Source organism: Vipera ursinii (assembly GCF_947247035.1).
Source record: "Vipera ursinii genome assembly, chromosome: 9".
NCBI classification, from domain to species: Eukaryota; Metazoa; Chordata; class Lepidosauria; order Squamata; family Viperidae; genus Vipera; species Vipera ursinii.
In genome coordinates this window covers 8575749-8697644 of record NC_139523.1, presented here as the reverse complement: position 1 = coordinate 8697644, position 121896 = coordinate 8575749, and the positions used below count along the sequence as shown (strand labels likewise).

Sequence of the window (121896 nt, the reverse complement as noted above, 5' to 3'; positions counted from 1 at the left end):
CTTTTCATATCTGTTCCTGTATGTAAATTTAATAAAATAAATAAATAAATAATACTCTTTCTTCCCCCCCCCAATGCTTCCTTTATATTTTTAATTCTGTCTCCCTCCCCCCCCCCCCCAAAAAAAAAAAGAAAAAAAAAGTCTCAAGGGTTAGTTCGGGACTGAATCGAAGCCAGAGAGGCCAAAACGTTTTCCCCCGGAGCTCGCTGGATTCACTTTCGTTTCCCTCCGGTGGCGAAGCGGAAACCGAAACTGGTCCTTAAAAGGGAGAAGGGGGCGCGGCGGCTCCATTCGCGGCGCGGCTGCTCCGGCGTTTCGGTAAGAGCTGCGAGCGGCGCGAAGCCAGCCTTGGTTGCACGGGCGGGGAAGGGTCTCCCGGCGCTGGAGAAGCCCGAGGATTCTCGGCCGGTGGTGGTGGGGGGACGTGCAAGGCAGGGGGGGGGGTCGCGGGAGGTGGGGTGTGTGGAAAGCGGGGATGCTAACACGCCATCATCCCTTCCCTGGACCATTTTTTTTATAACCCCCCCCCCGCACTTGAGAAGATGAGAGGGGCCGGGGGGGGGCTATTGGATGCAGGCGTTTTGGCCGGAGAAACCGCTGGGTTTTGGGGGAGAACGCGGGAGGGGGAGTGGAGCAGCCGCCCCCCCCTCTGCTGAATAGCCTGCGAGGAGGAGGAGGATAAAATGCAACTGCGCATCTGGCTGCTTGGAACCCGACTCGGAAGGGAGGCTGCACTCGGGTGGGCTCTGGAAGAGGAGGGAAGCCTTGGTGGGGCGGTGGGCTAATGGCTCCTTAAGTAACACCAGCTGCCTGCAGTTAGTGCAGGTTCGAGTCCCACCAGGCTCAAGGTTGACTCAGCCTTCCATCCTTCCCAGGTAGGTAAAATGAGGACCCAGATTGTTGGGGGCAATAAGCTGACTTTGTAATAATGGCACTGGAGGGGGGGGGCAAAGCCCTAATAAGCAGGCAGTTTGGCGGGTCGAATCCTGAGTGCCGCGTAGCAGAGTGAGCGCCTGTTACTCGTCCCAGCTTCTGCCAACCTAGCAGTTCGAAAGCACGTAAAAATGCAAGTAGAAAAATAGGGACCACTCTGGTGGGAAGGGAACAGCGTTCCGTGCGCCTTTGGCGTCTAGTCATGCCGGCCACATGACCACGGAGACGTCCTCGGACAAGCGCTGGCTCTTCGGCTCTGAAACGGAGATGAGCACCGGCCCCTAGAGTCGGAAACGACTAGCACGCATGTGCGGGGGAACCTTTACCTTTATACATAGAATGAAGGCTATTGCTAAGCACATTGATTTGTGCTTAGATTGTAAGCCACCCTGAGTCTTCGGAGAAGGGCGGGATATAAATGGGATTTTTTAAAAAAGCCCACTTGGTGCTTTGAAGCGGGCTGCGGGTGCGTTTTGCGCTCCTTTGCAAGGGTGTGGCGGTGGGGGGGGATGGCAAGGAATGACTCTTTCAAAGATGCTCTTGGAACTCCTCCAAGCGCAGGCCAGAAGAGTCTGTCCTTTTTGCTCAACTACACAAGCCAGCATCCTGTTCCTGCTGGCTGGCTGGGGGGGGGGGGGGTTGGAACTGCAGAAGGAGCCTTTGTGTTAGGATTGGCTCACCTGTTTCCAGCAAGATGCACAGAAAAAGGTTGGCTCTCCCTCTCCCAAGGTCAGGGTGAGAAAATTCCTGCACACATTTCTTTTTTCTTTTTGGCTGGCTGAGCTGCGTTTGTCTTTTGTGCAGGGCGCTCTGCATCGGCTGGAAAGGAAAGCCAATAGTTAAGTTACCAATGGGTGAGTTTGCTCTTTGAATATCTCCTGCTTGCTAGCAAGGCAGTTTCCTTCCACACTTCAGGTAACGGATGCTTTCCCCTCGGGCCTGCCCTTCCCTTCCCCCCTGCTCCCTCTCCCCTCTTTCTTCCCTTTCTGCCCCCCCCCTTCCCTTAATTTTCCCTTTTCCCAATTGGTTTTGTTTGGAAATATTTCTCATTGTTTTTATTACCCTGAAATGAATGAAGCAATCTAGGTGGTCAATCTACTACAGCCACAATATTATAACTAAGCAAGTTAGATTTAAACCTGATTTTTTTCTCCCTGCTTTGTTCACTTGCAAGTCTTGTTTCCTTGGGATGGTTAAATTATATTAAGGAACCAGGAGAGGCCCGTTATGGGAGTGCAGCCATAAAGGGGGTTCCTAGATCTAGTCTCTTTTTTTGTGTGCAATCAACTACAGCTAGTTGGAATACAAATATTTTCTGCTCTTGGTACTTGGGCCTGCCCATCATGCTTTGTCAGAGGGTCCCAAACTTTGTCAGATGGTGTCCTTTGCCATTTGAATTTCTATGATCCCTCCCCCAATAATAAAATGGTTTCCTTAGGGTTTGTGTCAAGCAAAAAATAAATGTCAGGCCCCAGGAACTATGAATGACACCTGCAGTTATTTTAGTTTCTCTTATTATTCTTTACCTTTTTTGTGTCCCACCTTCGTTTTTGACAAATAAGGTGGCAAACATCCATCTTCCTCCTCCTACTTTCCCCACAACAGCCTGGTGGGGTGGGCTGAGAGTTGAGTGACTGGCTTTCATGGCTAAGGCGGGAGTTGAACTCACAGGCTCCCGTTTTCTAGTCTGGTGCTTTAACCACTAGACCAGGGTTCCCCAACCCCCAGTCTGTACCGGGCTGCAGCATGCCAGCAACCAGTCCGCACAAACAAAGCCTCATCCGTGGGATGCAGGCAGCACACAAAACGCAAAACCCACACACACACACACACACACACACACACACACACACACTCCAGTCCGTTAAAACCTCACCGGTCCCTGGTGCCCAAAAGGTTGGGGACCTCTGCACTAGACCAAACTGGCTCTAATTTGCCTTGGCTGATGAGGATATACAGGAAAGGCGGCAGTGGTGGTTCTTCCCTTGTGAATTTTATTCTTTGGAAGATACAGTATTGTTCACTGTTTCATGTGTCTCTAAGAGAAGAATCTTGCCAGACTGAGGCAACTGTTTTGCGTAATTGCAGATATACTCTGGGAATAATTAGAGAGGAGACGTTTTTTAACCCCTTCCCTGCCAGCCAAACTCTCCAAGCTCTGTTGCCTCTTTGCTGTCTGGAAAGCAGCTCTTCCCTCCTAGGAATCCAGACTACATTCCCACCACACTATGCTGTCTAAAATGGCTGCTGCTGCTGCTTCCTCCACTCTGAAGAATGTTGGGCTTTCCCACTTGAAAGTACTATCCTCTTCGGGAATTGTGACGAGAAAGCAGAGTCATATTTCCAAACTGTTACACGACCGTAGGTCTACATTGGATTTGGAGACTTTAAGCAAGAGAGGAACTATTGATAAAGCTGTTCGGGGTGAGTCTCTTGTTGCGTCGGTTGAAGGTGTCAGCAGCAACAGTGTGTGTCGATGGGTTGCGGGCGGAGGGCGTGAGATGGGCTGCAAGGCATTTTGGGTGGCACAGGCAGCAGGGAAGTCTCCCTCCGTTGCCAAGTGTCTTCTGAGGTGGAAGGGTTTATAAGTACTGTGGTTACTGAAACTGGTAACAGCTGATTTGCAGCTGGAAGCAGCCTGCAGCAGCCGGCAAGAAGTCTCTCATTTCAGGCAGCCATCAGAGGAAATAGTAAATCAAATCTTTGTTCATTTAATGAACCATTCGATTCAATTAATGAGTTTGATTTTAAAATGCAATACTGAGTCTTATTCATTTGATGGGCAAGCTCTGTTGGGCTCCTACTTCGGGGTCTTACCTGTATTTTCTGAGAGCGGGCATCAGAATTTGATTTTTTAATGGATGCCAGTGTGTTGACAGGAAAAAAATAATGACAAAGGTTATCTTTGTCACATTTTATTCCATAGGTCACATAAAGCAGGCTGGCTGGGGAATTCTGGGAGTTGAAGTCCACACATCTTAAAAGGGGCTGAGGATGAGAAACGCTGATACGAAGTAACAATATGATGTTAAAAGAAAGCAATATCAATGGAAAGAAGAGCAATAATTTTGGTTTTCATATAGGCCTTTGTGTTGTTTTTGTAGGAGGAGAGGCAGAGCCTGGGGGCAGAGTTAACAGAGGATCCCCCACAAGGGATCCAAGCCCAGCCCCTCTTGAATTCCGTTAACTCTCACCTAGTGCCAATTTAATGCTGATCTTTAGTTGATCAGATTCTTGTGTATAGGCCTGAGCAACGAATTGGCTTACCTAGAACTTAACTTTGATTCTTTGTGCCTGACAGCTTTTCATCTAGCTTTTAACACTTTTGTGTACCAGATTTGACGAGTGTGCTCCGAACACCCTCCATTTGTGGTCTGGTGATCTCTCTAAGGATCGTGACATGCTTTGGGAAAAATGAGTTAGTAGCTCCCCTGCAGCCTCTTAAAGGTCACAGGATGGTGCTATCACCCAAGTATACCTGACAGTGTTTGGGGTTCATTTATGGTGGAGATTGGAAAATGTGGCATGAACCTAGTCAAGAAGCTAGAGTTCAGTTAAACTGGTTGTCCAAGTTTGTCTGGATTGCTCCCACACTACTTTTGTTTGGTTTTTCAATTCTTGTGTACTAAAATCTTGTCTATTTCATTAACATAAATCTCTTTCTTCCCCCCCCCCCCCCCAGATTCTATACTTGGTGGTGCAATTGGGCTGGGTAAGTTGCTGGTTCTTCATCAGTATGTAAATGTGGGTCCTTGTGGGAACTGGAAGGTTTGAAGATTACTCTGTTCTGTACCAGCCTGCTACCGGCCCTGCAGAAAAGGCAGGGACGACCCCTTTTACAAGAAGGCAAGAGGCTGGAATTACGCCTGCGAAATTTATTGCTACAAAAACAAATAGAACAAGACACGAACCAAGAAACAGGAGCTTTTCAAGCGGTTGCCTTCAGCAAACCAGCCCTCCCACGCATTCCCCCTTAAATACAGTTCAGGGTGTGGCTTCTCTCTGCCTGCTTCCGAGGAGCCCCATTGCCTTCCTCTGTTTACTCCTGATTGACTGCCTCCTGCGTCGGGCGTCCTTGAACAGGGCCAGCTGTCAGGCTCACACAGCTGGGTCTGCGTCGTGACCAGATGAGAGGGGCCTGGCTGAGGGCTCTCATCAGCAAGATCTTCAACCCCCTCAGCAAGCTCTTCAACACCCCCCTCCTCCTCCTCTGAGTCGTCCGACCCAACTGCCGAACCCACAGGCTGACCCTGAATCACAACATACTCTCTTGGTCTTTGACTTTTAGTGTCTTCCATGTAAGAGGTGGGGGCTGAAGAGTGGAAGAGAAAAATAGACAAGCTGATGATGTCCAGTCGTTTGGATTCTATCGCTCAAAGTCCTTGAACATTGGGTGGGGATTCTGAGCTTTCTGTTCAAAAATCACCAGAACAGGAAAAGAATTAACCTTGCTGCTCGTGAATCCTGGGATTATAGTCTTTGTATACAGTTAGTCCTCGACTTATGACTGCTTGAAGTTACAACCTTGGAATGGATGTTTTACAGCCCATAAAGCATTTCCAGTGGTGGGAAAATGTTGCTTCTGCTCCCCCCAGCATGGTCACATGACCACATTTTGGGCGTTTGGCAATAGGCTCGCCTTTCTAACCCATTGCTGTGTCCTGCGGTCACACGACTGTTTTTTTTTGTCAGTTTCAGATTTGTTGGCCACCCCATTTGCTTAACAACCATATCTACTGCTAAGCTTGTAAGCCGCCCTGAGTCTTCGGAGAAGGGCGGGATATAAATGGAATTAAAATAAATAAATAACTAAAAATTTGCTTAACAGCTATAAAAAATGTAAACTTCCCTTGGGGTCTGATCACATGGATGTCTTATGTCTGGATTTCTGGTTCAGTTGTGGTTGTAAGTCAAGGACTACAACTAAACTACTCCCATTGCCAAGCTTCATGTTCAAGTTCTCCAAAACCTTAGTCAGAAACTGCCGCTGGAATTAAATCGTTCTGCAGCCAGTGGTGGGAACCAGCAAACTGCACATGGATCATCTTGACTGCGCATCACGTAACCATCCACTGCAAACTTGTGGAACAGAGCATGTGCATAACTGATCCTTCTGGGACTGACATGCTCCAGAAGCCTTCAGGCCACGCACTCTTTCTTCCCCATTGCTGACTGAGGAACTCTGGGAATTGAAGTCCACAAGTCTTAAAGTTACCAAGTTTGGAGACCCTTGGCTCAGTGGGTTAAGACGCTGAGCTTGTCGATCAGAAGGTCGGCAGTTTGGCGGGTCGAATCCCGAGTGCCGTGTAGCAGAGTGAGCACCTGTTACTCGTCCCAGCTTCTGCCAACCTAGCAGTTCGAAAGCATGTAAAAATGCAAGTAGAAAAATAGGGACCACTGCGGTGGGAAGGTAACAGCGTTCCGTGCGCCTTTGGTGTCTAGTCATGCCAGCCACATGACCACGGAGACGTCCTCGGACAAGCGCTGGTTCTTCGGCTTTGAAACGGAGATGAGCACCGGCCCCTAGAGTCGGAAACGACTAGCACGCATGTGCGGGGGAACCTTTACCTTTACCTTTTTAGGCAACCTTGGCTCTTTTATGACTCGTGGACTTCAACTCCCAGAATTCCTGGGAGCATGGCTGGCTCAGGAATTCTGGGAGTTGAAGTCCATGAGTCATAAAAAAGCCAAGGTTGCCTACCCCTGGTTTAGGGTGTTGTCTTTCAGAAGACAGCCAGGTATCCGGCTCTGGAAGAGAACAGGCAGGTCTCCAAAGGGCCATTTCCAGAATAGGTTTGTCTGAGATCAAGGGCCTGCAACCGTGACAACTTGAAGATTTGTGGGCTTCAGCTCCCAGAATTCTGGGAACTGAAGTCCACAAGTTGTCACGGTTGCCAGACCCCTGTCCTAGATCATTATGGAGTTTCTCTTGACCTCTAAAAGTTGGGAACTCTTCCTGGGACACAAGGACCACAGTCAGCTCCATGTTTTCTTTCTCTACAGGAGTGGCTGTGGTAGGCATCCCAGTCGCAGTTGGCTTTCTGGGCTTCAGTGCTGCAGGAATTACGGCTGGTTCAATTGGGGCCAAAATGATGTCTGCCGCTGCCATCGCGAATGGAGGCGGAGTGGCCAGTGGGGGTGTGGTTGCCACCCTGCAGTCCATTGGTACGTTTCCTGCCCTGGCCCTGATGCGAGGATAGGTCTGATCAATGGGGACTGGCATCTTATATCTTGCCTTATACCTCTCTCTGTCTAGGGGCTGCAGGGGTGCCGGGCGCTGTGTCGGCAGCAACCACAGCCACAGGAGCAGTGCTGGGAGCCTTAAAGAACATTTACAGTTGAGAGGCCCGAGGAAAAACCCCCACCCGTGCTTTCCATGAAATTAATTGACTGTCAAAAGGCCTCTAAAGAGAAACCTGCTTGCAGGGGTTAACGGCTGTTTCTTCCTAGACTCCCTCAATTGCTTGAATTATTGGTTTAGCCTACCTTCTCGTAGATTTGTTCGGCTGCTTTTCTCGTAATAAAAATTCCTTTCATCTTTTTTGTCCCCTGTGCTTCAGTTCGTATGAAATGTAAGGGGATGTCTAACTTGATGGGTTTCCATTGACCAAATTTGCAGTTGCCTCCTTTTTTCCCCCCCCCCAGCCCTGAAGAGGCAAACCCCAAGCCTCTTTTCTGAACTTCAAAGCGGTACAGATGTGCAAGGCAAAAAAAATAAACCTTTTTCAATCTCGTTGGGATCTTTTAGTGGTGAGGTTCTCCCTTCTGTTGCAGCCGGACACAAGCAAAACACACAAAGAACGACTGTGGGACTTGGGTCTGGCTAGTCCAGGGGTCGGCAACCTCGGCTCTTTTATGACTCGTGGACTTCAACTCCCAGAATTCCTGAGCCAGCATAGCTGGCTCAGGAATTCTGGGAGTTGAAGTCCACGAGTCATAAAAGAGCCGAGGTTGCCGACCCCTGGGCTAGTCCTTTCAGCCGTCTCCTGCAGCTCCCGGTCCTCTGCCATGTGCAGTCCCCCCCAAAAAAAGTGGGACTAAAAAAGTTCAACCAATCAATTCAAATATGCAGGGTAGGTGCATATCTCGCCTTGGCTCCACTCTTCAGTCAAACCCTGTTGTGCGCATGTGCGTGCATGTGCACATATTTTTTGCGGCTCCCAGGTTTTCCTTTTGTGAGGGAACCGGTTCCGAGTGGCTCTTTCACTGTTTTAGGTTGCTGACCCCTGGGCTAGTCTAAAGAAAAGGAATAAGGGGAGACATGATAGCAGTGTTCCAATATCTGAGGGGCTGCCACAAAGAAGAGGGGGCAAGGTTGCTCACCAGAGGGAAGGACGAGAAACAATGGTTAGAAACTAATCAAAGAGAGAAGCAACCTGGAATTAAGGAGAAACTTCCTGACAGTGAGGACAATTAACCAGTGGAATGGCTTGCCTTCAGAAATCTTGGGTGCTCCATCACCCTTAAAGAAGAGACTAGACAATCACCTGTCTGAGATGGCATAGGTTCTCCTGCTTGAGCAGAGGGCTGGACTAGAAGACCTCCGAGGACCCTTCCAGTCTATTCTATTCTATTCTAAAAATAAAACTCTGTTTTCTAAGCGGTCCTAGTCCATTTGGGTGGCTCACCAATGGTATAAATCAGATGCACTTTGTTATTCCTTAGAAAGAGATGGTATGTTCAGTTAGTCATCAACTGCTACAATTTTTTTTTAGAGTTAAGCTATGAACCTGGATTGGAAATAGCTAACAAAAAAGAGTTGTCATTCCACAGAAGGATGCAATCATGTGACTGGGGATATTACAAAGCCAGAAGCACAAGGACTGGTGGCAAGTATTTTTATTCAGTGTTAACTTCAACCAGTCACTAAACCAGGGGTAGGCAACCTCGGCTCTTTTATGACTAATGGACTTCAACTCCCAGAATTCCTGAGAATTCTGGGAGTTGGAAGTCCATGAGTCATAAAAGAGCCGAGGTTGCCTACCCCTGCACTAAACCAGTGTTTCCCAACCTTAGGAACTTGAAGATGCGTGGACTTCAACTCCCAGAATTCCCCAGCCAGCATAGCTGGCTGGGGAATTCTGGGAGTTGAAGTCCACGCATCTTCAAGTTCCTAAGGTTGGGAAACGCTGCACTAAACGAATGGTTATGAAGTTGATCACCTGTGCTTCCAATAATTCAGTTCCCTTTACTGCTCTATTGAACAGTTGTTCCAAGTTTACATAAAGGGGTGGGTGGGTTTCAACGAAAACCAAATCCCATTTTACTGTTTCACTAATGGGGGCTAATCCAGCATCTGCTCCTGCTTAACTGGGGCATCGTTTTGCTCCCCAAGAGCTGTGGGGTTCATTTCCCAAACCTCAAAAGAGTCTGTGCTCTGCAGAGCCGCCCTGCTTTTCTTCGCACAAGGCTCTCGGGAAAGACCGATCTTTTTCCCCACTCCAAACAAGAATTCTTCTGGAAGGGTGGAACACCATCCTGTGGGAGGTGGCCAAGGCAATTCCTTTCCTGTCGCTCCATTTTACCACCTTTCCTGCCACAGTTGTAAGCAAGTCACTGCCGTTGTTAAAGTTAGTATTGAGCGAGCCTGGCTTCCCCATTGGTTTTGCTTGTCAGGTCACACACAAATGGCGGTCACATGAACCCAGGAAACTGCATCCGTCATAAATACGAACCAATTGCCAAATCACTGTGACCATGGGGATGCTGCAGCGGTCGTTAAGTGTAAAAAGTCGTCACTTTTTTCAGGGCCGTTGTAACTTCGGTCATTAACAAATAGTTGCAAGTCAGGAACTACTAGTAGACTGATGGACAGAGCACCCCACTTCTGACGGCTTCCCCTGATGCGTGCTTAGGAGACCTCTGGGCACGTTCCTGTGCAATTATGACACGTTTTAAGTGTTTGCTTTTTACAGAAGCCACACACTACACAGCATGAAACAAATATGTCCCCGTCTCAACTTTTCATATATATACAATTTTTTTTCAACGTTGGGGACTTTTAAGTGCAGGAAAGCCACGTTTGCCAAGGAAACCAATATGCATCATTCAACTGCAAATTCATACAACTACATCAGGGGTTCCCTGGGGGGTGCAAGACAATATTCCAGGGGGTGCAAAAACTTGGGTTTTCAAAACTAACAGTGTTATACGCATAATTTGTTTCCGTTATTTCCAACTTTTGGAGGAATACATCAGAAGCGTTCTAGGGGTGTGGGGTATAGGAAAGGTTGGGAGCTGCTGAACTACATAGTAAAGGGGAAAGCTACCTGTGTGGGCATATCGGAAGGATTCATGTATTTTATATTTAGGTATACATGTTTTATTAGATTGTAAGCCACCCAGAGTCGCCTCGAAATGCAAGCGGGCGGCATATAAATTTAATAAATAAAACACACACACGTATTTTAAAAACACCTAAAAAAAAAATCCATGCAACTCAAATTGAGAAATTTATTGGAAAAGTCACAGCTCTGCCTCATCTCTTCCTCCATTTCAGCTTGTAATGATTTGCCTTAATATATATAAAAGGTGGGGTATCTGTTTAAAAATGATGGGATGCAGGGAAGCGGGGAGTGAGGGGAAGATTACAGAAACGATGTGAGGGGATGTACTTAGAAAAGGCTGGGGACCTGCTGTACACCGTTTTCCGCATTGTCCAAAATACACCAGTGGTTTTCATTACAGGCAGGAGACGATCAAGTACACAACAGCAAGAGAGAAGACTACTTTCTGATTTTATTGTTAACCTTTGTTACTGTTAAAAAGAATACCCCAAACACACACACGCACACACGCACACACACATACACAAAAGGCTTTGTTCAATGCTGGAGAGACCAACAGGGTGTTTGTTTTTTCTTTTGCTTTTTTTTTTTTAAAGAACTCTTAAGAAATTTGGTGAATGGACAAAAACCGCTAATAAAAACATACAATTTTCCCCCCGTTTTTTTTTTCTTTTAAAAAATAGTTTCAATTTTCAAAGCGATCTTTTGAGACGGAAAAAAAAAAAGTCTTCGGCTTGAGGAAGGTGGTGAAATGGACTTGGCTAAGCCTTGCACCCTGCGTTTTGATAAAGGGGATTTTTTTTTTTTTACCCAGAGGAAGGAGGGAGGGGGGGTTAGGGCAAAGCCAAGCCACCCAAATTCTCTTTCAAATTTGGAATCTGATTTCTATGCCTTTTTTTTTTTAAATGAAAAGCGACGCTACACAAATCATGCTGAGGATTACAATGCCTTGTTTAAATCAACCAGTGGGATAATGCGAACAACAAAACATCTGCAAGCCCTCCGACGTTCAAACTCTCCTGGATTTGTAGAAGTAATTTATAAAATGAGCAATGGAGGAATAGTCGGACGGGGTACAATTTCTCGGGAACCGCTTTTGAATATCTTGCTCTTAAGAAAGGGATGGGTGGAGGACCAAACCCTATTTGTCTGCATGGGGCAGCTAAGTATGTGTGCGTGAGCTCACTCAGAAATGAGTTGTTTCCGCGTGTGAAAGCATGGTTGAGGTGGCCTGGCTAAAACTTGATTTGCTCCTGCTGCCTGGGTTTTCAAAAGCCAGGAAACGTGATGGCAGCCCACCAAGCTCCCCCCTCTTCGCTTCAGCTTCTGGCCAAGTTAGCCTTTTTGAACAACCCAAAATTTTTCCCTAAAAAAAGATACACCCCACCCCCCCCCCAGAAAATTATAAAAGGGGAGAGAGGGCAAGGACCGGTTCTGGCGTGTATGTTACAGATGGCATTCCCATGGGCTTCCGTCTCACTACGTTCTGCTCGGCGTCCTATAGCAAGTATTAGGCGACCTCCATGGACGAGTGGGTAGCAGCTACACTGCAAAATCACCCGGACGGGGGTCTTAAATCTAGCTTCCTTTGCTTCCATGGTTAGGAGGGAAGGATGTACACCACTGCTTTCCTTCTTCTTTCTTTTTTTTTTTTTAAGAAAACACATCCATAATTGTTTTTTTTATTCCACTACAAGCACCACTTGGAGGCAGGGAGAAGGGAAGAGACAGGTCTCCAGTTCAACTTTTGTCAAATGTTTTCGCAAGCGTTTGCGGCCACTGAAAGCTCTCCAGTGTTCCGGCGTCTTCTGCCACTTTCCATCCTTCCGAGTCTCGTTTTGCAACCTGTTTGCAGCTTCCGCTGTGCCTTTGGAGGTCTGGGGGCCCCCCTTTTTGTGTGTGTGTGACATGAGTGATTTTTCTGAAGGCCGGGTGCAATTCGGTTTGGTGCTTTTTTTTTTTTGCAAGATACCATGGAAAGGGAAGGAAACAAAACCCAAACAAACAAACAAAAACAAAAGAGAGGACCTCCCCTTCGCCCAAGTTTAGTCCGAAAGCTCCGGATCCGAGTCCTCCGGTTTAACTTTGGCAAGTTCTTCGTGCACTTCCCTTACCATGAGGATGCGCGTTAACATGATGTCCAAAGTCCCAGGATCTATTGGCATAGTGGAATACCACATGGGGCTATTGGGGACGCACGAACGTTCCGGCTGGAGGTAAAAGACGTCGCTCCTCTGCTTCACGCTTTCAGAACTGTGCGGGGAGAGAAAAGGGGCAGGGTTTGGAGAGGGGGTCTGGACCTCTTCTTTGAGAAGAAACTAGCCCGAAGATGTAGCATCACTCACCACTTTGACAAGTAGAATTCATAGAGCCGAACTGGGCACCTCAAGGGATTGTCAGTGTTCTCAATCATCTCTACTGCTTCTTCACCCTCATGACGTTTCCTTTTGCCCACTACTTTATCTGGAGGGGGAGAAGAAAGATCGGGGATGGGAAACAGGGCACAAAGACCAAATAGACACCCCCTCCCAACCCAACAGCAGCAGGACAACCAGTGTAAAGTCTCACTTTCTTGCCCGGCGTTCCTTGTGAAATGCTACGCAATAGCTGCAGATGAAATGGCAACATTGGGCCTGGCCTGCAGACAGTGTGGAGTTACGTGATTGTTTCTATTCTGTAATCCAGACCTAGCCGTTTTATAGCCCTGAGCCACCCCTGGCTCTTTGGCTGCCCCTGTCCGTGTGAGGTCAATCGGAAATTAAATATAAATAAGCATGCCACAGGGCGAGAGAGAGAGAGAGAGAAAAAAATGAGTTTGAGTTCAGCTCTGCCCAGTTGCTGTGCGCTCCTTCGGTCAGCTGGTGGCTGTGGGAGGGTGAGGAGAGAAAACACTTTTCTGTGCCTTGCAGGTTAAGAAATCCCTTCCCTGGAGCAACCTGAGGCAGTGGTGGCAGTGTCATTGCATGAAGGGAACCTGTGTTTGGCCACCCACGGCCACTTCGGTCAAAGAGCTGCCTTGTAGGCAAGTGGATGGAAGGCAGCTGGGAGCTATTGGTTCAGCCCTCCACAACAGTCCCAGTTCCTCATGTGGCTCCATGGGGGGGGGGGGAAACTGCCCACCCCTGCTGTAACCCAAAAAAGTCCTGCCCAAAGCAAGTTAGCTGCTCAGGGAGATGCCCGGAGGTTTCACCTTGCCTGGGAATTTGTTTTATTCAGAAGCAATCATGAAGGCCTTTCATTGAACACCACCCACCGTCTGGATTACTATCCCAGTGAATTAAAATGGCCATTTCCTACCATTCCTCTATTGGAAACACAATAAAATATGAGCCTTGGTGGCGCAGTGGGCTAATGCCTCCTTAAGTAACACCAGCTGCCTGCAATTAGTGCAGGTTCGAGTCCCACCAGGCTCAAGGTTGACTCAGCCTTCCATCCTTCCGAGGTAGGTAAGATGAGGACCCAGATTGTTGGGGGCAATAAGCTGACTTTGTAATAATGCCGCTTGGGTGTGTGTGTGAAAGCCCTAACAAGCAGGCATATACATAGAATGAAGGCTACTGCTAAGCTTGTAAGCCGCCCTGAGTCTTCGGAGAAGGGCGGGATATAAATGGAATTAAAAATAAAAAATAAAATAATAAGCAGGCATATACATAGAATGAAGGCTACTGCTAAGCTTGTAAGCCGCCCTGAGTCTTCGGAGAAGGACGGGATATAAATTGAATTAAAATAAAATAAATAAATAAATAAATAAATAAAAACCAAAGGAAACTACTGAAATAAATCACCCAGCTGGAAAAACGAAAAGATAACCAGACTCCAGCCTTGCCCACTCTCCACTGAAAACATGTTGATCTGCATTCTAAGGCAGAAGAAGGCAGCTCTAGCTAAGCAGAGATTCATTCAGTTGTTGTTGTTTTTTTAAAAAAAATGGGAAGAAAACTGAATAAAGGCTACGATGTTACCTAATTGGCAAGAAAGCCACCAACCTTGGAGAGTACCAAGGATTCCCCCATCTATTCTTGATTAGCGCTCTCGGTACATTCCTGGGACATAACGCGGTGCTGGAGGAACCGAGATGATCTCTCGTCTTGCGAGAAAGGGGGAGCAAATGTCCCGATATTTTCTATAAATATTTTGAAAAAGGGAGAGACTGCCTGATAAAGTGTTGCCCTTCATCCTAGGGCCTGAATGCTTAATCCAAAAGATGGGCTGGGAAAAAAAAAAGTAAGGAAAGTGGGGGGTGGGGGGAATGAAAGTAATGTTTGTATCACTGTCCTGGTCAATGAACTTTTGGGCTTCCCAGTAAATGGCAGCAGGCTGATGGTGTTGGCCTCAGAAGTTAAGCAGGTCCCAATCTGCTTGGTGCTCGAACGGGTGACTGGGAAGGATTGCAGGTTAGGCAACAAGAGAAAAAGGCAAGGACAGGCTTACCCACCTGGTTCTACGTCCTGTTTTTGGAAAGGTGGGAAGAAGCGTAAGTAAGTCAGCTTTGTGTTGTATTTCAGAGTCCGGGTACGTCGCATGACGTGGGCAAAGGACAGCTTCATGTGCTCGGTGACATTCTTGAGCTGGAAGTATTTGGTGTTAAAAAAAAGCAGCGTATTCAAGAGCACGATGGGGGAGTAGGCGCCCAGCTGCTTACACTCCCATAAGTGCTCCTCTTCGATTCTTGAAAACATGTAACCTGCAGATTGAGAGCAAGAGAGGAACACAACAAAACAAAAAAGTCACTTCGGCCAGATCAAACCAAAAGGCGCACGTCTGAAATTGAGCCCCATCCTCTATCGAAGATATCTGCTCCTTTTTCGAAAGGCGCCACCAACAGCCTTACGAGCCGAACAAATTGCCAAGCTTACCGTTTGGAAGGATTGTAGGCTCCCAGATTTTCAACAGTTTTGTAAGTTCAATCATAAACCTGGAGTAGGGTTCAGTAAAAATGTTATCTATTCTGCCGTTCTCAAATAAGTACTGCAAAGGAGAAAAAAAGAAGAAATTTTTTTTAGGGAAAATGTCGATGTTTCTATAGAAATCCAGAGGCAGAGCCATCGGCCTAGCAACAGATTCAGTTCTGTCATCCCATCTTAATACAACCACTTTCGGAGGTGGTGACCCTTTGAGAGCTGTATGCAATGAAATTTCATTTTGATGTATGCCGATTGGTGTACATTCAAAGTGACAATAAAGTTATCATCATCACTGAAGGGTTTGGAAAGTGGCCAGAAAATACAGGTCTTCTTAAGACTGAGATGCTTCCACTAGCCGTATTTTCAAGCATGACTTTGAAGTGTTCTTCCACGGATTATGTACCATTGATAAGCCAGGTCCATATGAATAGAGATAGGGGGTGTCTTTGTGGAGTCCTTGGCGCTCCCTCAACTGGTAATCAAGGCTCCAACTGATCATGAAGGAACTACCAAAGACAAAACTCTATCCTCACTAACGTGACAGGACATGCTACTCTATGTAAACAGGGAGCAAACCCCACACTTAACTCACACTGCTGATGTTACAAAGTCGGGTCGCGAAAACCTCTGAAGAAAAAAACCAAGCTCAGAGAACACCAAGGACTCCACAGCAAAACCCTGAGCAACAAATATTCTTTTCTATATTCAGAATTACAGGCCAGCAATACAGAGGGGAGAGATGTTTTTGCATGTAAAAGCCGGAACCTGGTAACAAATGAGGCTCATAAAAAAAGCCCAGCCTAATTAATAGCCCATCTGCCATTTCGATAATAGTTCTTCCTGCTACTCCTCCGAGGTCAAATAAAAATGTGCAATTCCAGAAAATGGATGTAAAGAAGAAAAATAACCTGCTGAATTCCAAGGCACAGGTATAAGATGCTGTCGGGGTCGTACTTTTCGCCGTTTGGTCGCCGCACCTCCTGGATGAACTGGCACAAGCCGAAACTCAGCTCCGAAAAGGAACACAAGAGGAGGTCCTCTTTCAGCTTCACAGACCGAACTGTAGGGAGGAGAAGCACCTACAGCAGATCAGCTTCTGGACCATCAGAAGGAGATGGTTCTCAGCTCAGCCCTTGGCATCAACTGGGGGGGGGATTTCCAGAGTTAATCAGCAATGGCGGCAGAAGAGTCCGCAGAAATGGGGCCAAACGGTCAAAGGAATCAGCAGGGAAGCCGCAATCACACAATCAAAGCCACCCCTAAAAAAGGGCGGGGAGGCAGGGCTTGGATCAGATGACTGTGGCTGCCATCTTGACTTTTTTCAACCCCATCCCTGAATAGAGGTAAGCCAAGGAATTCATTTGTATATAGCAGGGGTGTCAAACTCAATTTCACTGAGGGCCGCATCAGCATTGCGGTTGCCCTCGGGGGTGGGGTGGGTGTGGCCTACTGGGTGGGCGTGGCCAGAGTGCGTATGGCCTACTGGGTGGGCGTGCCCAGCTCTACATCGTTGGCATCAAGGGTGCCTATGGGGGCCTGGGCAGGAGTGGGACAGATCTGAGGGTCTCTGGCAGAAGGAGGGTCTCTGGGCCAGGGCCAAGGCAGTGGGGGCCGTTCCCTCGCTGTTTCCAGGATGGCTTCGGGGGCCACATGAAACCACTTCGTGGGCCAGATCCGGCCCCCGGGCCTTGTGTTTGACATGTCTGGTATATAGGAACCCAAATGGCAGCAAGTAGAACAATGGACCTAAGCCAAAACCGGCCTTAGATGGGCCTTCCTACTGCGAAATTTAGAATCAGCTAGAACAGTGGTGGTGAACCTAAGGCCCCCTCCTCAACAGCAGACCCCCCCCCCGGAGGAGAGTTGCCCCCCCCGGGTGCAGCCTACGCGGAGCAGCACAGCCAAGGACATGGCAGCCGGGAGAAGAGTCCGCCCTCGCGCCTAGTCACGTGCAGATGATGCTACAGGGCGCGGGTGAGGGGCGTGGCCACCATGGCACTGCAGGGCCGCCTGTGGCAGGCCGTGGAAGCAGTGGGTGGCCCTGCGGGTGGGCAGGGCAGGGGTGGAGCGGGGCGGTTTTGGGGCACTCGGTCTCTAAAAGGTTCCCCATCACTGAGCTAGAATCAGCCCGCTTCTAGCATTCCTAAATGATACATTTCCAAGTCTTACAATCCAATTTTCATCCAGATGCTACCCATTTTATTTTATTTTTTAACATTATTCTGTCCAAAGGCCAAGCCGAGCTTTTTTTATCTCCACCACTGAACCCAAACTGAAAACAAAGATAACAAAACAAAAGTGCGTTACCTCCAAATTTCAGGTCTCCTTGATCTTCCTGCGTGTTTTTCCACTGGACCCAGTTTTTCCAGGCATTCACCCCATACATGTATTTGAGACTCATCCCGGAAACTGAACAGCCTGGATAGGAGCTCTGAACCAGGATTCGGGGCTCCACAGAAACGATGGACTTCTTTCTGCCCTGAAGGAAGGAAAGTAAAAAAATAAATAAATATGGTTTGCACATTGTAAAAGTTTGACTTAAAAGAGTTAGTCCTCAACTTACAAACACAGTAGGGATTGGAACATTTCTCATTAAGGCAGGGGTCCTCAAACTTGGTCACTTTAAGACTTGTGGACTTCAACTCCCAGAATTCCCCAGCTAGCATGGCTGGCTGAGTCGAAAAAGGGGCCAAGTTTGAGGACCCGTGCATTAAGGGGTGCAGTTGTTAAGCAAATAGGTTGTTAAGCAAGATATCACATGACTGCTGGCTTCCCCATTGATTTCACTCATTGGCAGCTGACTGGGAAGGTCGCAAATGGTGATCACATGACCCTGGGATGCTGCAACCATTATACATCACAACCAAGTGACTGAAGGAGGCTGCAACAATAGCGTGAGGACCAATCGCAAGTCACTTTTTTCAGCGCTGTTGTAACTTTGAACAGTCACTAAATGAGTGGTCATATAACACACTAAGCTAAAACTAAATACAGATAGTGCTCGACTTAAAACAGATCATTTAGTGACTGTTCAAAGTTATGGTGGCATTGTAAAAAGTGACTTATGACCATTTTTCACACTTACAACCTGAGTAGCGTTCTCCTGGTCACATGAACAAAATTTGGGTGCTTGGCTACTGACTCGTATTTATGATGGTTGCAGTATCTCAGGATCCCCTTTTGCGATCTTCCGACAAGCAAAGTCGACGGGGAAGCCAGATTCGCTTAACAACCGGGTGACTAACTTAATAACTGCAGTGTTTCACTTAGCAACCGTGGCCAGGAAACACGTAAAATGGGGCAAAGCTTGCTTAACCAATGTCTCGCTTAGCAACAGAAATTTGGGGTTGTTAAGTCGAGGAATACCTGTAAAGCACATTACTTCTTAGCATGAAGTACGTATCTAGTCACAAAGTATGCAAAGAGCCCAGCAAAACTGCCCCTCGAGGCAAGGCAAGCCGGCATTTTGCTCCCCAACAAGGATTAACTTCTGATAACAGATTAAGTACAGAGAACGCCATGGCTCGAACAAGGTCATTCAGTAACTTTTAAGGACTAGGTGATGGCGAACCTTTTGGAGACCGAGTGCCCAAACTGCAATCCAAAACCCACTTATGTATCGTCGGGTGCCGGGTGGGCGTGGCCCAGTGGGTGGGCGTGGCTGCGGCGGTAATGGCAGACTGTTTGGGACTAAAAAGTTCAATCAATCAATTCCAACTTTGTGAGATCTTTTTTTTTTTCCTGCGAGAAGTTGAAATTGAACTTTTTTTTTTTTGCACACAGCGGCACAGGCCTAAAGCGAAAATTTTTTATAAAACCCAGCTGAAGGCCTAGGACTGGGGCGACGGCACGTGTGCCCAAAAGAGAGGGCTCTGCGTGCCACCTGTGGCACCCGTGCCATAGGTTTGCCACCACAGGTAGGCATTCTAAGCCTGCCACTCTCCTTTCTTTCTTCAAAAGCAACCTAGAACTAAGGAGAAACTTCCTGACAGTGAGAACAATTAACCAGTGGAACAACCTGCCTCCAGAAGTGGTGAATTCTCCAACACTGTAAGTTTTTAAGAAGAGACTGGCCAGTCACTTGTCTGATATGGTATAGGGTTTCCTGCCTGAGCAGGGGGTTGGACTAGATGACCTCCAAGGTCCCTTCCAACTTCTTCTTCTTCTTCTTCTTCTTCTTCTTCTTCTTCTTCTTCTTCTTCTTATTATTATTATTATTATTATTATTATTATTATTATTATTATTATTATTATTATATTATAAAATGGCTAAGAAACAACAGCTCACTGGCATAAATCTCAGCCTTGAGGAGTGTCAAGGGGATCAGAGACTCAACAGGTGATTCATTTAGGGCAGGGGTCTTCAAACTTGGCCCTTTTATGACTTGTGGAATTCAACTCCCAGCAAGCTGGCTGAAGAATTCTGGGAGTTGAAGTCCACAAGTCATAAAGGGGCCAAGTTTGAAGACCCCTGATCTAGGGAGATGAGAGAACTGATGGGCTCCAGCCTGTTTACCGTGTGCCATGAAGAGAGGAATTCAAACCCCTGTCCACAGAGCCTCCTTGCCCCAGCAGGAAGATGTTCCTTTTACTCAGGATGTTTCTCCTTCCAATGGAATATCTTTTAGCCCAGAGTTCCCCAGCTTTTCTGGCTCCATAGACCACCGGTGGCAGTGGCAGCAGGGGGAATGTCTTCCCATGCGCAACTCAAGATTCCACATATAGCAAATGAAGCTTTGTCTGCTTTCCTGCCACTTGTGTGGACCAGTTCCCAACAGGCCACCGATTGATACCGGTCAGTGGCCCGGGGCCCTGTCTTAGCCTGTTGATGACATGGGCTGAAATCAGTCTAAAGACAGGCCAGCCTGACTGCAGCGTGTTCTCAGGGGAGATGGAAGAAAATCTCCCCTGTGGATATTCTATGTCACTGGAGACTGCTGAGGTTTGAAGACAGGAGAACTTCAATTCCCAGAATTCTGAATTCACGAATGAGCCCAGAATTCCTGGCAGCTGAAGTCCACACATCTTCAAATTACCACCATTGAGAAACGTTGGCTTAGGCTGCTGGAAAAAGTAGAACTTCATTCAGCGCCCTGACCTGCCAGCGTCGACCCATTTGCAAATCATCTCTGATCTTCTGGTTTTAGTAATAAGCAAAGAAATCCAACCGGGTTTCTTACCCGTCTTTTTGGTTGCGGAAAACCGTCTCTATGTCTCCGCCTCGCTCGTGCCCGTGAATGAAGACCTAGCCCTTTGCTGATGGGATCAAAGGAATCTAATTTGGAAACAAAGGCACAGATTTAGCAGCAAAACCGGAGCACTTCGGCTGATCTTCAATAATGGGGCAAGTCACAAATGACTCTGCGAGTGATGTAGGGAATCAAAGGCTGCGGCCTGGGAGTTGATGCCACACCTTCACGAGCATTTTCTCCCAAAGCTGACCAACCTGATGGGAAGTCAGCCTCCAGGTCCTGCTCCAGTTCGCCTTTGGAGAACTGTTTTGGTTCAGGCTCGGGCTCAGGCACCGTGCTGGAGCGTAACGCATAGTGATTCAGCTCATCCTCCCAGCTGTGGGGAGTTGACACTGCTTCCGATTCCAGGTCCCCGCTGTACGTGCTGCCCTGGTCTGAAATTGCAAAGGAAGGAAGCTGAACACAGAAGGGATTGGGGAAGGCTAAGAAGCGGATGGAACGAAAGCCCATTAGAAAACTGGCCCTTAAGGAAACCATGTTTGCTGTGGACCAGGAGCGTCCAAGCGTGGCAACTTGGAAGACTTGCGGACTCCCAGAATCCCCCAGGCACCATGGCTGTCTGGGAAATTCTGTGAGTTGACGTCCACAGGTCTTAAAAGTCGCCAAGGCTAGAAATCCATGCTGTAATCCAAGGTTATTACTTTGCACAACCTTCAAAATGTGTATGTGAGTGTTTGTATGCATGTGTGTGTTCTAAATAACTATTTCGGTAAGAGAACGTTTCTTCTCATGTTCAGTTGAAATTTGCCTTTCGGTTGAACTGACTCATGGGCTTACCTTTTTCAAATATTTTGGGGTCCAGAAACAGTTCGTGCTCAGATGTTTGAGAGCCTGAAACAAGATAGAAAGACCAAGATAAACCAATGCATCTAGAACAAATTAACACTCAGCAAAATTCCAAAATTTAATTAATGCTACATGAAACAGATTTATGCTAAAGGGACCCACAACGTGTCTAAGTCACTACGCACAGAACAGCCCAAAGCACACGTTCCAGTTGAGAGAAGTTCCCCAAGGATGGGCTCCAACACGAGTCCAAAAGCTCAGAAGACTAAACCTCGGATCACTGACCCAGATTGGATCCTGCAACATTATCCTCGGACACGCATATTTGCCTTCATTCATCCTCTAAGACAAAATCCACCTACCACCTTGAGAGTGTTCCTTGTCTTTATCTTCGGCAACCATTTCTGCCATCTGGAGGAGATCAGCCTCAAAAGGACTAGCCGAGTTCTTTTTGACGTCTGGAATGGCTTCTCTGGGTTTGTCAGGGCTCTCTGGGGCAGGGGGCACAAACATAGGAACCGGGACCTGGAGAGAAACGGCAGCAACTTCCCTTATTTCTCAGAAGCTGTGAAGTCTCATTTGCAATGAAGAGCCAGCTTCCCTTCTTAAACGTCACCACTGATGTCTCAAGAGAGTCCATCCCTTAAGAAAGGCCAAGCGTTCTCCATAATAGTTGAGGCTATAATTTAAGTGCAACCTGTCCAGTGATACCTTGACAGTAGCCTTACTAAGCATCTTAGGCTTCTCAAGATAAGGACAAAAGGGGAGGGGAGGAGCACAATTAGCTAGAAGATCAACTGCAAATTCCCAGAAGACCACGTAGTGCAGGCTCAAACCCAGAGATAAGACAGTGAGATTCAATCGAGTCCATTCCGTTATGTGCTTAACACCTTGCCAAACTAAAGCTGTAACTTTTAACGTTACTAGATAGCTCCCGAGAGGTTCTAGGGGAGGGGTCCCCAACCCCTGGTCCGGGGACTGGCACCGGGCTGCGGCATGCCTGAAACCGGACCACGCAAACAAGCAAAGTCCCATCTGCAGGATGCAGGCAGTACATGAAACCACGCCCCCTCCAGTCCATGGAAAAACCTCTCTCCACGGAACCAGTCCCTGGTGCCCAAAAGATTGGGGGACCCTGTTCTAGGGTATGTTTACGCTGAACCTCACCCCGCCTCCCTAATTAGACTCGGGACTGTGCAATCTCTTGATCCAGGTCTTTTCTGGGAAAGTTCTAAGTTGGTCAAATCTCTTTCCCCCCCTCCTTCCCCCCCCCCCCCCAGGCTACAGATGCACATGTGAGGGATAAGGACCACAAACTTCCAGTCACAGAAATCATGTGACATCAACTGAAGGGATGGGGCTGTTTCAGTCTACAGGGCTGGGGGTGGGAAGGTGAGTCACTTGACTGCAGGACATTGCAAACGACCATAAATGCAGCCGTGTTGCCAAGTGTCCGGAGTTTGATCAGGTGACGTCAGAAAGAGAGATTCAGCCAAGTCGATTCCTTCAAAGTTGGGTTGAAACTTTGAATGCAGGTGGTTTGTAATTCTGAAGCTACTTAGCTAAGTGTCTGGTCATAAGTCAAGGGCCACCTGTAAAATCACAAGCGGTCATGTCAAGGCACCGCACCTTGGCCAGGTAGAAGGCCACCCATGCCATCTTCTACTAGCACATCTTGAAGCCTGGCTGGAAGAAAGGGGCACCCCCGCACATCACTCACCGGGACTGGCATTCCCAGAGGGACTGGTGTATATTGGGTGAAGAGATGAAGTGGGATTGGCACAAACACTGGCACAGGAACAGGCACCATAATGATTTTGGGTGGAACGTCTTCTTCTTCTTCTTTCCATTGCCGTGTTAAAAAGAAAAGGTGTGATTCTTGGGGGAAAACAGCTGCCCATTCATCTCTCTTAACATGTTACAGTATTGTTTTCTGTTAACTGTTATGGCTGTACCCAGCTCACCATCTTGTCTGGCACACCCATTTGTTCACTGGCCGTTTTCCCCCTACATTGCCGTTCTTTCAAGGTAAATGAGCCTTGGTAGAGCAGTGGGCTAATGCCTCCTTAAGTAACACCAGCTGCCTGCAATTAGTGCAGGTTCGAGTCCCACCAGGCTCAAGGTTGACTCAGCCTTCCATCCTTCCGAGGTAGGTAAAATGAGGACCCAGATTGTTGGGGGTAATTAAGCTGACTTTGTAAAAATGCCGCTTGGGGGTGTGTGTGAAAGCCCTAATAAGCAGGCATATACATAGAATGAAGGCTACTGCTAAGCTTGTAAGCCGCCCTGAGTCTTCAGAGAAGGGCGGGATATAAATGGAATTAAAATAAAAAATATATAAATAAATAAATCCCTGGCCGGCAAATACATCAGATGACTCACTCTTAGGCCAATGGAGGCTTATTGTCTTTATCTATGGCAACAGGACTCTTGTCACTGCTGGATTTCCTTTCTCAGTATCAGAACAACTTTAGGATTCTTAGCGATATTGCATAATATGACTGTATTTCCTTCCCAGGAATTTTAAAAAGTTATTACAATGGAGTTTTTGCATAGCAGCCTCCTGTTGGCTTCTCCCTCTTCCCTCCTCCCTGCTGAACCTAAACAAGAATTGTACCCAATTATATAGTCTGCCGATATATTTTAGGACAGTGTTTTGCAACCTCAGCAAGGTTAAAATGTGCAGACTTCAACTCCCAGAATTCCCCCTGCCAGCAGGCTTTAAATTGTCCCAAAGCATTGAAAGGTGATGTGCGCTGCTGCTGAGCCTTTCTTTCTCTTTCTTCCTTGCAAACCTCAGCAGCAATCAATTCTTGTTTGTTACTTACCGGTTTGGCATTCCTTATGCTGCGTGTGAGGCTTGCAAGAAGTGGCCTTGGTCTGGGTTATGGGCTTGCACAGCAAGGCTTTGTTCTTGAGGAGCCGGGGCGGCTGTGAGGGTGGAAGCTTCAAAGCATCTGTCTGGGTACTTGCCTAGTTTCAAGTCAGAAAACAAGGGTCTGTTTGTTACACATCCTTCAGACGGGGATAACAAGACAAGAGGCAGTAGGGCCAGTAAGCCTCAGTTACTTTTCCCTTCTATTCTGGGTCATGTCCGTTGTAAGGATGCCTCCTGGTAGAATTATGCCAGGGGTCTTCAAGCTTGGCCCTTTTATGACTTGTGGACTTCAACTCCCAGAATTCCTCAGCCAGTCGGAGTTGAAGTCCACAAGTCATAAAAGGGCCAGGTTTGAAGACCCCTGACTTATGCCTATGAGTTTGTGTCTTACTTTGCTTTTGGGTAAAACATTTAGCATTTAAGATTGCATATTCCCCTGGGTATGAAGGCCAGGAAGTGGAGTTTGACTATTAATGGGGTTCTGTGTTTATATGGTGTAAGCAAGACTGTCCTTGGGTGCCATTAAGTCCTTATTATGTTATGAAGTGATTGTGATTTTGTGCTCTCCCTTCTGTTGTTTAGTTCTATGTTCGCTGCCTAGACTGAGAGATGGACAGCTATATAAATTGAAATTTTAAACAAACATACAAAGTCACTTCCCAGGGAAGCTTGAGGATCAAAGCTAGCAAAGGAGTTTTTCCTTCCAGGTTATGACAAGTATCCGTAAGTTAGCTTAATTTTGTGAATGCAAAAATCACTAGTCAGTGTAACATCAGTATGTACAAAACGCAACTAGAGGCAATCACATGCCCAACATTTTTTTTCCTATTAGTAATATTGGTCAAGGATGAGTTGGAATCTAAGACATTTGAGGGACATTCATCCCATGAATTAAATTATGTTGAAGTTGAAGGAAGGATGGATTTTAAAAATATTTATCAAAAATTAAAAGCAAATGAAGAAAAAAAATAATGCATGAGATAGTGATGAAGACAGAACATAAGTAGAAATTTTAATTCATCGGGAGATATTATTTTCAGGAAAACTTACGTCGCCAATTATTTTTGCTGTTACAGTAGGAACTGCACCTGTTAGGAGGAAACAAAAACAGAAAAAGTGTCTTCCTTCCTTTTTGACACTGAAAGCAGTCCTGCGATTCAGATTACAAAAGCACGCTTATAGGCTTGCTTGCTCATTCAGACATTCTCATTCCATATCGGCATTTCTCAAACCGTGGCAATTTTAACCTGGATTGACTTCAAGTCCCAGAATTCTGGGAACTGAAGCCGAGACAGCTTAAAAGTTACTATGGTTTAGAGCAGGGGTGTCAAACTCAATTTCATTGAGGGCCGCATCAGCATTGCGGTTGCCCTCAGGGGGCCGGGTGGGTATGGCCAGGGTGGGCGTGGCCTATTGGGTGGGCATGGCTAAAGTGCATATGGCCTAGTGGGTGGGCGTGGCCAGCTCTACATCGTTCGCATCAAGGGTGTCTATGGGGGCCTGGGCAGGAGTGGGACAGATCTGAGGGTCTCTGGCAGGAGGAGGGTCTCTGGGCCAGGGCCAAGGCAATGGGGGCCGTTCCCTCACTGTTTCCAGGATGGCTTCGTGGGCCGCATGAAACCACTTTGCGGGCCGGATCTGGCCCCCGGGGCCTTGCGTTTGACATGTCTGGTTTAGAGACACAGTTCCATACCATAGCAATAACATGCCAATGTGCATCCAGGGAAGCAGCATAACAGAAGGGGTGGGTTGAACAGGTAGAGGAGAAAAGACCCATCTACTGCCCACCTTGCAAAACATTATTGGAGTTGGCTGTAGGCTGAGCAGCAGGTGCGCTGGCAAGAGACACCACATTGGCAATCACTGGAGTGGAGTCCTTCCTGAGAGATAAAGGGGGCCCTGCTGAAGACGTTGGTGTCACAGAAACGTTTGCTGGGTGGAAAAGGAAAGTTGGAACACAGTTAATGACAGCAAGAGTCTAGTGCTTATACACACACATTTAAAAAAGTCTTTCTACATCCAACATACAGATGTGTTTAAGGCATCCTATCCAGCTGTGTGCAAAGGCATGGAGGACCTCTATCCCTAAGACAGATCTGTGGTGTTCTTTCAAATTACTGATGTCTATCTTTGTGTATATTGCACCCGAGATACAATCCGCTGTGCACACAGCTGAGAGATGGGGTGCTACTGCAACGGGCAGATGTGGCTACATCTTCTCAGCTGAATCTCAGCTCAGCTTGAGCACCACCCATCATCAAGGTCCATCTTAATTTTACTGTTTTATTAACATTTTGGAGTCAACACCATACCTAGAGTACACGGTAACAGCAAAGAGGTTTGTTGGTCAGTGTATCAAAGTCAAATGCAAAATGTGACACGGTATAAGGGCAACGGATGCTATAGGAAATATGCTGTCTATTCTGTACAGCAGTGTTTCTCAATCACGACAATTTTAAGACATGTGGACTTCCACAATTCCCCTGAGCACGGCCTAGAGCAGGGCTTTTCAACCTTTTCACCCATTGTACCACTTTTAGGATATGGCAACATCCGAGTACCACCAGTCACCTAGCAAGGTGTCAAAAACCTGATGACGGAAAAAAAAGGAAAAAAGTGATGAAGTACAAGTAGTCCTTGACCTACAAGAGTTTGCTTAGTGACTGTTCGAAGTTACAATGGCACTGAAAAAAGTGCCCCACAAGCCACAGTCAAGCAAGACACCTGCCTTCTGGGCTAAGAAGCGCCAGGATCAGTGCCAAGCTCCAGCTGGAGCCTGGCACTGATCCTGGTGCTTCCGCTGAGCCCTGACAGCCCTGCAGCTCCAGCCATCTCTCGCTCAGGCTTGTGCGGTGCTGCCATTCCCCTCCCCTGCTACTACTTTTCTAGGATGGTCACATACCACCTGCCAGGTGCCAATGTACCACAGGTGGTACCCGTACCAGTGGTTGAAAAGCCCTGGCTTAGAGTATGATTGAGTAGGAGGAACAGACAAAGAACTTTCTCCCCCCCACCCATTCCAATAGAATAGAATAGAATAGAATAGAATAGAATAGAATAGAATAGAATAGAATAGAATAGAATAGAATAGAATAGAATAGAATAGAATAGAATGGGACTTTGGAGGTCTTCTAGTCCAGCCCCTTGCTCAAGTAGAACCTATACCATCTCAGACAAGTGACTGTCTAGTCTCTTCTTAAAAACCTCCAGTGATGGAACACCCATGATTTCTGGTGGCAAGTTGTTCCACTGGTTGTCCTCACTGTTAGGAAGTTTCTACTTAATTCGATTGCTTCTCTCTTTGGTCAGTTTCCAACCATTGTTTCTTGTCCTGCCCTCTGGTGCTTTGGAGAAAAACGTGACCCCCTCTTCTTTGTGGCAGCCCCTCAAATAGTGGAACACTGCTATCATGTCACCCGTTTCTTCTTCTTTAACTAGCCAAACCCAAATCCTGCAGCCATTCTTCATATGTTTTAGTCTCCAGGCCTTTGATCATTTTAGTTGCTCTTCTCTGAACTTTTTCCATCTTTTTTGCGGTATGGTGACCAAAACTGGTTACAGTATTCCAGGCGTGTGCTTACTAGGGTTTTATAAAGCGGTACTAATACTTCATGTGATCTTGATTCTATGCCTGTTTATACAACCCAGGATTGTATTAGCTTTTTTGCTGCTGCTGCACACTGCTGGCTCATAGTCAAGTGATCATCCACTAGGACTCTAAGGTCCCTCTCACAGTAACTGTTTTTGGGTCAGGTCTCGCCTAATCTTTACTTAAACCTTTGATTTTTCCTTCCTAAATGTAAAACTTTGCTTTTCATTTCATTTCATTTTCATTTTCTCCACATTAAAATTCATTTTGTTGGATAGGGGACATTGTTCAAGTTTGTCACGATCTTTTTGGATCCTGAGCTTGTCTACTTGGGTGTTGGCTATTCCTGCCAGTTTAGTGTCATCTGCAAATCTGATGAGTTCCCCATCTATCCCCTTATCTAAGTAATTTATAAAGATATTGCAAAGTACTGGGCCTAAGACGGAGCCTTGTGCTACCCCACTGCTTACTTCCCCTCCTTGTGGATGTAGTACCATTGAGCACTACTTGCTGAGTATGGTTTGTCAGCCAGCTACAGATCCATCTCGTGTGATGTTGTCTATGCCACCTTTTTCTAGCTTACTAAACAGCAGGTTGTGGTCTACTTTGTCAAATGCCTTACTGAAATCTAAGTATATTATGTCCACAGCGTTTCACTGGTCTACCAATTTGGTCACTTTATCAAAGAATGAAGTAAGTTTGGTTTGGCAGGATCTGTTTTTAAAAACCCGTCTTGGCTGCTAGTTATAACTTTGTTTGCTTCTAGTTGTTCACAGATCTGCTTTTTTTAATCTTTCCCAAGATCTTCCCAGGTATTGATGTTAGACTGATTGGTCTGTAGTTTCCTGGGTCTGTTTTTTTTTTCTTTTCCTTTTCTTGAAGATGGGAACCACATCAACCCTTTTCCAATCTTCAGGTACTTCACCAGTGCTCCAGGATTTTTGAAAGATATGGTGCAATGGTTCTGAGATAACATCTGCCAGCTTCTTCAGAACTCTGGGATGTTCGGAACTCTTTGAAGCATACTATCAAACCTTATTTTCTTTGGAGCATCTGTACCTCATTATGGCTACTATCAAGAAAACATACCAAATCTGCTCCATTTTCCAATGATGTACTTCACTGGAAGCTTCAGTAATCACAGGGTAGGCTCACAGGTACCTAACACCCTACCTCCAGGTGGATCAGATTCACTATAACAGAATAACAGAGTTGGAAGGGACCTTGGAGGTCTTCTAGTCCAACCCCTGCTCAAGCAGGAAACCCTATACTGGGGGTCGGCAACCTTAAACACTCAGAAGAGCCACTTGGACCTGTTTCCCAGAGAAAAGAAAACACTGGGAGCCACAAAACTCTTGCGCGCGCGAGGGGGAAGCTTGATTGAAGAGTTTAATTAAAAAGAAATAGAGGTTGCTGTGCATGAGTGTTTTCTCTCTCTCCATCTCCCCTCTCTCTGATCTTCTGCTCACCTGGCAAGCTGGCTTCACGCTGTTCTCTGACAAGCTGACACACGTTCTTATTGGGCTGGCTGTCTCCTGCCCTTGGTTTGCCAGTTCTCTCTCTTCCCCCAGAGAGTGTGTGTGTGTGTGTGGAGAGAGAGAGAGAGAGAGAGAGAGAGAGAGAGAGAAGCGCAAGTGCCTCTCTCTCTGCAAATGGCGGAGGACACCTGGGAGCCGTAGAAGGCTGAAACAGCCACATGTAGCTCCAGAGCCGTGGGTTGCCAACCTGCACCCTATACCCTTTCAGACGAACGGCTGTCCAGTCTCTGTTCTCATGCCAGCCCACACCTCTCTTTACCTGCATTATTTGGAGGCGGTGGTGGAGGTGGAGGCGGCGGAGGGGGCGGAGGCGGAGGGGGCGGGGGTGGATCTGATGCACACTGCTGGTTGCAAAACATCAAAATGCAAAGCAAGTTGCAAAAATGTTTGATTTCACCCCTCCACTTTAGGGTCTCGCTGAGTTTACCCTGCCTTTTGCACCCATCACATTTGGACATCTGCAGAGAAAGAAGGGAGAGGTACAAGGCAGCTTTTAAAAACTTGATCCTATTGCATGGTTTTCGGTTTTAAACAATTATGTTCATGCAAATTATCTGCAGTGACCCAGTCAAAAAACAGACAAAAATGAATATATGGATAAACACACACACCTATATATATGAAGGTACATAGGTATGTATGTATATTTACGTGTTTCCCTGAAAGTAAGGCCTACCCCAAAAATAAGCCTAGCCTGATTTTTTGGGGGGGTGGGTCTAATATAAGCCCTACTCCCCCAAATAAGCCCTAGTTTTGGAGAGGCACACACCTAAAAATCAAGTTAGCACAGGGGTTGGGGATGGATCTGCCCCACACACCCGCTTACTTTGTAGCCAGGCCTCTCCTCGCTGGCCCACTACTTCTGCGGAGGTCTTCTGCAGCCAGGCCTGCATTTCTCAGTCACAGGCCTTTCTGGAAAGCCTCTGCAGCCAACAAGACCTCTGCAGCTGAGGACCGAACTTTGGATTGAATCCATAGCTCAGTACTTGGCTGCAGAGGCCTTCCGGAAAGGCCTGACTGCAAAATGCGGGTGGAGCTCCATTCCCAGCTGCAGAATGAAGCTGCTCCTGAATGAAGCTGTATATATTCATTCATTCAAAATCAGATCTCTCTCCCTCTCTCACATTTGGAAAATAAGAAACTCGAGAATCCTAAATTGAGGGGACAATGAAGGTACCACTAGGCCTAATTACATGTAACTGAATCATCTTTTCCCCATTTCATCTGATGACCCACTGGGAAGCACAGATCTCTCCATCACCTGCTGCTAGTAAGCTGCTATCAGGCCTCTGATGTGACTGAGGCATGGCTAAATTAATCAAGACCCTGTGTGTTGTATATGTGAAAGTAGAAGGACCTCTTGAGTTGAATAACTCCTGGCAACAAGGATCTGCCCATATAACCTCAGTCACAATCTTGTTTATTGCTCACTTCTTCCTGGGTTTGTTTGCTTGCTAATTCCCTGTCCCTATTCTGGACAGTCTCCTATTCAAGTACTAAACAGGCAAACCCTTCCTTAGCTTCCCAGCGCAAATAAGATCAGACAGCTGCTAGCTACTGAAATGGTATACAATGGTATACTTCCCTATTACGCTTTGCAATCTTTTACTTTGTGTTTGATATAGAGCTATCTAATTGGAACAGTACACAATTTAATGTATTAAATTAGTTAAACGTAAAATTAAATTGTTATGTCTATATATATGCTGGTGATGACCTATAAAGCCCTAAATTGCTTGGGTCCGGGATATCTGAGGGAACACCTGCTGCCAGCATCAAGCTCGCTTCGTCCTGTGCGCTCCCACAGGGTCTTCTCAGGGTACTGCCGGCAAAAGATTGCCGGCGGATAACACCCAGGGGGAGGGCCTTCTCTGTGGGTGCGCCTGCCCTTTGGAACCAGCTGCCTGTAGAGCTTAGGACTGCCCCTGACCTTCGCTCATTCCGCCGGGACCTGAAGACTTGGCTCTTTGAGCTTTCTGGCCTGGACTGAGAGTATTAATTGGGGTTTTAAATTGGATTTTAATTGGGGTTTTATATTTATTCAAGGTCTAAATGTAATTATTTTAACTGTTCTTAATTTTTGTAATTGTTGTATTGTTATTTTAAAAAACCTTGTGAACCGCCCTGAGTCCTACGGGAGAAGGGCGGTATATAAGTCTAATAAAGATAAAGATATCGTTACATACAAGTAGTCCTTGCTTACTGAATGCCCTGTTTAGCAACCAAAGTTATGACCGCAATAAATAGTAACTTTACAACTGGTCCTCCCAGTTAGAACCATTGCGGCACCCCATGGTCATGTGATCACCATGTGTGTTTCAAAACCAGATTCTGACATACATAATCAATTGAAAAGCCGGGGGTAAAATCACAAGTTGTGATCATGTGATGTCTTGCTTAATGTCTATGGGCAAATTGCTTAAAGACCATAGTGGAAATGAGCTTATAAGTCTGTCATGGTCATAGGATGTTTTGCTTAATGGCCAGAACACTTAGCAACAGAGTTGCAAATCCCAACGGTAGTTGTTAAACAAGGACTATCTGTATATCATAAGAGATAATTAAGTAATGCTTATATAATTATAGATTGAATATACAGAGGTACGGCTGACCTCAAAAAGATATATTCTAAGGCTCACTGACAACGCTTGAGTATCTTTGAAGTCAGATTTGGCACTTTCTAACCCAAATAATTCACTGTTGATAAGATACCCTGCTGTGCTGAAGTATTGTTTTTCCAAGAAGAATCATCGATAGAGGACAGATTTGAAGAGTGCCAGGATAACTTACTTGATAAAATAAAACCGTGAACTTTGACATGCAATCTTCTGAACAGAATTCCTCCACTTTGCCTCCAAAGTGATTCTGCACCAGTTTTGGAGAGGTTTGCAAACAGTAGCTGCACATTTTACAGTGATTCCCCCAACGTTTGGCTAAGTCATGCTTGTAAAGCAACTTGCAGCCTAAAAAAAGAACAGAAAACAACAAATGACAATGACTTAGAATTCTCCAACCATCCCCCCAATGTATAACTCTCCAACCATAACAATTTCAGATGCAAATTCTTCTGCAATTCAAAGATAAAGCTTTTTATTTTACACAGGATATACGGGGAAACAATGATGATTAAAATTACCATTTCCACCACTGCATATCTTGGGACTGAATGTCAGTTCAGCCTATGCTTTCTTACCTTCACTACAGAATGATTTATCAATGCCTGAAAATCGCACTGTTTCTTTAACGATCTTGTCAATTTTGCAGTATTCACACATTGACATGACACAGTTTATCTTTTTGTATTCATCACAACAGGTCTTTCCGCAGAACTGGAACATTTTGCCCTGCAATCAATCAAGCAAAAAAAAGAGTCCAATTCAGAAAAGAACATGCCACTGTGTACTTATCTAAAAGAAATGCAAGTTCACCAATTTCTAATAAAAAGACAAAAAACAACAACAACAACAACCCCACACGGAGAACCTGCCAAGAGGTGCTGGTTTGTAATCTGCTGAGAAATGAAAATCCACAGCTATCATTAAAAATCCATGGCCTAGGTCTTAAAGCTGTATGGGATTAGTTCAAAAACATGCGAGCAATGCCTGCTGAATCTCAGAAGACAGAATGGAGGTAAAAAGAAGATTCCCAGCAGCTGGAAAAAGTGTGTGCATCCTTGCCAATTTTATAAGCTGCAAAAAATAAAATAAAAAAAAAATCCCAGGAAATGGAATGGGACAGCTCGCCACAGCCATCTCACTGCGAGACAACTCCACACAGGATAACTCAATGCGATGTTGTCCCCCACTGTTTCTTCGACATTATTTCCACTGACAAAAATGGAAGTAATGTTGAAGAAACGGTGGAGGGTAACGTTTATTGCATTAGGGTAATTCCATGTGGAATTGTCCCGTGATGAATTGGTTGTGCCAGGATGGCCACAATGAGATGGTGACGGCGAATTGTCCTATACTCCCCCCTCCCCAGGAATTACCTTACAGGTGAGAGGTTTGCAGAATAATGTTTTCATGTAGTTATTTAGCATACATGGCCTTAGCAAAAGAAGACATTATGCAAATAGGAACAATCTGCGTTATTCACACAGGTCTCAAGTGTCACTTTCTGCTGGCGCAAGCAATGCCACAGTTTAAAGAGGGGGGGGGAACTAAGCATGGAATACACACGACCTTGCCTGTCACTAGGCCTCTTGTCCACAATTACAGCCCTCATGTGTCCGACGTCAAGGCATCTGTGAACAACAACAATGGCAGGTGCCAATTACCCTGTAGTCGAGCACTTCGGGCTTCGTTGCAAAGAGACGATTACAGTGTTGACACCTGAGCTTGGCGACGGTGCGGGAGACTTGCTGGGACTGGGCAGCCAGCCTCTGGAGTCCAGCTGCGGCTGAGCTGCTGACCGAGCTGGGAGAGACCGTTGAGGTAGTATTGCCCGCTGCAGAGACCGTCGCTCCTGAGGGAATGCTGACAATCACTTGGCCCTGTGACAGGGGCACCACGGAGGAGTTCATTCCCGTGGGCTTGTTGAACAAATTCTGGAAGGGACAGATTTGCACAATGAAGCCCTCTCCCTGCCCAATTCACCTCCAGTATTATCCAGTTGAGACTTAAACAATCTAACCACAAAAGCCATCAAAACTGGGGTTACTGTATCTAGCTGCAAACATCTACAGGGCCACTAGATGGCAGTGAAGAATTTCAGAAAATTCTACCTCTTTGCTGCCTGCCATCTAGTGGCTGTTTTGCAACCCCCATAAGGTAACCTTCTGAAAGACCTCTAATCATCTAATGGAGCAATCTTCCATATTATATGGCATTTTTACTGCTGGTTTACAAAGAGATGGCTGGATTTGGTATCTTGCAGAAAGGCCCAATTCAAGCCCACCTGTTTGTGGCATGGAAGGGACAGAAATTCTATGCCACAACAGCTTAAAGAGAGATTACTACATTTTGCCAGTCTTCTGTTTACCTGGACAACTTGGCCTCTTCCAAACATCCCAAAGGCTGTCAAGCACTCTAACGGAAAGGCTTCTGATACACAGATTTAATTTAACAAAACTGTCTAGAAATTTTAACAGGGGCAGCTCTAGCAGCTTCCTTGAGAATTAAAAGCCACATGTGCTTTCTTCACCTCAAAGGGAATATACTGTATATAGAATATGTGGCTTGGTTCTGTCTGGACAAATCCCCACATTCCACCTGCCCTGACTCCTATGTATTCAGAATGGTACAATCAAAGTAAGGAGACAGACTTGAGATTTAAGATGTACCTGAAAAGCCACCACACAGCTATAGCTGCAAAAATTACGTATGCTTCCATCTGACATTGCAAGATGATACTGAGGGATGGCTGAGGTTTTACAGCTATTACACTGGACCTGGACACCTGACAGAAAAAATAAATTAAGCAACACATGCAAAGAAAAGAGAGTGAATACATGCTTCTCCTGTTGCTTTCTGAACATGTATGAAATTAAGGAGAAAGTATGTGAATACCTGACGATGTGACCACTTTGACTCTGTGTGCCGACAAGCAATTCACGGAACAAAAGAGCTCCGTTTTCCCCACATTATTTGTGTTTTCAATCATCTCAGCTGAAGATCTCAGAGATTTACACATGGCACAGGGGGTAATTTTTGCAGATTTCTGGGGGAGGGGGGAGGAAAAAAAGGAACATACATAAAGCAGCAATACTAGGAGAAAAGTTTTGTTTAACCTGAAACATGCGCTCTCTCAATTTGGCAGACCACAGAAAGTTACCCCAGTTGTCACACGAAAGGCAGGGATTGTGTATCTTGATAGAGAGCTCAGTCATAATTGAAAAATGATAGACAGAGGGAAAGTATAGGAAGTCCTCGACTCACAACCATTCATTTTTGAAATTATGATACTGAAAAAGTGACTTATGACCATTTTTCATATTTACGACAGTTGCAGCATCCCTGTGGTCACATGATAAAAATTCAGATGCTTGGCAACTGGCATGTATTTATGCGGGTTGCAGTGTCCTGGGGTCATGTGATCCCCCTTTGACAAGCAAAGTTAATGGGAAAGCCAAATTCATTTAACAGTTGTGTTACTAACCTAACAACTACAGCGATTCCCTTAACAATTCTGGCAAGAAAGAGTGTAAAATGGGGCAAAACTGACTTAATAACCATCTTGTTTAACAACAGAAATTTTGGGCTCAATTGTGGTTGCCAGTTGAGGACTATCTGTACACAATTTCCTCGTGACTCAATACTTTCTCCATAAGTATGTTTTCCCCCCTGTAAATTATAAAGTGGGCAACTGCCTGGAGCAGAGCTTTCGTGTGTGTGTGTGTGTGCACGCACACACACACACACACACACACGCATCTCTATACCAATGAGGGTCCTGGAAAATTTGGGCACTTAGCAACCGACAGGTATTTACAATGGTGGCAGGCATGTGACCATGTGAGTCATGTGATCTCCATTTGTAACCTTCCCATAAACCAAGTCAATGGGGGAAGCCAGATTTGTTTTAACGACTGCACGATTCCTTTAACAACTGCAGTGATTTGCTTAACAACCATGGCAAAAAAAAACTGTCATAAAATCAGGCATGGCTCACTTAACAACTGCCTTGCTTAGCAACAGAAATTCTGGCCCTGACTGCGGTAGTAAGTCAAGGACCATCTGCAATATACAACCCTTACGGACAGTGTCTCCTCCCACATGCTGCCCAGGGGGAAGAGATGGCCTTGAAGCTGCCTTCTCCAATCCTTAGGAAATCTGATGCGTAAAGTCCTATCGCAAAGAAACGTGTTCTTCAGAAACCAGAAAGCTGGAGAAAACACAGACCTGCTTGTAGGCAGTGACGCATGTTGAGCTGCAGAACTTTTTCGACTGCCCCTCAACCTGAAGCATGTGACACTGTCCCGAAGCACTGTAGCAGTAGCCCCCACAGTTTTCACAGCAGTTCATGGTCAGGTTGTTTGCGGAACGAAACTTGGAGAAGCAGGCATCGCTGCAGAGCTTGTGTACAACGTTCTGGTAATTCACTTCATGGCGAATCTGCAGGTAGGAAAAGCAGTTACCGCCAAAAGAACTCTCTCTCTCTCTCTCTCTCTCTCTCTCTCTCTCTCTCTTTCTCTCAAGGTGGTTTGCATATTGATGAGTACAAACTTCAAAAAGATAGCACTTAAATTTATACACTGCTCCATAATGCTTTACAGCACTCCAACAAACTGGGTGGGTCCTCATTTTAAAAACTGGAAGGCTGAGTCAACCTCAAGCCCTGTCAGGATCAAACTCCAGGCTATGGGCAGAATAAGTTTGCAATACAGCATTCTAACCACTGAGCCACCAGGCTCTTAAAAGGTCCAAAAACAAAAGATATGGTATGATGGATGGATGGAAGGAAGGAAAGAAGGAAGGAAGGAAGGAAGGAAGGAAGGAAGGAAGGAAGGAAATCTCTCTTAGACTTGACTCAGAAAAGCAACATCTATATTTATATGTAAGATTCTGTCCAGCGCAAGAAACCAGGAGCAGGGTTAGAGTTCAAAAATATTGAGAATTTATTTCATGCTAACTATACACAAGAATCTGATCTAATAACGGCACTAGATAAAAGTCAACAGAATTCAAGGGAAGGGGGCTGAAACTTGGATCTCTTGTGGGAGCATAACAATTCCAAACTGACCCTTGGGCTCAGCCTGGTCAATCTCCTACAGATTCAGTTGCAAGAAATATCTTACAGAAATCGATACAGCTGCCAGTTTCTTCTGCAGAGCTGCAGATTATTCCTTGTTATGATTTCTTTAGTTCAGGTGCACATACAATATGCTTTTACCAATTGTACCTCAAAAGTTCACTCAATAAAGTTCAACAGATTTAATGGTTTAATCAAAGCAACCTGAGGAGATTTGTAGCTGAATGCACGCGGAACACGATGGCTCTATCCTCCAAAGGTAGCCAACTCAGAACAACAACCCCAAACGTTCAGAACAAGGAAAGATTAGCAAAGATGGTTACCACTGCGTTCTTCTGGCACATGCTGCATTTGGTGGAGATGCTATTTGTATGGATGGTGACAACAGGCTTCCTTTTCAACTCGTACACAGAAAGACAGGACTGGCTACAGAAATCCTTGCTGGAATTTGTATTGTCAAACTGAGCTGTAATCACATCTTTTGGATTCAGGATGTCCCTACACAGTTAAGAGAAAGAAGAGTTAACTTTTTCAGGCTCAAAAATAATGAACCACACAGAACAAAAGCAGTGGTAGTATCTGTAATGTCTCTGGCGCTCCCCCCACTCCCAATTAACTGGATCTGCAACTTGCAGGTTTCTCAAACAGCACGGAGGTTGTAAATCCTAACGTGACAGGCAGTGGAATCACTGGTGTGGGAATTCCGGGAACGAATTCCCATCGCCCAGTGCGCTCACACAGAGAAGGCCTCCTCAGGGTACCGTCGGCTAGACAATGTCAGCTGGCGAACCCCAGGGGAAGGGCCTTCTCTGTGGGAGCACCAGTCCTATGGAATCAGCTCCCCCCTGAGCTTAGGATGGCCCAAGGTCTCCGGTCCTTTCGCCGCGGCCTCAAAACACTCCTGTTCCACCAGGCTGACCTGGATTGACAGGCATTTTAATTATGTTTACAATTTTTAATTTATTTTTAATTCTTAATTTTACCGTATATACTTGAGTATAAGCCGAATTTTTCAGCCCACTTTTTGGGCTGAAAAATTCCACTTCGGCTTATACTCCAGTCAACAAAAAAAACTTACCGAGGACTTGTGCGCGGCCGAGGCTTTGGTGCTTCCGGGATCGCCCGCACCTCTCCCAAGCCACCGCCGTCCGAGACCTGCCGAAGTTTGGGGAGGTTTGGGGAGGTGCGCGCGCACCTCCCCAAACTCCGCGCCTTGCCTGCCTGCTTCTTTCCGCAGCGGAAAGAAGCAGGCAGGCAGGGCGCGGAGGAACGGAGACTTGCCGACGTTTGGGGAGGTTTGGGCGTCTCCCCAAACCTCGGCAGGTCTCCGTTCCTCCGCGCAGACCTGCCGACGTTTGGGGAGGTTTGGGCGCCTCCCCAAACCTCGGCAGGTCTCCGTTCCTCCTGCCGACCTTTGGGGAGGTTTGGGCGCCTCCCCAAACCTCCCCAAACCTCGGCAGGTCTCCGTTCCTCCTGCCGACCTTTGGGGAGGTTTGGGCGCCTCCCCAAACCTCGGCAGGTCTCCGTTCCTCCGCGCAGACCTGCCGACGTTTGGGAAGGTTTGGGCGCCTCCCCAAACCTCCCCAGGTCTCCGTTCCTGTTTGGGGAGGTTTGGGCGCCTCCCCAAACCTCCCCAAACCTCGGCAGGTCTCCGTTCCTGTTTGGGGAGGTTTGGGTGCCTCCCCAAACCTCCCCAAACCTCGGCAGGTCTCCGTTCCTGTTTGGGGAGGTTTGGGCGCCTCCCCAAACCTCCCCAAACCTCGGCAGGTCTCCGTTCCTCCGCGCAGACCTGCCGACCTTTGGGGAGGTTTGGGCGCCTCCCCAAACGTCCCCAAACCTCGGCAGGTCTCCGTTCCTGTTTGGGGAGGTTTGGGCGCCTCCCCAAACGTCCCCAAACCTCGGCAGGTCTCCGTTCCTCCGCGCAGACCTGCCGACCTTTGGGGAGGTTTGGGCGCCTCCCCAAACGTCCTCAAACCTCGGCAGGTCTCCGTTCCTGTTTGGGGAGGTTTGGGCGCCTCCCCAAACGTCCCCAAACCTCGGCAGGTCTCCGTTCCTCCGCGCAGACCTGCCGACCTTTGGGGAGGTTTGGGCGCCTCCCCAAACGTCCCCAAACCTCGGCAGGTCTCCGTTCCTGTTTGGGGAGGTTTGGGCGCCTCCCCAAACGTCCCCAAACCTCGGCAGGTCTCCGTTCCTGTTTGGGGAGGTTTGGGCGCCTCCCCAAACCTCCCCAAACCTCGGCAGGTCTCCGTTCCTCCGCGCAGACCTGCCGAGGTTTGGGGAGGTTTGGGGAGGCGCCCAAACCTCCCCAAAGGTCGGCAGGAAGAACGGAGACCTGCCGAGGTTTGGGGACGTTTGGGGAGGCGCCCAAACCTCCCCAAAGGTCGGCAGGTCTGCGCGGAGGAACGGAGATCTGCCGAGGTTTGGGGACGTTTGGGGAGGCGCCCAAACCTCCCCAAACAGGAACGGAGACCTGCCGAGGTTTGGGGACGTTTGGGGAGGCGCCCAAACCTCCCCAAAGGTCGGCAGGTCTGCGCGGAGGAACGGAGACCTGCCGAGGTTTGGGGACGTTTGGGGAGGCGCCCAAACCTCCCCAAACAGGAACGGAGACCTGCCGAGGTTTGGGGAGGCGCCCAAACCTCCCCAAACAGGAACGGAGACCTGCCGAGGTTTGGGGACGTTTGGGGAGGCGCCCAAACCTCCCCAAAGGTCGGCAGGTCTGCGCGGAGGAACGGAGACCTGCCGAGGTTTGGGGACGTTTGGGGAGGCGCCCAAACCTCCCCAAACAGGAACGGAGACCTGCCGAGGTTTGGGGACGTTTGGGGAGGCGCCCAAACCTCCCCAAAGGTCGGCAGGTCTGCGCGGAGGAACGGAGACCTGCCGAGGTTTGGGGACGTTTGGGGAGGCGCCCAAACCTCCCCAAACAGGAACGGAGACCTGCCGAGGTTTGGGGACGTTTGGGGAGGCGCCCAAACCTCCCCAAACAGGAACGGAGACCTGCCGAGGTTTGGGGACGTTTGGGGAGGCGCCCAAACCTCCCCAAAGGTCAGCAGGTCTGCGCGGAGGAACGGAGACCTGCCGAGGTTTGGGGAGGTTTGGGGAGGCGCCCAAACCTCCCCAAACAGGAACGGAGACCTGCCGAGGTTTGGGGACGTTTGGGGTGGCGCCCAAACCTCCCCAAAGGTCGGCAGGTCTGCGCGGAGGAACGGAGACCTGCCGAGGTTTGGGGACGTTTGGGGAGGCGCCCAAACCTCCCCAAACAGGAACGGAGACCTGCCGAGGTTTGGGGACGTTTGGGGAGGCGCCCAAACCTCCCCAAAGGTCGGCAGGTCTGCGCGGAGGAACGGAGACCTGCCGAGGTTTGGGGAGGTTTGGGGAGGCGCCCAAACCTCCCCAAACAGGAACGGAGACCTGCCGAGGTTTGGGGACGTTTGGGGAGGCGCCCAAACCTCCCCAAAGGTCGGCAGGTCTGCGCGGAGGAACGGAGACCTGCCGAGGTTTGGGGACGTTTGGGGAGGCGCCCAAACCTCCCCAAACAGGAACGGAGACCTGCCGAGGTTTGGGGACGTTTGGGGAGGCGCCCAAACCTCCCCAAAGGTCGGCAGGTCTGCGCGGAGGAACGGAGACCTGCCGAGGTTTGGGGAGGCGCCCAAACCTCCCCAAACAGGAACGGAGACCTGCCGAGGTTTGGGGAGGTTTGGGGAGGCGCCCAAACCTCCCCAAACAGGAACGGAGACCTGCCGAGGTTTGGGGACGTTTGGGGAGGCGCCCAAACCTCCCCAAAGGTCGGCAGGTCTGCGCGGAGGAACGGAGACCTGCCGAGTTTTGGGGACGTTTGGGGAGGCGCCCAAACCTCCCCAAACAGGAACGGAGACCTGCCGAGGTTTGGGGACGTTTGGGGAGGCGCCCAAACCTCCCCAAACAGGAACGGAGACCTGCCGAGGTTTGGGGATGTTTGGGGAGGCGCCCAAACCTCCCCAAAGGTCGGCAGGTCTGCGCGGAGGAACGGAGACCTGCCGAGGTTTGGGGAGGTTTGGGGAGGCGCCCAAACCTCCCCAAACAGGAACGGAGACCTGCCGAGGTTTGGGGACGTTTGGGGTGGCGCCCAAACCTCCCCAAAGGTCGGCAGGTCTGCGCGGAGGAACGGAGACCTGCCGAGGTTTGGGGACGTTTGGGGAGGCGCCCAAACCTCCCCAAACAGGAACGGAGACCTGCCGAGGTTTGGGGACGTTTGGGGAGGCGCCCAAACCTCCCCAAAGGTCGGCAGGTCTGCGCGGAGGAACGGAGACCTGCCGAGGTTTGGGGAGGTTTGGGGAGGCGCCCAAACCTCCCCAAACAGGAACGGAGACCTGCCGAGGTTTGGGGACGTTTGGGGAGGCGCCCAAACCTCCCCAAAGGTCGGCAGGTCTGCGCGGAGGAACGGAGACCTGCCGAGGTTTGGGGAGGTTTGGGGAGGCGCCCAAACCTCCCCAAACAGGAACGGAGACCTGCCGAGGTTTGGGGACGTTTGGGGAGGCGCCCAAACCTCCCCAAACAGGAACGGAGACCTGCAGAGGTTTGGGGACGTTTGGGGAGGCGCCCAAACCTCCCCAAAGGTCGGCAGGTCTGCGCGGAGGAACGGAGACCTGCCGAGGTTTGGGGAGGTTTGGGGAGGCGCCCAAACCTCCCCAAACAGGAACGGAGACCTGCCGAGGTTTGGGGAGGTTTGGGGAGGCGCCCAAACCTCCCCAAACAGGAACGGAGACTTGGGGAGGCGCCCAAACCTTCCCAAACGTCGGCAGGTCTGCGCGGAGGAACGGAGACCTGCCGAGGTTTGGGGAGGTTTGGGGAGGCGCCCAAACCTCCCCAAACAGGAACGGGGACCTGGGGAGGTTTGGGGAGGCGCCCAAACCTTCCCAAACGTCGGCAGGTCTGCGCGGAGGAACGGAGACCTGCCGAGGTTCGGGGAGGCGCCCAAACCTCCCCAAAGGTCGGCAGGAGGAACGGAGACCTGCCGAGGTTTGGGGAGGTTTGGGGAGGCGCCCAAACCTCCCCAAAGGTCGGCAGGAGGAACGGAGACCTGCCGACGAGCCGCGGCTACACAGGGTATTCCTGTGTATTCAGGCTTGCAAAATGGCGGATCGAGCCTCTGCTGGCGGCAGAGGCTTGCAGAACGGCGGATCGGCTTATACTCGAGTCAATAACTTTTTCCAGTTTTTGGGGGTGAAATTGGGGGTCTCGGCTTATACTCGAGTCGGCTTATACTCAAGTATATACGGTAATTTATTGCACAGATGACTTTAATTTTAATTTTATCTTAATTTCTGTTATATGTTATTGTTGTTAGCCGCCCTGAGTCCTTCGGGAGATAGGGCGGGATATAAGTCCCATTAATAAATAAATAAAATAAATAATTCATTTTAATTTATCAAATATGGTATCAGTGGTGCCAAGAATGTCATTTGCTCAATACCACCCACCAGCTGAATTGGAATCCTGCTGAGACCCCAATTCCCTGGAGCAAAATGACGAGAGCAAACAGTGAAGTTTGAGATACAGTGAGTGTATTTCCAATACTTTTGCAGAGATGCACCCTTAATTAATTTTTAACCAAGACGATATGGGGAGAGTACCAAAAGCAAATGGCACCAATACTATTATATGAAGTTTAAAAACCTCACCCACCAATCAAAAGAGATTGGGATGGGAGTGGGATACAACAAATGAAGAACAAAAGTATGCAAAGTTAAATGGTATCATAAAACAGAAAGCAGTAAATACCACAGCTTTCAGTAAAACTAAAGAAACTAAACCAAGGGTCAAATGCATCCTGGAGTAAAACTGCTTTGATATGCTTATGAAATACAAGGGAAGGGCATGCCATAAAGCAAGATCCACCAGTAAGAAGACCTATAGGATGGTCTCCATCCTATGAACCACGGAAGGGGTTGCTGCAACAGACACTCAGGGAGACTGGATCAGACTGGTGGAATTAATCCTGGCAAAGCACTGCCTCATATATCCAGCATTGTCTTATATATCCCAGAGGTACATTGCAAAAGATTTTAACAGGCTCTGCTTTCCTATAAGAAAAATCAAAGCATCACAAAAGGAAACTGCCACAGCCTTTGGGTTAAAGCCCTGTGGAAGGCTGGCCACGATGCTTTAACCCCGACTATGCTGCAAGTCCAGAGGCAGAGAGTAAAACTTGTAAGGAATCCAAAGTTTGGATTCCAGATGGTCTCTGGATGGGGATTAACTGAGATTGGTTCCATTTATCTGCACTTACTTTGAGCAGCTGGAACAGGTCTTCTTGGTGAAAGGTTGTGGTCGAGCAGCTGGTACAGTGTATCCCGTGAGGCACAGTGTGGAACAGAAGAGCTGAGTAGAGCCCTTTCTCTGATAGGCCGTCTGCCCCTTCTGCAGAATCTTCTTGCATCCCGAACAGGAAACCCGAACGGCTGTACTTGGGACCGAAGGAAGTAGCTTGTTCATGCCAGAGGATGGCGTGTTAGGTGGGAAACCTGAGGTCAGCTGTGGAGCTTATCAAAAACAAAACACACACACACACAATGCTACTGAGGTTGTTTTCTCGCCTGTGGAATCCCACATTCAACTTACTTTACCCCATCTGCGAATGCATTTTTCCCTCCGTTCCTGACAGATGAAAATGGGGGGAAAATCCAACCACCCCTATTTAGCACTTCTTACATAATTTCTCCAGGCCAGGTTTCCCTGATTAAAACAGCTAAGTTGGCTGGGAATTCTGGAAGGACGATGGAGTGGTGGTGTTGGCTTAGGGACCAGGGAAACCCAGATTTAATTCAACACTTAGGCGTGGAAACTCTTTGGGCCGGCCACTTTTTCTCAGCTCAACCTATTTCACAAAGCTGTGGGGATAAGATAAAGGGGGGCATCCACATATGCAACCTTGAACTCCTGCAGGTCAGGCAGGATATAAACCAAGTGAGTAAGCAACGCCCCCTTACACCTTTAGAAGATGCCATGTTGGGGAGGGCTAGTCTTGTCTATATGTACAACATGTGAAATTATGTCTCCAAGCCACCAATAGACAGAAAATGCCTGTTAATTCCCATCCAGCCCAAATCTTGACCCTTACCAAGAGGGCTGCCACTGACAGAAAACACAGCACTGATTTTCAGTTCCCCTTCCTGAGTTTTTGGCTGCTGGCCATAATCCTGAAACAAAATGGTCACAGATGAAATTCCAGCTGATGTAACCAGAAGCATCCAAGCCCATATCTAGAAAACACACCACTTAACCCCCATCAGCGACATATGAGTCCTGCTGTAAATATCCCAATCTACGGAAATGCCTTTTCCTGCATTTAATTTATTTAAAATACTATGTTGCATAGGAGTGGCTGATTTGTTTTTGGGCTCCTCTACGCACCATTTAACAAGTGCCTATAGTTTTTGACCATAACATTTGAATGAATCTCAAAACTTATCAAAGCACCCTCAAAACGACATGTGCCCGAAAACAGAGACGGATTCTTACCTCAGTACTGTCTGGTTCATCCTTAATTTTATTCAGCAGCCCCGGCTGAGGTGCCATAGCTTTATCGTAGTCATTATCCAAAGGCTCTTCTTTGATTCTAATATTGGATGCATAGGAATTCCCAAGCTCTTGGCCAACTGAGTCTTTATTAGCAAACAGGTAGCTAGATTCCTAGAACGCAGAGGTGGGAAACTTGCTTTAGTGCATCGGGGCTATGCAGTGCTTCAGGCTTTATTCTAGAAAAGTGCTTTGGCATTCATTTACAGTGTACATGAAGGCAGGCCATATGTGCAGCATCATGCAGCTGTTCTCTGGAACGACCAACGGAAGCCATGAAAAGACGCAGCATCCTTAAAAGTATTGCAGGCAAGGCTACTGTGTTTGTGGCCTTGGTTCTGTTTTCTAGCCGAACAATTTATTCACTTTTTCCCTGGCCTTTCAGTTGCACCCTTTTCTTTTCTAAGTTCCAAGACAAATACCCCATGGTTACCCTTTAATTACCCCAGGTACAACAGCACCACAAAATTCTTACAGTAATCCTAGCCCCCAGAAGGTGTTTTATGGCACATAATTTTATTTTATTATTTTATTTTAATTCCATTTATATCCCACCCTTCTCCGAAGACTCAGGGCAGCTTACAAGCTTAGCAGTAGCCTTCATTCTATGTATATGCCTGCTTATTAGGGCTTTCACACACACACACCAAGCGGCATTATTACAAAGTCAGCTTAATTGCCCTCAACAATCTGGGTCCTCATTTTACCTACCTCGGAAGGCTGAGTCAACCTTGAGCCTGGTGGGACTCGAACCTGCACTAATTGCAGGCAGCTGGTGTTACTTAAGGAGGCATTAGCCCACTGCTCCACCAAGGCTCATTTACTTTTTAAATGTTACCTGCCACCCATCTTAGTCTGCAAAGCAACTCTTAATAAAAGGAAAAACTTCACAAGAGCTGCTACTTACCCTAAAGTTAGTTTCTGGTGTTTGCGGTGTTAAATGTGTCCGTAACGTTTCATCTACTTGATTCGCAACTGGGAAACACAAAAAGTGCAATTAGAAACATTTTAAAGGGAAAAAAAAATCCTTGGAAGCTTGTGGAAACTCAAATCATTTATACCAATATCTTCCAAATAATTATTTAGGGTTCAGCACAAGTAACTAAAGTGAGCACGTGTTACGTACTTCAATGTATTTTCTTCAGATGCTTTTGGAAACAAAGATAACTTATTCAGCAATGCTTGTTTCCTAAACTGGTGGAACTAAGAAGCTTCAAATTTTTAAAATCAAATTAAAGCATGTGGGTCAAGAAGAGGCATGCCAACCTTGAAAACAGCAAGGAAACAACAGAAGTCCAAACAGCAGACCACAAGTTGGAAATATGGGTTAGACTTTGGCTGCACAATCTGGCAGCCCTGGAAAATTAGTATTGCAGCCCCACAATAACAACGTAAGAAATAAAAAAAGTTTGTTACATACATTAACACTATTATATATTTTATATGCGGCCCCAGACCATTCCTCTTCACTCAATGTGGCCCAAGCAAGCCAAAACATTGGACAACCATGATTTAGAGGGAAGATCCCTGTAGATGTCTCATTGGTCTGGTTCTCGAAATCTGATAGGCAATAATTAACTAGGATTTGTTGAAAACAAAACCACATAATGGCTGAAGTCTCATGCTAGCTGAAAAAGAACAATTCATATTATCCTGAGCGTGAAGTATGAACCAGTTCCTGAGCTCTCCTAGTAAAACTGAGTGAAAATAATATTACCTGATTTATCAAGCAAACTGCTTTTCAATCTGGAATCTAGCTCTTTCGGCATTTTTTCCAAGCGTTTGTCACGTTCTTGGAAAGATCCTTCTCTGGTTTTCTCCTTTGCCAAAAAAGTGTCTTTACTATCATCTCTTGCGATGCTAAAGTCTTTCCGCAGGGACTTAAACACAGAGGATCCCTTGTCAAAAGGGGGAGAGAGATCCTTCTGGATCATGTTTTGGATCTGTGTGTCTTTTTCATTGTCCCCCACATGATCCCGGACCCTCCTCCCATCTCCCCGGCTATCTTCAGAGCGAAGGGCAGAAGAGAGACCATCCTTTGGAGCAAAAGTCTGCTCTTCTTCATTGTCACTCCCAACCACAGGAATTCCTGCAAGGTCTCCTGAGTTCAGGAAATAATCACTGTCATCCAGCAAAGAGTTCGTGGATCCTGTCCGGTTCTGCATTCTGTAGGGGATGCTGTCAAAAGCAGGACTGAGGTTGTGGACTGTCTTCTCAGACATCTCAGAACTTATAATGTTTGCACCTAAACAGGGGGAGACAACGGGATGTCTTTAAAAAAAAACCAGCAGCTCATTTAGAATCAGGGGCTAACATATATACCCGAACGCATTCATAGCTTTTTTTAAAATGTGATTTGTCTAACCTAAACATATTTCCAATTGAGTTCTCTGAAAGACTATGTTATTTTTGCGAGGAAGTTATTCATAACGTGCACTTTTTAAATTATGTGTACAACCTTTATTAAATTCTTTCCAATCATCAGACCTCCATTTTCAATTAGACTTTTCTCACACTCTGTGAAAAGTAACTACAGTAGTAGTGAAACCTTTTTATGTTTCTGACAGTTAGAATCAGTGGAACAACCTGCCTCCAGAAGTTGTGAATGCTCCAACACTGGAAGTTTTTAAGAAGAGATTTGACAACCATTTGTCTGAAATGGTATAGGGTTTCCTGCCTGAGCAGGAGGTTGGACTAGAAGACCTCCAAGGTCCCTTTAGACTCTGCTATTCTATTCTATTCTGTTCTGCTCTACTCTCTATTCTATTCCAAATTTGCAACATTCCTTTTGAGTCAGCATGACACAAAATGAAAATACCATATAAAAAAGTAGCTGTACTACAAATTTCAAGGATGTCAGAAGTAAATCAGTCATTCTCACTATTAATTCCTGTGGGCTATATTCAAACAGAGATGGGAAACGTGCCCATTGGCCTAATCCAGCTAATCAAACAGTAGAGGTTTTGAGCACGATTTGTTCCCATCTTTACCAGCTTACGCAGCATTTACAAGTGCCTGGATTTTGGATTATCTTAACATAAACATTTGTAACTCCTACATACAAAACACACACAAACAAAATGGGTAAGGAAATATTTCATGAGCAAATGATTGCATACTCACGTTCTTCTGTGTTATCAAACACTGTATCCGTTTTGTCTTCAAACTGCAGAGGTGGAAAAAAAATTGCACTGTGATTCTGGTTCATTTATTTAAGAACAGAACATTTCCTTCTTCTCTATTATCCAATTCCCAGTACAAATGCTAGAGTTTGGGGTTATCTGGTGAATAATCCTGCTATACAAATAAAAGAAACAAGATATATTTTCTGAACTTTTGCATATAAAAGATGTAATCACCTGCTACATTAAGTTTAACACTAAAGCTACTTCAAGCTCCAAAGTCTGCTAAGGCTGGTGCTTTAACAGATGTGTCTTGAGATGCTAAGCAATGTCAATTACTCTTGTTTGTAACTTACCGTCTAGGCATGCAATTTTCTTTGTTTTTTTCCAGCCTAAAGCAAATGGTATATAATGAAATGTAGTCGGTCTTGTGCTGAACTTATATTGCCTTAAGAAACATCCCAATGAAGAATTCCTCACCCTATGTGTCTGTGGTTTTTGAAAAACCATTTATCACAGTAGGCAAGCCACTCCTTGGATTTCAGTCACACTTGAACATTGCAAATTAAATAATGTTTTGTGGTGAAATAGCCCAGCGTGAGCAAGAGTGAAACTGAGCAACGTTCAAATTTATCTTTCTAGTACAATTCAAAACAATAGATAGTGAAGTGAAGAAATCTACAGAAGGTTTACTGAAAGGGGTATATACTAAGCGCAGAAAGCAACAGGGCTCAAGCCAACCTCGTCTCGAACCTATGCTGTTGTGGAAAAGACAAAATTAGAAATCAAGCATTCATCGAATGCATCTAAGACCCACAAGCCCTGTTATTTGCAAACCAAGGGCTCAATTAATGTAAGAGTCCCTACCTGAATCATCCACTTTTTACTCTTTTAATTGTGTGACATTCAAAGTAGCCAAGTTGAATTAAAAAAAAAAACTGGATTCAAAACAGTTTGGTGAGGGGTCCTTGGTGCTCTCTGAGCTTGGATGTTTTCTGCAGATGTTTCATTACCCAAACTTGGTAACATCATCAGTGCAAGCTCAGAGAGTACCAAGGACCCCTCATTTCAACCCTGAGCTACAAATATTCTCCTTTATTGGCAAATCAGAGAGTTTGGCATTTTGTGAATGTGAATTTGACTTAATGAAGTCAAATTATTACATTCTGCTTCTGATTTTCTAATTGTTTTTAAATTCTGTATTTTCCCCTCCAAAATAGTGCATTCCGTTCAACTGCCCTTAAGGAAACCTGTTGTAAAGTCTCTACATTCCTGAGGCAGCACCTGTTTTTATTCGTTGACCTAATTTTCAGAGTCATGACCCACAGTGATATTTGTTATCTTCCCTGAGGATGCAAGGAAAGAAATGATATTGTTATCTACATAGACATGGTGCATGATACTTTTTCCCCAGAAAAAGCAGTATCAATCCTATTCTCCCTTCTGGAATAATTTTCTCTATCCTCATATTAGTTTACAGTTTATCATATTTTATCTTCAACCCATGAGATTTGTAGTTAATTTTTCATACCTGAAGACATTCCACACATGAAGCACCCTATGCTGCCACTTGGACTAGGCCTTGCTTCTCCACCTGTTTATGTTTTAAAAAAAAAAGATTGTCTTTTTAGAAAGATGTTTGAGGCCTGTCTCTGAAAACAAAACATTTTTGTTCAAACAGATCATAAACCCTGTTTACCGTTTCTTGTAACTATAAATGGCTACCATACTAATATGGAACCATACTAATCTCCTGTAAGATAAGCAGAAGTAAAAGTTTGATCAGCTTGCTTGTAAGTGCAATAGCCACATCATTCAGCTTTGGATATTCCATTTTCTTCATACATTCTATAAGTAGAAGCAATTAAAAACCAGACATGCCATCAGCACTGTCTGTTGTCAACCCAGTAAGAGTAGCAAGTGACACAAGTCGGTACAACCTGTCTGATCTAACATAAAAGCCATAATGCTATTAATCAAATATGTTTTGTCAGGTCTGGCAAATTCACTAAGAAATATATACAGCCATTCAAAGTATCACGTGGGAAGGCTAGCAGTCAATGTTAATCAGGATAATATCAATCTTTTGGGGTACACTGCCTTCTATAAGAATTGACTTAAGGAAAAGTATTGATATGCCTTTGTTCAAATTTAACTTGTGAACAGTTGAAGAATTGTCAACATTCATTTGCAATCAACAAGGCCAGAATGTAAAAAGTGTTTTGATTTGTTCCCTCACTATGGTAAAAATTATGAGCAATTTCATTTCCAATGTAATGAGAGCTAATTCCTTGTCCCCATTGTCCTTGTATTTTCCCAAAAGCAAAAAAAAAAGTTTCTTTGTAATTTTCTTAAAATTCATGACTTTCTAATTGTTCTGATCTATCCATGCTCTTAATTGGGATGTATAGAATAGTGTATTCCCTTTCCCAAAAGTTCTGTTTTTCCCAAGTGTTCTGCAAAATGGGTTGCTCTGAAAAAGTCAGGGATACTTCTATTTAAAGAAATGGCCTGTATTTTCCAGAACAGGAAGTAATTTGCAGTATTCCTAATGCTACATTTGAGAAAGAGAGAGAGAGAGAGAGAGAGAGAGAGGCCTTCATCCTGCAGTGGATAGACAATATGATGATTTCTAGTCTAAATAGAACGAGCGAAAGAAAAAAAAAGTTCTTTAAAGATGAATATATTAACTAAAAGCTTTAAGTCTTATTGATTTATTCTGTAAGTTTCGTGTATCAACCATACTAAGCCACTGTTAATTTAATCAAAGTTAACTGAATGCCCCTTAATGTTTGGGTTGATGTATTCTAAGTCAAAGACAAGTTTAGCACAATGTGTGAATCCAGCTTCTGTGCTTTTCTGCTGATCTGAAGATAGGCCACCATTCTACAAAGCAATTTCATACTGGCAGAAATTCATCAAAGGAAGGAAATGCCTGTATACATCAGTATGGATGGATGTGAGGGTCATTGGGCGCCTGTCATCTCGCTGATTTCCAGGGCTGCTTCATTTACCAATTCATAAATCCCTCGCGTTTGGTTCAATAGTCAGTACCTATTTCTATTCATCCTTTTTCCTTTTTAATTTTTGTGTGGCGTTCAGATTCTTTCTTACTTTACTGAAAGATGTAATGTATCACATTCTTCAGACTTTTCTTATAAGTTGTGTTATGGGGCCTTGGAGATGGGCCTTCTCTCTAGCCCCCCCCCTGCCCTCAGGAACAACATTCCTCATGGAAATCCATGTGGTCATGTCCCTGCTGGCTTTTAGGAAACCTCTGAAGATCTGGCCCTTTCAGCTGGTCCCAGGGGAGCATAATTTGGGATCTTGTTTCTGAGTTTCATTGATGCTTATATTAGTATTTGTGGTTTCCCCAATGTGAGTTGTTAAAAGTTGCTATTATTGCTATCTTTTGTTTTGGTTTTAAAATGAATTTATTACATGATTATATATTGTCTAGAACTGCCACAGAAATTGAGGTGGCTGATCAACCAATAAAATAAATACATCATAATTTGACATACTTTGCAAGGTCTCTATTTTTTTTAAAATTCCAAGATGCATAGATACTTTATTACCAACGTCCTTCCATCATATCAGTGATTGCATGACCTTCGTAGATGCCATATGCTAAACGAACATATTGCTAAATAAATGTCCTTCCACGTCCAGGACTTTCCATAAAGATTTTTCCTATAATGGACAAGAGATTATTTTTCCCAAGATTTAATCTCCCATGCTTCTGGCAAGCAAGATCCAAGTCCACAGATGGCAGTAGAGAGCAGTACATTAAGAGACAAGCGGTATAAATAAGAAGTTTGAAGCATCGGAGAGAAAAGCAGAGGTATAAAGAACTGGCTATATTCAATGAAAAAACTCGTCTGCGTTAAGGAGAAATCCAGAGATCTCCATCTGTAAAGAAAAAAAAGGGAATCCTCAGCTCTGCTTTCAAAAGATCTTTGGCAACTAAAGCCTCTTCTAACAACAACTTCCCCGTTTTCCTGATACATTTTGTTAAGAGCATGAGGGTACAGAAAACCAACCCAAAGAAAGGTATCTTTTGATCCATTGTGTTCTGCACAACTGAAAGTGAGACATTTTTATCAGGACCCACAAGGTGAACTGGACAGCTTGAATGCGGCTGGTACTGCAAGAAGATCTACTGAAAGATTCCTCATCAGACATCCAGTAATATCAAGAAAGGCTTTTAGACCTAACTGTCTCATGACTATACTGAACCTGCAAAGTGAATCTACTTTTCAGGTGTAAGAACATTAAATAATCTTGGTTGAAAGCGACAGAGACAGAGATAGCTCATGCAGCATTTCTGAAGCCATTCCCATGATTAAAAAAACTACAACCCTCAATTCTGGCTTAGCATATATATTGCTGTGCTCGACCCATTATTTTGTCAGGAATAGCATGTGATGATGACACAGTAGCAGCCTGAATTTGTAAACTGCTAATATGATCACCTTGACTTCCGTGCTTAAAACATATTGTGTTTTAAGTCCCAGGGAGTTTAATAACTTGGAATCTAGAGTTCTTAAAACCAGCTCCCCTGTCCCAAAAGCTTAAGTCACTGATAATTAGGATAAGGATATTATATAAATCAATTGCTCTTCCAGAATGGCTCTCAAAGGCTCATTTCTACAACCACAATGAAGAAAATGGAGTAGAAACCTAAGACCGTTTTTCCCCCAATGATGCACATTCTGCACTCGAATGCCTTCAGATGAATGAAAGCTTGAAAAGCCTACTGCGGTGCTTCTTCTGTTACATCCTATGAAAATAAATGTACTGATTGTTAAGGTCTGTTTTGGAATTCTATGGCTTGGCATGGTAAAATGTGTTAAAACACCCAGGCAACTATGGTACTGATGAGCTATTGCTAGGCAAGTAGGGAGCACCTGTTTCTTGCTGGCAGATAGTCACTGTTGCTTGCGGTCCTTTGTATATGTAGGGAAGGGGTAACACTCGGGTTACTGCTGCATCTTCCTTTGCCTCAATTCAGTTCCCTTCCAAGAGACTCAGGATTCTCCTCTACCTTTGATTCTAGATTGGGGACGAAAGGAATTAAGTTTAATTAATTAAAGGGCTTCTTTCTCATCCTTTGAAACAGGGTCCTTTTAAGGACTTCCCAAAACGTCCGCTACTCTCAAAGGTTGAATGCTTCATCTAGCATCTGCACACTAAGTTTTGGGACACAGATATCACTGCAGCCATGGCTCAGAGCTTCAGATCAGTTTGTTTATAGATTTTTAATGGAAAATCATTCCAATTGGCTATAACCCTGGTGGCAAACCTATGGCACATGTGCCACAGGTGGCACACAGAGCCCTCTCTGTGGGCATGCGCGCCATCGCCCCAGTCCTAGGCCTTCAGCTGGGTTTTATAAAACCTTTTCACTTTAGGCCTCCGCCACCGTGTGCCCAAAAAAAAAAGGTTCAATCAATTTCAACTTCTCGCGGGGAAAAAAAAGATCTCACAAAGTTGGAATTGATTGATTGTAGTCTCACCCAGTCTGCCGTTACCACCGCAGCCATGCCCACCCAATGTATCATGCCCACCCAATGGGCCACGCCTACCAAACACCTGACGATAAATAAATCGGCTTTGGATTGCAGTTTGGGCACTTGGTCTCTAAAAGGTTCGCCATCACTGGGCTATAACCTTATCCAGAAATCTGCTCTCATTAATTTTTAGAGATGTGATTGCATTTATTAAACAAAAATATATGGGCTGCCAACTCACACATGCGGACTCAGTGCTGGGTGGCTTACAGCATTAAAAAATCTACAACATAAAACCCATAACATCCCCTGTCCTCCTGAGCAGCAGCAAATGCACTCCCACCAGCTACAACTTCCTCATACTATGTACATATCAGCCTAACTTTTATGTCCTGCAGATATGTAGGATTACAACTCACTCAATCAAGGCAGCTATGGCTCCTAAGAAACAATCATCCAACACAACTGAAAGGCACAAATTAGGAAAGACTGACCAACAGAAACACTTTTTGAATGAAACAATTTTTGGGGGCTGGTAAGCTGGAAGACCTATTATTTTCCCTGAGCTGTCCTTTTCGGTATTCTATAAAAGTATATTTTTAGCCCATAATTAATTGTGTCCTTTCAGAACAGGTTTTATCCACTTAGACCAGGGGTAGGCAACCTCGGCTCTTTTATGGCTCATGGACTTTAACTCCCAGAATTCCTGAGCCAGCCATGCTGAGGAGAAAAAGAGAGGCTTCCATGCTGAGCCATGCTGGCTCAGGAATTCTGGGAGTTGAAGTCCATGAGTCATAAAAGAGCCGAGGTTGCCTACCCCTGACTTAGACTGTTTTGTTTTCATGTTTACTTTCATGGCATATTTTAGATGTGAGAATCTTTTCCGTTTTTGAGGGCATTTTCTCCTTTTTGCTTCAATAGCATTTTTTTCTTATACAACTTTGATTTCAGAATGTTAAAAAACAAAACTGAAGTCTAGCTAAAAATTTAGATCTGATACTAAGGAGAGTTAAGAATTAAATACAAATTTACAAATTGCAGCACAATATGTTTGTAACAATGCACTTGAAACAAAGTGTACAGAAAGTTAAAAGTAAAAATGCAAACATTTTGCTTCTAAAATAATTACATTTGTTATTGTTTGGGCACATAGTTTACATGAGAAATGATATTATAAAATCTCAACAACCTGGTCCTGAAAATACTAAGTTCACAGTATCTTAGCTGAACTCAAACTGCTCTAGTCACATGTGAAATACACAGATGTCATTTCTACTGGTATGTAAAAAAGAGCAACACTAATGAGTAGATTAACAATATAAAGACAAATTATTAATACGTTCATGACCTCAGTTTACATGTTTGTTTTACATGGCAAATGACAAAAACAATGACCCGAGCAACATTTGAAAGAAATAAAACTTTTCAGATTACGCAAATTTGGATAATTAATGATTTTAAGATCTTTTGAACATGAAATCAGTTATTTCTAAACACTTTTTAATAAATTGATTACTGTTACAGTAAAAAAACCAACAACCCAGCATTCTGATTGTCTACAGATGCAACTGGTTAAAAAAAAAAGTTTGGTTTAGATTGTAATAATCAGATTAGCTTAGTAGATTGCATGGAGCATTTCATTTCTCAAAATAAAAATGCAAAAATAAAGCTGGCTTTAAAATTCTATGTTGTGTGGAGGAGCAGACAAACCTGGACCAAAGTATTTATTTATTTATTTATTTTATTACATTTATATACCGCCCTTTCCCAAAGGACTCAGGGCGGTTTACAGGGTGATTAAAAACAAAAATACAAAAGTTAAAAACAATAAAAAAATTATATCCGTCCCTGAACAAATAAAACCCCAGTTAAAATTAAAATTAAAATTCTCAGCCTGGGCCAAGGAGCCCAGAGGTAGGAGACAATTCCAAAACTCAAGAGACCAGGATTGTCACCAACTCATAGTACCAGCTGCAAAAGCAAAATCAACTCACCATTGAGGCGATTCCAAAATCTTGTCCAACTTAACTTCAATAAGGCTTACTTCTGAGTTCCCTGAATAACAGTTATAGCAAGTCAATTCTAACTTCTCAAACTTTTCCATCCCCCTCTTTCAAGTGATAAGATTATGTATCTGACTAAAATGTAATGAAAAACTTTTGAGCCTTTCTTTTTCTCTTCATCCACCCTTCTGGTGGTCAACAGGAGTCCTTTTTTCCTTTTTTTCAACATTAATCCAAGTTTTATAGCACTGCTTTTTTGTGTCGCGTGAAAGGAAAATTAAATTCCCGTGCTGTATTTATGACTTCCGGTTGACAAACCTTCTCAAGTCCAGACATCCTTCAACTAATGAAGCCTAGTCTTCATTAAGAATTTAAGAAGTTCAAGTTTACATATTAGGAATTGTTATGCCAGACCAAATTTGCTTCTCATTATTTTAAAATCTTTCCTCCCACCTTTGGTTGCCCATTATCATGTGTTTTTTTTTTTTGGTTAAGAAGGGCATTTGGGCCCCAAATTGTGCAAAACACATATGTTGTACAATTATTTATATAAACGTTGTCACATTATATGAAACTTTATAGCTCCATGAACAAAATAAAAATTTCTTTAAAAATGAGCACTGCCCCAGTGTTTATACCATAAAGCCAACACCAAAATCATTTAAATCTGAGATGCTGGCTGAGGAATTCTGGGAGTTGAAGTCTACAAGTCATAAAAGGGTCAGGTTTGAAGACCCCTGTCCTGGATCATATCTCTCCACTTATTTGCAGCCATGGGGTTGGGTGTAGTTAAAAGCAGAACTAATCCTTTCCTTCTGTACAAGAAACTAATTGCATGATCAATAGTTTGATAACTTTACAAATAACACTTTGAAAGGCACGATACAATTGTTAATTATTTTGCCCTTTTTCCAAAGCAGAGCCTAAACTACTCTATTTAATTATCATACTTCTTTTAAACAAACTGTCCTAGTGGTACCAGGAAGAACATACAGTAGGATAAAGGTGTCCTGTGGTTTAAGTATATAATATTAGTTTGCTGCAAGGAAAACCCCCTTTGTAAGTTAATCAGAATAGAGCCAAAAGGGACCTTTGAGGTCTTCTAGAAGTTATATTAGAGGAGAAGATTATATTTTCTAGTTAGATTAGCAACGATCCGGACCTTCTTTTACATCGTACAAATGCATAGTGCAAGGTCCATAGAAGAATTGCATCAGATCTACAATAACTAATGTACCGTAGCACTAAACATTATTTCAAAATACCCCAGAAAAGACATGTCAGAACAAATAATATAAGTGAACAATTACCCTAATATTGGTATTACTGATATTAGAAGTGCTGCAAAATGTAAAGGATTGCTGAAGTAAAGATGGATGACCATGTAAATTGTTTAAATAAATAATAAACATGCAACTATGTACATTCAAAAATGCACTCCTCCATCTGCAATATGGAATTAAAAATACTGGCCTACTCTGCAGGTTCTGAAGAATTACCAAGTCATTCTATTTCAGAACAGCAACATAAAAATAGACACACTGCAAGCATCCTTGTACTGAGTGGATCTACTGATGCACCTAGCGATGTACTCTTAATATTAAACAGCAGTTTTTAGAGAAGATATATTTTCTACTAATCTTTGAAATGCTAGTGACTGAGCCACAAATGTTCTCCTTGCAACTGTGTGCTCTATCATTGAAGTATGCTTCTTTCTATTAAAAGTAATCCCTTTATCAGACAGCAATTACATTTAATCAACTTCTTCCAATATTGTAACTTTTTATTACCCAAATTCCAGCAGGAAATAACCAAAACCTTGACCCCCCCATTACGATAGGACAACACTGAAATGTAAAACAAATATTCCAACCGCTTTCAGACCACACGTTTAATTCAAATCTCTTGATTTTTGTAACACAAAAGATAGAAGTTGTGTATCTGAGCAAATTGAGACTGACAAGACTGACTCAGAGCAACAATTTGGGGGGGGGGGGGGAAATGTCGATGACCCAGTAATGTTTTACTCCCATCATAAAAAGTTCTCGGAACTTCAGTATTTCTGCTGAAATTGAAGAACCGTAACAATACATTTTTCAACTTGTATACACAATGCTTTTAAGGCAAACTGCTTCTTTAAAAAAAATAAAAAGGTGCAGAATAGGCAAATCATTTATGCAACAGCATCAAAATTTCAGATATTCCTAAGCCCTGACAAAATAATGTCTAGGCGGTAGCTCCCAGCCCTGGGACACACTGATGAGGGGGAGGGGGGATGTGTTAATCACTTTAGCCAATATCACAGTCCCCTCCCCCTCCCCTAGGCTTGAGGAACTCCCTTTATCATTCAGAGAAACCCTAGCCATTCCACAGGCAAGTGCCTTTCCCGGATCCTTTGCAGAATATCAATTCCTACCTTCATAGCATCTAAAGAGAGAGGAGAAAGAAGTGCAGTGGGTAACAAAGAGCCAGCCTGCTGCATATACCTGCTGCAGGAAAAGCAGCATTTCCAACAGGAAGTGAACCTCTAGAGGTCAGGACAGCCATAGAGTGCAACTAAGGAGGGAGCCTGCTTGAGCTGTGAACTCAGGAAGGTTCGGCTGGAAGTGTAGAGCCCCCTAGCCTTAGCAGCTGTTGCAGCTGCCCGTGTCTAGCGCCAGCCACCAGAACTGCAAGGAGAGGGTCATTGCATGCTCATTCTCTTTGGTCTCAATACAACTGGGTGCTCACCTGCCCTCTTCATGCAAGGACATTCCCAGCAGGGCCAGCTCAGCTAAGAATTAGTGGGTTATATACAGTGCTTTTTTTGTAAAAGAAAAAGGTGCCGGAACTCACACGTCACACAACCCGCCTTGCCTACCCTACAAGGTTCCATCCAAAAAAGGTACCGGAACTCCGTTCTGAGCGTTCTATGAGAAAAAAAGCCCTGGTTATATAGTTCCCCACTTGAAAGAGCTGTGTTCAAGGCAAGTGAAAATACATGCTTGTTTCATGTTTTCTCAAGCAAGGCAAAGTTAGATGGAAATGTTGAGTTGTTCGAATTGCTCCAAGAATAGGATGAGCAAAGTGTTCAGGGTAAGGGTGGCTCAGTGGGTTAGGACACTGAGCTTGTCGATCAGAAGGTTGGCAGTTTGGCGGGTCGAATCCTGAGTGCCGCATACCAGAGTGAGCGCCTGTTACGCGTCCCAGCTTCTGCCAACCTAGCAGTTCGAAAGCACGTAAAAATGCAAGTAGAAAAATAGGGACCGCTACGGTGGGAAGGTAACAGCGTTCTGTGCGCCTTTGGCGTCTAGTCATGCTGGCCACATGACCACGGAGACGTCCTTGGACAAGCGCTGGCTCTTCGGCTTTGAAATGGAGATGAGCACTGGCCCCTAGAGTCGGAAACGACTAGCACGCACGTGCGGGGGAACCTTTACCTTTACCTATAGTTCCCCACTTGAAAGAGCTGTTCAAGGCAAGTGAAAATTCATGCCTGTTTCATGGTTTCTCAAGCAAGGCAAAGTTAGATGGAAATGTTGAGTTGTTTGAATTGCTCAAGAACAGGATGAGCAAAGTGTTCAGGGTAAGGGTGTTAGGGGAAAACTATGTATGATGTAGGTAATAATAACAATATCAGTATCTAGGATCAACAGTAGTTTGTTTTTTTTAACTACCGTAGTTCTACTTTTTGTTTCCTTAACAGCAGCTCAACAATCAGTAGTTAAGGTTTGTCAAGAAAAATGTCACACATTCAGCAGCTGTTAAAAAAAATTAATATGGGGAAAATTAAACCCACCTCAGAATTCCTCTAGGGCATGCGTGATTCTGCTATTTACACTGTAATATATGGAACACACACACACACGATTCGTGACAAATTCACACAAACACACACAGGTAATGTTTGAAGCTGCTTTTCAAAAGCGACAAATCTGAGCTAGTGCAAATAAGTCAGCAAAATATTCCGGCAAAATTGCATCGCAAAAAATAAAGTTGAACAGCAGAAACTATGGTTTGGACCAATGTCGTCTAAAGATGTTTTGGTTCAGCTTTATATAGAAATGGATTTCTTTTTTTAAGAGTCCCACTTAATTTATTTTTACATTTGAAAAAAATGTAATTATTTTATATTTGCATTCTTCCTGAAGGAGGAGGATTACTTTAATCTTGGCACCCTCCAGATGTTGGAAGTTCAGTATTAGCCATATGCGATCATTATACCTAAGTTTTCTCTTCTATTTCAGCAATAACTTGTTTTCCTCAAACACGATCAGCAGTTTTGCTCAAGAGAGTCAATGTCTGGGATTTGCAGTGACTCCTTGTAGTAGGAACACTGCTTTGCTGTTGATTTATCACTTTGCTCCACTTCCTTCAACTATGCTCATGGAAGCTCTAAAATACTTAGGTCATAGGAAACTGGTTTTTCTAGATAAAACTACGGGTTCATCTGTAAGTCTAAAGGTACCGATAACTGCGCTATTCATGGAATTGGGCAGCATTATTGCTACCTTCTGGGAGGAGGCTTTGTGGTATCCGAAGCAGAACATCCAGTTTCAGCCATAGTTTCATTCCATACAGCAATAAATGTGTGAAGTCCCAAGCTTCCTCTTTCCGTTATATATTCAAGATGGACAGTATTTAACATTATTTGTTATATATATATATATATATATATATATATATATATATATATATATATATATATATATATATATATATATATATATATATATGGGTGTGGGTCTATACTTATATTGTATATCGGATGTCTAGGTGTGTCTCATGTATGTGTTCACTTTGAAAGCAGGCAACTAAATGTAATTTTTGATGTGTGCCGTTGTGCCCACGGTAAAAAAAATGTCAGTAAAGGTTATCTTATCATTATTTCTCAGCCATACCTGGAGAACCCAAGATTTAATCTGGGACATTTATTTGATTTTTATCCTCCCCTTATTAGTATATAAGTAACTCAGGGTGGCAACATACCTACCTAATATTCCTTCCTCCTCCTATTTTTCCTCACAACAATCCTATGAGGTGGATTGGGCTGAGAAAGACTGGCATTTATGCCTAAGGCAGGACTCGCACTCACAGTCTCCTGGTTTCTAGGCCAGCACCTTAACCACTACTCCAAATCAGCTCTCTACATGCAAAAGTACCTATACAGCCAAAGATCCACACCGGGCAAGACTAGGAACACATAAATGTCTCAGTGTAAATTCTTGTTTTGAAAAGAAATAACTCCTTTCATAACGATATAGAACAGTATAGATGCCTGGGTCATATTACAAATGGGTTTGGAAATCCCCTCAATCAAAGATAACCAAGGAACAGGAGACAAAAAACAGAGATTGAAAATGCATTGGAAGTTGATCCAGTTTTTAAAACTTGGACATAAGATTTCGGCAGCATTTTCACTTATTCATTATTCCCAGTCTTTTTTAAAAAGAAAATTCCACAGAAAAAAAACTTCCAAGAAAAGCATCCAATTAGGTTTGGGGTGTTTGTATGTGAGGGGTGTCTTTCTCTGTCACATACACAGCCACAGTCCCTAATTTTTGTCTAGTCCACTTGCCAACAACATTGTCAAAGTTACTAGAATGGAGTTGAAGTTGAAGCAATGTCAGATTGTCAAGTTTATGAACAGTTCTATGGTGTTGACGCAGGTGATTTTTGTGGATGACTCCAAAGTTTAAATGAGCTAAAAACAGAAGGGAGGGAAAGAAAAAGAAAACAGGGCTTTGTTATATGGATCTAGGCTGGGGATGGGGATGAATTCACTCTTGCTATAAAAACTCTTTCTCTCTTGAAACTACCATTTGACTCATGGAATATCTGTGTGTTTTCCCGATACAGGAAAAGATCATGCCAGAAAGAGGAAAATCTCATCAGGAAAACATCCAGAACCATCAAGAATGAACTGCTTTCCTTTAAAAAAACAAATCCAATTCTCTCTTTCTTTCTCTCACACACACTCAAATCTGTTACTCGTTGATCATACTTTTCCTTGATAACTATGGCAATTCCACGGGTTGCCACAATCATTAAAAATGTAAAAGCCTCATTAATCAAAGAACATTAAAAAAATCAACAAAACCTACATAAACAGAGTCACTGATAGTCAGGAATGTCAAATGAATTATGGTTGGTCACACAGCCAGCCAGATTATTAGTATTGTTAGCAATAACGTATGTAATGCAGCACATACTTCAGATCCCAACAGTCCCAGATCTCAGATGAAATTCCTGTCATTGATCTCCTGTATCACATTCTGGATGTTTAGAATAAATAGCCTGCAACAATTAAGAGGCCTTTGTGGATGACCACATTGCATATGCTTACTATGTTCCCAAATCCAGCTCTCCTGCTAGACAGATCACAGAACCTGTAGTGTATTCTATGTTTGGGTCACAACAAGCATTGTGATTTTTCAGTCTGTAATATATGGAACAGTCTGTTTAGCAACCTCTTGGCACTGGAAGATCAAGTAACATATTTGCCTAGGCAAACTAGGCCTATGCTGCTCAAAAAAAGAGGTAACTAACCTGTGCCCTCTCGAGAGATTTTTAAGATATAATTATCAGAAGCCTGGGTGATAAAACTGTCCAGTGTAGGCAAAGGGGCACTTTGGAGAATTGATTGTATTCTGTGATGTTCATTTAAATTATTTTATCTTTGATTATCTAGATTCAACAGGTAAGCGTGCAAGATAATCCTTTGAGCCAAGCTCAAATCCTGATGAATACATGGGTGATCTATGCTGTTGTATTATTGGCATAACATAGAAATGGTTTCTTATGGGATATTTTTTTAATTTTCCAGTCTACAGCGCAGGGATTTCCAAATGGTTCCTCATTCAAGTACTATCTGCCCAGATCATAAAGAGGCTGCCATTTGCTATGAATTAAAGAAATAAAAACATAACAATTATGCAATGAATCAAAGTATATTTGGTGGGCCTTGGAATATAATCCATTCACCTCATGATTCGGCACATCTGCTGAGTGAATTTGGTAAATGGCCATATGAAAGGCGTGCTATTATGTTTTTATAGATAAAACTTTGGGAAATACTGGGATACACCTAAACGTGTGATATACAGAATTAAAACATCATGTTTTAAATAAAATCACACAAGCATTTGCTGATGAAAATATTAACAGTGGTTTTGGGTAAACAATAACTAAAAAGAATTCTTTTTCTTTTTCAAATATGAATACACTTTATGCGTTCATCTTTCTTCCTTCTCCCTTCTGCATTATGCTTATAAATTTAAAGGTGTGAATTACCTTCAGCCTACTACCTGAAAAGTAGAATACAAATACTGATACAAAAATAAGGAAACTTATTTTAAGCCACCAAAGGAATGCAAACTGATTATATCCAAACTTTTCTTTGGATAAGCTGCACATATTGTCATACATTTCCAATGAAATTGAAAAGGTGTATTTTTCAAAAATGGAAAATATCTCTAATCAATTAGTTTAACATTATCAAACTGGGAAGTGTAATGACTATATTGCTAGTCAAATTTGAAATTAAAACTTATAAATATACAATCACATGTAAATGGGTACAGACCTTTAGGAACACTAATGTTTCCAATATCCTAATTTTCCCTTAAGCTATCTCAGTAAGATACCTGTAAATGTGCTGTATTTACTTAGTTATTCCTTTTTTAAAATATATAAATATCCCTCAAATATCTCTTGGGCTATGCTTTAAATGTTTTTCAATATAAAGTTTAAGATATGCTAATAAAATATCCTTGGTAGTTGAATAATGTAATCCTTGGGCTGTAATCCTATTGAGGCATTATGTAAATAAACCCAAATGAAATAACTAGAACTAAATTCAAAATAGAATGGTATAGAACACCTTCATTCTCTAGTTCAATTCCTTTTCACTATTAGCAAATTGTATCATGTAATGATACAATATAAAAAATAACATCATTTATATTATTTTAGCTTGGTTTTACTAAATAAACACAAAACAATACTGCTTTAATTTGAAATTATTTTACAGATTTACAGACAATTATACACCATACATTAAAGTTAAGATTTCTGGAATAAAAGCAGAAAACTAATGTTATAATGTGTACAGTTATGAAAATAACAGGTAACTCTTCATATACGGCAAAAATGCAATTGTACAGCCTTTAAGGGTTAGGCATAACTTATTTTGTTTTCAGGGCATGGGCAGCAACCAAGGACTATTTTGCTCTAAATGTAATACTAGTAGTAAAACATTCTTCCCAACTGGCACCTTCCAGATATGTTGAGACTGAAAATTAGTCAACATGAAGATCCTAATAACTACAGTGCAAAATACATCTGGGAAGCAACAAGCTGCGGAAAACTGCATTGCATTTGACTAGCAGAAGAGTAGAATATTTTACAGCATTATGCTTTCATATTTTGTATTAGTTTGAGTTCAGTCCTAATCTAGATTTGTAATAGTTGAAGTTGTTCTGAACATATGGCATACTCTCTCTCTTGGCCGACCAAGTTGGTGCAAATAATCAATTCCAAATAATTTGCTATGAACAAGCCTTCTTGGCATCGCAATATTAGTACAAATTATATGGCTCAATCTCTTAATAACTGATGTTTCTCAGTTTTAGCCAGGGAACCACAATTAATTAGAAACCCCTGATCTGATTTTTGATATTCAATAAAAGTTGCCTGCTTTTTCCAAAGGCAAGATAGTATAAAAAATTAAATTAAGAAACAAAGCCTCGTATGAATTCAGGAGTTTGGAAAATTTAATTTCAACATTACTGTGCACTGACTGACAAGCACAAAACTTACCAGCACAGTCAATTTATGCAATTCTCATTCATTTCCCCAGCAACTCCTTTATGATAAATAATTAACATGATGTTTTATAACCAAGGAGCAACACAAAGCAAGCATGGAAAAGTTATTCAAACTGAATCGCTATAAATATCCAATTTAAGAAGTTGAAATTTGATTTATTAGCAAAGCTGAGGGTAGTAATGGAAAATTTAAATAACATAACACTGCCTTTGGCAAAATAATATTCTGAATAACTAGGAAGGTAAGATTTTTACAGTTCTGATCCATCAAATTTGCTATTCTTCTTTTTGCATAGAGATTTCTTTCTAATTTTTACTGCGTTTTTCAGTCTTAATTTACAAAGAAACTATCATTTTTAAATATTATAGTTCATGTACCTCAGAGACAAAGTGAAAATGAGAAGGGGAAAAATGTGAAAACAAAGGGGAAAAGCAAATGTTATCTAAATTAATCCAGATGTGTCAGTCTACCTGCCCGATATCAGTTGCTGAATTTGACATTAAAATCTTGGCTCTTTAGATATTTTCTCCAAAGATTTTCTCCAGACTTCCTCACTATGTTAAGTGAAACATATTACTGTACTGGGTTCTGATCAATATACAATACTGAGGGCCATTAGAGCATGGCTCTTTTTCTGGCAACCCCTGATCCTCAGGTCATCAGGTGTCTGTTTTCACTGAGTACTGGTTTTGATTCTTTTAAAGCTGATTTATAGATTAAAATAAATATCCATCTAAAGAATTCTATTTCTTTGGCAATTAGTGGTGCTAATAATAGATTTCATGTCCAAAAAATACATCTAAACAAATAGTGTTACAAGATTAAGTTTTGTACTCTGACAAGACTAGTTTGTCTATTTTATAGCTTAGACTATGATTTGTCCAAACAAGCTCATGTAAACTGTTTTTATGTTGGCTTGCTTAGTGTTATTCTAGGAAAAGCTGTTATCACTAAAATAATGGGCACTTTATTAAACCACTGCCTCCATTCACCAATACCGAATATGTTGCTTACTAAATAGTTATTTAACATTACATTATTATTTTTCTTCCTAATGTTTTTCCTGCAAGTGCAGAACTTTTTTTATTTCTGGAACGGCCAAATAATGATCCACTGATCACGACAGGAATTGATGGACTGCCTTATCGTCCAAGTCAGACATTATGGATTGAGAGAAAGGGGCTTTCATGCCTAAGGCCGGACTAGAACTCACAATCTCCTGGTTTCTAGCGGGTGCCCTCATCACTAGGCCAAACTGGCTCTCATATTTTTTTAAAAAAATGCTATAATAGATTTTCATCCATTTAGAGAAACTAAACTTTCCAGAAATCACATTTCATTGGTAAAAAGAGTTTGATGGGTATTGTCTATATTATTATAGTGGAATAACAATTCTCAACACTTTAAAATTCTATTTTTCAATGAAGAATGTTTCCTTATTTCTCTAGAAAGGCTACTGCAAGGAATTAAATATGTAGAATTAAATTCCATTCATAGTAGAAAAATTGAAATGAACAATTAAATTGATCTGACACTAGTGTAAAAGTCCTAAGTATATATCATTTTAACATAATTTAGAACCACAATGAGACAATTAGTATTATTCGCTCAGCTACTCAAATCTAAGTCTGACTGCATTACTCAGGGCTAAAATAAAATGTGTAATAAGTACAAGAAATTTTATCTTTATTAGCTACTTCAATTAAACTGCAGTTACATTATTATTCTGACAGCTAATTAAATGAGATATATTTTTTCCTTGACAAGAATAAACTATTATATGCATGTGGTAGCTGGCATCTCATAAGTCTATTTATACAAGTTCTGCATTAATTATAAGAGATGCCATCCAATATGTTCGTGACACAAAATATTGGCACAGATTTCAAATTGTCTTTCCATTCATATAAAAGAGACAATTGTCTTCATCTATTTGCAGCCTCTTCACATATTCCACTAATCCCCCAATTCTCAGGAGTTAATTTTTAGGGAGAAAAACCAAAGCCCTTTCCATGAACTTGAAATTATTATATTTTTAGAAGATCCAAGCCAAAGCAAATGTTATTGATAGGAAATATAATTTAAAACTTGTACTATTTGTAAGCAGCTCACACACATAGCCCGAATCTTCACCTTCATCCCAAACACAAGCATATTAGCAGACATACCTTCTATTTGATACAGCAAACTCCATCTCTTCCATGCTATGACATCACAAAACATAGGTGGGACTGCAGCAAAATTCTAGTGGAAAAGGCATGTAGTTTGACCAGCAGGAAAGTTTAAAATAGATTGCTCAGTTACATACTAGTTCTCTGTGACTGAAGTCCTTCATTTGCCAAGAAAATCAAAAGGTCACTGCCAATAGGAGGATATTGATAATTCATTGTGCTTTTATCCATTTTTTTAAAAAAAGGTAAGATTTGTGGTTTAATGTTTTATTCTAACTAAGAACTGTAATCTGAGCACACTGAAGTTAAGACTGGTGATGCCCAACCTTTTTCCATACCGGTAGTTTCCCTTGCATGTTAAGTCTTAGACATATTAAAAAATGATATCATGATGAAGTGCAAGTGCACATATGTGTGACAATATTTCAACCATTTAAAAAGGAAATGGTCATACAGCTTAGACTACAAATAGGAAACAACTCATTATTAAATGCCAGTAATATGAAACAAAACCAACACCAAGGCTGCATGAGACTCCCATATAAATACATCCCATTAATGTCAAGCTTACCGAGTTGAATCCACCTGTCCATCTAGCCCCCCCAAAAAACCAAAACCCTGATGTTACCCAGTATTTAACAAGTCACAAATCCAAATCGGTTTACCAGGCTATATATCACAAAGGCCTCCTTTAACGGCTCCAGTCATTTATGGGCCAAAAAGGAGAGAGATAATGAAAATCAATACCATCATCACTTTACTCTTTTAAGAAATACTGTAATCTAGGAGTATCCTCCCAAGAGGAAGGTTGCAGAGGTACATACCCAAGGCTTTAGTATATATATATATATATATATGTCTTTTCTTTAACTGTAAACCTACCAATGCCCTTTGGCTCCACCGTTATCAGGATGTTAACTCACAAGGATAAACCCTAAGGCAAATAGCTCTTTGCCCCCATTCTCCAGGTACCCAAGCACTCTTTTGCCCACATACCCTCTAATCAGTCCACCTTTTTTACCCATGCTTTCCCCCCTCCCCCGTTATCCAACTTTTCCACTCTCCCCCTTCTGTTATCTTTCATCTGCTCAACTCTTAAGGATAATAATACTAATAATACTAATACTAATAATAATATAAAGTTGGAAGGGACCTTGGAGGTCATCTAGTCCAACCCCCTGCTCAGGCAGGAAACCCTGTACCATTTCAGGCAAATGGCTGTCCAGTCTCTTCTTAAAAACCTCCAGTGTTGGAGCATTCACCACCTCTGGAGGCAGGTTGTTCCACTGGTTAATTGATGTTCTCCCTGGGACAGGTGCTGCATCTCCCTTCACCCCTATGTCCTTTCCAACATCTTCAAGCCTTCTCCCAACCTGCTAGATCTGCTGCCCCACAGGAAAACTAGTCCACGACACTCCTTTCTGGCTTTGCTTTGAGATTCTCCAGGTCCAGCGTAGCTTTCCCCAGTTATCTCGGATCTCCCTTCACTCCCTCCATGCCACCAAAGGGGATAGACCCCCACCCCCAAAAGCAACAAGGCCACCCTCCATGATCCTTTGGAAATGACCCTTTCCATCATTCCTCTCTCAGCTCTGCAGACTCTCGTTGCCTGGGTCAACCCTGCTGGACCTCAGCCCTCCCCACCCACCCCCCACCCCCAAGTCTCAAGGCATCCTCTCCTGCCTCGTCCATCTCCCACAGGGACCCTCCCCACACTTCTGAGCCCCCACAACCTCCCTTTGCTCAACTGGACCCTCCAGCCGAACCTCAACCAGGCACCCACCTCCCTCCCAGCTCACCTCCTGGCCCCGCCCCCGGCCCCGCCCACTCACTCTGGCGCGCGGTCCTGGGCCCTCCTCCTTGGCCGCCGCCATTTTGGGGGGCCCGCCGCCACTGGGGAGGGGGAGGGGGAGGCGGTCCTCTTCCTCGCTCCCGGGGCCGAGGGAAAAGGGGCGCGGGCGCTGCCGCCTCAGAGGGCGCCCCGGGAAGGTCCCTAGCCGCCTTCGGGAGGCGGGCGAGGCGGCGGGTGGGCTAGGGCACAGCGCCTCCTTCAGGAGCTCGAGGGCTCCGAGCCCTCCACGGAGAAAGAAAAAAAAAAGAAGGAGAAAAGAAACAGAAGCGAGACAACCAAGGCCAAAGTAAGGCGACGGTCGGAGGGACCCTCCAGGCCGCACGACCCTCTTAAAGCTGCAGAGACCTGCCCAAGCCGAGAGGGGCGGGGAGAAGGCTAGTGCGCACGCGCTCGGCGCAGGCGCACGCCCCCTCAGCCTATCGCCCTGCCCTTTTTTTCCGGGCCCGCCTGGTCTCCTCCCCTTCGCGCCGGCGCAGTCGAGGCTCATCCTGTGGAGGTTGGAGCACGTTAGGACTGGTCTTAGAATGGCGCCCTCTTAAAGGGCCATATGCGCCCCTTTCTGGAGGAAGAGCCGAGCCAGAAATTGGGTCGTGACGAGCCAATGGGAAGTTAAAATTAAAAAGCTCGAGGGGGGATTTAGAATAAGAGATGGATTTGGCTTTAGTAGCCATTGGAAAGGGCAAGGCTACCCCACCACTCTAGAACACCCTGGTGCTGGATGGTCCTTTGCACAGGTGCTCCTGCCATAGCATCTTTGGCCATAACTTTTTTATTTTATTTTATTTATTTTAATCCCATCCTTCTCCGAAGACTCAGGGCGGCTTACAATTTAAGCACAAATCAATGTGCTTAGCAATAGCCTTCATTCTATGTATATGCCTGCTTATTGGGGCTTATTAGGGCTCCCCCAAGGGGCATTATTACAAAGTCAGCTTATTGCCCCCAACAATCTGGGTCCTCCAAGGTTGGAAGGCTGAGTCAACCTTGAGCCTGGTGGGATGCGAACCTGCACTAATTGCAGGCAGCTGGTGTTACTTAAGGAGGCATTAGCCCACTGCTCCACCAAGGCTCCACCACCATCCTTTTCTTTGGGTTGGCCAAGTCTTCCTAAGCCACTTTTTCCCCATGTGCAGAAGAATGCCACTTCCAGCACAAATGACCTTGCTCATTGGTGAAGGATCTAGGTTCCAGTTAAGTCCCTTAAAGCAAATAAATAGATATCACTGCTGGATGCATTAATAGAAAGGTCTCGTTGCTAAATAATGCAACAAGGTCTCATGGCTAAATGATGCAGAACCTACGAGAGGTTAAACTGCTGCTAGCTGCTTTTGGAAGGGGTCCAAGTGTGAAGCCCCATTTAAATTTTTAGTAAGGTTTAGTCATAGTGAGCTTCCCTCTTTTGGGTGAGCGAATATCCAGTTCTTTTAAAAAGTAGGTGCTCCCAGGGCCCAAAAAGGATCCAGCATCAGCAAAAAGCTACCCATAGTTAACCATCTCCATATCTGCACACTTCCTGTGTCATCTGATATCTGTCATCTGACTGTTTATTTTAGTGCCCACATCAAACTACATGTTTGGGGGCTCTGATCCTCACCACTGATATGTATAAATATGTATCTCCCTCTCTCTCTCTCTCTCTCTCTCTCTCTCTCTCTCTCTCTCTCTCTCTCTCTCTGTATATGCATGTATGTATGTAAGGTAAAGGTAAAGGTTCCCCCGCACATGCGTGCTAGTCGTTTCCGACTCTAGGGGCCGGTGCTCATCTCCGTTTCAAAGCCGAAGAGCCAGCTCTTGTCCGAGGACGTCTCCATGGTCATGTGGCCGGCATGACTAGACGCCAAAGGCGCACGGAACGTTGTTACCTTCCCACCGTAGTGGTCCCTATTTTTCTACTTGCATTTTTATGTGCTTTCGAACTGCTAGGTGGGCAGAAGCTGGGACGAGTAACAGGCGCTCACTCTGTTACGCGGCACTCGGGATTCGACCCGCCAAACTGCCGACCTTCTGATCGACAAGCTCAGCGTCCTAACCCACTGAGTCACCGCGTCCCTTATGTATGTATGTATGTATATGTATATACATGCATACATACATACCAGATTTAGAGACAGCTTTAGAGACAGCTCATTTCAGAGTGACTCTAGGCAACCTCTGTTTCATAAAACTCAACTCAGATCTCACCAAATGAAAACTTCCATGGAGGTTGCTTTGTGAGTTTGTTACAGTTAAATCGTGAATGAAGATTGTGGCTCCTTATGATCTTAAAATATTAATTATGGTTAAAACGAGGCAACATTCCACTTACAATTGCTAAATCTTAGTTTCTGATCTGATCTGATCTGAGTCTTCCTAAACACTTACTTTATGACAAGAAAATTAGTTTTTCATTATTATTTTTTATAAAAAATTAGGTTGATTTTTAAGTCAAATTCTTCAGTAAGTATAACATAATTCTATAGTATAATTATATCTAAATTTATCAGATCAGTGGCAAAATGAAATGAAGTGGAATTAATCACATTTACTTTAAGGTTTCAAATCAAAACATTCCAAACATTGGAATGTTTTTCATAAGAATAAATTTGAACCTAACATATTGGAGAAAAATATTCTTTGAAAGTTTCTATTGTAATAACTGTTTCTAATTACTAAAATCTGGCTCCAGCCACTTCACTGATATTGAAGGTTTCATAAATAGTAATTCTTTCTGCTATTTTCTCCTTCCCTTTTCTTCATGTTAACATAATTTTTATTTTATTGGCTGAGTTCACACATTGCATTAAGCCATAATAATATCGATTGATTTGTCTTACTTAGCACAATGTATCAAGTCATCCAATATGATCTGTAAGCTTTGGTTTATGCCATAAACTTTATGGGCAAGTTAGGTTCACATACGATAATAAATCATAAAGTGATTTGTTCAGCTTAGCAGAGTGAATAATCTCTGACAGCGCTTTGAAAATTATAGTTACAGTATAATCTGTGTAATTTTAGGGAAATGATTTATTCAACAAATCATAGCTATCCCATTTATGGCTTAATGTGTGACTCTAGCCATAGTATATTCAAAAGACAGTGTGTCTCTATAATTTTATTTTTTTAACATATTATAAATTAAAACAATGTTGATTCAAAATCTGCACAAGATATAATTTATATCCAAATATTCGAAGCTAAGATGATAGTCTACTTAATCACCCTAGTATCCCCTAAATAATATTGGTGTAAACTATTTCATGCATTTGTTTTAAGAAAAAAATTCATTCATTTTAATTTTAATTCATTTTAATGAATTAATTTAAAAATTCATTCATTCTTAACAATGTTCTTTTAAAAAAGTGGACAGATTAACAGATTATTAACTCTAGTAGCTAACCGGAATATGTATGTTCAGAGGCACTCAATGTTTTTGAATGCTATTTGATACAAACTCTTCTCTTGATAGTTTCACTGATGGTGTGGGGGTGAAAGCTGGGTAATTAAAAGGAAAAGGTTGCCCTATTTGGACTTTTGAGAAGAACTCTTTCTTCTTGTGAATTTATAGCCCACATCAGCTTTTCCAAATGTAATACCTCTTGAAATTTGAAAATAACACTTCCAGAATTTCCTACCAACAAATCCAGTGTCTTGGAAATCTGGGAAATGTAGAAATAGTTAATCAGAAATCTTAGCATAAATGCAGAGTGCAAATAATGACAATTCTAGTTATTACGCATATATCTGTTCATCTGTCTACATCAGTATTTCTCAACATTGGGAACTTTACAATGCGTGGACTTCAGTGGCCAGCTGGGGAATTCTTGGAGTTCTCCACATATTTTAAAGTTTCCAAGGTTGAGAAAGACTAGTCTACATTACATTTATATACCAGTATCTCTGCATTAAGCTCCTTACTGACAGCCAGCATTAAATAATCTTTAGACTGAAGCCGCAATTCTCACACCTGATCTGTGGCTGGCTTAGTTGATGATGCATCATGCTGAACTATAATGGGATTTATCTGGTTTCAACTTTGCATGATGTAAAAACCCAGTAATTCTAACTTAACCAAAAAATAAGCCATGGTTAAACTGGCTCATAAATTGATGTGAGAATTTGGTTCATGGCTAATTGGGATCACTCATAGGCTAATGATAAACTAAATAAAGCAGATGAATGATAGTATAACGGATAATTCCATCTCTTAGCTTGACTTAAAAAAACTGACAAGATTTTTGTAATTATGAAGATAAGCACTGTATGTACCGTATATACTTGAGTATAAGCCGACTCGAGTATAAGCCGAGACCCCCAATTTCACCCCCAAAAACTGGAAAAAGTTATTGACTCGAGTATAAGCCGATCCGCCGTTCTGCAAGCCTCTGCCGCCAGCAGAGGCTCGATCCGCCATTTTGCAAGCCTGAATACACAGGAATACCCTGTGTGGCCGCGGCTCGTCGGCAGGTCTCCGTTCCTCCTGCCGACCTTTGGGGAGGTTTGGGCGCCTCCCCAAACCTCCCCAAACCTCGGCAGGTCTCCGTTCCTCCTGCCGACCTTTGGGGAGGTTTGGGCGCCTCCCCAAACCTCCCCAAACCTCGGCAGGTCTCCGTTCCTCCGCGCAGACCTGCCGACCTTTGGGGAGGTTTGGGCGCCTCCCCAAACCTCGGCAGGTCTCCGTTCCTCCTGCCGACCTTTGGGGAGGTTTGGGCGCCTCCCCAAACCTCCCCAAACCTCGGCAGGTCTCCGTTCCTCCTGCCGACCTTTGGGGAGGTTTGGGCGCCTCCCCAAACCTCTGCAGGTCTCCGTTCCTCCGCGCAGACCTGCAGACCTTTGGGGAGGTTTGGGCGCCTCCCCAAACCTCCCCAAACCTCGGCAGGTCTCCGTTCCTCCTGCCGACCTTTGGGGAGGTTTGGGCGCCTCCCCAAACCTTCCCAAACCTCGGCAGGTCTCCGTTCCTCCTGCCGACCTTTGGGGAGGTTTGGGCGCCTCCCCAAACCTCGGCAGGTCTCCGTTCCTCCTGCCGACCTTTGGGGAGGTTTGGGCGCCTCCCCAAACCTCGGCAGGTCTCCGTTCCTCCGCGCAGACCTGCCGACCTTTGGGGAGGTTTGGGCGTCTCCCCAAACCTCCCCAAACCTCGGCAGGTCTCCGTTCCTCCTGCCGACCTTTGGGGAGGTTTGGGCGCCTCCCCAAACCTCCCCAAACCTCGGCAGGTCTCCGTTCCTCCTGCCGACCGTTGGGGAGGTTTGGGCGCCTCCCCAAACCTCGGCAGGTCTCCGTTCCTCCTGCCGACCTTTGGGGAGGTTTGGGCGCCTCCCCAAACCTCCCCAAACAGGAACGGAGACCTGCCGAGGTTTGGGGACGTTTGGGGAGGCGCCCAAACCTCCCCAAAGGTCGGCAGGTCTGCACGGAGGAACGGAGACCTGCCGAGGTTTGGGGAGGTTTGGGGAGGCGCCCAAACCTCCCCAAACAGGAACGGAGACCTGCCGAGGTTTGGGGACGTTTGGGGAGGCGCCCAAACCTCCCCAAAGGTCGGCAGGTCTGCGCGGAGGAACGGAGACCTGCCGAGGTTTGGGGACGTTTGGGGAGGCGCCCAAACCTCCCCAAAGGTCGGCAGGTCTGCGTGGAGGAACGGAGACCTGCCGAGGTTTGGGGACGTTTGGGGAGGCGCCCAAACCTCCCCAAACAGGAACGGAGACCTGCCGAGGTTTGGGGACGTTTGGGGAGGCGCCCAAACCTCCCCAAAGGTCGGCAGGTCTGCGCGGAGGAACGGAGACCTGCCGAGGTTTGGGGACGTTTGGGGAGGCGCCCAAACCTCCCCAAACGTCGGCAGGTCTGCGCGGAGGAACGGAGACCTGCCGAGGTTTGGGGAGGTTTGGGGAGGCGCCCAAACCTCCCCAAACAGGAACGGAGACCTGCCGAGGTTTGGGGAGGCGCCCAAACCTCCCCAAACAGGAACGGAGACCTGGGGAGGTTTGGGGAGGCGCCCAAACCTTCCCAAACGTCGGCAGGTCTGCGCGGAGGAACGGAGACCTGCCGAGGTTTGGGGAGGCGCCCAAACCTCCCCAAAGGTTGGCAGGAGGAACGGAGACCTGCCGAGGTTTGGGGAGGTTTGGGGAGGCGCCCAAACCTCCCCAAAGGTCGGCAGGAGGAACGGAGACCTGCCGAGGTTTGGGGAGGTTTGGGGAGGCGCCCAAACCTCCCCAAAGGTCGGCAGGTCTGCGCGGAGGAACGGAGACCTGCCGAGGTTTGGGGAGGCGCCCAAACCTCCCCAAACGTCGGCAAGTCTCCGTTCCTCCGCGCCCTGCCTGCCTGCTTCTTTCCGCTGCGGAAAGAAGCAGGCAGGCAAGGCGCGGAGTTTGGGGAGGTGCGCGCGCACCTCCCCAAACCTCCCCAAACTTCGGCAGGTCTCGGACGGCGGTGGCTTGGGAGAGGTGCGGGCGATCCCGGAAGCACCAAAGCCTCGGCCGCGCACAAGTCCTCGGTAAGTTTTTTTTGTTGACTGGAGTATAAGCCGAAGTGGAATTTTTCAGCCCAAAAAGTGGGCTGAAAAATTCGGCTTATACTCAAGTATATACGGTAAATATTGTACTCAGCTAGGAAGACCCAAAACCTAAAAGACATTGGTTGATATTGGAAAGCTAAGAGGGTTTAGACCTCATTGGTATTTAGATTTAATTTAATTAATTTAATAATTTAATTTGTATACCGCCCTTCTCCCGAAGGACTCAGGGCGGTGAACAGGGCAATACATAATAAAAAATCGTATACAAAAATTAAAAAGTAATTAAACAACAATGCCCGTAATAAATTAATACACATTAAAGTTAAGACCGATTATAAAACCCAACCCCAACCCATCAGACCAGGCCAGCTTGTTCAAAAAGAAAGGTTTTGAGATGACAGATTAAATACTAGAAGAATTTAATCAAAATTTATTGGATCATCTCACACCTCCTTAAGCCATGCACTATTACTTTTTAACCCACATACAGTAATTGCTGTTAATAATTGAAAAACACAATGTCTAGGAGCAACCCAGGAAAAAAAACAGCCACATTATGTCTTAGCATAAAACCATTCAGTTGTTTCAGTTATGAAGAATTGTGATTTCTTATCTGAATTTATAAAATGGAAATTAAAAATGACCTGCTTGGGGAACAAAAACAAACTATTTGAAATGAACATTACTTTAGGTTCTATTCCCTTATGCCAGTAAGTGATCACCCCCAATTTGTCTTTAATTGACTTCTGTAACCTAGAATAAGTAATCAAATTTAAATCCAGCTTTATAAAACTTTTACATTAATGGGTGCAATGATTTCTTGCCTCTTTTTCACTGTCCAAGGGATCTGTATGTCTTAACTGCATGAAATGAGTTTAAGAAAAAAACTGATAAATCCCTTTAGACCAGAGATGAGCAACTATGACAACTTTATGATCTGTGGCATTCAACTCTCAGAATTCCTGAGCTAGTCATTGCCATAGTTGCCCATCCCTGCTTTAGACAAAGCACAATCTACATTTTAAGGAAGATATTTTGAGCCCCAATGCGATCTTAAGCCATGTCGCTGCTGAAACCAAAACTGTATTGGAACATGTAACTTCTCTTATTGGTTAAAGTTATTTAACCAACACAACATTGACTTAACACCTCTGATATTCAATGATGACTTAATTTCATCTTGAGCTAGGCTAGGGGATTGCATGAGAAACTGAAGTGCTGGTGACTTCTGGTTTTGTGTCGCAGCGAGACGGGATGCAGGAAGGCAGAACTCTACCTTCCGTGGCCAATTTCGCCCTGCTGGGGGCCCTGAAAAGGGCCTAAAGTTGTCCTGAAGAGGTGATGAAGAAGGAGGGGTGCCTTTTTGATCATGGAGAAATGGCAGTCTCTCCATTCGATCCAAGGAAAATCCTCAAGACCAGCCAAACCACTGCAGCTGGCCATTAGCTGCTGACAATCAAAGAACAAAAACTTTAATTAGCACACTGCAAACAGCATGTTTGAACTGGGTGAGAATATTTTTTTTAATTCCATTTATATCCTGCCCTTCTCCGAAGACTCAAGGCGGCATTTCTATTTTACAACTGAATTTCCTGGGAAAGGCTCCAAAGAAGCTTAAAACCTCCGGATGTGAACGGAAGTGGCACTTTAAATTTTTTATGGGGGACAGAAATACACAATACTGAAGTGAAAGTAATACAAAGCTATAGTTTTGATAAATCTGAGAACTGAGATAAATTGTTAAGATTTTCTCTTTGGAAAAAAAAATATTGAGTGAAATATAAGAAATCAACCCTTTGTTGTAATAGTGGAAAATGGACTTTGAATGACATCTAGTGGCGGATTTGAGTACAGCACTATAACTAGCTCCTTGGCTGCATGGTGAATTTCAGTTTAAGGCAGAACAGCTGGCAATAAAGAAAAATATTTTAGCATATTTATCATCCTGACCTTCTTGGACTATAAATATCTACTGAGCGTGGACTCTTAATCTCAAGAGCTAGTGGGAGAGAAAGAAAATTTTGACTTTTGAATGTGTCTGGCTGCAGGGAAGTTAAACATTTTGAATACTTGGAACATTGTGGATTATAACCTTGCCTGACTGATAATTTTCAGGATACTTGAGACAAAGGATAAATATAAAATATTTAAAGGCTATATATAAAGACCAGAAAACTAGAGGAAATTCTGTTCCACTCTTACTGAGACTGGTGATACTAGAGCAAGGGTCCCCAACCCTTGGTCCGTGGACCAGTAATGGACCCTGGCATGCTAGCAACCAGTCCACACAAACAAGCAAAACCCCATCCATGGGATGTAGGCAGCATACAACCACGCCCCTCCAGTCCACAGAAAAACTTCTATCCACAGAATCGGTCCCTGGTGCCCAAAAGGTTGGGAACCTCTGTACTAGAGGATTTCTAGGAATGATGCCTCAAGAAAAAACAAATATCTTTCAGAAGGAAATACTTTCTGTGCTACAGCAAATTCATCAAACAATTCTTGCACACAAAGAGGACATAAAAAGAAACCATAATGAGACTAAAAATAATCTAGATGACATAAAGGACCAAATCTCCAAAATGAATCTACAACTGGAAAGCTCCCAGACAACAACTACAAAGTATGAACAAATAAACCAGAAATCAGAGGGTGAAGCAGAAGAAATGGACCTAGAGATGGAAGAGATAGAAGGGAAATATGGACTGCCACATTCAGTACTATTCAGTACTGCACAATCCAGTACTGAATAGATTTATATTGAAGAAGTTAATGTTAAATGTGTGAACCCAGACAAATGTTGTTTACTAAGCTTCAAAGATTGTAATTTTTTTAAAAAAATAATAAAACCTATAAAAAAGAGAAACTAAAGTGTTATGGTTTCTCACTTAATGCTATCCTGATGATGGGTTATGAATCTGCACAAGCCACCCTTAAATAGCACACCAAAGATTTGGGGGCCCAGTCAGACCTGGCTGTGATACCCACGTATTCATCCTTTACTAAGCTGGCTAGTTATCTAAGTCAAATAAGGGCTTCTAAATGCAGAAGAGCCCAAATCCTGGACAGATTTAATGCCCTTCCAGCAGCTGTTCTGTCAGGAAAATGATGGGTATCCATTTTGAACAAAAACTTTGCACCTGTGGTAAAGGAATTCCTGAAACACAGGAAAAAAATACCCCATCTATTAAAATTTCCAGTCACCTGAATTAACTTTATTTACAGTGCCAGGATCCCACCAATGTGATCTTTTTTTTTTTAATGTGGCTAAGTTTTGCTCCAATTGTAAAATACTTCACACCTTTCTCCTCCTAGTTTTACAATTGCACTATTGGTTTTACTGTGTTTTTAACTTCCTGTCCCAGTTGGTTTCCTTTTGTTTTTGAGTTGTTCTATAGCACTAATAAAGCATCTTGTCTTGTCCCTTGAAAATACAGTAGATGGAGTTATTTCACAAAATGTAAAAACGTTTGGCCGTTTCCTCTTCCCTGCAAAATTCTGAAAGGTCTCCCCCAGTTAACCCTCCTGCCTACTTAATAAGACCCCCCATCCAAAAACTTGTCGTAATTTTGTACAAAATTCAGTTGCCCCAATACAGATGTTACCTGCAAGGAATCCCCCCCCTTAATAATGGCAAATGGAGCTACCATTGCTGTGTATAAAATGAACGCAATGGAAGGATGAGCGATTGGGAGAAAGAAATCGTCCATTCTAGCAAGATGAAAATAAACTAAAAAATTTAAAAAGCAAGGAAGGTTGCATTCTTTCGAGAGGGAACCCGGGTTGAGTCTCTTCATTGGTTCAATATGGCAGATTTGAGTAGAAGGATTGTAATCACCTGCAGGGGAGTCTGGCTGGAAAAGGGGATCTCTGGGGAGGGGGCGTTAATGAGGAAAACAGCAGGATACAGACCCTTCAGTTGCAGAGGGGAGAGTTGCTTTCCCTCAATCCTCCAATGTCATGGGAATAGATCCTGCCAAGAAGTCACATCAGTTCTAAAGACAAGGCTCACAGGCAGCTGGAATCAGAACTGGCCTTTGCATGGATCCTTCCCATCTCTGAGACCTAGATTATAAATAGATGGGCGCATGTGTATCCTTTCTTTCTTTCTTTCTTTCTTTCTTTCTTTCTTTCTTTCTTTCTTTCTTTCTTTCTTCTTTCTCTTTCTTTCTTTCTTTCTTTCTTTCTTTCTTTTCCTTTTCTCTCAAACACAGGCGCTTCATCGTTCAACCGAGTCATGTCCTTGTGCTGCCTCCTGGCCATGCATTCAATAGCCTGAGCGGCGCTCTTCCGGGCAAGTTCCCAGCAGGGCAACGTGGTGCAGTCCAGGATAAGCCATCTTAAGCTACAGAAAAAGATAATGTAAAATCCTTCATGGGGTGGGGGTGGGGGTGGGCAATGCTTTTATGAGACCAGCTGAAGGTTCCTCAAAGAGTTGCAAGGTGGTTAAATATTCGAAGCAAGAGAGTGACAAGATAAAGAAGGTGGCTGGGATTTTAACCATCTCTTTAGCCCGTTGCTTTTTCAGAGGGAGGAAAGGAAAGGAAGGGATCCATGCATTGAAACGGGATCTCATCAGGTGTAAAAGTGGTTTTGGGTGGCACTAGAATTCCTCTAAAACAGGGGTCTTCAAACTTGGCTCTTTTTTAAAAAACAAGTTTTATTAGTTTTTCAAATTACAACCTATATATTTAGAAAGCATCATGATACCTGGGTAGTCATCAATTGAGTAACAGAGTTTTCAATACATAGTTCGGATTACATTATCATAGTATCCTTCTCTATTTCCCTCAGCATTCAATACAACGTATTTAAACTAACAAATTTCTAGGAATAGCATGGTCAATTAAAGATTTTGTCAATCCAGTTTCGATAAGGTATATCTGTACCCTGTTATTAAATTTTATCTAGTTTTGATGTTAATTATAGTATCCATGTTTAACCTTTAACAAATAGTATTCACAACCCCAAGTTCCCTTAACTTATTACACCAAAAGTTGTATAATCTAACATACACCCAATATTTAAATAGCTAGCTTCTACCTAATAAACATTGTTTATTTCATATCTTAATGGTAGAGGACAGGAAGGCCTGGAGGAACGTTGTCCATAGGGTTGCGATGGGTCGGACACGACTTCGCAGCTAACAACAACAACAACAATACATCACAAGTTACCAATCGGAAAGTCTATAGTTAAAAATCTACTTCTACTTCTACATAACCAAAATTTTAACATCAAACATAGGATCCATAAGCAAAATTTCCATTAAATCAATATATAAATTTATAATATTTGAAATAAGCTTAGTAAATAGTTAAACACATTTTAATTCTATCTCATGAATATTTTCTATCTCACATCCTAATAAGTCACTAATTACTAACAAAATGACCTACGATAATTCTCTAGGAATTTCATATTTTAAATCTAACTCTAGGTTTCTTTTTTGCCAGTCAGCTTTCCAGACCCAGGGCTTTAAATTGCCAAGTAGGTCTTCATCTGCTCGCATGTATATTATTTGCACCAGAGGAGGCCATCCAACCATCAGCAATATACAAAGGTTGAACCATTTGTAGATTATATTGTTGACATGTTAATTCCACTCTCTTTATTTGTTCTGACATCTATCTCTGTCTGTGGTTCAGTCTGGATTCTTCTTCCATCTGGGTTGACCTGTTTTGAGTAGAAAATCTTATCCAGTTTATATTTAGTAATTGACTGTCCAAGCTTTCCACAGGTTGTCTTTGTTGGTCTTCAGCTTCCTCTATATTGGCATCACTATCTTGCATGTAGTGCACTGAAATTGTAGGCTCCTTAGAGAGGGTCAGAAGTTAGGTATTAAGTTTTTTCCCTAGTTTGTGGTTGTTGGTCTTTAAGATTGTCTTTCATAGCAGTGGTTCCCTGTACTTTAAAAATTGTAGGTTCTTTTGAGTAAAGCCAGGTTTTGGATATTAGTTTTTTCAGTACTTTGTTGTTGAAAGTTGGCCTTTTTATGACTTGTGGACTTCAACTCCCAGAATTCCTCAGCCAGCAAGCCAGTATGTCTGTAATTACAGTGTCTCCATCTTTACAACCAACCTCTCACTTTCCTCAAGCTTCTGTTTTTATGGTCCTTTTCTCAGCATCAAGATTGCTTCAGTTTCTGTGTGTATCTGACCAACAGATTAGTGACTGTTCTTTGGTGTCAAAACTAATGTGATCTTTGTTGTTGTTAGCTGCGAAGTTGTGTCCGACCCATCGCGACCCTATGGACAACGTTCCTCCAGGCCTTCCTGTCCTCTACCATCTTCTGGAGTCCATTTAAGCTCACGCCTACTGCTTCAGTGACTCCATCCAGCCACCTCATTCTCTCTCGTCCCCTTCTTCTCTTGCCCTCAATCTTTCCCAGCATTAGGCTCTTCTCCAGTGAGTCCTTCCTTCTCATTAGGTGGCCAAAGTATTTGAGTTTTAGCTTCAGGATCTGGCCTTCTAAAGGGCAGTCAGGATTGATCTCCTCTAGGACTGACCGGTTTGATCGCCTTGCAGTCCAAGGGACTTGCAGGAGTCTTCTCCAGCACCAGAGTTCAAAGTCCTCAATTCTTTGGCACTCAGCCTTTCTTACGGTCCAACTTTCACTGCCATACATTGCAACTGGGAAGACCATAGCCTTGACTATACGCACTTTTGTTGACAGGGTGATGATGTCTCTGCTTTTTAGTGTGCTGTCTAGATTTGCCATGGCTTTCCTTCCCAGGAGCAAGCGTCTTTTAATTTCCTGGCTACAGTCCCCATCTGCAGTGATCTTGGAGCCCAGGAAAATAAAATCTGTCACTACCTCCATTTCTTCCCCATCTATTTGCCAGGAATTGAGAGGGCCGGATGCCATGATCTTGGTTTTCTTAATGTTAAGTTTCAACCGAAGTTTTGCACTCTCCTTCTTCACCCGCAACAAGAGGCTCTTTAGTTCTTCACTTTCTGCCATTAGAGTGGTATCATCTGCGTATCCTAGGTTGTTGATATTTCTTTGGAAGGCATGCAAATTGGTCAATGCCCATGGGGCAACTTCCTGGCTGGTTCTACAAACCCTGGGAGCCAACCAAGGAGGAGGAGGAGGAGAATGACATAATACAAAGCCCAAATGTTGAACTAACATTATGTTCACTTCCTTCTTTGTGAAATCAGCACATCTTTTTTCCATCTCCATCATTGTTTCCAAATGGACATTGGGAAGGGTCTACCAATGAATGGGACAAAGAAGGATGGAACTTTTAAAAGCAAGAAATTCCTTTCCCTCTCAGATCAGCCTTATGCATTCTAGAAACAGGAAGCTCAGCAGCTGCATAATTATCCCTATGCAAATGAAGCCAGATCTTAATGCAGAAAGGGAGTGCATAGCTGCCATTCACTCTGCATCTTCTAATCTAAGTAGAAAATTTTATTCAAGCACAGAACCTCTTCAAACAATTCCAGGAGTTAATTCTGGAGTAAATGGTGATCTCTGTCGTTCTCTTACTTTTGACATTAAATCAGGTCCCAACTTTTGGTTCTGATGCAAAAGTCTGTAGCAGCCAGAACTAAACACATGTAAATTTTTGCAGTCTCTTTTGTTGCTAAATCAGCCAGCTGACTGTTCAGCAGTAAATTGACAGAGGGGGCCAGGAACAAAATGAGCATCTGTTGTTCCTGTTCTTAAATGGTAAATGAAAGGAAATCTTCATTTTAAAAAGAAACATGCATTTATTTCACTTTGAACTTCCAAAACTTTTTAACGTTTTCCTCATTTTTTCCTCTTGAAAACAGGAATGCATGTATGAGACTGATGCGCTGCAGTTTCAGAAAGAAGTGTGTTTGTGTGTGTGTGTGTGTGTGTGTGTGTGTGTATGTGTGTGTGTATTGCTGAAAATGGGCATTGGCTTTTGAGGCAGAAACCCCATAAAAACAGGATGATGGATGGATGATGTAAAATCTTCTGCAATCAAGCTCTGCTCCTCATGGCTTCATAAACACATCCCTGTTCACTTGGCAACGGCATGGACGTGATTTGCCTTTGCCTCTTTCTGAGATGTTTTTTTTTGCAACTTCATGATCTATTCTAGTCTACAGCCCCGGGATTCTCTAGTAATCTCCTGAACAGTGAGCTAATTGGATCTGACCCCATACAAATGTTTATGCTTAGCCAAGGTTGAAAAATATGAGTACTGGATAGAACAGGACTACTGCAATTAAAATACAAAGAAACACCATTTATTCCACCTATAACTATGTCTTAAAACCCTGGAGAAAAATAGAAAATGCCACCCATGTCCCATCTGGACAAAATCCTGTTTAGAAAAATCCCCAAATATAACATCTGATGGGGCGAGAGACTGGGACATGTATACTTTTGTCCTTTTGGGTCTACATGCACCCCGGAGTTAAGAGTGCCTGTGTCACTCACCTTCCTGAAGTGGAAGAACTTGAACCTGAGACATGGGGAGGCAGAAGAGTGAGGTGACTGGTGTACAGTCTGTACTTGACCATCACGTCTTCCACAGGAAGGGAGCAGAGATCCCAATGAATATGAGTATTCATGACTGTTTTTCCCTTACTAGTTGCCATGGACACTTGGTTCATATTTATTGTGAGAGTTGCTTCTCAGACTGGTGGAAATGACAGTTATCAAGACAGTGAGCAGACTTTTTTCCTTTTTTTTCCCTAGAGAGGCAAGCTTCCAGCCCTCTGCAAAAGGAGGTAATGGACAACAATTTGCCACCCTAAAATTGCCTATCCTATTTGAAATCAGGCTACTTTTTTAGAATGCTTGCCCAATAAATATTATTAATCAGCATCCTGACAGTCTTCTTCCTGGGATTAACTGCTTCCAGTCCAGGCTGCAAGGAAGGAGGTCTTCTGGCATGGATGAGAGTAAATGCCAATATGATTGGCTTCCATTGATTTGTTTGTGTCTCAATATATTGGTGGAGCGAAACTGCTGTGGATTACAAACCATTTTTTTTGAAGACAAGTTTTATGTTTATCTGGAGGGGGGAAAAAGGCATATACAAAGAACTCAGACATGGAGAGGGGAAATAAGCATCGGTTCAACACTAAGGAGTCTACAAGAATTAGAATCTGGGCAGATCTGAGAAGTTATTAAGCCAGGGTGTATTTTGGGAAGATCCCAATGACCACTGGAGTTAAGAGATCCCCACCCATCAGGAGACCAAGGATGGGGCCTGGTTTGATCACAGCTTCTGCCAGCCTTCACCATAATATTGCTGATGGCAAGAAGCCTCTGCTTACCAAGAGAAGGGATGGAGGAGGGACAAACCCCAGAGCTTTAAACAAAGAAGGTAAGCACCACCAATGAGAAAGTCCATGCAACAGGGATTGTAAAATTAGTCCTGGGGTTGTAGTTGATTTAGCAGGAGATAATATGCTCGTATTTAGTCATCCCACTCATGAGCTTAGCTGCTTCATGCTGCACCATCTGTTTTCTTCCAAGTCAAGGACAATTGTAGGTGGGTTGCCATGTCTAGAGAATATCACTGATGCACCAACTGAAGCTAGTAAAAGGTGCTCAGACTCTAGTGACAGAGATGACTCCAGTGGCATCACCAAACAGCTCCATAGGCTGTGTTCTCATGACGCCCTGTACACCCCTCAGCTATCCGCATTTTAGTTTAGCGTATGAACCCAGACAGCATAGATATTGGGTAGGAGCCGGATGATATGCCACGCATTGTGACCTAATTATGCTCATGACATGAGTATTGTCATGATGTGTCTGATGTCACCTTCCCCTTTGCTTTCTTCCTGGTTTCATGTGCTATCCAAGTGTAGGTATTTGGATTAATTCCATCAGATTAAGCATGGGTAAGACTGTGGTACAAACACAAACAGTATCTAAAATAACCCTTCCATATCATTTGCCTTTGTTGGTTGGGAGCTTTCCAAAATTTGACTCCTAATTATATTTTGGCTCAGACATTTGCTTAATTCTCTGGCTGAGTTGCCTGAAGAGACAGCAAGAAATCCTTCCCCTCCCTGCTCCTCTTCCATTAGTCACCTCCAGTCCATCTTTCATGCTTCCCTTGTCAAGGGCTTGGTTGCCTTCTCAACACCCATAGAGGCACTTGACTGTGGAAAGCTGCCTAGGACACTTTCAGTGCATGACGGCAGCTAGGTGAGGGAAACGGCCGGGGGTAGGCAACCTTGGCTCTTTTATGACTCGTGGACTTCAACTCCCAGAATTCCTGAGCCAGCATGGCTCGGCTTGGAAACCTCTCCCTTTCCCCTCAGCATGGCTGGCTCAGGAATTCTGGGAGTTGAAGTCCACGAGTCATAACAAAGCCGAGTTTGCCTACCCTTGGACTAGGCAGACCTAGACCGCAGAACTGATCCCATCTGCAATACGATGATAGACATAATGCAAAACAATGGGCCCATTTTCAAGGCAAACAAATAAAAGGAGCATCTCACTCAGAGAGCCAATATATCTCTATTTTTTCCTTTCCTTCTAGAAGATCGCTGATTTCTGTTTGTCCAGACAAAGGCTAAAAAAAGTCCTACTTATGACTTTTGCAGGGCAGTGGGACCTGTGGGAGCCAGCTGATGGGTAAAAGGATGCTTGATGCAGATACAAGAAACTGCTCCAAATTGGTGCCCCCATAAAGCCCACAACAGCGTTTCATCATTACTTCCTGCGGTTGTACTTTGAGACACCTAGTGGTTGAAAAGCTTATGGCTCTTGGAAAACACAAGTTCTCCTTTGAAAGGGCCGTCCATTTTGTGGAAGCAGAGCCTTCAGGCTTATCTGAGGGCACTTAGCGCTCTCACAAGAAATTAGTTCTGCAAAGACTAGACAGGCATTTCTTTCCAGTTTAGCCAGGCCAAAGACCCACAGAGGTTTATGATCATCTATCTTTCGGTGGTCCTCCTTCTTCAGCCCGGAGTTCTCTTGAAAATCACGAGCTGGCATGGTCCCACAGTAGAAGTTATTTTAGGTTTTTTTTCCTTATAGCTTTCCAGTTTTACCAAATTGTGAAAATTAAGTTTCTCCATGTGAAATAACTGGATAAATAAACCAGACTCCTTTCAGCATTATTTCAGTCCTGGGACCTATGAATTGTTTTAATTCATTTGCTGTTACACCTTCCCCCAGGAAACTTCCGAAACAATCAATTTTTATTTCATGTCTTCCTTCCTTCTTCTTAAGTTCATTGGGTTGACCACCTTGGATGGCCTTGGAAAGTATACCATCTCTTACGAAAAAAATACAAATAACTACAGAACTGCTTCTAGAGGTTCCTTGTTTATCATCATGATATCACCATAATTAACTAATTGTAGTGTAAACACAATTTAAGTTTATCAGATCTGTGATGCAAAAATCTGGATAAACACTAGAAGGCAGCAAAGAATTGCACACTCTTTGCTTCCATCTAATGCAATCTGGAGTTTTGCAGCACGAGTATCATATCTGTAGGTAACTGGCATGGAGGCTATTGGACTTAGAATGTGTGCTATTAGACTTACATCTCTGTGCTAAGATTTGTTTCAATCAAACATCCCACAAAAGCTAAGAAAAATAAACCCCAAAGAAATAAACTGCCTTCCAAGTGTGACCTAGCCATGCCTTCCTTCTCACTGTAGATCTTGACCGTCACATGTTAGCTGTTTGGAATATTGGTTGGGAGTTTGGGCAAATACTGTCCAATTCAAAAGATTGGATTGGACTTTGGTGCATAGATAATGCTGGACTTATTTTGAATGGGTTTATTTATTTTTATTGCTTAGTTCTTCCTATTGCTCACGGATGGGCATTTAATTAATCAAGAATGCTTTGATTTTTATAACGATTGAGTATAGAATCTTCTGTTGTACTGCAAGAATCATTGCTGTGTGTACCTCTGCATTATCAGCATAGTCTGGCAGTGGCTTTACTGCATTGCAGACCAGACTTCATTCATGAGGTGGGGGTGGGTATCAATCTAAGGTCTTTTGTGTACAAAGGTTCTGTTCTACCACAGTTCTCCAGTCCAGATTTTGATGGAATAGTTGCTCTGAAGCTAAGAAGTACTTTTTGGAATCATAAGATTCTTCCTCACATCTGTGCCAGTGTACATTCCTCCTGACCTTGAAATGTCAGAAAAGTAGGTCAACAGACATTACACAGGAATAAGCTTGTGAATGATGCTGACATTACAGTTTGAATGCAGGACAATTTAAGGGCAGGGTTTTTGTAGATTCTTCTGGCTGTGTTTCCTCTTTCAACCAGCTTCATGGGCCATAAGGAAAAGCAACCACCAATACTTCCTTAGTGTGAGGTTAGGTGGACTTGGGTACCTGGGAGGGTACCATTCAAACTGTTTGAGCGACTGGCATTATACTTTTCTTTAGTAGTGATGTACCCCTTGAGCTATTTCTGGATGTTGGCACGGTGTCTTCCAAAAGAGGGCTAGAGCCACACTTAGATTATCTAAGTGTTGAGTTATAGCACAATGGATTGTTTGCAAAGAGAATCGGGCAATGTCCTTCCTGATTTTCTTTACACCCTTCTACATGCCTTAACTCTGGAAAAAAGAGGCAGAACTTGAGTCAGTTTTGCCCCAGTTCCCATATGATTAAATAAGGGAAGGACAGCATTGGTAGTAAGTGGCATGGCCGACAGCTCCTAGGAGGGGGTGATGGAGTAAGTACACAATACTAAATAGTATTGAGATATACAACCTTTTCCTCTTGTTGACAGAAACCATGGAAAGTGGTCATTGGCCACGGAAGTGTGGAGTCCTTAGTGTTCTCTGAGCTTGGTTGTTTTCTTGTAGATCTTTGATTACCGAACTAGGTAACATCATCAGTGCTAGAAGGAAGTGGGGTTGCTCTCTGTTTATATACACATTTATTTTTTTTATTTTTTATTTTAATTCCATTTATATCCCGCCCTTCTCCGAAGACTCAGGGCAGCTTACAAGCTTAGCAGTAGCCTTCATTCTATGTATATGCCTGCTTATTAGGGCTTTCGCGCCCCCCCGCCCAGCGGCATTTTTACAAAGTCAGCTTAATTACCCCCAACAATCTGGGTCCTCATTTTACCTACCTCGGAAGGATGGAAGGCTGAGTCAACCTTGAGCCTGGTGGGATGCGAACCTGCACTAATTGCAGGCAGCTGGTGTTACTTAAGGAGGCATTAGCCCACTGCTCCACCAAGGCTCTTGATCAAGGTACTGTTTGCTTGATCACGTGGGTGTTGATTGCTGGTGGAGGAGATATTGTGGTCTTTTTGTTTCCTGTTTAGCTTCTGATTATCTTTTTTTTAATGGTATGTAGATGTTGTTTATCTCTATGTGCCTGCAGATGGCTGATTTGTCTGAATGCCAGCCAGAACTCACAACACATAGCTGGCAGAATCCAGTTCATTTTAATGATTGAGACCAGAACTAGACTAGAACCTCGGGTTCAGGTTTTCCTTGACCAGGATAGTTGGGCCAGTGTCAAGGCCCGCGGGCCCGACACTACAAGGGGGCCCCGGCCACGAGCGTTGGCCCCACAACACTAGACCACCCCGATGCCCTGCCCGGCAGCCCTGTTGGCTCACCCCACAGTCCGGCATCCCAGACGAGACCGGATGAACCACCAAAGGCCGCCGGATTGCAGCAGCTCTGAACACCAGCCGCTGAACAGCTCCTGGGCGCGTTTGCACAGATGGACCTTTCAGGAGGCCCCGCAGGCGCTCGGAAGGTCAGGCCGGGCCGCACCGATGCCTGCTTGGCAGTAGAGAGGCCCACACGGATGGATTCTTTAGCAGGCCGCGCAGGCACCCAGAGGGGCAGACCGGGCTACGCTATTGCCTGCTCATTGGTGGTGGGGACCGCGCCAGAAGGGCCGGTATCTGGCTGTATTCCGGCTTTGCTGGCCTCCTCGGATCCGGGCGGTTGCGAGCCAAGCCCAGATGGATTAGTGGCTATGGACACACGGACCGGGGTTGCAGGTGCCTTGCTGGGTCTGGCTAGGGGTGAGCGGGGGTTGGCCGGTTGGGGAGGGGTGGTCTCACAGTGGGGCCTATTCAGGGTGGCCGCATGAGGTGGGTCTCCAGGAGGTTGCGCGGGGGTCACCCAGAACACTTACTTCACAGAGGACGGCAAACTGGGGAGCACAGTCGCAGGAGAACGCGCGGACAGAGCACAGGGGGAGGGGTGTTTATGTGCGTATGGCCGGATGCTAGCCTGTGCCGGGAAGGGGTGGGGCCGTTGTGTAAATAGGCCATAAAAGAGCGTTGGGAGCGTGTTGCTTCCAACGCTTTCTCCTTGTTTCGCGGTGAGAATAAAACGTTTCTTCGTTGTTACCCGTTCCTACGGCCTGCTGTCTGTGATTACGTTGAGGACGGAGTTGACAGCCAGTTACTAGCTTTCAAAGCAGCCTGATTCGTAGGGCTGCTTCTGTGGGGACCATCTGAGGGGAGATACCCTCACTCCCATTTTAAGGAAAGGTGTTCTGATAGTGGGGTAAATGCTGTAAATGAAAATAAATAACAAATCCAGCCAACTTAAATTAGGAATACAAGATTATATATAATTAAAGAAATCATGTGGTTAAAGACCATTCCAAACAGGTTGTGAGAATTGCTGCAGTGTGCCTTTGGTGCTTTGCTTTGTGTCCAAAAGTGCAATATGTGCAGATCTTTGAAAGAAATATTTTAAACTGATCCGTTAAATTGAAACAAAAGGAAAATCAATGATACAAAAATGCAAAATAGGAAGAAAAGTGGAGGGAAAACCTATGCACAATCCCATTAATATAAACATTATATCCCATTTTCAAAGGGATACCTTAATAATGTGGATATGTTTAGGAGTGAGAGCAACATTACCTTCAAGTCAAATTAATGGCCAAATTGAGAGTACAAGTAGAAAATTGAATTTTCTAAAACTAAAGGCACAAATTGTGTAATGGCTTTACACCCCCCCCCTTTTAGTGTGTTTGGAGAACACTGCTATTGAGCTTTGTAAAGCAGGGGCCTCATACTCAAATGTTGCAGGTCCAAGAGTTTTATGACACACATAAAAAACAAGCAGAGCTTCAATTGCCTCACTGTGATTGTCACCTGATATTTTTTTAAATTATATCCAGCTGGGGCATTCTGGGAATTGAAGTTCACAGCTTAAATATGCCAAATCTGAGAAATACTGCCATAGACTAAGGCACAGCCCCAACACAGAAGCCTTTTTGTAAACTATATTAAAGTCCCTAGTAGTGGGTAAAAAAAAGAGTATTATAGAATACTATTAAAATATATTAAATAAGCAACTATTCTTAAAATCAGATCCGCTTTCGGCATTTTATATTTGGCCTTTTTCATTGTAATAACATCAATATTTACTTGGATGGTGTTGAATACCATAATAAGCATAACCTCCTCTAATTTCATCGTCTGAAACTTGGCAAGATTTATCCTCTCTGAAGAGACAAGGGTGGCTAAAAATATTTCTAATCCTGCCAAGAAATAAACATAATATTGGCAGTTAAAGGGAAAAAAAGAATAGTTTAGTCTTCGATTTGGCATATGACAACTTCTCAAAAAAAGGCTATGTTTACTGCAAATCTGGGTCAATTTCAAATTAGTTTTAAGAGAGAAGCAGCCGAAATTGACCGGAGCGGTTTTTCCACACAAAACCCAGCAATTTGGCGTCTTCAGATGGAGACATAAGGCAGAGTTTGAATCGGGTTTACGACAGGAACCCAAGATTCATCCGTTTTGAAGTTTTATCGCCCTACTACGCATCCAAAGGCTCAACCCCAACATCAAAAGGGTAAAATATTGCCTTGCGACGCCACAATGCAAGCTCCACCCTCCCCTACGTGTCTCACGTCGTCACAATATTGCACACCGGTATATAAAAGGCGGAACTTGTGTATCCGATGGCCAAGGCGTTTGTGGTTTGCAAAAGGAGAGAGCAGCAGGGAGAGCTCTCGAGTTAGCTGTATTTCCGCATTCCTCCTTTTAGCCTCTTGCTCAACGCTGTGGTTTAAATCAGGGGTCTTCAAACTTGGCCCTTTTATGACTTGTGGACTTCAACTCCCAGAATTCCTCAGCCAGCTTTGCTGGCTGAGGAATTCTGGGAGTTGAAGTCCACAAGTCATAAAAGGGCCAAGTTTGAAGACCCCTGGTTTAAATAATATGGACGAGCAGCAACGGGGAACTGAAGAGAGAAATCTAAATTTATTTTATGAATGACGTTCATAGTAAAGGGAATATATATCCTTATAGTAAAATAACACACCGGCGGGGCGAAATAAAAAGACGCTCAAGGTAAGCGAAGAAACGGCCACTCGCTCAGACCAGCCCACGTGGCCTCTGTTCCCTGCAAGGCAATGCGGTGCGTATTAGACCCCCTCCCTTTCAACACCTAGCCCCGCCTTTTGGGAACCAAACGATCCAATCGGTGGAAACGTAAGTTAAAGGACTCGTCCTTAATCCCCCCCCATCTTCGAGTGGCTCTTTTCTGTATTGCGGCTGGCGAATGGACGAATGCGGGAGCCACGGGGGGGGAGGGGCTGAAGGCGGCGGCCTTTTTTCTCCCCTCCCCTCCCGCTTTGTTGGCGATCGGTTCGGAGAGCTGTCAATCTGTTTGGGGAAGTTTTCTATTGGCTCACTCAGGGGGAAAAAAAAAAAAGCAAGCCAGGAAGGCGGGGACTGCGCCTCTTCGCCGAGGCTATAAAAGGGTGAGACAAAGGCGGCCTCGAGGCCGTTTTTTTTAATCTCTGCGCCTGGCGCCATTTTGTCTTCAGTCGGACTCCGAGAAGGAAAGGCCGTCAGGCCCCATCTTAACCGCCACCATATTCGCCATGTCGAGAGACCGTTTTCGTAGCCGCGGCGGCGGCTTCCATCGTCGCGGCGGCGGCGGAGGCCGAGGTGGCCTCCCCGGCAACCACGACTTCCGTTCCCCGCCGCCGGCCATGGCGGGCGGTATGGGGCAACCGCGCGGCGGCCCCCATATTGCAGCCGGCGGCCCCCCGAAGCCGGAGCCTGCTAAACCGCCGAGCTCGAACTCCACTCCGCCTTCCACCGCTGCCTCCGTTTCCTCCAGCCCGGCAGGCTCGTCGCCTTCCTTGGGGCCGACCCAGAATCAGGTCGGCGCACCGGCCTCGACCTCGTCAGCCGCCTCTGCCATTTCCACACCAAGTTCTGTCTCGGCCCCAGCCGCCCCCTCAGGCCTGCAGAGCGGCAGCCGAGGAGGGGAGACGCAGCCGCCGCCGCAGACTAACGCGCCGCCGAACCAAAGTCCCGGCCAGGGCGGCTCCAAGAAGGGACCCGGGCCATCTCCCGGAGGTGGAGGGGGACCCATAGGGGCCCTGAAAGGAAGCCCGGGAGGGCCGCAGCCAGGAGGCGGCCCCAAGAGCGGCGGCGGCGGCGGTGGGCCTGGACAGCAACACCGCGGCGGCGAAAGGCGCGGCGGGCAGCACCACCACCCGTCTCACCAGCACCCGCACCCGCCGCAATCGCAGCAGCAAGGCGCGGGAGACGAGAAGGTCTCCGACAGTGAGGTAAAGCGAACCGCGGCGGCGGCCCCTCCCGGCCCTGCCTTAACACAAGATGGCGCCGGCGTATCGGCTCTGCCGCGCGCCTTCCCCGACGGCGCTCCCGGCCGCCATCTTGGGCCCGGGGATGCGCGTGCGCGAGGGCTGTTGCGGCGGGCGTGGCGGCGGCCGAGGAGCAGCTCATGGCTTTTAAGGGGAATCAGGCTGCTTTTGTAAGAGGTGTGCCGCGCTGGCGTTCCCAGAACAGTAGGCTTGCTGGGTGCAAGTCCTGGTTTTTTGCTATCTTGGCAGTATCTTCGATCGCACAGATCGCGCTATTCTAAGAAAACGGCTATCAGTAGGCTGTACGTTCGTGGGTGCCCGCCTTAGGGTCAGCGCTTCACTGCAGGAACTGGTCCTTCTCTGGACGATCTTTGGCAATGGCAAATCACTTCCGAAAAAAAAATACATGCGGGGACTACAGTGGAAGTTGATTTGCCATTGCCTCTTCCCTAGAGCAGAGAGTGAATGCCTTGCCCAAGTTATGCCCGAGGCAAGGCTAGTAGGACTTGTGGTTTCCAAGTTTCTAGCCTGGTGCCTGAGCTTCTACAGCAAACTAGTTCTTTTGTGTTTGTATGCAGACACGTAACGCCTGCAACATAGCCCAGTTTCATCTAGTTATGGTTCTGGCTTAGAAAGCAGAAGTCTGAACTTTAGGCCTCCCTTAAGCACCAAAACTGGCTGGGTAACTGCAATTCTCACTTGGGTATGTTTTATCACCTTGAGTTTATATATAACCCAGTTACTCTGTCTAAGGCAAGCAACGTATTGTAGGGCAGGATGAAAAATACAGCATTATTAATAAAGTAATCCTTGGTATTTTAGTTTTATTGTAGTTTGCTACGTTGGAAACCGTTTAGGTTCGCCATAAGGTTGCCCATTTATCTGGTAATCTGACTTAGTGACTAAACCATAAATAGGTTTATATAAAGCAATACGTATAAAGCTTGGTCTGCAGATGCCACAAATCTTAAATCAAGTAACCATATGCTTTGCATTAGTGGTTTATGTGAATTAGATTAAGCCTGATTGTGTTTCCTTCAGGGCCATTGTCCGCTTTGCTTTTATGGTAGGGTAATAATAGAATTAGCAGTGGCATTTGTGATGCTTGGAAACATGTTGGATTTTTAAGCATAGATGTATAGTTGCATATTTTGGAATACTGAAAGTGTGCTGCATAATATAAATGAATATGATAGTGATGAGTTGTATTAGAATTGTGATACTTTTAATAGAGATATTGAAGCAAAGGCCTAATAAATGATATTTTAGTGCTGTGCTAAGTGGCTTGGGAGAAAATGAGGTGATGGTGATACTTGTGCAAGACAGTATAGATCACAGGTGCCCAATCTTTTGGCTTGCCTTAGCTGCATTGAATGAAGAGGAATTGTCTTGGGCTGTGTATAAAATGTATGCTATAGTTAATGTAAATCACATAATGATTGTGTGGGACTGCATTACTAGCTGTCCAGGGCTCTAATTATGATCAGTGTTTTAATAGCAGATATAGTTTCATTGTTAATATTTGGAATTTTTGAATTTGATTTCCTACTAGAGTGGATGCTTAAGCGGGAAGGGTGCAGGCATTACATTTCTTTTCATGGCTGGGTAAAGGTTTGTGGATTCGTTATGTGATAGATCCATTAAGTCCATCGATCTTGCGGTGGGCCAGGCTCCACATGATGCAACCAGCCTGGGTGGGCCAGGCTCCACATGATGCAACCAGCCTGCGGGCCTGCAGTTTGACACCCCTGATCTAAATGGAAAATTGTCAGATTGCTTAGTACAACACTTTTCATAGAAGTAAAAGGGGTCTCTTCAAATATTGAAATGTAAATGAAAGTAAATATGAAAAAGGGATAATAGCTTATGAAAGTGGGTATTTCCAGGCTTGATCGACTGTGTCAGCTTGGATATGGAGTAAGTTATGAGCATAATCAGAATCTATGCTTGCATGGTACTATGTATGTAAGAGGGAAATAGATAAAATGGCGTGTGCCTTTTAAATACAAATATTAACTTTTGTCTTTAATTTTTTTAGGGTTTTAAAGCAAATCTGTCACTTTTGAGACGCCCTGGAGAGAAAACATATACTCAGCGCTGCCGTCTGTTTGTTGGGAATTTGCCTGCTGATATCACCGAAGAGGAGTTTAAGAGATTATTTTCCAAATATGGTGAACCAGGAGAGGTCTTCATTAACAAGGGAAAAGGTTTTGGCTTTATTAAACTGGTAAGCATTGGTGTTCCAGGTTTTTTTAGACTTAATACTAAGATTATTCTTACGTTGAACATACTTTTAAATTAAGATTTATTAACCTATCTACAGGAATCCCGAGCTTTGGCTGAAATTGCAAAGGCAGAACTTGATGATATTCCTATGAGAGGAAGGCAGCTTCGTGTGCGTTTTGCCACCCATGCTGCTGCTCTTTCTGTGCGTAATCTCTCCCCATATGTGTCAAATGAATTGCTGGAAGAAGCTTTCTCTCAATTTGGACCAATTGAAAGAGCTATTGTGATAGTAGATGATCGTGGCAGATCCACAGGAAAGGGCATTGTGGAATTTGCATCTAAGCCTGCCGCTCGAAAAGCATTTGAACGTTGCACTGAAGGCGTCTTTCTTCTGACAACGTAAGTCTCTTTTTTATGTAGTTTAGTAACTGAAGACTTTGGACTGAAAGTTTAAATAAAAGCTTTAAGCCAGTATTTAAACCAGACTCAATACTTTGTCTCTGATTTGCAGCACTCCTAGGCCAGTTATTGTGGAGCCTCTTGAACAGCTAGATGATGAAGATGGTCTTCCAGAAAAGCTGGCTCAGAAAAATCCAATGTATCAAAAGTAAGCATATTGTATGTTTATGAACAGATTTTTTACTGCCAAACTTTCACCTAAAATACTTAAATGGAATTATTTTATTTGGTGAATTTATGTAGATTAAATATAAAAGATTCAGAGTTTTATTTTGAAATAATTAACATTTAGTGCTCTTACGCTCTAGGTTCTTAAGCAACCTATTGTAACACTTCAGGAGTCGTATATTATGCTACTTAAGGCATCTTAAAAAATTGCAATTTGATTTTGAGTTTAAATTAATTTTAAATTAAAAAAATAATTTGTAAATTAAGGGCAGCTGTAATAAAGAGAAGCAATAGTACTATCAGAATTTATGGCCTATTTTGCAGGCTTTTTTTTTTAATGGCAAATTGAAAATGCTCAGTATCCCTGGGGTGTAGTTCATTCGAAGTGAGAAACTGAAAATTAGGGCATTGTTAGCAGGAGATGGTATACGTAGTCCCTTTAGCTAGAACTTAAACTTGTCAGTTCTAGCCAGACTCATATTGTGTTCACTCTAATTACTATTTTGATGGAATAGTGCCTTTCAAAAGTAAACTGAAAATATTTAAGAAAAAAAGGCTTCTTCCTCTGTAACTGTCTTAAGACTATAATTTCTTTTGTACTTGACTTTCTGAGTAGCAGTACAATAACTATCTAGATAAAAGAAAAGTGCTAATGTTATAGTATGATGTTAAAGTCCTCCCCCTCCCTGGCTGAACATTAGCCAGGCTTAAACTTTACCAGCTGTTTGTAAAATATTAATCTGCATTTCATTTTCAAATTGGAATTTTAGGGAGAGAGAAACTCCTCCAAGATTCGCACAACCTGGAAGTTTTGAGTATGAATATTCTCAACGGTGGAAATCTTTGGATGAAATGGAGAAACAGCAGAGAGATCAAGTAGAGAAAAACATGAAAGATGCCAAGGACAAACTGGAAAGTGAGATGGAGGATGCTTATCATGAGCATCAGGCAAATCTTTTACGCCAAGGTATAGGGCACAGATCTCTGGTTGAGATTTTGCTTGATTTCTCCCATTTTTTCTCAAGTTTTCACTTTTTAGTATTCTAATGTTTGCTTTTACTCCAGTTAAAATATAAATTTACTATTTTTAGGTTTATTACTCACATTCATATAGCTGCCCATTTCACTATTAAAGGTGATTCTGGGTGGTTGCACAACAATAGATAAAACAGCCAATATAAAAATCTAAAAAACACAATAATAGCATAAAAACAAAAATACTAACTATGGTGAAGAGAGGGTAAAATGCTAGTTATGCTCTCAGGCCTAGGATTCCCAAGGAACCGGACATTGGTCTTGATGGCTCCCACTCAACAAGGGAGCCATCAAGATATCAATGATTCCCTAGGAATACTAGGCCTGAGAGTATAACCAATCCAATAAATATCAAAACTGATGATCCCACTCTAATTTCAGGGGGAAAGGGTGTACCATAAGGCGAGTGCCACAGTTACATTTTATTATTTGCAGTTTTCCCCTTACAGTCTTACGCTGTTGTTTCAGAAAAAAGTTGAGCTGAAAATATTTGTCTTCCATCAGTTACCTAAGTAGTAATGTGTTTGCTAAGTATTTGTTGAATGTATGAATCATCAACTAAAATAATCTGGAGGCAAACTTGTTTGTGTACAAAGTTGCTTGTTAGGCTTTTTGCATTTAATAAAATTTAGATTCTTTTTAATTGATAGAAAACTATTAAACAGTGGTTGCTTAAATGGTCAAACTTACAGATCTCATGAGGCGACAAGAGGAATTGAGACGCATGGAGGAACTTCACAATCAAGAGATGCAGAAACGAAAAGAAATGCAGTTGAGGTAATTTGAACCTATCGTTGTTAGTCCTGTATTTAACTACAAGTTTTGTATGTGGCTGTGGGAAACCAGAAATTGCCTAGAACCAAGTGAAGGAACTAGTGGAGGATTGCTCAGCTTTGTCTCCTCCCAATAGACCTATTTTATTGTAATTCATGAAGGCTTATTTACAGCTGTTTTTGAAGGCTTGCTTCTTAGCTTAAATAATTTTGTAGTAAAATTAATTAGTACACTATTGAAGTCTTCTAAAAGTACAAATTATTAAAGAGTAATTGTATTTTCAGGCAAGAAGAAGAGCGCCGTAGGCGGGAAGAAGAGATGATGATCCGTCAGCGTGAGATGGAAGAACAAATGCGAAGGCAGAGAGAAGAAAGCTACACTAGAATGGGTTATATGGATCCTGTAAGTTGGGGCTGGAAGAATCCCAGTAATCTAATTGCCCAGATGCTTGACTCTCACATTGAACCCTAGGAATAAGTTTTGATACTTGTTTGAAAGACTTTTCCCAATTTTGATGATGTAAATCTGGATCTTGTAGGATTGGTCCCTGCTACCTTAGAGCTGATCATCCTGCTGGCTTTTGTTACTTAAGAATTAGAAGTCATAGTCTCCCAGCTTCTAAGTGTGCGTTACAGAGCTTTTAAGGAATTTACTTGTTCTTAAAAATGTCTGTCTGTCTTTGCAGAGAGAAAGAGACATGAGAATGGGCGGTACCAGTGCAATGAACATGGGAGGTAAAAAACGTTTTCCAATTAAACTCACCTGTATAAATTATTGTGATCCATCTGATGCATAACCATTTGATTTTTTTTAAATAGATCCCTATGGTACATCTGCTCAAAAATTCCCACCATTAGCAGGTGGCACTGGCCTTGGCTATGAGACCAATCCGGGAGTCGGACAAACATCTATGAGTGGCACTATGATGGGAAGCGATATGGTAATGTATCCTGTGGCAGCTTGACCATAGTTCTAGAGATTTTTTGCATTAATTCCACATAACCTACACTTTTAGATAGGCTTCCTTTTTCCAGCTTGTTAATAGGAAGAAACTTGTTGAGCAATGTAAAACTGAGTCTAGTCTTTGCCAGTATGGTTACAGGTCTGCTCACATTTCTGCAATGGATATTGGCAGACTTTCCTGTGATCAGTTGGGTTGGGAGTTGTCTGGCTAAACTTGCAAGGAGCCTTTAGTTCTGTAATCTAACAATATGTGTGTAGGGGTGTGTGTGCACACATTCTTGTTGTTAGCTTAATGAGCAGAAGTGGTCTTTTGTCACTTTCTGAACTTGAGTTAACTGCGGTGCATAGAAATGTGCATAAAATAAAGGGAGATGAAAATAAGCCTAAAAATATAATTACACTACACTTGTGCTACTTGTTAATGTAATGGGTTAATCACAGGTAGAGAATATTTAGGTGTAAATTACGTATCTTATTGTACACATTGGCTTTGGACAACACAATATGTGATGAGGGAAGAAGCAGTTCTTGAGGTAGGCCACTCATTAGCAATCTGTTTCTTGAGCAAGTTGCTTGTTGACTCTTAAATAATATAAGATTTGGTTATGGTGCTGTTTTAAGTTTCCTGACTATAGATGGAGCTGCTGGATCAAACTAAAGATCCATCCTATTCCCAAAGTGGCTAACCAGATGCTTCGGGGGATGTCTGAAAGCAGTAGCTTCTTCCCGGTTGTCACCAATATTCAGGGGCGTATAGTACACTTGTACTTGCCTTATAGTACACTTGTTCTCCAAGCACTTTGAACTTTACTTCCTGTTCCTGTACTTGTAGGCTTCAGAGAAATTTCTTGATTTCACATACGTGAAGCCTTGGAGTAATATAATGGAGTGTACAACTGATACATAGAATTACTGAAAAAATCTAAGCCTAAGCCTTCTTTGTCTGGTACACATTCACCTTAAGAGTTTAATCTAACACATAAAATAGTGTTGGGGGTTAAGGGTGGAGGCTGTTCTAGTACTGGAGGTTTTGCTACATGAGATGGGCTACTAGTAGCTCATGTGTCACTTAATATAGAAACCAATACCATTTATTTAATCCCAGGTTCTTAAAGATTTCCTGTTGCTGTTTTGACTGTATAGCTCAAAGGAGTCTGCGATTAGTCATAGACTTCTGTTGAAATAGGTTGTCTGATAAAACCCTGATGTGTGTTTTCAAAATTAACAATGCAGTGTATCAAATATTTTAAGTATCTCATTCGCTTGTAATTGGTGGCACTAGAAAAAAAGCCTGAAATTTCAGTGAACCACTGTGGTGTCTTTCTAAAGTACATAACTTTAACAACTTAGTAGAAATTGTCTCCTTTATGGAATTTGTTCATTCATGACACTTGGCCTGTAACTGTAAGCCAGTTGTTAGAGGAAATCTGATGGAGTTTTACTTATATGCTAGAAATCCAGACTCTCAGTGACTCCATGATTGGATACTTATGCAAGTCAGTGAAGGGCTCATGCATATGTTTTCTCATCTGTGATGATTGTGGTAGTAGCATTCTGGAATCTAGGCTTTTGTTTGTGGGGTTATTGGGGAATAAATTTAGTGTGAGCCTTTCACAAAGAACATCTGCATGCGTATCTAGTTAAAGGATTCATACAGCCAGTCTGAGGAATTAAATACTGAGTGAATTGGCTCTGTTGTTAAGTTTGAGTGCATTGGAAAGCTTTTTTTTGTATAATAGTTCCTATGCTACCCTAACAGCGCCAATAATACCAACATCAACATCTTTGATTCATTATACTCCCTTGTGCCTGGTAAATCAAGAAATGAAGAAAGAACAGGTAAATTGACAAGTGAACTGGTCTGCTTTATTTCAGCTTAGTTGAGCTTTTGTGGATTCAGAGGAGACCAGCTTTGCGTGTATTCAGATACTGCAAAATAATAATTGACTCTGCTAATCCTTACTCTAAAGACATAGGACCTCTACCGCAGTGGAGCTATTTAAAGAAGCTTAACATTGTGCAAAGGTTTAGTGGTTGTCTTGTCTTGGCAATTTAACCAGGTGCATAATATTTTCTTGTACTTTCATAGGATCAGTGGCTTTCGAAAAACATTTGAAAAACAGTTCAAGTAACTTCGAAAACACGGTCTTATACCTTTTAACTGGGCATCTGCTTTTTATACAAGATGGCCGATGCTTTAGGAAGCTCTTGCAGTGCTTCTTTGTACCTTCCTTGTCCACCGACTGTCTAGATTAGCAATTGTGGCAGATAACCAGAATTCCTTTCAGAGAGAATTCTTGGTTGGAACCCATAACTAATGCTTGAATTTTTAGCGCTTCAGGGAAAATCTGTTCGCTGAAACAGACATTTCAGAATGGATCAAGTTGGGAACATACCACGAGACATGTATTAAGTTAAACTAATTATTAAATTACCCTTTTTTCCTTTCTATGTTCCCGGTACCTGTGGATCGACTCAATGGTGATTGTATCGACGAACGTTGACTGCGGAACCTTCTAAAATAAATTCTTAACACACATGGACATCAACTACACATAATGAACTCTTAATTGTTCTGATAGCGCCCTGAGCGATTTGGACAGGGAGGTGCGGGGCCTGTAGGTGGCCAGGGCCCTAGAGGAATGGGGCCTGGAACTCCTGCAGCTTACGGGAGAGGGAGAGAAGAATATGAAGGCCCAAACAAAAAGCCCCGATTTTAGATGTGACTTGTAGATTTTTCATTCCAGTTTGTTTTATTTGTCTTGTTTAGACACAACTTTTTTTTAAAAAAGAAAATTCTTGCATTTTAGTAAGAAAGCTACGTTTTTATGGATGTTAGAACTTAAAATGATTTAGAATTTGTAAGTGGCCTGGGCAAAAAAGTCTAATTATGTAATGCAGTGTTCTAAACTTAGCTTTTTTGATGTATAACGTCCCTACCTTGATGGCAGTGTACTGTGTGCCATATGCAATCCCAACAAGTGTAAACTTTTTTTACTGTGCTTAAAATAAATAGTCTAAATGTAGCGCAAGATTCTTTTATCGTAAAACTTCTCAGCATAGAGGGCAAATAACACTTCCAAAAGGCAATGCGTTTCTTGAAATGAGATCTGGAGTGTTGCACAATACACGTGGCTGGGATGCTACCGTGCCACAAAGCCTAAAATATCTGCAATTTTAAAATCTGAGCTTTGATATTTCATATCAAATGAAGTCTTACCCTTAGAAAAGGCTTTGAGAATTCTGCAAAACTTTGACTATAATTATTCAAGTATACGTATTTGGAATTTTAACTTCCTTACAATGAGGAAGCAAACTGATTTTTGGTGAAATAGATCTTTAACTTAATGAACAATGTAGTTCAGTTTTGAATAAGGAGGTGGGAAGGAAATGGGTAAGGGCAAGTAATCTAACAGTATTGGCTGTTGTCTCTCCAAAGGACGTTTCCATTCCAACTGTTAATAAGTCAGCATGACTTTCTATATGTTGTTCAGCATCTCATTCTTTTAATAAGACTCAAAATTTGAGATCTGGTTGATCTATTTCACTTCTAATTCTTTTCCTAGTTAAGCATTTAGTGCCCACCAGACATTTTATCTTAACAGAAACCTTGATGATTGAATATATATTGAAGTTGCAATCCAAATATTGGAAGGAGTACTTTTTTTCTTGATTTAACCAGCATAATCTTGATACAAAAGGTTTGAGCATTGGTGGGCACTTGTGTATTATATTTAATATCAAAACTTCACTGAAATGCAGAAATGAAATATCCTTTCAGGATTACAGTAGTAATTTATTAGATTTAAAGCCTGACATACAGAAATCTAAGTACCATTCAAATGGATTTTTTTCCCCTTGGGCTACATAGTATCAACTTGTGCTGTTGACTTGGTAGAGTTGAATTAATTTGTATTTATTAAAATGCTGTAAGAAGTTAAGCTGACTTGGACTCTATACCCTCGTACCTAAACTACTGGGTGCTCAGTTTCCTGGTATAAAAAGGTACAATGGCTTGGTAAAATGAAGATGAACCAGATCAGAGAACATTCTGTGATTAATCCTGTTGATTTTTTATTCAATAACTTCGGTGCTTTAAATAAGGGTGGGGAGCTTTTGTCCCCTCTAAAGGGGAGCCATTTTATATCTTGTTTAAAACAGTTACTCTGGGTAATGTTGCATTTACTCTTACCTTTTTCCCCAGAAGGTTGTTGAGAGGGGGGGGGGCATAAAACTTGGCAAGTCAGTACTGATTACTTGCAGGCATCCTGTTTTGGCTGGTTTTTTTTTCCCTTTCAACTGTTGACACTTTCTCTGTGCTACTACCTCCAGTAGCTTGCGATAACCAGAATGCCATATGTGGTTCCCCCATCCCTACTTTAAATGTGCTAAAGCTGAGGAAGAATCAGTTACCTGTAAGCCGCTTATAACTGCAGCCTATGAAACTTCACTGCCACCAGTTATTACGTATTTTCATTCTGCAAAATGGATTGACTCAAAAGCTTGTGCTGAGCAAGCCTTTTGAAAACCCAAGAATGGTAAACAGCTGATATTCAAGGTTGCTGGACTGCCTCTCATTTAGTGTTGTGGTTGAATTAAGCTATATTCCCAGAAGCTTCAAGAAGTTACCATCAAAGGGGGAAGAACGCCCACAGTTCTTGCATTGACTTCTGATGTAGAGAAACCCTTGTGATACAAATGTGGACTTTTAACTGTGTCCTGGGCTGCGTACAGCTCAGTTCTGCTTTTCTCAAGGAGGTGTTCATGGACACCCGCTGTAGGAAACACCAAGACTGACAGTGGTGGGGCCTCTGGAAATGGAAACTAATTTTCAGTTTATTTTTCAGATTACATGCCATTTTTCCTTAGGATGCTGGCACATATCCTAAACCATGTTCTTTTGTAGTACTGTAATCTTGGACGAGTGAAGGAAGCTGATGGTCCCATTTCCTTCCTAAGGTTCATCTCTTGTTTACATTTTGTCTAAACACGGCTGATATTAAAATGGGAAGGAAATATTGAGGGGCCAATGTAGATTTTTAACACTTTACTGGACGAGTACTTTTGTCAAACGTCCTTATATTAAATACGCACAGTAGTCTGACTTCAAAGGATAACAAGCAGGCTGATCCCTCAGTACCAAATCAATTGTTGGGGAGTTTTCATTGAATTGAATGTTCCATCTTTTTAGCTTTTTCAAATGGGTATAAATATTTGTTTAGATTTACAGATGATGCCTTTTGAGCAGAAGCCATAACTATTCTACTTCTGCATGCCATTAAGCCTTTAGGTCATGCATAAGTTATCCCAATTCAAGGGTCTACCCATGTTTAACAATCATAGCATGCTATAATCACATCCTTGTTAGTTGTAATAAATGAATTTCTGTTTCTGTGCGTATTTTGTGGTATATTTGTTTTTAAAAAGTTCTTGGCATCTCCTTGGCAACCACTTGTGGCAGCATGCTTTTCTCTGGAGTTTGAGACTGCAATATGACACTGTTTAAAAGTAGTGGCCTGCTATGTAACAGCACTTAGACAGCATTTCCGCAGTGCATAACTGTGAGGAACGTAGTACCACAAGTGGCAATGGACATTAGCACCTGGATGTAGTATTCCTGCTTGCTCCAAGATTCTCATTTTCGCCTGCATACAGGTAGGTAAAAAGAACTATAATCTAACTTGGTGACTTTCTGTGTAATCTTGCTATGGGGGTATTCTGGCATCACACTACTGACAGTGGGATTTCAGTGCAGCACTTCTCATATGGTATGGTGCTTAGTTGTGAGGCCTAAACTGAAATCAGCATTAGGCAAACGGACTATGATGCTGACACTTGTGCCTCAGACCCGTGATTTCTTCGTGCATACGACCTACTTCTTCTGTCTTCACTGTGATAAGGACATTTTTATAGAGTTCAATGGGAGGGGAAAGTGAGTTCCATCTATGCATAATTTTACTACTCATGGTCTCCATTGTGTATAGGAATGGTTGCTTTTAGTTCATATTGGCTATATATTAAAAGTTTTAGGAAAACACTTTCATGGCCAGGCAGATAAATGCATTGGTATTTTTCCCTTTATAATAGCGGTTGCTCTGTTAAGTTTGAGGTAGTATTGAATTAGTATTTTGTAACTGTAGTGTCAAGTTAATATAATATGGGTGGCCGGCTGTGGGATGATGACTGATAATGTAAAAAAATAATAATTTTAGAGTTCCCCTTACTCTAATCCATGCATCTTACCAAAATGTAAAGGTTACTTTGCTTACTACTTGATGAAAAAAAACACGATAGGGTTTTATATCTAATGTAGTTGATGACAAAGTTGATGAAAAAATAATAGGGTTTTTTTTTGTATCTAATGTTAAGTTGCCCTCCAGAACTATTGGCTTTGTTGTGCTAGCTAGGTCTATATTATGTCTCTTGAAAGCATTTCATAATACATAGGTCTTGGATCAATTCATAAGATACAGCAATGCTCAGCTTAAAACAGAAGTGCAGTTCTGTCAAATTTCATGTTTCAGTGTGTTTGAAGAAGAAGAAGAAAAGACTGCTTTGTGAACAGGATTCAACACTGAATCTTAACAGCCAAGTAATGGTTTGGAGTTCCTATTTTGTACATGGGTGGTTTGCAAGAGAAGAGTGTTTTTTAAGTCCCTTGTCAGTATAACCAGTAAACTTTAAATCCTATGAACAGCTTGTTCACCATGGGACTAGTTATATTCCAAGCTGGATATTCCAAGTAGTATTCTAATGGACTCCACAAATAAGTATGCTATGTAACTGGGCTGCGGATATATTCAACCATAGTGACTACTCAGTTTGAACCAATTATGCCAATGGCTTAATTGAAGCTTGGGGATTATATCTTTAGAGTTTCTCTTGACGTAAGTGAATTTTTAGTAAACAGGTGAATTGGATTCCAGTTTCTTACGTACATGATTAACTGCAGTTGTAAAGTTATTCTTTAAGGGCAGTAACTGTTCAAAACCTCTTAAGTGTACAAGTGGCATAAGAAATAACAAAAGTGCTTGCATTGTATTCCATGTTAAAGCTTTTATTCTGATCCTCGATTTCCCCCTTGCAAAAACTGACTTCAGAGCTCAGAAGTGTGATGCCAGAATACATTATGCGTACTCTGCTAGGTTCTCAGCTTCGGTTACTAGTGCTGTGTGAGGACAGAAGCACATTCCTAACATTATTGGGGGGGAGGCTTTGTTACAGTATCGAAAAGCTTCTATTGGCTGAAGCTCTCCCCCCAAAACTAGACTAAGCAACCAGGGGGCTGAAACTCTGCAAGTAACTTCAAGCGGCTGAGCAGGAAGGCCTGTGGTAACTTCTAAAATTGGAGCCAAACATGAAGAGATTGTGCTTTTTTAGGTTTGTTTGGACCATTGGTTGTTTTCCACCATCACAGCTAGCAAGGTTGGAATCAACAGGTCAGTTGCAGATCTGTCTTTACGCTACTTGCTGGGCTTAAGCAAATGCAAGAGAGGGGGTCTGGGGGAGGGGGAGGGGAAGGGGAAGGGGAGAAGAGGGAGGCTTCTCCCATTTTGTTTGTTCCATTAGCAACTGTTTGTGGAAGCCCAATGGTGGTGTATTACCAATCCCCGCCCCCCCTCAGAAAACTTCGATATTGAATATTGGCACAATGAAATGTGGGAAGGGATGGCTGCAGACAAATAGCTAGGGAGAAGAATATAATTTGTATTCCTATAACCTTTTGTTTTGCAAAAGTATTAAATCAAGATGTGGTCTTGAAACTGGCACATTGGCTGGCTTGGCAGTGTTTCTGACATAAGGGCCGTTAAGAATTAGTTGCAGGTGGAAAGGTTGACCTTTCACTTTACGCCCTTAATAAGAACATTTGCAAATGGCTAGGGACAACCATGGGGCGGGAATTTCTAATAGTCTAGTAAGCAAATTCTTCTCTGTCTTGTAAAGATTCAGAAAGCTTTGGCTTGTCCTTCAATTACCTGAAAAGATGATTTGCTTTATGGGGTGGTAAAGGGTGCATGGCAGCAATTCAGAGAGGCAGTTAAATAGCTGAATGCAATGGCTTTGCACTTGCACCTAAGGGGCAGTGTACCTCTGGCCGCAACTGTCCTTCTGATTAGGCAGCATCTGTTCCCAGGGGCAGTTCAGAGTTAAGAGTAGTTGCAATTGTACACTATCCTGTGTTTCAGTCTTTGGAATAAAATATTCATCTCCTCCTTGTGCCCCTTGCTACCTCCCAATGACTATATTAGTACCTTTTGTAAAACTCCCCTCAATTTTACAAGTTCATAAGTTTGCATTTAATGTTTAAACTTAATTTTGTTTTCAGAAATATTTCAGTCTGTTTTTCCCTACTAACTTTAATTCTTATCCTTTAGGCGAAGATAATACCAGCTGGATGAAACTAGGAACACTTCCATATAAGGTAAGACTCTTCATTTCACAAAGCTGAATGTAAATTTGGTGACTTATTTGCCACATGCAAATATGGGAAATATCTTAATACATAGTGTCAGAAGTTGCTACAGAGAAAAATGACCTGGAAAGCATGCTTTACTTTTCCTCTTCTCCCAGTCATATTTAGTTTTCCATTTTTAGTATATAAATTACTGTTACCAACTTATGCTACATTTTTTTATTTTCCTCTCTGTGCTATTTATTGATACATTAGCTTTAAGCCTTAAAATACTTCATTGACTATATTCTTTCATTATTGAATGAAAATCTTAAAATGTCACTTACAAGTTCATGATAAACTTTTTTTCCCTATCCAAGTTCAGACTCTTAACGTAATTGCAAAATTGTGTAGAATCACTTGATCCCTACAGAAGTGAACAAAACTGGAGTCTGCTGCCTAAAAAGGCATTCTGAAATAAAACCAATTATAATGAAACTTATTAACCTTGGTTTATATTAAATTCAAAACAACATTCCATGTTACAATTAAATTTTAAATTTTATTTTACAGTTGACCAATAGCCAGTATATGCCCACACACTTGAATGTTATAGAGAGAACTCTGCAGTACATAGGTAAGGAAACAGGTTCTTGTTGAACAGTGAAATGGGGTGAAGCAGAAGCTGAATTTCTGTCAGCTCTCGAATTCTCTATAGCCAAGCTGCCCATGAAATGAATCACTTGTTCATTTTTTTTTTGCAAAAGAACAACAGCATGCCTGTCAGAGCAGTTTGCAGTCGATGTACTAAGGAACATCTGTTAAATTCTACTGGTAGAAAATTTTATGGATCAGGTTATTCATATAAAATTGTGATAGCTTTTCTTGTTTTTGCTTGGTTCATATTTAACAAAATCATAGTTATGACCAAACAAATCCAGGTTTAGTCTGATCTTGGCTTTTATCCAAGTGACTTTATAGGAAAACCTGCAGGCTTTCCAAAGGTTAAGAATGTCTTGAAGCTGAATGTAAATATGATGTCTAGTTTTGATTTGCATTTAATATGCTAAAGCCAGTTTAAATGATAGATATCCTGAAGAGCCAATTTGGTCTATTGGCCCTAGAAGCCAAGAGATGAGTTCTAGACATTTTTTTAGCATGAAAGCTGAAGGTCAATCACTTTCAATGCACTATATACCTGATTATGTGTGGAAACTAGGAAGCAAGAATATTAGGTATGTATATATTCTTGAGTTGGCAAAAAATGAAGATGGAATTAACAGGATGCAGCAATAGTATAATTTAGCCATAAAAATCTTGATTTCTGGCTGGTCAGTGTAATAATTCTCTAATGTTTTTTTTTTTTTCAGGAGAAGAATGGTACATGTGATTGCAAAAAGGAGGAGTCCAAGGATGCAGTGACACTTTCTTGAAATCTTCAATAAACTATTAAGAAACATAACAACTAGTGTCAATTCTTGAAAAAGATCAGTTTACAATTGGTGTTCATTTGAAATACCAGAAGGAAGGTGGGAGTGATATGATGCGCTGAGTATGTCAAACTCTTTCATCTCCTAAAAACTCCTTTATAGGCAGTTATACTCTTTAGTAGGTTATTCTGAAATCATGCTGAAAAGCTGCATTGTTTTTTGATTTAGTCCCCAGTGAGTTTTGTTGTTTCTGCAGTATTTTGTAACCCTCAAGTTCACTTTTGAAATCTCGTCTTCCTATTTCTATCCTTCAGCTGTGCCCTTTCTCAATATTCTGTAATTCATTAGCTCGCTTGAGGACTGGAACCAATTTCAAATAGCTTGATTGGTGGTAGAACAGCAATATAGAAATAGCCCATTTGAGCTACACTGATTTGGGCGGTGAACCAGGTTGGATCCAAATTTGCTGGAAGGTTTCAAAATATCCTGAATTCAGTTAAAGTGCTGAAAAAGTACCCTTTGATACAAGTTACTAGCTTACATTTATTCAGGTTTGTTTGAAAATGCTAGATCTATGTTTTGCAAAAAGTCAGAAATCTCTGGCTTGATTAATTAGGAAAAATAAGCTCAGTTTCTCTGCCATATGATCAGGATTGAATTTCACAAGGCTTCCCTTTAAAATAAAACATGAAATTTCTTCACTTGGATCAGAACAACTGGCTCACTCTTGATGGCGAATAATTTAAAGCCTGATTCCTTGCCTTAAAATCTTCCTGCTCCCAGTTTCTTCTAAATTTCACATAATCTTTCTTTGTAATTTGGTCTAGTGGTTATGACACAAGGCTAGAAACCAGGAGAATGGGAGTTGTAGTGCTCTTAGATAAAGCTGGTTGGGTGACTTCAGGCAACCCAACCCATCTGGGTGTTAATGAGTATTGGGCATGTTCGCTACCTTGAATTACAAAAAAGGTGAGATGTAAAGATAAGTAAAAGTACGCTTATTTACAAAGTCAGACAAGGTTAAACCCCTATTCAATTACTGATAAATATTGCACGCAGGTCAAGCTTGAATTATTTATATGTAGGCTTAGACAAGGAAAGCTAAGAGGAGGCAGCTGGAAGAATTCACAAAAGAGCACAAACGGCATTGCTCTTCATCCAATGGCAATGAAGACGGAGTATAGTACCCGTCTGGCTTTTGGGGACACAAGGAGAGCCTCCATTAGTCCATATCTACCTGCATGCTTCTCCCATTATTACCAGCCACACGTTTCAGATTTATTGGAAAGGCACAGTGGATTTCCTCAGGTAAGTTCGCTTTCATTGATAGCCTTAGTTTACAATAGGTGAATAAACCTTACAAGTGGCAGGCAAGGCCCGGAGAAATAGCGCCCTGTCTTGCAAGATTTGTCTTTTTTAATAGTTTAATAAACATAGAAGAAAATGCAGAAAAATGACTCAGTGTTGCCTCTTGACACCAAATAATTTTTTTATCCAAAACCATATTTTTAATGCTGCTTTAACCCCTTCAAATACTGTCCTAGAACATTATTTTCATTTATCCTTTCTTAAAATCCTTCAAAACTTAAGATTCTTGTAAATTCAGTATAGGAAAGTTATCCAGACCACTGAATTCTAATACCCAAAAGAAGTGTAGTGCATCCAAACAGCTGTAGAAAACAACTCAATATATTAGGAATGGAATGTTGGCAGAAGAAGAATTGGACAAGGACAAAAAGTCAGTATTTGCAATGTTTTCCATCCTTTGATGAATCACTTTCTAGAGAGAGCTTCGTGACTGCCACCTGATAGAAAGAATGATTCATCTGATTGCTAGCATCTCTCTCTCTCTCTCTCTCTCTCTCTCTCTCTCTCTCTCTCTCTCTCTCTCTCTCTCTCTCTCTGTGTGTGTGTGTGTGTGTGTGTGTGTGTGATTTGTCTTCCACAGATATTCCCATTGTTCCATATTGTAATGGAAAACATGGTTTGGGGAATGAGCGAACTTGGGATGGAGGCTTTCAGAAAAGAGTAGAAAAAATGATTAGTCCTTAAAGGGGTTGGCAGAGCATCCTCATGTTGCACTTGGCAAGCAACATGTTGCAGTGTCCTGGGGTCAAATGATTGCCATTTGTGACATTCCTGACAAAGTCAATGGGGAAAGCCAGATTCACTTAACTGCATGACTCGCTTAAGAAAGTTATTTAAATATCACGTGAACTTTCAAAATTCTGGTTCTACCGTACAATAATTCTGTACCTGTTTCCCAACTGTTTTCAAAGGCAGAGACATCAATTGCCCTGTTTAAATTATACATCCATTTAATCACACAACTTTAGCTTGCTTCTGAATCACCTTTCAGCGTAGCTTACATTTATGCCCTAATTACACAACTTGCAAATCTCTTTAAGTATGTCAACTAGATTTTGGAACTGCTTACTTTAAGATAGTGAAATCAATAAGGTGTTAATAGTGTCTCAAAATATTTCATCTTGGTTTCATTAAAGGTTAAATCTAGCAATTATCTGTGGATTTGCTGATCAAAGTTAGCATGTTTCTTGTCGGGAAAATATTTAAGGAAGACAAACCTAGGTGTAGCCCAGTTTTATTTCATACTTTTAATTGCCTATTATCAATGATCTGTGCACTGAAATACTACACCAGGGATATTAGCAGGCCTTCTAAGGGTTCTTACAGTTTTATTTTCAATACATTTCCAAAATAGAACAGGTGCCTGAATTCCAAAGACAGGGATAAGAATAAGCTACCTTCTCTCAAGCTTCCTGGGGCAAGAATTCAAACAAGAAGAGATGGTTGCTGGAATTGCCCTTCCTCCAACATGAATTTGGACAACAGCTTGAAGAAAAAATGTACCTACTTTCATTTTTCTAAACCCGTCCGCCTTATTCCAAAGCCAGCTCCTCGCAAAACCAGACATGAGGTCCTGCAGTGTGGCCCTAGACAATTAGCTCACCGCACTGCACATGATTTCACCGTCACTGGGTTGAACTGCAGACTACTATGGCAGAGAGACCTCCCATTGCTACCCAAGATGAGAAGGCCGAAGCTGGAGCTCCATGTTTATCTTCCCAGCGAGAAAGATGGTGCAGATGCTAAGTAGTGGGGTGAAGATGTCTGGGAAGAGATGGAGCACACGTGAGTGGTTTAAGCTTGCAAAATTCCAGAGTCGTCAAACACTCATGCTTGGTAACCCAAAGCCAAATGAATTGCCTGATACCAATACTGATCTCTACAAGACACACAAGTATCTATAGAAGAGAAGATTAAGTTTGAGGTTGAACTGTGATGTCTTTGATGTTCTCTGAGTTTGGTGGGGGTTTTTTTTTTTTTGCAGACATTTCATTTCACAACTAGATAACTTCGAGGACCCCACATATCTGATTATTCTTTTCCATGGAAACAGTGTTATGCAGCGGGGAGAAAAAAAGGTTAAAAGATACAAGCAGAATGCAGCTAAGGAAACACCGATATCTAATTTGCATTATTTACTCTCCCTTATCATACCTCTCCATCTTCGCAAATCACCTTTGCTTCATATTTCATACACTCCCTTTGATTTCCTACACAAGAACAAAAACTGCAGGTGAGAAATGTTCTTGCTCTGTAAGCGAGGCTTCTATTTTTCTTGTCTATAGTGTTCACATACTGCTTTTCAATTATCCTTGATGATCACAAACTTTTCTTGCAAACATTTCATTACCCAACTAGCTAGCATCATCAGTTTGTAAGAAAACAACCAAGCTCAGAGAGCATCAAGGACACCAGCAAAGTTCCTTTGTTTGACTTTGCTTAGATTTTCTTGCATCTTAGAAAGCTAGGGAGGCTGTAATTTTTGACAGAGATTTACATATATGCCTCTGTCCCCTTATAACTGAGCTGCAGTGAGATTCTCTTATTCTTTGAGAGAAATTTCAAATGCCACTTCTATTTCATCAAACAGGGCTGAGAGAAAAAAATAAGGAAAATTAAAAAAAAATTGCTGCTTTGAATGCTTCCAAGCTCTTTTAGATGAAGTCTAGCTAGTGCAGAAGATACAGGTTATGGGTTGGAAATCATAGTTCTTAAGGTAGGGCTAGGGCTAGGCAGTTGGCTAATTTTTTAAAAAAATAAAATTTTCAGATACTTCTGCTTGTTTTAATCAACAGGTCCATACTTTAGAGTGCTTTGTTGATTTATGTAGTGCAATGCAATAAAAAAATGTCTTAATTTATTGAGCAAAATCATTTTTAGATTAGATTAGATAACCTTTATAGTCATTTTTTACTGTGGGCACAATGGCACACATTAAAAATGAAATTTAGTTGCTTGTTCTCAAAGTGTACATATACGTAACACATTTAAATATACTATATACAGCATAAGTATAGACCTACATACTTACATATAAGTAACATATAAATATTAATCACTGTCCATCTTGAAAACATAACAGAAGGAGGAAGCTTTACAGTTCACAAGGTTAATACTGTATGGAACAAAACTGATTTTTAATTTTTTAATTTTAATTTTATTTTTTTATCTCTGAACCTGATCCTTTTGTGTGTGTATTTGTAAGCACACTATGTGCGAAGTGGAACAGAAAACTAAGCACAGACCTGGTTCTGCCTTGAACCTAAGCTCTTGGGCAAATGGAATTTTTCTCAGCTAGTTTTAAAAAACGGGTTATGCCTTTCTAGCCCTACTAATGCCAGGCCATTTTGTGAAAACACCCCGGAATGCAGTCTTACCTTTTTAATGGGAAAAGCCAGGCAACACGGGTCACAAAAAATTGGGTTTGGAAGCTAACAGATAAGGAAAAAAATGTGCTTCCTTTTCTTTGCAACTTCTGGCGAAGTCACTGTTATAAACCCCACTACCACCTTTCCTATTTTGTTTGTATCTTCACATTCTTAATTTTCAGTTTCACGGCATTGTAAGTATTTTGTTTTTTCTTGATGATCCATTCTTCACCTCTCCTATATGAGTCCGTTGGGTGTTTTGACCCTCCCAAAGAGATTTGTTTATTGTATTTGACTACTCTGGGTGCTTTGTGCAATTCAAAAAAAGGAGAGAGGGATACCACCCCCAAAACCCCCACAACCCCCAAAACCCCAAATGTAACACCAAACTGAATTTCCCACCTTTCTGACGCGAGAAAGGCTGTCGCCCATCCTGGAACGTTACCCAATGTGTTTTTGGGGTCACTTTTTCTAGAAGCCCCCTTCGACCTCCTTTTTCCCCATTAGCTTTTCCAGTTAGGGATCCTCTTTAATCCTCCAGCATGATCTCTCTTCCCCACCCCACCCCACCGATCAGACTTGCCCCAACCTTGCTAGCCTCTCCAAGACGTTAAAACCCCATTCAGCCTGGAGCCCTGATATCATGGTTTAAGCCTGCTTCTTGGCCATACAGATGGAGAAGCATTGTGATTCTTCTGAATGTACCCACTAATTTTAACCAAATGTGGGGGACCCTCCTAGACAATGCTTCGTATTGTGAGGTACACAAGAAATGTACATGTTGTAATTTTCCATTTCTGTTAAAGGAATAGGCATATATTGCAGGTTCGCATCCCACCAGGCTCAAGGTTGACTCAGCCTTCCATCCTCCCGAGGTAGGTAAAATGAGGACCCAGATTGTTGGGGGCAATTAAGCTGACTTTGTAACAATGCCGCTTGGGGTGTGTGTGAAAGCCCTAATAAGCAGGCATATACATAGAATGAAGGCTACTGCTAAGCTTGTAAGCCGCCCTGAGTCTTCGGAGAAGGGCGGGATATAAATGGAATTAAAATAAATAAAATAAATAAATAGAGGCACTTAGCTAAGTTATTTTTAGGAAAGGAGATGTGGTAAGCCGGAGGAATAGAGATAAACTATATACACTGACTTAAAGCATACTTTTAGGATAGTGCACACTATTGTAGAATAGCATATAGCTTATGAATAATATTATTCAATTTATATAAGGTTTAGTTTTTATAAACACTGCCTAGAGTTAGTATCTTAAAAGTACAACTATGAACCAAAGTGGAGCCATGTTCAACCGAAGCGTGAACTCTGTTACGCACATAGCTTCTAGATGAAAAGCACCCACTCTTATAGATAAGCAAGGGAAGACACTAATCCTTTATAATTGCAATTATCCAGTTTGGGTAACAGTTCACTTTGTAGATAAGGCTATACCGTTAGTCGGCAGGATGTTACAAATCATACCATAGAAAAGGGAGTCAAGATAAGCCAGGAACAAGAGGGGGCTTTTTGATGTGATAATTGGAGGGTTTGGTAATTGTAATTGCTAGGCGGTGGGAAAGCAGGTGGCCGGGTGGGCCTGTCAACTGGCCTCACTTTGGAAGGATGTGGCTCGATGCATGGGACAGGGTATGAAAACCTATGCAAAAACTGACTCTGGGATTTGCCATTTATATATTTATATTTATATTTATTAAATTTTTATACCGCCCTTCTCCCGAAGGACTCAGGGCGGTGTCCAGGGCAATAAATATCAAAATATACATACAAAAGTTAAAAAAAAGATTAAATAATCATGCCCACTATAATACAATAATTAAAACAATGTTAAAACCAAATCATTACCGAGAGTGCCACCGCTTTTGCAAACGCTTTCATTAAAAAAAAAACTTGTTTTCTTTTCCAACATCCTTGCAGTTGAATTTTTTTTTTTATCTCTCAACAATATCACCGAAGAGACGACCGTGACCTTGGAAACTCAAGTCCCTGGAAATCACGCCGCGATTTCCACCTGCCCACGCGCGCCACCCGTGCAAATCTCTCTCGGAGCCTGCAGCGCTCTGCATATGCCCCGGAACCCCCTCTCTCTCTCTCTCTCCCCTCCTGTCACACGAAGCCGCCCAAGGGCGCTCAGCTTTCCCGAGGTGCATCCGTCGGGGGGGTTGAAGCAGCGAAGGCCGGCACCGGACGGCGCGTTTTACGCACGGCTGGTCGGCCGTTGGAAAGGCGGGCGGCTCCTGCTGGCTTCGTCCGGGGCGGCTCTCCCAGCTTCCTTTCTCCGCCTCCCGGTCCACCTCCCTCCCCCGGCTGGCCGCCAACAAGCGGGCCAGGCAGGAGAAACGACGATGGCGCTGCTCTTCTCCGCCCTCCGGGTGCTGCTGGGCCTTTTCTTCGCCCTCAGCGGGGTCGTCAAGCTCACCGACCAGATCGCCGGCGACGCCCACCGGCAGCTGGTGAGGAGCCGGGCGTCTCCGGGACAAGCCCGCTCGGGCCACCGCTTGGCCAGGCAACCCACAAGTGGGTGGGTGGGTGGGTGGGAAGGAGGGGGAGCTGCAACCCCTCCGGGCCGCCGCGCCGTCGAGCCCCAGCCCTCCAGCACAGCCCTGATTTTGCTTACCTAAGCAGATCCCCCGCCTTGCCGAGCGGATCTGCAGGCGATCCTTAAGGCCGGGGGGCTGCTCAAGCTTGGCAACTTTGAAGACTTCTGGACTTCAAGTCCCAGAATTCCTCAGCCTGCTCTTCGGCTGGTGGGAAATCTTTTTAAGGAGGCGCGCAGGAGAGGAGGGCGCCTTGGCGCTGCTCGGCAAGCCCGGCTTCTCGCGTTAAGGCGGGGTGCAGCTCGCCGTGGCTTGCTGGGAGCCGCCGTCCCGGTCCTTAAGGCAGGGGTCTTCAAACTTGGCCCTTTTATGACTTGTGGACTTCAACTCCCAGAATTCCTCAGCCAGGCAAGCCTGGCTGAGGAATTCTGGGAGTTGAAGTCCACAAGTCATAAAAGGGCCAAGTTTGAAGACCCCTGCCTTAAGGTAAAGGTAAAGGTTCCCCCGCACGTGCGTGCTAGTCGTTTCCGACTCTAGGGGCCGGTGCTCATCTCCGTTTCAAAGCCGAAGAGCCAGCGCTTGTCCGAGGACGTCTCCGTGGTCCTGTGGCCGGCATGACTAGACGCCAAAGGCGCACGAAACGCTGTTACCTTCCCACCGGAGTGGTCCCTATTTTTCTACTTGCATTTTTACGTGCTTTCGAACTGCTAGGTTGGCAGAAGCTGGGACGCGTAACAGGCGCTCACTCTGTTACAGGGCACTCGGGATTTGACCCGCCAAACTCCTGACCTTCTGATCGACAAGTTCAGCTTCCTAACCCACTGAGCCACCGTGTCCCGGTCCTTAGCTAGGGGTAAATCCCGCTAACCTGACAGGCAGCAGAGCTTTGGGCTTTACCTGTCGAGTTGTGTGTTTGCAAAAGAAAAGGGGCGCAGCTTTTTCTGGCACACTGCTTCCAGCACCAAAGAGCGCTCTCTCTTCGGAGGACGCTTCCTATTCAGGCCAGCGATTCCTCTTCCCCCCCCCACTACTTCCAACCACCCTGGGATTTCTTTGGGACAACTTTTATCTTTTCCCTTCCCCTGGGCTAACAACACAAAAGCCACATCTCTTCTCTTTCTCCCTCTCCTCTCATTGGAGTGAGAGAGAGAGAGATTTTTAAAATGGGATTTGGCTCTTTCAGACGTTTGTAGCAGATCTCAATTGGGGATGTTTTAAAACTGGTTACTTTGCAGTGTAATATATATGTAACAGTGCTTTACCGTGTACGGTGTAAAGTACAGTGGAATATGTACTTTACAGTGTAATATGTAACCATTTTGAATGGGTTTCATTCTGCTCCTCCTCCCCCGGGAGTTTTGGCCGTCAAGTTTCCTGGAATCTTCTTGCCCTGCCTCAGTTTACGAAATTAGTTGGAGGTGGGGGGGGGGAAGAATAGCAGAGCTCATGGGACATCCCTCTGTGTAAACTGCCTGGGTGTACCTTCCAAGTTAAATCTGGGAGTTTCTTTGGCCTTCAGCCAGCTTTCCATTTGTGGAAGCATTTTGGCGCCTGAGGCTGACCGTTTGAATTTTTGTAGTCGGGAGAGAGAGCAGGTTGCAAGATTTTTTGGAACACCGAGAGAGCTGCCTGGATCCAATCTGGATCGTTCACCGGAACCAGAAGTTTAGTCTTTTCAGCTTTTAGACTTGTGCTGGAACCCATCCTTAGGGAACTTCTCTCTCCCCAGAATGTGTGCATTGGAACAGAGGGCTGCCTGTTCCCCCCCCCTCACTGGACTGGTGGAAATTACTTTGTAAACTTAAAAAATAAATAAATGAAAAGTGGGCTGGGTGGAAGAGAGAAGCCTCTTTTTAGGTTAAGATGAGCCAAAAGATTTTAGAGGAACAAGATTCTAAACCCGCTTGCAGATCTGTTGGGATTGTTGACCGTTAAGAAATAAATAAATAAGACCGTATCAGAATGCAAAATAGGAGGTGGAAAAGATATAGTTGAAGCAACATGCATGGAGTTCTTAACTTACAACTACAAAAGGTGGACTGGAAGTTCTGTCGCTAAGCAGTTCGGTCATTAAGTGAGTCATCATCTGATTTGACGAGCTTTTTTGCCTCTGTTTTGAAGCGAATCACATAATGGTTAAGCAAATCTGACTTCCCTCATTGACTTTGCTTGTGGCAAGCTGGCTGGGAAAGTCTCAAATGGCCATTGCTTGTGCTTCTGGGTTGTGTGTGTGTGTGTGTGTATGTTTTGTAAATAATGCTAATTGCCAAGTGCCTGGATTGCCCTCACTTTATAGTGAGGACAGTCGAAAGTGCAAAGACCTGTCATGAGTCAATTTTTTTCACATCTGTTGTAACTTTAGAATGATTGCTAAACAAAGGTCAAAGTTTATTTATTTGTTCAATTTCTGTGGCCATCCATCAGTCAATGACTTTGGTCAGCTTACAATTATATATATAATTATATATATTTATAAATATATATATATATATATATATATATATATATATATATATATATATATATATATATATATATATATATGTTTCAAATGTTAACTCTTTAGATTACCTTGCTAGGCCCCAAACATGGGGCAAATCTTTATTTCCTGTTTTCAGCCTATCTTGAAGGCTATCGAACAGGCAGTAGTCACACCGGACAATTCCTATATTTGTGTAAATTACTTTCCCTTTAATTCTTTGTTAGTAATTTACACACATATATATATATATATATATACAAATTATTCAAATTGCTAATAAAGAATTTGGGAGGCTAAGATGATCATTTCGAACTCATTTATGTTCTCATCAGTTAGTCATACCCTTTATCTGAGATTCGAACCCGGATAAAGGGTATGACTAACTGATGAGAACATAAATGAGTTCGAAATGATCATCTTAGCCTCCCAAATTCTTTATTAGCAATTTGAATAATTTGCACAAATAATGAGCTGTCATAAGTTGACTAGTTCCTGTGGATAAGCCCTGAGCCGGGCCAAAACAGGAATGAAAGAGTTAATTAGCAAGGTCCATTCAAAAAGCCTTGACAAATACTTAAATATATATATATATATATATATATATATATATATATATATATATATATATATATATATATATATATACATATATACATATATATATATATATATATATATATATATATATATATATATATATATATATATATATATATATATATATATATATATAACAATTAAAATATAAAAACTACTGGGCAAGACCCAGTAGAAGGTGGAGAGATGACATCAAAGACCTACCACAACAGCATCAAGTAACAAGGGTGGAGGCTGCCAGAAGTGCAAGCTCCGGAACTTTGAATCTCTCCCCCCCACCACACCCAAAATAGTAAAAGAGGAAGGAAAGAAGAAGGAAAACATTTTAAAACATTTTAAAACGATTGAAACGCTAAAACCAATAAAAGCGTGCAAAAACAGCCAAATTAACTAAACATAGGAGCCAAGATACTTGGCCAGTTAGCAATATAGCCAGAAAACGGGGCCCTTGACATATTCAGCACCCCCAGGGTCTGGAGCATAACCAGTTTTTTAGGGCCTTATGAAAGGCTAATAGCGTTGGGGGCCACTGACCTTCTTTGGCAGGATCTGCAGATGCCCATTCTGATTGGCCTGGTTGGATGAGAAGAGGTCCTTTTAAAAAAAAAGGCACGCCCTTAAGTCAGGGCTGGGGAAGTATGGCCCTTTTATGACTTGTGGACTTCGACTCTCAGAATTCCTATGCTGGCTCAGGAATTCTGGGGGTTGAAGTCCACAAATCATAAAAGGGCCATATTTCCCCACTTCTGCCTTAGGGCAGAGGTCCCCAAGTTTTTGGCCACCCAGGGTGGACCGGAGGGGGTGGTGGTTTTGGGTGTCATCTGCATCCTGCAGATGGGACTTTGCTCATTTGTGCGGCCCGGTTGCTGGCATGCCACGGCCCAGTACTGTCCATGAACCAGGGTTTGGGGAACCCTGCCTTAGGGCACAGGTTGAGGGCTGCTTGTATCACAGCAATGCATGAACGTTTTCGATGTGGTCTCTTTTGCTTAGCCGTCCACCTTTTCTGGATTATTTGTGCCTTTACTTGCTGCTGTAAAAGTTGGGTCCCCTCCTTCTGCTCCTTCGTGGTCTTTGGCACTTAACGCTCCTTTTCCTTCCTATTCCAGAAAACCCAGTTTGTACAATTTGCAGATGTCTTCCCTTTGAAGGAGTTTGGCTATAAGCCAGAACCAGGACCTTACATGGAAACTGTGGGCTGGATAGAACTGATCGGCGGCTGCCTTTTAGCCTTTGGGCCTCAACTGCTGCAGGAAATCAGCAATTTTGTGCTTACCGTGATCATGATAGGTAAGGATAGTCCTCTTAATGAATTTCTGACTGGGATCTGCTCATGAACTATTTCTAAGATTGGTTTCTTATAGAATCTACCGGTTTGTGGGAAATTAGCATAGGTCTCTTGCAGAAGCGTATTGGCTTCCTGCCAAAAAGAGCTTTATCGTTGGTTAACCCACTGTTGATCCTCAGCCATTTACTGACCCTTGTTTGAGCCCAAGCCATTTATTTATTTATTTGTTTATTTATAAAAGTTATTGATTACCCATCTTAGCACAGGATAACTGGGTGGCTTACAATCATATACACATACATATACATATGTGTATGTATGTGTGCGTACACACACACACACACACACACACACACGTATATTAACATAAATTAATGCCAACGGCTAAGATCCAATTACAGATGGGGAGGGCAGGGGCTGGGTGGGGGGAGGTGAGATCTGTTGTTAATTGATCCATCACCTCCACTAACCCCAACCTCACATTGGGGGGCAAGATGTTCCAGAGGGCGGGTGCAACAGCAGTGAAGGCCCTCTTGGACCCCCCCCCCAGCCAAAATAATTGGGCCAATGGGGTCCACAGCATAGTGACATGGGCCAATCCCAGTGGGACAATCCCTCAAGTAGCTTATCTTGGACAATCCCATTGAGCTTGGCAATGTCAATTGCTGCAAATGCTTCTGCTTTTTTCCAACATATTTAATCTCACTTTGGGGGAACTAGCAAAGTAATGTTATCATTTCTGCCTCTTTTAAAACATCTTTTGGATCTATGTCATTTCCCCAAATTCCTCTCATGCCCTGAGTAACAGGGAACCCAGCCAGATAGTAGCTGAGCAGATGCTGGATGACAGCTGGAGAGAAATACCGTCATAATGTACCAGTAGGGTGGTATGGCTGATAATGATAATTTGATGAAAAATGAACACATCAAGGATCACTGGGATATCTATGCCCCTCTCTAACGATTTCATTTGATCCTTCCATTGTGCTATGGAGATTCTCAGTGATCCAGGTCATAGTTTTCCCAAAGATGCTTTTTCACAAGGCAACTAGTCTTTCTTGTTTTTCTTTGAAGATGTTTTTCTTCCCATCCAAGAAACTTCTTGGATGAAAAGCGAAACTTCTTCAAAGAAAAACAAGAAAGTCCATTTGCCTCGTGAAAAAGCATCTTTGGGACTTCCATTGCGCTGTTTAACCGACTTTAATGTAAGCTTCACCAACATGGTCAATATCAAACCCCAAGAGTTGATGTGACTATCCAAGAGGCTTATAATGGTTGGGGGGGGTCAATAGATTTGTTGATAAATGATGGAAGAGCGGTGGAAAGGCTCAGTGGTTAAAGACACTGAGTTTGTTAGCTGGAAAGCTGACAGCCTGGGTTTGAGATCTGAGTGCCGCGTAATGGGATGAGCTCCTGTTAGTTGCCCCAGCTCCTGCCCATCTAGCAGTTTGAAAGCATGCAAGTGCGAGTAGATTAATAGGTACTACTTCAGTGGAAGGTAACAGTGTTCCATGGGAAGGTAACAGTGTTCTGTTCCGGATACTTCAGTGTATAGCCATGCTGGCCAGATGACCGTGGAAAATATCTTCAGACAATTCTGGCTCCCTCGGCCAAGAAACAGAGATGAGCACCCTAGAGTCAGACACAACTGGACTGGGAAACCTTTACTTTTTTAAATGTTTGGAGGCCAGTTGGGGTTCTGTTGATCTTTTGGGGACTTTGTAGAGCTCCACACCAGTCCTTAGATCTGAAGGTGAGGTGGCTAACGATGAGATAACGTTACCCCATGTTAGATGACTGGCTACCGGTGAGAATGGTGCTCTCCTCCTCCTCCACCTTCTCCTCCTCCTCCTCGTAATGTTTATTAAATTATTTTCATATCATAAAAGCTTGGGGGCTGATGAACAATATGATACTTCATCAAGGAGTTGATGAGTGGAAGAGTGGAAGGCCCCCTGCTTCGATTGGACTGGATCTCTATCACATTTCTGCTTTCTATAGATAAAGCTGTGTTTATTTTCCTTGTATTGTGCCATTTGACAGACAGACTATTTACATATAAACAGAATGAGCATGTAAAGAGAATGGAAACCAGTCCAGCTTGGGATAGCCGTTGGGAGTCTTTGATTGCAGTTTGGTTTTATAATTCTCCCTCCTCTGTCTCTGCGTGTCATATTGCAGGTGCCATCTACACCCTCCTGGTGTTGAAAGAGCCTTTAGCCATGTGCGTACCAGCCACTGTCTCCTTGGGCCTTTTGCTCCTCCTCAACATCCGTGGAAGAGGCAACTCTGTGAAGTCAAAGTCTGAATGAGGCGAGGAGAAGGGAGATCTGGAGAGATGGGAAGGATCCAAAATGAAGCTCTTGAAAGAACAGACGACATGTGTTTTCCCATCCTGCTCACTGACAGATCTGATCTGTGGACTTCACAGTGTGTAACCCAGAAACGGGGTTAGATCCCTATTTGAAGTCCTGCCTTAACTGCCAACTTTGCCAGTTTTCCATCCCTCTTTAGACCTGATTGGAGATCTTGTCTTCAGTATAAAACCAGTTGCTCTCTCTTCAGTCAGTGGATCCTTATTGTGTCCAGGCAAGGAGGCAACATGGATCAGAAGAAAATACCACATTACAAGGGTTGGATGGGATTGTTGTTGGGCACCAAAGAATATTGTTGAGGGTAAAGAAACCTTGGAATTCTGCAGAATGATGTAACCAAAGGGTTCAGATAGATGTTGCATCAGTTGAATATTGTATTACTTCATTTCTGGATTTTATTAACTTTCCTATCAACCCATCTTGGCCTGATCTAGATTAAGACTTATTTTTGTGGGTCGAGGAAACCTACGTTAATCACTATTCCTCATCACTTTCCAAAGAATTAAATTTAATTCCA

At 43.4% G+C, this 121896-nt stretch overlaps 4 protein-coding genes across 8 annotated transcripts in view; 3 read left to right on the top strand and 1 right to left on the bottom strand.

The window, feature by feature from the left end:
• The first annotated feature begins 274 nt into the window (after positions 1 to 274).
• On the top strand, positions 275 to 7473 carry LOC310644524 (interferon alpha-inducible protein 27-like protein 2B). Its single transcript, XM_083369614.1, has 5 exons — positions 275 to 318; positions 1738 to 1787; positions 4616 to 4645; positions 6937 to 7098; positions 7190 to 7473. Exons 2-5 carry the CDS (start codon positions 1784 to 1786, stop codon positions 7273 to 7275), a joined length of 282 nt encoding a protein of 93 aa, XP_083225740.1. The 5' UTR covers positions 275 to 318; positions 1738 to 1783; the 3' UTR covers positions 7276 to 7473.
• A 3180-nt stretch (positions 7474 to 10653) lies between these two features.
• Positions 10654 to 68390, bottom strand: ZMYM4 (zinc finger MYM-type containing 4). 4 transcript variants are annotated; one of them, XM_083369736.1, is made up of 31 exons: positions 67863 to 68390; positions 52446 to 52590; positions 49067 to 49129; positions 47537 to 47579; positions 46131 to 46658; positions 45321 to 45388; positions 44357 to 44527; positions 43956 to 44034; positions 43125 to 43377; positions 37183 to 37357; positions 36010 to 36222; positions 34678 to 34828; positions 34452 to 34567; positions 33447 to 33716; positions 32361 to 32511; positions 31958 to 32130; positions 29427 to 29625; positions 25829 to 25972; positions 25091 to 25128; positions 23991 to 24135; positions 22883 to 23004; positions 21525 to 21687; positions 21154 to 21207; positions 20571 to 20750; positions 20305 to 20399; positions 17432 to 17603; positions 16033 to 16184; positions 15077 to 15188; positions 14656 to 14904; positions 12566 to 12683; positions 10654 to 12473 (listed from the first exon to the last, which is right to left on the bottom strand). In XM_083369736.1, the coding sequence occupies exons 5-31, from the start codon at positions 46633 to 46635 to the stop codon at positions 12266 to 12268; spliced, it is 4476 nt and encodes a 1491-aa protein (XP_083225862.1). In that variant the 5' UTR covers positions 46636 to 46658; positions 47537 to 47579; positions 49067 to 49129; positions 52446 to 52590; positions 67863 to 68390; the 3' UTR covers positions 10654 to 12265. The 4 variants fall into 4 exon arrangements, with proteins under 4 accessions (XP_083225862.1, XP_083225861.1, XP_083225860.1 ...); XM_083369735.1 differs by lacking the exon at positions 52446 to 52590; XM_083369734.1 differs by lacking the exons at positions 49067 to 49129; positions 52446 to 52590; positions 67863 to 68390 and having other exon boundaries at positions 22883 to 23001; positions 47537 to 47697.
• A 22647-nt stretch (positions 68391 to 91037) lies between these two features.
• SFPQ (splicing factor proline and glutamine rich) lies at positions 91038 to 107389 on the top strand. Of its 2 annotated transcripts, XM_083369612.1 has the most exons (13): positions 91038 to 91871; positions 93946 to 94134; positions 94231 to 94532; positions 94645 to 94740; positions 95531 to 95727; positions 96488 to 96572; positions 96854 to 96971; positions 97255 to 97303; positions 97388 to 97509; positions 100115 to 104971; positions 105908 to 105954; positions 106498 to 106561; positions 107295 to 107389. In XM_083369612.1, the coding sequence occupies exons 1-10, from the start codon at positions 91173 to 91175 to the stop codon at positions 100250 to 100252; spliced, it is 1995 nt and encodes a 664-aa protein (XP_083225738.1). In that variant the 5' UTR covers positions 91038 to 91172; the 3' UTR covers positions 100253 to 104971; positions 105908 to 105954; positions 106498 to 106561; positions 107295 to 107389. The 2 variants fall into 2 exon arrangements, with proteins under 2 accessions (XP_083225738.1, XP_083225739.1); XM_083369613.1 differs by lacking the exon at positions 100115 to 104971 and having other exon boundaries at positions 91040 to 91871.
• A 6452-nt stretch (positions 107390 to 113841) lies between these two features.
• Positions 113842 to 121896, top strand: part of TMEM35B (transmembrane protein 35B) — a 10380-nt gene continuing 2325 nt past the window's right edge. Inside the window, exons 1-3 of the mRNA XM_083369052.1 lie at positions 113842 to 114553; positions 118826 to 119006; positions 121186 to 121896. The exon at positions 121186 to 121896 is cut by the window's right edge and continues 2325 nt beyond it. Coding sequence (XP_083225178.1) covers positions 114167 to 114553; positions 118826 to 119006; positions 121186 to 121316 — 699 coding nt within the window. The 5' untranslated portion in view covers positions 113842 to 114166 and the 3' untranslated portion in view covers positions 121317 to 121896. The remainder of the gene's footprint in view (positions 114554 to 118825; positions 119007 to 121185) is intronic.

Excerpts from the sequence above, each read along its gene's own strand:
- LOC310644524 (XM_083369614.1), top strand. Across the intron at positions 4,646-6,936 it reads TGGTGGTGCAATTGGGCTGG|GAGTGGCTGTGGTAGGCATC; the intron begins GTAAGTTGCTGG and ends CTTTCTCTACAG. Across the intron at positions 7,099-7,189 it reads TGCCACCCTGCAGTCCATTG|GGGCTGCAGGGGTGCCGGGC; the intron begins GTACGTTTCCTG and ends CTCTCTGTCTAG.
- ZMYM4 (XM_083369733.1), bottom strand. The coding sequence starts at position 47,621 with ATGAACCAGAATCACAGTGCAATTTTTTTTCCACCTCTGCAGTTTGAA. Across the intron at positions 32,131-32,360 it reads TAAATCATTCTGTAGTGAAG|GCTGCAAGTTGCTTTACAAG; the intron begins GTAAGAAAGCAT and ends TTCTTTTTTTAG. Across the intron at positions 12,684-14,655 it reads AAAACAGGACGTAGAACCAG|ATAAAGTAGTGGGCAAAAGG; the intron begins GTGGGTAAGCCT and ends CTCCCCCTCCAG.
- SFPQ (XM_083369612.1), top strand. The coding sequence starts at position 91,173 with ATGTCGAGAGACCGTTTTCGTAGCCGCGGCGGCGGCTTCCATCGTCGC. Across the intron at positions 96,972-97,254 it reads GAATGGGTTATATGGATCCT|AGAGAAAGAGACATGAGAAT; the intron begins GTAAGTTGGGGC and ends CTGTCTTTGCAG. Across the intron at positions 97,304-97,387 it reads CAGTGCAATGAACATGGGAG|ATCCCTATGGTACATCTGCT; the intron begins GTAAAAAACGTT and ends TTTTTTAAATAG.